Source organism: Sus scrofa, unplaced genomic scaffold (genome assembly GCF_000003025.6).
Source record: "Sus scrofa isolate TJ Tabasco breed Duroc unplaced genomic scaffold, Sscrofa11.1 Contig1734, whole genome shotgun sequence".
Lineage (NCBI taxonomy): Eukaryota > Metazoa > Chordata > Mammalia > Artiodactyla > Suidae > Sus > Sus scrofa.
The window spans coordinates 151,249-295,427 of NW_018084938.1; the positions used below are offsets into that span (position 1 = coordinate 151,249).

At 36.1% G+C, this 144,179-nt stretch overlaps 6 protein-coding genes and 7 pseudogenes across 6 annotated transcripts; 9 read left to right on the forward strand and 4 right to left on the reverse strand.

Moving 5' to 3' along the window:
• Positions 1-2,688: 2,688 nt before the first annotated feature.
• Positions 2,689-3,648, forward strand: LOC100512761 (olfactory receptor 10AG1-like). Its single transcript, XM_013987104.2, has one exon. It carries the CDS (start codon positions 2,707-2,709, stop codon positions 3,646-3,648), a length of 942 nt encoding a protein of 313 aa, XP_013842558.2. The 5' UTR covers positions 2,689-2,706.
• Positions 3,649-10,589: 6,941 nt separating this feature from the next.
• Positions 10,590-11,497, reverse strand: LOC110258260 (annotated as a pseudogene).
• An 11,709-nt stretch (positions 11,498-23,206) lies between these two features.
• Positions 23,207-24,148, forward strand: LOC100621704 (annotated as a pseudogene).
• A 12,991-nt stretch (positions 24,149-37,139) lies between these two features.
• On the forward strand, positions 37,140-38,160 carry LOC100627206 (olfactory receptor 5I1). The gene is given in 3 exon segments (XM_003354392.2): positions 37,140-37,322; positions 37,324-37,674; positions 37,676-38,160. Coding segments are annotated over 3 exon segments (945 nt in total). The 3' UTR covers positions 38,087-38,160.
• A 5,874-nt stretch (positions 38,161-44,034) lies between these two features.
• Positions 44,035-44,990, forward strand: LOC100621807 (annotated as a pseudogene).
• A 5,617-nt stretch (positions 44,991-50,607) lies between these two features.
• Positions 50,608-51,578, forward strand: LOC110258271 (olfactory receptor 5W2-like). Its single transcript, XM_021081448.1, has 2 exons — positions 50,608-51,009; positions 51,051-51,578. Exons 1-2 carry the CDS (start codon positions 50,611-50,613, stop codon positions 51,576-51,578), a joined length of 927 nt encoding a protein of 308 aa, XP_020937107.1. The 5' UTR covers positions 50,608-50,610.
• Positions 51,579-63,408: 11,830 nt separating this feature from the next.
• Positions 63,409-64,448, forward strand: LOC110258261 (annotated as a pseudogene).
• A 10,635-nt stretch (positions 64,449-75,083) lies between these two features.
• On the forward strand, positions 75,084-76,052 carry LOC100520830 (olfactory receptor-like protein OLF2). The gene is given in 1 exon segment (XM_005655030.2): positions 75,084-76,052. A coding segment is annotated over 1 exon segment (969 nt).
• A 10,156-nt stretch (positions 76,053-86,208) lies between these two features.
• LOC110258262 (olfactory receptor 5W2-like) lies at positions 86,209-87,153 on the forward strand. The gene has a single exon (XM_021081443.1). It carries the CDS (start codon positions 86,218-86,220, stop codon positions 87,151-87,153), a length of 936 nt encoding a protein of 311 aa, XP_020937102.1. The 5' UTR covers positions 86,209-86,217.
• Positions 87,154-95,567: 8,414 nt separating this feature from the next.
• Positions 95,568-96,506, forward strand: LOC100520482 (annotated as a pseudogene).
• Positions 96,507-111,609: 15,103 nt separating this feature from the next.
• On the reverse strand, positions 111,610-112,563 carry LOC110258263 (olfactory receptor 5L1-like). The gene has a single exon (XM_021081444.1). It carries the CDS (start codon positions 112,561-112,563, stop codon positions 111,610-111,612), a length of 954 nt encoding a protein of 317 aa, XP_020937103.1.
• A 21,171-nt stretch (positions 112,564-133,734) lies between these two features.
• On the reverse strand, positions 133,735-134,684 carry LOC110258256 (annotated as a pseudogene).
• Positions 134,685-142,266: 7,582 nt separating this feature from the next.
• The window catches only part of LOC100519593, a 4,931-nt pseudogene continuing 3,018 nt past the window's right edge, over positions 142,267-144,179 (reverse strand).

A 144,179-nucleotide genomic window follows, 5' to 3' on the forward strand; every position in this document is an offset into this window, starting at 1 on the left:
AAACAAATAAATAAACAACAACAAAAATAAATTGCAAGTGATACATAAAGATTGGTATGTTATTCTTATTATATATAAAATCTCCTTTTCCTCCTTTTTAAGAATGATGACTTCATTTAAAAGTGTCTATTGCTTTACTTAGTTCAGAATCAAATACTAAACACTGTATTATTAGTTGTACAAGCATTTTCTAAGATCTAAATTGATCCCAAGTTGGAAAATAATCACAGTCCTTACCTTTCAGATCATGTGGTGTTAGCAAAATAAAAGGCGTACAAAAGGGATTAGCCAAATTGTAACAGATGAGAAATAATGATTTTAGTAACAAAAAGCTTGGCATAGAATTCACATTTTAAGAGCCTGGAATTTTTCTAACACTCTGATGATTGCTTTAAAATCTCATTCATTTAACCATGTGACAAGAAACTAAATTACAGAAAATTTTTTCATTTTGCTTAAGTAGAGAATAAAATTTAGATTGCTAAAATTTATTAATTTTCTTAGAGTACAGTTGATTTACAGTGTTGTGCCAATTTCTGCTATATAGCATAGTGACCCAGTCATACATAAACAATGACGCAGTCATACAAAAACTTAGTTTTTCATAACAACAATAATAGCTAGCTTTTCAATAGACTTTTATATATGCCAGGACTTCTCAAGTTGTTTCATATGTATTGATTGCATTAATAGTTATAACAACCCTAAGTGTTGGTATAGTTGCTAGCTAAGTTGTGAATGGAGAAAAGAGTGACACAAGGAGATTAAGTAATATGCAGGAGGTCACACAACTAGTATATGGTGAAGCCATAATTCAATTCTGACCATCCAGATAGAACTATATTGTTTGTCCAGGACACTATACTTACACTATGTTGGTGGGCAAAGTCCAAATGCACAAGATGGAGAAATGACAGGCAGAGCTTGGACCAATCTTGAGTCAATAGATGTTTGGGGTGCAATATCTAAGGAGAAACTGACATTTAAGATGTCTCAATGCAGAGTCAGCTCTGGAAATGAGTGAGTGCCTCAAATATTGTACACAAGGACTATACTTATTTTATTCTACTCCTGACTCTGATGAAAGGAAAAAAATGAAAAAAAGTAATTACTAACAAGTAACTCAATAACACAATTTTGCTAGTAAATTTGTTGTATTTAAGAACATATTTCGGGAGTTCCCATGGTGGCTCATGGTTAACAAATCTGACTAGGAACCGCAAGGTTGTGGGTTCAATCCCTGGCCTTGCTCAACGGGTTAAGGATCTGGTGTTGCCATGAGCTGTGGTGTAGTTTGCAGATGCGGCTCGGATCCTGCGTTGCTATGGCTCTGGCGTAGGCTGACGGCTACAGCTCGGATTGGACCCCTAGCTTGGGAACCTCCATATGCCACAGGAGCAGCCCTAGAAAAGGCAAAAGGACAAAAAAAAAAAAAAAAAAAAAAAAAAAAAAAGAACATATTTCACAATAATCATTATAGAACTGTAACTAATAAGTAATCATATTAAAATTGATAGTTAATTTTTTACCAATAGTATGTCATTTAATTATCATAAATAAGGAATAAAACTTTAGAAAATGTAAACAATTGCTTAATATCACAGGTAATAAATCATGAAGTTAGGATTCGAAGTCAAGTCCAATTAAAAAAAAAAAGCCACTGACTTTCAATCACAAAACCAACCTGCAAATGATCGAGTTATCCCTCATTACAAATTTTTGATACTTTTAGCTCTAAGAAAAGTGAGTTTAGAAACTGCTATTTCGCATATTTATGAGGAACCACAAAGGCAACAACAGCACGTAGGGTGAAACATAAAGGCAATATATTTTCTCCCTCTGCCCACACACATACACACAGGTAATGAACACACTCCAAGCTATCCATTTTCCTAGGGTTACTCTCTTGATCCCCCCAACCCTGCACCAATAGCATGTGGAAGTTCCTGGGCCAGGGATCAAAGCCGTGCCATGGTAGTGATAGTGCTGGATCCTTAACCTGCTGAACCACAAGAGAATTTTTCTATTGATTATTTCTCTCTGTATCTTTGTTCCTAGGTAATGTTTCCAAGGTAAAACTCTCTTATACCTTCCACTTAATATTCTACCATAAGATATGTTTTATTCTCCTTTGTGCTGTGAAAGAAAATATTCTCACTTTCTCTCTCTCTGCCTCTCTCTGTCTACTGCCTAATCATATGAATCATATACAAGGGCATATGTGCTTAAGATAAAGTGATAGGAAGGGGATAAATGGTGAAATATGCAGTTGAAAATGTATGGGGAAGATAATTTCTGATATAGTCCTAGTAAAAATTACGGAGGAAATCACAGAGAAGTACAATAAGACCATCAGGAAACATGCATAATTACAAGTGAGATAATATGGCAACTCTCTGGATCTATATTTGACTATTGACTATCACCATTTTTTCCAGTGTCTGTGCTGAGCTGAGAATAAGTTGATTTATTCTGGGCTGTATTCAGAAAGAATGACCTTAAAGGACATTTTAGGGGAGTTTTTACAGTGATAATCTATAGGATATAAGTACAGAAAACAGAAAAAATATAGTAACATACATATATAGTAACATTATTAAATTAGAAACACTGACAGTGAATAGGAAAACCAATTTCCATTAGAGAACGGACACTAATTCATGAAGTTAAAATTAACAGCATATACTAAATGTATCCTTTCCACAGATGAAACACCAAGAAAAACCATCAGAAGAAAATCTAACTAAATTGATGGAATTCGTTCTCTTGGGCTTTACTGATGTTCCCCATCTTCAGTGGTTTCTTTTTGGGTTGTTTTTAGTCATCTATGTCATTATCCTGATAAGTAATGGCATCATATTTTTAATAACAAAACTGGATCCTGCTCTCCAGACACCCATGTACTATTTCATCAGCAATTTTTCCTTTTTGGAAATCTGTTATGCGTCAGTTACTCTCCCTAGAATGCTCATTAATCTTTGGACCCAGAAAAGAACAATTTCTTTCGTTGCCTGTGCTACACAGATGTGCTGCTTTCTTGTGCTGGCAGCCACAGAATGTTTCCTTCTGGCTGTGATGGCCTATGACCGCTATGTAGCCATTTGTAACCCTCTGCATTATCCTCTAATCATGAAACACAAAATGTGTATCCAGCTGGTGGCTGGCTCCTGGATCAGTGGAATTCCAGTCCAGATAGGGCAGACGTTTCAGATTTTCTCTTTGCCTTTTTGTGGTTCTAACCTCATCAACCACTTCTTCTGTGACATCCCCCCAATACTCAAGCTGGCCTGTGGGGACACCTTTGTAAATGAAATGATGGTCTTCACAGTTGCTGTGTTATTTGTCACAGTTCCATTTCTCTTGATCCTTGTCTCCTATGGCAAACTCATCTCCACCATCCTCAAATTGTCATCAGCCACAAGTCGCACCAGAGCCTTTTCCACCTGCTCATCTCATCTTATGGTTGTTGTGTTGTTCTTTGGATCAGGCATGATTACCTATTTAAGACCCAGGACCAGCCACTCAGCAGGAACTGACAAAGTGCTTTCTCTCTTCTACACTATTGTGACTCCTATGTTTAACCCCATGATATACAGTCTAAGGAACAAGGATGTTGTAAGGGCACTGAGAAAACTACTATGTAAATAATTTACCTTATTAAAACTAAGTTGTATTTACAGAAATTGATTCTTTATATATTGGTATTGGAATTTTAACATGTTTAACTCTGTTTATACAATCATTTTTTCCAAATTAAAATTACTTGTAATGTTTAATGTCTCACATAATACATTTATGTACCTGACAGTGAATAACAAATCATTCCCCTGGTAATTCTATAAGTTTACTGTGCAGTGTCCCCTCTCAGTAAGAAATTTAACAATGATTTATGCAATAGTCAATTGTCATATACAATAATCAATCCCTTTTTGGAAACTCTGTCATTTATTTCCATAGAATCGTAACAGCCATTTTAAGAAGCAGGTTGGCAATGAACATTAAATAAAAATATTTTGATTTAGTAACGACTATACAAGAAGTCAATTCTAAGAGAAAAATATCTTTCATTGGGAATGTAGCATTTTAAATGATTTTAGCATATAAATAACAGAACATATTAATCATGATTTATGTTTATATCAGATTAAATATTTCCACATAGTAACAATTTGTTAAAATTAATATTACTATTAAAATATTTGCATATAATTATAAGAGAAATCCACAAGCATAGTTTTAAGAATATTTTCTTTTTTTTTATTTTCCCACTGTACAGCAAGGGGGTCAAGTTATTCTTACATGTATACATTACATTTTTTCCCCACCCTTTGTTCTGTTGCAACATGAGTATCTAGAGATAGTTCTCAATGCTACTCAGCAGGATCTCCTTGTAAATCTATTCTAAGTTGTCTCTGATAACCCCAAGCTCCTGATCCCTCCCACTACCTCCCTCTCCCATCAGGCAGCCACGAGTCTGTTTTCCAAGTCCATGATTTTCTTTTCTGTGGAGATGTTCATTTGTGCTGGATATTAGATTCCAATTATAAGTGATATCATATGGTATTTGTCTTTGTCTTTCTGGCTCATTTCACTCAGCATGAGATTCTCTAGTTCCATCCATGTTGCTTTAAGAATGTTTTCTTAGAGATAGCACTTGCAATGCAAAATTCAGGGAGAAAAAATAAACTTGAATTAAATATATCTGCTATAAACACAAATATGCTTAAACTTGCATACCACATACATGCACACATTGAAAGTAATTAATGTAAATACAATAATCAATGTTAATTGCATATATATCAAAGTAAAATTACTTATTATTGTCTTCTTATTTTTTATTAATATTTATAGTTTATTACAATAAGTCTGTGTTTCATACAAACATGAAAAATAATAAATCTGTATCCACTGATTATTAGAAAAATTGTTATGATCAGTTGCTTATTTTAGTTCTCTGTTTATACTGAGGTAGTTGAACCTTATCTGTATTTATGCTTATCAAATGAACTATTTGTATATGCAGGTAGTAGATCTTTCATGACCTGTCACCAGTACTTAAATGTAAAAAAAGAATGTGGTGATTCTTGTATCTGCTTTTAAAGTTTTTGTTCATAAGTGAAAAAAATCAGTTCTATTCATATATAGTTTCTATCAGAAACTATAAAAATATAATGGAGATGTTTGGAGACAGGACATAAATAGAAGAAAGAGAAACATAATAACTAAAAAAATTCTAGGAAATTTTTCAATTAGAAATTAGATAACTCCTGACACTATTACATGTGGAATGAAATGTGGCAGATATTCAAGTTCTATCATTTTCACTGTCTCTCCTACCTAACAACAGAAAGACAAAAATAAAAAATAAAAAAGGCTGAGAGAGAGGAGTTAACTAACAAGGGGAAAATATTTAAATATATTAATAACTTTAAAAGATGTGAACTGATCAATAAATTTTAAGGAAAGGCAAATAAGGTATCTGTTCTTGGAGCAGTGTAATTACTATTTTTTCCTAGATAAGGAAGTTCCATACCCCTCAAATCTGTGAGCACTATCAAAAATTGTTTTCTCACTTATATAGAAACTTAAAAACAAAAACCTAAATATTCACTCATTCAGTGATAAAAGTAAACCAAAAATGCATGCCAAAAATTCTTTAAACATGACAAATATTTTTAGCTAATACACGGGCTTTTTAAATTATAAATATCTTTATTTTCATGACAAAATTTTATTATTTGAATTGTATCATTCTTATAACAATCCATTTACAGTCCTAAAAAGGTATCTTCTTTATTAACACAAACACAAACATTTATTTACATAAGACTCATGCTTGAATGTGTTTGTGTGTATGTGTATATGGGTTCCTCGGGAGAAAAATATTTCTTTCCTGGACTGAAGTCAGTTGTTAAGGGAGGAGCAGAGGTACATGTAGAATCTTTACAGTTTGATCTTGGGAAGGAAAACATCTGACTATATTAAGAGTTTGAATTTGCATTAATAGCTATGGTTTCTTATATATTAAAGAATATGCAGGGCATAATGATAGACCATCTACTCTCTCTTTTTTTTAAGTATACTATATGGTATGTATTAATGCATATTATATACACTGCAGTTTTTGCTTGAAACAGTAAAGTGCTATAGGTAACTTATGTTGACAAATTGTTCCTTCAGCAGAGACATGCAAATTAAATTTAACTTCACTAAGTCAGATAATTAGTTCAGAGCATTTACAGAGAAATAGAATTGTTATTTCTATTTCAAGGAGATTAAACCCAAAAGCCTCTGGCTATGTCTCATTGTAATGGCCCTTCCCCCACACTGACCAGCCTGGGTCACTCCCTCCTAGAGAAGGAATGTCACCCATTCCTCAGGCCTCCTCTTTCTGACATGTTCCCCATGCAAAGAAGGTATTGCCCAAGACCAATCAGATCAAATATGCCCCCTACAAAAATCAAACAACACCTAGCCTTACTCATGCATGGTGTAGGGGGCTAGGATAGGAGAAATTGGGTCTTCACTTGGATCTGCATTGTGGGGTATAAAGACAAGTGCAGAGTGAGTCTGGCACTCTTTTTTAACCTGCATGCACATGAGTTCTCTCTCTCTCTCTGAAGATGTACTTTTGCTTTAATAAATTTGTAAAACATCTGCTGTTCCGAGCTATGCTGTGGTGAGATGGGGACTGAGGAAACTGTGACTCTATCAACATAATAAAATTAGAAGACAAAGGGAAGGTTGTCATGTGGACTAACAGTAGAATAAGAAAGAAAGAAATTATAAAATACAATTTTTTGAAATATGATACTGAAAATTCAAAGGAGGAGAATTGCTGAATTTTGCTGTAATATGCCATATGCCTTTTATGTGTAAGGCAGATGATCGTGTGTGTGTGTGTGTGTGTGTGTGTGTGAGTGTGTGTGTACATGTGTGTATGTGCATGAGCATCAACACATTGTAGATGTTAATTTCTAGACAGTGTCATGCAACCGATTTATATTTCTGATGATTATAGTCATAAACATACAGTGGTATATATTGTGTTCCTCGAGGATCATTATTCTATGACAGCCAAGATATTCGTCAAAGCAGTGTGTTTGCTAATTAATCAATGGGCCACCACATACATTTGATTTCCATTTCGGAAGTATATACAAAGATTAGAAAACTGTTTCATAGTCTATAACAAAAGGAAAAGAGACTTCTGTGTATCTTTGCACTTTCTCTTTTAATGAGATCATATTTATAACTGAAATTAAACTAAGATAACATTTAATGAATTATCTCCTTTCTTTCTGTATGATAAGGAATGATAATAGATGACAATGAAGAATATATTACAAAAAATCAAAATTAGTTAATTAGTGAGAAAACAATTCTAGAGCATGAGATTTTTTATTGATTTTTATTTTTTCCATTATAACTGGTTTACTGTGTTCTGTCAATATTCTACTGTACAGCAAAGTGACCCAGTCACATATACATGTATACATTCTTTTATTTCACATTATCATGCTCCATCATAAGTGACTAGACATAGTTCCTAGTGCTATACACCAGGATCTCATTGCTTATTCACTCCAAAGGCAATAGTTTGCATCTATCAACCCCAAATTCCCAGTCCATCCTACTCCCTCCCCCTCGCCCTTGGCAACCACAAGCCTGTTCTCCATGTCCATGAGTTTCTTTTCTATGGAAAGTTTCGTCTGTGTCATATATTAGATTCCAAATAAGTGATGTCATGTGGTATTTGTCTTTCTCTTTCTGACTTACTACACCTAATATGAAAGTCTCTAGTTCCATCCATGTTGCTGCAAATGGCATTATTTTGGGTTTTTATGGCTGAGTAATATTCCATCGTGTGTATGTGTGTGTGTGTATATATATATATATATATATATATATATATACACACCACATTTTCTTAATCTATTCATCTGTCAGTGGACAGTTAGGTTGTTTCCATGTCTTGGCTATTGTGAATAGTGCTGCAATGAACATGTAGGTACATGTTTCAAGGAAAGTTTTGTCCAGATATATGCCCAAGAGTAGGATTGCTGGGTCATATGGTAGTTTCATGTATAATTTTCTAAGGTACTTCCATACTGTTTTCCATAGTGCTTGAACCAATTTACATTCCCACTAACAGTGCAGGGGGGGTTCCCTTTTCTCCATACCCTATCCAGCATTTGTTATTTGTGCACTTATTAATGATGGCCATTCCGACTGGTGTGAGGTGGCACCTCACGGTAGTTTTGATTTGCATTTTTCTAATCATCAGTGATGTTGAGCATTTTTTTCATGTGCTTATTGGCCACCTGTATATCTTCCTTGTAGAAATGTCTATTCAGGTCTTTTGTCCATTTTTCCATTGGGTGGTTGGTTTTTTTGTTGTTGGGTTGTATAAGTTGTTTGTATATTTTAGAGAGCCTGAGGTTTTGAAAATCGATTGTCTGGAAACAAGAAAAAAATAAAAAATAAAAGAAAACAGCGTGATCTAAGAGTTGCTATACAGATAAATTATGTTCCATGTCTACAAACAAAAATAGATGCTGAAAGCCGAGGAGCCCAACTAGTTTCTCATGCACACCTCGAGAAGTCAAAACAGAATTAACTCTGCACAGAGGTTTAAAAAGGCAGGGAAATTTGTAAGCTATTATAGAATGATTTGCATTGGCATTGCTAGGTTAATGCTAAAATAATTTTCATGTTTAAATATGTAGCCATTATCCTCTCAAAAACTAGATTTCATCAAATGTCTCCTTTTCCAATATACTTGAATTTTCAACAAAACTCCTTAACTCCACAATCATCATTATATATTCATAATATTGCTATGAGATAATAATATCTGGCTTTATTACCATTTTATTGGCAGAGAAATTGATACAAAGAATAGTTGAGTTAGTCAAGAATGCAGGGTTGAGAACAAATCAGAAATAAAAATCTGTTATCTATTATCTTGGCTCCTGAACTTGTTCTGTTTTCATTATACTGTGTCATATGCTCATCTAAGAGGAGAAAAAAAGTACATTCAAACAAAGAGCTTAATTATCTTCAATACTATCATCATCACGACGATGGAGAATGTGTTCAATCCTTGATACAAGAAAATCCATGAAGCAGATTATAACATTTACACTCATATATATGTATAAAAACAAAATGACACTGGGCACTGTGATAACTGATGGGAGGTTAAAATGCAAGCCCTCGAAATGAAAATTCAAACTTATTAACCAAATATTACAATTAGAGTGTAACCCCTTATAAAAAGAAACTTATCAGAAGGGGCAAATACCTGCAAGAGGAGTCGAACCTTAAAAGTGACACAGTTATTCAATGATACAGTCCTCAAGTACTTATAAATATTTTTAGAAATAAGAAATTATACGTGACATCAAATCCCCCAAGTCTTTTTACATATTAGGATGTTCATGATTGATTATTTCTTCTCTGTCCTCTCTGGTAAAAAGAGTCTTATTTCATATAAATAAAACCAGGATGTGGAGTTCCCTTGTGGCACAGTGGGTTAAGGATCTGGTGTTAGCCCTGCAGTGGCTCAGGTAGCTGCTATGGCATGGGTTCAGTCTTTGGCCTAGGAACTTGCATATGCTGGGTGAGGCTAAAAACAAAACAAAACAAAAAGCAAGTATAAAATGGGCGAGATTAATTACAGTTACACTAATTTTATTATAATTTGCAGACAGGTCTTAGTGGACATTTTCTATGTGTGTATATTACTATTTTAGAGGTTGAGTAACTGTGAATCTTTGTTTTAGCTTTTCTTTCTTCCTTTCTATGTTTCAAATGTGTTCTTTTTCAATGGTGTGAGAATACTCAAAGCCTTTATTTTCTTTCCACTGCAACTTTGAAAAATCTAGTGAGCTATAGTAAAGAAGTTGGAATTGCCTTTCAGCAACTGGTGAATATAGTTAAAGGAGTGTGACAGAGCCAGATAAGATCTCTGATAGTCAGTTGCCATGGACTCTGGAAAGAAGGGGGAAGCAAAGAGCCAGACGTTCAGCTCCCTCTAGAGACACATGGAAACATTTTCCTAATTTGTACTAAGAAAGAGGGTGCAATTAAAGGTTTTTACTCTGTCTGTAAATTTTGCTTCATAATTAAACATATGATCTAAGATTTAGTCTTGCATCCACTCCCTCAACACATCTAGAGTAAACATACCATGAAAATAATGTGTGTCATAAAGACAGATGAGATTGCCAGCATACATTAGTAGCTGAAAATTGTAAAGAAAAACCCTATTTCTTCTACACATTTTAAAACACAATTCTAACAGTTTAAATTATCTAAAAGTGTTGTAGGTGGGTAAATTTATAATGTTTTGTAAAAACGTAGATTTATTCTAGAGAATTGAGCATTTGCAAATTAAATAATTTGCTTATTAAAATGCAGTCACAAGTGACTTTAGGCAGGGAATGAAAAATACATAATAATTGTAAGTGATATATAATTGTGAATGATTACACTATCAGTAAACATAGGAAGAGTGAAATTAAATCATAGTTCTGTGATAGCTATGAGCCATATTTATTTAAAAGTGAACTTCAAGATCCTCACACTAAATTCTTAAGTAATAATTTCTTCAAAGCTGCAATTACATCCTTATTTCTAAGCCTGTAGATTAAGGGGTTAAAGAGTGGAGTCACAATAGTGTAGAAAACGGAGAGCATTTTGTCAGTTCCTGCAGAATGATTTGATTTGGGCCATAACTAGGTGATAGTAACAGAGCCAAAGAACAAAAGCACAACTATCAGATGAGAAGAACAGGTGGAGAAGGCTTTGGACCGACCTGTGGCTTAAGGCAACTTTAAGATGGTAGAAATTATTTGGACATAAGAGCCCAGTATCAGTAGAAAAGGAATCATGGCAAATAGTACAGCAACTATATAGACACATATCTCATTAAGCACAGTGTCCCCACAGGCCTGCTGGATCAATGGGGGGATGTCACAGAAAAGTGGTCGATTTGGTTGGAATCACAGAAAGGCAGTGAGAACACCTGACATGTCTGCCTTATCTGGACCGGAATTCCACTGAGCAGGCAGCAACAGCCAACTGGACGCATAATGCATAATGCAGAGGGTTGCAAATGGACACACAGCGGTCATAGGCCATCACTGCCAGAAGGAATGCCTCTGTGGCACCCTGAACAAGGAAGAAGCACATTTGGGTGGCACAGCTTAGTAAAGAAATGCTTCTCTCTTGAGTCCAAAGGTTCATTAGAATCCTGGGGAGTCACAGACACATAACAGATTTCCAGAGAGGAAAAATTTTCCAGAAAGAAATACATGGGTGTTTGGAGAACAGAGTCCATCCTTGTGATTATTATGATAAGACCATTTCCTGTTAAGATGAATATATAGACGAGAAAGAAAAGTCCAAATAGAAGCCCCTGGAGGTTTGGAAGTTCAGAAAATCCCAGAACAAACACCATGACAGAAGAGAAATTGCCTTCTGATATTTGGTCCCTAAGCATCTGTGAAAATAAAGAATTCAGCCCAAAATCATTTTATCTGCCTGAACTGCAGTTTGCTCAACTATGAAATATGTCTGTACACTATGCTTTCATAAGTCACAAAGTCATTAAGAATGAGTCCTATCAAAACAACTAAATTGACATTAAATGTTAGTTTTTTTAAAAAGTTCATTACCTCACAAAACATAATCCATCAGTGGGAGTCCCCATCGTGGCTCAGTGGTAACAAACCCGGCTAGCATCCATGAGGGTGTGGGTTCAATCACTAGCCTCACTCAGTGGGTTAAGGATCCAGTGTTGTGTGAGCTGGGGTGTAGCTTTCAGACATGGCTGGGATCCTGAGTTGCAGTAGCTGTGGCATAGGCCAGATCTGATTCAGCCCTTAGCCTGGGAAATTCCATATGTTGCAGGTGTGGCCCTAGAAAGAAAAAAAAAATTCCATTGGAAAACATTCCTATCAGGAATTAAATCTGCTGAGAGATGGCCGTGTTTTCTTGTTCCCACAATTAAATTGTTGTTTTGTTATTTAGCTTTGTGATAGGAATATCAAAATCTAATTTGAATTAAGTTAATGAAAATAAATTAAAAATAAAAGTAATGACATTAATTATACAAAGAGTTTGACAAAATTGGTTTGTAATATCCTTTTCCATCAATTCTTTTTTCTATTATTACTTTTAAAATAATTTTATTTAATCATATTTTGATTTAAGCAGTCTCAAATTACTTTTAGATATACCATAGAGTTATAATATAAAAAATAAGCTGGAAAAGGTGATTTGGGGATGATTGTGATTTTTTGCATTCTAACAATTCTTTTTTTTTTTTTTTTCTTTTTAGAGCCACACCTGCAGCCTTTCTAGTTTCCCAGGCTAGGGGTTGAATTGGAGTTGCAGCTGCTAGCCTATACCACAGCCACAGCAGCATGGGATCCAAGCCACATTTTCGACCTACACAACAGCTCACAGCAATGCTTGATCTTAACCCATTGAGTGAGACTAGGAATCAAACCTGCAACCTTGTGGATTCTAGTTGGATAAGTTAACAGAGCCACATAGGGAACTCCTGTATACTAACAATTCTTATAGTCACTTTCTTTCAATTGAAAGAAGTCATAAATTACTCAGTAACAAAGATATTTATCAGATCTCAAAAACTGCTTTTGCATTGTAGTTTTAATTCTTGGGATCTATAGCCATGCTTTTGGTTCAAAACTGGTAATGGAGGAAAAGAAATATCAAAGGGTTTTTGAGTCCAAGCAGAAGGCTGTCCTTCCAACTCCCATTTGCCTATTTCCAACCTTTTCCACTAAAGTGGTCTATAAATGGCACATGTGTCCCAGGTCCTTTATCAGGTTCTCTTAGGTCATCCAAGTCTTTCGTGAAGTCTGTTGTCTCCAAACACACTCTCTCTAATAAACACATTGTACAAATATTTCTGTGATACCAACAGCACACAGTTGCACTCTGTAAGAGTTTGATTCACAAAGTGCTTGAATAACACAAAGTTATTCATCCTGGTGGTCTCTGCAGTTATCCTACTTATGGTGCTGAATAAAAGGACTTGCACATATTCCACCATCTAAGGGTTGTATTAGAGCATGCAGCTTCTTGAAGATAGCCTTATATGGAGGAAGACATTACTTGAAATAAGCTTGCAAACTATCAACAAAGTTGGTAAAAACAGGAAACTAATGAGTACCTACAGTGATTCACCACTACATTAGATGTATTTCACAGATGCTGTCTTATTTAATCCTCACGATGGTGTTGTGAGGCAATTCTGTCACCATTTTACTTAGGAGTAAATTTCAACTTATGTTTGTTATATTAATCAGCCAAGGTCACAGCCAGGAAATGGTGTTGTTGAGATTTAATGGCAGTCTTTTAAAACTCAAAAATCTAAGTTACTTTTGCTATAACAGGTAATACCAAGGGACCCCAGAATGTAAGGTTTGTATGGTATATCCTCTCAGGTTATAATGTATGTAACAACCCAGTAAATATTTGATTTATGAATTAATAACAATTTGCATTATAAATTAGTTTTATTGAATACTTAATTAATAATTGTGGAGAATATGCTGTTCTCATTCGTGTGCTTTGTGTTCACATCAGCTTCTCCCCTCACACCGAAGTCCTGTATTTTTTTTTTGTCTTTTTTTTTTTTTTTTTGCTGAACCCATGGTATGTGGAAGTTACTGGCCAGGAATTGAACCCATGCCACAGCAGTGACCCAAGCCAAAGCAGTGACAATCCTAGATCTTTAACCCACCAGAGCACAAGGGAATTCTGAAGTCCTGTCTTAATTTGACTCCTATTCTAACAGCTGAGTGTTTTTGAAAAACAAAGTAGAACAAAGTAAAGTTAACAAGTAATTGAAAAACAAATTGAAATTAATAATCTACAATTGAGTCATTAATTACTCCCACAGTACTTGAGGCAAGTTCTGAACAAGAAGTAATCCTAAGCATTTTTTGTTTTTTTAAAGCTGAACCCATGGCACATGGAAGTTCCCAGGATAGGGGTCAAATCAGAGTTACAGCTCTCATCCACAGCCACAGCAATGGCAGGATCCGAGCTGTGTCTTTGACCTATACCACAGCTCATGACAACACCGGACCTCTGACCCACTGAGCAAGGCCAGGGATTGAACCAGTTCCTCATGGATACTTGTCAGACCCCTTCCACGGGGCCACATGGGAACTCCCAGTTTTTTAATTTCCATATGTATTGTGAATATTAAATAGTAATTGCATGATAAAGCCTTTCAAAATGTAGGAAATAGGATTATTAAGCAATTTATATCCAATTTCTAATTTCCTCTTTAATATTATAGTAGCATAAAATATTTCCTTAATATAAAAATATTGAGCATTTTCCCTTTGAATCTGGGAATTTTTTTTTCAGTTTCTTCCAGAGTACCATTCATGAAGAGCTTTATTATAATTTCAAAAGATAGTATAAATTGGTCTATAAAACTGACAGATATTATATATTAGAAACTCTGTTGGGTTCATATATTATCCCTAAACATTTTAATAACCCAGAATATTTGAGAGAACTAAGGCAAAGAAAAAGTACACAACAGTTTCTGACTACAAATCCTATTCTAATTCCACTGTATACTTCAGACTCAAATTAACAGTTTCTACTTGTGTTAAATGATTTTATATTTGATTTCCAAAAAAAGAGTTTTAATGAAATTAATATGTTTTAAAACAAGGAGAATATTATTCACCATATCAAGCACCAAGGCTATTGACATTTTATTTTCTCAAATGATATTTAAACAATATGAGAATCAGGGACTGAATGAAATTTAAGCAACAGAAAGAAGAAAGAGAGAGAGAGAGCAGGTCGGGTCGGGAAGCAGGAGGGAGGGAAGAAGAAAGGAAACAAGGGAGGAAGTGAGAGAAAAGCCACAACCTACGAGTTTTAGTAATTTAGTATTTTTAGTATTTTCATACTAAAATATTCACAGCAGAGTTCCCACAGTGGCTCAGCAGTAACGAACCTGACTAGTATCCATGAGGTTGCTTTTTTGATATCTGACCATGCTCAGTGGGTTAAGGATCCCACGTTGCTGTGGGTGTGGTGTAGGTCAGCAGCTGCACCTCCAATTCCACACCTAGGCAGTGAACTTCCATGTACTGCACCTGCGGCCCTAAAAAAAGAAGCAAAAATAAACAAAAAATAAATATTCACCTTAGTGATTAGTAAAATATGGTTGCCCATTTTTTAAATACACTAAATTCATGCCTAACGTTGGAGATGAGATTTGTACTATAATTTGATCTCATATATGTATCCTTTCATTGTACCTAGTGAAGAGAACAAATAAGTGGTATTTCACTATTCCAAAATTTATACTACTCACATCTTCTTTTCCAGAAGTCCTTCAAGGTGACCAGTAGACAAGGACCTGATTCTTTTGTTCTTTTAATTGAGGCTTTTTTTTTTTTTTTTTTTTTAATGCAGTTGAGTTCTTTACTCAGGGATGCAGGACAATTTCCGTTGTACTTAACTAATGACTTCAGGGATCCAAATTCCCTTGGGTAAGGACGAAGACAGTTATATGTGTCGTCAGATTTTGTAGTATGTCTTTAATCAGAAAAGTATTAGACCAATGAATTTTTGAAATACCTTAAAATTTTAGATTCCTTTTAAGATAGGGTTTTTTTGGAAATAATTCATTTCATTGATGGTCATGTGCAAATAATGTGAGAAAAAAGAATGTATAAATGTATGTGTAACTGGGCCACCATGCTGTATAGCAGAAAAAAAATAATGTATTAAGGAAATAAAAAATTAAAAAAATAAAATAAAGCTATTAAAAATAAAATAATCAATTACTGCCTTCTTCAGTAAGTTTTCTTATATTAGATTTTTTTCAACACTGCTTCAATAATTTTGTTACAACCTAACAATATATTTCAAATTTTTTTAATTGTTTATCTCTTATAACAGAAAAATGTGGATGTTGCCTGAAATAGAGTTTAACTTACCAAGTTTACTCTGTTAATATACTCTGTTAATATGCTGTAAATATTTGGACTTACTGAACTTTGATATTTAAGATGTAATTTTCTAAGAAAACCAATTTAAAATGTAAATCACACTTTTGATGAAAAAGTTCATGCTCACCTTTACAGACTGGAATGACATTATTTCCTTCATCAATACAGTGTTTTATATATTGTTTTATTGAAATCGAGTTTTAAACTTTTTGATGTTAGGAGTTGCAAATACATTTCTAAAACTTTTTTTCCTTCAAAACAAATAGTGCCCTTTAAATATTTTTTTTCTATCTTGTGGGAATTTGTCCTCTTCCATATCACTTTTTAATTGAACTACCTCATTATATTTGTCATTCAGATATTTTGGAAAGCAGCCAAAAACATCTCTGGCCATAGCATTCCTATGCAGAGATGTCTTAGTCTGTGTTCTCTCAGGCATTTTGTTTTTCTTGTGCTTTGTGTTTTTTGTTTTTTGTTTTTGCAAACTCAAACAATCAAATGTCTTTAGTTACATATTACTAAGCTTTTAATTAGCACTTTTATTAGACTTTAATTTAGGTATTCTCTTGACGTTTACAATTTAGATACTCACCTGACCTTTATAACAGTTCCTAATCTCTTACTTGCATATAAAAGGCTTTTGTACAGAAATTCAAAATGCACCATAAGTGGAAGAATTTATAAAATCAGAGTATTTGTGAAAGTAATTCAGGGAAGTGTGAATTGACTAAAGATGACTAAGATGAAAAATTGTTGTTTCTAGGGAAGAAATAAATATCATGTAAAATTTCAGATATACAAAAGTAGACAGAAAAATATGGTTAAATCCCTTGAAATAATAAAAATATATAGACAACTTTTTTTTCACTAATATCATCACCATGTCTTTACTCACTGGATCAATATTAAGTTAATTTTTGTGTAAGGTTTAGGTTTATATTGAGGTTCAGCTTTACGGGTTTTTTTTTTTTTTTTTGGTTTGTTTTGCATGTCCAATTTATCAACACTGTTTTTAGAGACAATATATTTTATCATTTGAATGGTTTTGAAACTTTGTCAAAACTCAGTCATGTTTGTGTGGGGTGATTTTTAAATTAAGTTCCATTGGTCTCTTGCTCCACCACTGTATTGTCTTTATTCTTCTAGACAATAGAATATGCAATCTGCATATGTGTGTGTGTGTGTGTGTGTGTGTGTGTGTGTGTGTGCTCTGTTACAAAATTCAGTGTAAAACTACACCAGGTCAATTGAAGCAGAAGTACTAATGGCCCAGACACTTCAGGAATGAGGTTTTGTATCATGCCACCAAAGACATGGCCATGACCAGCTGAAGTGCTTTGTGGGGGCAAAGGAATATGGACTAGATGTTGGAAGAAGGGAGTTATCACAGTTAGTTACAAGTAATGGGAAGTTGCAGAAACAGGGACTGTAATCTGTAATTGTTATGAGTACTTCTTCTTCATTTTATTATGAATATATCAAAATATCAAGAACCAGAATGAATGTTACCCCAGAGATTGTATCTTCTTTTGGCAAAAGGATAAGCATTCTTTTGGTTGTATGTAGAATACTTGTATCATGCTAAATGGATTTATTTCTTTGTTATTGTCTTTATTTGGAGATCAGTAGGGCTATGGAGATTTGTATGGTTGTCAAGTTGACAAAGGATAGACTCTGACAGCTAGTTTTATGGTAACATGTCCAGGCTATAGTACCCAGCTAGTCAATCAAACAATAATCTAGGTATTCTTTTCATATATTCTGTAAAAGTGATTAATACCTAACACCAATACATTTTAAGTAAAGGAGATCACCTTGTATAACGTAGGCCTCAACCAATCAGTCGGAAGCTCTTAAAAGCAAAACCGAGGTTTCCCTGAGGAAGAAATTCTGACTCAAGGCAGCTTCTTCCTGAGAGTTTCAAAATCAACAGTGATAAAAGAAACAACAAACTAATCAGAAAATGTACCAGAGACTTTAAAATATATTTTACTTAAAGGAATACACAGAAGTCAAATAATTTCATAAAAGATGCTCACCAGCATTAGTTATTATTAAAATACAAATTAAAACCTAAATGAGCTTATCCTACACATACATATTCAGTGGCTAGAATTAAAATAAAATAAATCACAAAATAATATAACTCAAAATTGGTAAATGAAGAGATAACCCTTTATTAATGAGAGCTTTCAAAGCATTAATATGTTTCTTATTTTTCATTTTTTAATTTTTTTTGTCTTTTTTTAGAGTCAAACCTGTGGCATTTGGAGGTTTCCAAGCTAGAGGACGAATCGAGCTGCAGCTGCTGGCCCACACCACAACCACAGCAACACCAGATCTGAGCCACATATGTGACCTATACCACAGCTCATGGCAATGTCAGATCCTTAACATACTGAGTGAGGCCAGGGATTGAACCTGCATCCTCATGGGTACTAGTCAGACGCGTTTCGGCTGAGCCACGTCGGGAACTATAGCATGGACATATTTCTAATGTGGGTTTCTCCATGCCTCTATCCATTCTTCTTTATACAAGTATAAATCTATTCCAGCTTCCTATAATTAAATCTAATACTCTCCTCCATTATATTTTGTGAGTGTGTGTCTCTATGGGTTTGTTTGTAGGGGGTGTTACAGAAAAATTATTCTATCACTGCATGCTCACTAAGCTGAGAGGAGCTCTAATTAAGCTGAGGACACCAGTGGCTGGAAACTCAATAAAGGAACTACTTGGAATTTTAGGTTGTGACTATGGAAGGGAATTGAGGATAGAAACAGGCAGTCTCATCTCACTTGGCAGTGCAGCGAGAAATATTCCCAACCTCTATTCCAGCTTGGTGTGATCTTGTAACTAAAGTTGAGTTTAGGGACTGCAATCATGCATGCTGTGTTTAGTTTGCGTATCGAAAAAGGAAGAAGTGGAGTTCCCGTCATGGCTCAGTGGTTAACGAATCCGACTAGGAACCATGAGGTTGTGGGTTTGATCCCTGGCCTCACTCAGTGGGTTAAGGATCAGGCATTGCCATGAGCTGTGGTGTAGGTCGCAGATATGGCTAGGATCCTGCATTGCTGTGGCTCTGGCCTAGGCCGGCAGCTACAGCTCCTATTAGACACCTAGCCTGGGAACCTCCATATGCCTCAGGAGTGGCCCTAGAAAAGGCAAAATGACAAAAATAATAAATAAATAAAAAATAAAAATAAATAAAAAGGAAGAAGTGAGTGCTTCCCTTTATTCCCACTCCCTTTCTGTGTTCCAGGAGGTGAAGAGGCCTGCTGGGCTAGTGTGGATGTGGAGATGGAAGATCCGTGTATAAAAAGACATAACTGCCTCCCAACAGCCCTAGATTTCCTATGTCTGAATTTACATTGACAGAGAAAAAAAATTCTATTTAACCTAAGACATTGTACAATTGCATCTTCTTTAGAACATCTTAGTTTATGCTGAAGGTAATAAGTAATTATGCATTTCTGATTTTACAAGGCTTGCATTTCTTAATAAAGAAAAAATCCAGTAAGAGAGGTAGATAACTTAGAGAAGGAGTGGTATGGAAAGATAGGGATTTTTGTTGTACCAACTCCTCGAGTGGCAGGCAGAAAGATTTAGTTCAATCAGGAAGGGGCCTGGGGAACAAGCTAATCCCCAGAGTAAAGAATAGTTCCTATTTAAAGAACACTTTGTTATGACAATAGAACATATTATAGACACTGGTTAAACTCTGTTTCAAATGAATATGAATTTCCTAATTGTCCGCCAAAATCTCATTTTCCCTCTGTCTTTTAACTCAATCCATAAAGGTAAGATTCTATTTTAACTTCAATCCAAACAGGTAAGCATGAATCACTTTTTGTCCAATAAAGACTTTAGTTTTAAACATATCAATATATATTTAGCATCTACAAAATAATGCATTTTGGAGAATTTACAAGAGAACTTCTTTGATGTAATTGTTGTTTAATTTCAAACCCTGATTCAGACAGCTTTTGACATTATTATTCTCATCATTATATTATCAAATGAAAAATTACAAATTTCTTTGTAATATAACTGGCTAGTATACCAAAGATTATGGCTCTCTTCATCATCATCATCATCTTAGGTTTTAATAGTTATTAAGCAATTGCCTGTAATAAGCAGGTGTTTAAGTAGTTTACATATATTAAATCTGGGGATATCTCATAAAAATTTAATTGCATATAACTAAAGAGTAAGACAGTGGATGGACCTTATTAAAATGGGTTTGCATCCTTCTCATGCCAAAGGAATCATTAGTTTGTTAAAATTAAGTTCAATGGTAAATGAATCTGAAAATACTAAGAGATAATAGCATATTTTCATTTTTATCTTTGGAGATGTCTCCTAAAGAAAAAAGGCTTCTGAACTGCATTCACTAACTTTAGATTATTTCTTATTTTCTATTTGATTTTATGAACTTGCTCTAAGTAGTATCAAATGTATTGTGATATAGCTGGTATACCAAAAAAAATAATAACTATTAAAGTTGAAAGACCAGAAAAATAAACACAAATTATTTTAGTAAAAACAAAAGTGGCTACATTTACCTGAATTTAGTATTTTTCTTTCTGAGTTTTATAAATAGAAGCACAAAATGTTTCCAAAAGTCAGAAACCAGCAAATGTGTTGCAGGATTTAAGGAACTCTTTGTACCTGAGTTTAAGTTTAGAAGGTAAGTACATATAGACAGGATTTGAAAAATTATTTCTTAATTTGCAAATGGTTTTACATTGATAATTCCATTTAATAGTCATAAATATTGTTTCATTTTACAAATGATAAGTTTAGGTTAAAATTGTTTTCAGTAAATGTGGACACTATATTCTTGGCTGCAAGTTTTATTGTTCTTTGTTTCTCTGGCTGTTTTTTGTACCTGAGTTTCCGTATGCTTTTCAAATGCACTACCTTACTTGAAGAGTAAGGAAAAATTTAGAGAAAGGGTCAAAGATGAGAGGAGACCTTATACGAAGAGCAGATACAGTAAGAAGAATAAAGCAGGTGACAGTCTCTGCAGACAATGGTGAGCCCAGCCAGTGTAGATGCATGCTGCCTGCTGGTCTGAAAAGATTGCTGATTCATTCAACAAACAATTTTAATCAGTGTCCAAGTACTACACCTTATATTGAATTAATTAAGTGAATAAAACATGAGTAAAGGTGGCAGGATGAGATAAACAAAAAACAAACAAACAAAAGGTATGGTCGTGTAGATCCAGACACATGAAATCATTTCTTAGTAGTATCACCTATCAGCCATTAGGTTCTGAATGTTTTAAAGAAACAGTTATAGCATTTTGACATTTCCTACAATCACATTTTCTTGGGGAGAAATGCATATAATGGGCAAGGATAAAATACATTTTGTACCTTAATATGGAGTCTGGAATAGTGTAGATGGAAATTACTTTTTTTTTTTGACTTTTTGTGTTTTTAGGACTGCATCTTCAGCATATAGAGGTTCCCAGGTTAGGGGTCTAATCCTAGCTGTAGCCACTGGCCTACACCACAGACACAGCAACACCAGATCCAAGCCACGTCTGCAACTCACACCACAGCCCAGGGCAATGCCAGATCCTTAATCCACTGAGCAAGGCCAGGTATCAAACCCGCAACCCCATGGTCCCTAGTCAGATGCAATTCTGCAGCGCCACAATGGGAACTCCAAGAAATTACTATTTAACTTTCCCTTTCTAACTCACAGAAAATCCTGGGATTCCCAAGTTTTAGATGAACTGCTGCTTCTGCCCCATTTATGTCTACATTTTTGTAGCTGAAATGTTGACCATTGTCCTCCCTTAATTCTTGTAGAATATGGATATAGGTGTCTCTTTGTTCCAAGTACTTAGTCTCTTTGGACTTTCAAATCAGTTAACACGTACCATGAAAGTTATATACATCATATGGCAAACAAGGAAGCAATTTGCTACTTCTGCCAGAGGGAGTGAAAAGAGTATAATTTCTAACCCCCATTCCTCCCCTCCACACATACACACACACACACACACATGCTTGAATATACCAGAAGGAGGAGGTCAGTCTGAATGCTGGGTAGGAACTATCGCTTACACCTAGGGGACCATTCCAAAGAAGCAATCAAGTTGACTCACTTTTAATTTATTCAAGCAGTTAGTAAATAAATTTTTGTGAAACAAATATGCTCCACATAGCCTAAAAAATGTACAGAACATAAAGAAAGTTATAATCTACATAGAGCATAAAGAAAAGTACAATATAAAGATGGATCTAACATATTCACATGCCTGAACCAGCAGACATTTGTGTGCAAAACAGAGGAGAAAAGGAAGAAGAAAAATGAAAGAGTGGATTAAATGGATATAGCATAATAGTAGAAAATGTTGAGGAAGTGAGTGATTTGGGAACTTTCTCAGAGATGAGTTGTGGCTGCTTTCTCTTTCATACCAGAAGGGTGGAGGTGTGAGCATTCTAGTTAGAACTGCTTTCTTGAAAAATGCTTGGTGTTTCTGCCTCTTACCTGATGAGAGTTCCTGGACAGGAAGACCACCTTAGAGTTTCTTTCCTCTTGACTGAAAAATTTGAATAAAAGTGACTGTTTAATTTAAAGACCTTATATTGAAAAATTAGTTAAAAATTGAAAAATCATCCCAAATATTGAGTGGTCAGGTCATTAATTTTGTTTATAATAAAATAGATTAAATAGAAAATCATAGGTAAACAGGACATTAAAATAACACGGGAAGGCCATCACATTAAAAAATTATCTTGCCTGGCTTACAAAATATTTACTTACACAATAAAATTAATTTTGAATTGATAATAATGTAAAACCGAATTGAGAGGTGAGAAGAAGAACACGTCAGCTGGAAGAAAGAAATCACTGATACAACTGAACATAAATTCCGATTTTGCATTTTTGAGTGTTCAGATGACTAGCAAAATTACAAACGTATCTTCTGAAACAAAGAAATATGATAATATGTAACAGAAAATGGAGGCTAAAGATTTTTTCTTAAAAATATGTTTACTCGCAATGAAAAAAATGTGCTTCACCCTTAATAGACCTCTTATCAGTTATAGTTTTGCTTTTATAGGCAACCGGAAAAACTGAAAAGAGTATCATCCTGTTTTACGTAAGAAAATGAGCCAAAGAGAGTGGAATAACAGTGCAGCAGGTTAAATCATTCCCACAGATGAAATATGAAGAAATTCAATCAGAAGCCAATGTGTCCACAGAGATGCAATTTGTACTCCTGGGATTTTCTGACCTTCCAAACCTCCAAGGGTTACGCTTTGGGGTGTTCTCCATCATTTACATCATGTTCTTAATCAGAAATAGTCTCATAATAATAATTAGGCTCGACACTGCACTCCAGACACCCAGGTATTTTTTTCCTGGCAAACTTTTCCTCTTTGGAAATCTGCTATGTGTCTGTCATTCTCCCTAGGATTCTGGTCAACCTTTGCACTCAGGATAGAAGCATTTCTGTGCTGGGCTGTGCCACTCAAATGTGCTTCTTCCTTATGCTGGCAGCCACTGAAAGTTTCCTCCTGGCTGTGATGGCCTATGCCTGCTACATGGCCATTTGTAACCCACTGCACTATCCTCTGGTTGTGAACCACAGGATGTGCATCTGACAGGCCATGGGCTCCTGGATCTGTGGAATCCCAGTGCAGATAGGGCAGACGTGCCAGATCTTCTGTCCGCACTTCTGTTATTCAAACCAAATTAACCACTTTTTCTGTGACATGCCTCCCATTCTGAACCTAGCCTGTGGAGATGCTTCTCTGCATGAGCTGTCTGTGTATGCAGCAGTTCTGCTGATTGGTGTCATCTCTTTTATGTTGATACTTGCCTATTTTAGCAAAATCATTTCCACTATTCTGAGGCTGCGAACATCCAGAGGTCGGGCCAAAGCCTACTCCACCTGTTCTTCTCACCTGCTGGTTGTGCTCTTATTTTTTGGATCTGCTATAATTACATACTTAAGGCCCCAATCCAGTCATTCTCCAGGAATTGACAAACTTCTCTGTTTTATACCATTGTGAATCCTATGTTTAATCCCCTGATATACAGTCTTAGGAACAAGGATATGATTGCAGCACTCAGAAAATTATTACTTTAAAAATAATTCGATGAGTTTATTTACAGACATTTTAACTGTTTGCCACACAGTATCAGAGAAGCACGTTATATTTTACACTCTCTTTTTAAGACGCTCATCACTATAAACATTAGTTTTAAGGTGTTTTAAAGTACCTAGAAAAAATTTTTTGATGTTTTTTAGGCCCACATGGCACAGTGAAGTTCCCAGGCCAGGGGTCAGATCAGAGCTGAAGTGGCCGGCCTGTACCTCAGCCAGACCTGAGCTGCAGCTGTGACCTACACCACAGCTCATGGCAAAGCTGGATTCTTAACCTAGTTAGCAAGGCCAGGAATTGAACCCGCATCCTCATGGATATTAGTCAGGTTCCTAAGCCACTGAGCCACAACAGAAAATCTTTAAAAAACTTTTAAATGCTAATCCACAATTTACTGTACTTAAATATTTACTAGGCCAAGTATCTTTAATACTCTAGGCCTAAATAATAATCTTGTCTTATGCATAAAAGCCAAATGTGCATCACATTTTTCATTTAAAAACCATAATTCAATGTTATTATTTTGAATTAAATTATACTGAAAATACACAAGATTATTTACACAAATTTCTGCCTATATCTTTACACTTGTATTTGTTTTGCATTCTTTGATGCTATAACATGGAAACTGGCCAAAAGCAGTTAAGTAATGAATTTTGGAAGGAAGGATTGAATGGGTGAATGGGCCAATAAATATTGCTACCCCCTACCTCAGGCTCCTGACAAAATCTAGAGCTTTCAGAGAACCAACAAATATTGGGAGTATGCAGTCATGTGGAATTACTCTAATCACAATACCAAAAGAAAAGCTTTCAGGCACTTAGTTCTCTGCCTAAGCACATGTTATACCAGCATCTTCTGCTTGTGTCAACTCATTTACTTTGTAGATATCTCTATGTTCTACTTAGCAGTTTTGGCCCCTAATTTACTTTGAATTATTTCATCTTTTTCATCACTTTACCCCAAACAATATGATGCCAATTCACATTTTATTTTATGTTATTTTTTTTGCTTTTGAGGGCCACACTCCACTGCATACGGAGGTCCCCAGACTAGGGGTCATATTGGAGCTATAGCTGCTGGCCTACACCACAGCCACATGCAGGATCCAAGCCTTGTCTGCGACCTACACCACAGCTCATGTTTCTGCTGCATCATGATGGAAACTCCTACATATTATTAATATATCTATTAATTTAAAACATAGAAATACATTTGGAAGTATTTTTAATTTTTTTTAAAAATTTTTAAATTATTTTTTAAATTAAATAGGGTAATAAAAATACCCAACTGTATGACACTAATGTGCCTTGCCTACTCGTCCATGTCTTAACCTGTTTTACAGAGTTTAAAATATTTAAGCTTTTGAAATGATATTATAAAAGAAAAGGGGCTTCTGTCAATTAGAGTCATTAATGCCCATCCTCCCGATTTCATTCTCAAGGGCTGTCATCTCACCTCCAGAACTTGAGAATGAGTTTTGGCTGGCAGCCAGCAAGGAAACAAGGTCTTCAGTGCTAGAACCTCAAGGAACTGAACTTTGCCAATAATGTAATTGGGCAAGAATAACTGGATCCCCACTAAAGTGTACAAGTAGAAATGAAGCCTTGCTAACGTTGATTTTTGTCAGTGAGACACATTTTGGACCTGTGACCTAAGGGGCTTTAAGTCATGCAATTTGTGATAATTTATTAAAATAGCAAGAGAAAACTAAAACAGAAATTCACATAAAAACATGTGGAAAATGTTGTAGACCTGCTGAGGAGATACAAGCATAAATCTTCTGTCTCCAAAAAATTTAACTATAGAGTTTGGATTTTTTAAATATTCAGTTTCCCAGCCTTCTTTCCAGCTTGTGTGAGATTATGGATCAAGTCTTGCTAATAAGGTGCATGTAGATGTCACGAAGTGCTTGCCCTTCCTTTCATTCTTGGAAGGATGCAGATGTTACTGGAAAAGCAGGAAGATATAAGAAATCTGGCCCTCTGATGTTGTTACTTTTTTATTTTATTTTATTTTATTTTATTTTATTATTTTATTTTATTTTATGTCTTTTTTTTCTTTCTTTTTGGGGCCACACCCACAGCATATGGAGGTTCCCAGACTAGGAGTCAAATCGGAGCTATAGCTGCTGGCCTACACCACAGCCACAGCAATGTCAGATCCAAGCCATGTCTGCAAACTACACCACAGCTCAGGCAATGCTGGATCCTTGATCTGCAGAGCGAGGCCAGGGATCAAACCTGCAACCTCATGGTTATTAGTCAGATGCATTTCCACTGCACCACAACAGAAACTCCCCATCCCCTGCCTTTAGGATAACTGAACACTTTGGGTGTTTTCTTTGATGCGCATGTGTATGGACTTTTGTGGCTATAGACAGCTATGAACACAGACACATTTCATTAGGACTTTGCAGGAATTTAATGTATGCTGAGTAACAATGGGAGAGTAGTAATAATAAAAGTCTTAGAGTGACGTACTGGTATTTCAAGGAAAAGAGTTGCCTGTTTCTGTAGTTAATGGTTTTCATAACTATAGGATTCTATAGCCAGATATTGCAGAGTGGTCTTTGCACAAATATCTTACATTTTAAAAACTGCATTTTGTCATCAACTTTTGTTGCTACTCCGATATGATTTTGACATTATACAGCATTGTTAAATCTGCAGGCTTTGCAGATTTTCTTTACAAGTTGGCACACAAAGAATAACAACCCTTTTGTCATCATTTGAAATAATATCTCAAAGTTGGGAAAACTGTTGCAAGAGTTTATGATTAATAATATCTATATTGGTACTGATACCTGGCCATGTTCCAATCTCTCCTTTGAACAGATACAATCGTGAAAATAAATTCCTCTAATTAAAATTTTGTCGTTAAATAAATCTGCTAATTATTTATAAGTGGCCTTATAAAGAAGAATGAGTTATTATCTGGTCTTAACATATTTTACTTTTATTTTTTGTCTTTTTAGGGCTGCACCCACAGCATGTGGAAGTTCACAGGCAAGGGATCAAATCGGAGCAATAGCTGCTGGCCTGTGCCACAGCCACAGCAATGCCAGATCCAAGCCTCATCTGCAACCTACACCATATTTCACTGCAATGCTGGATCCCTAACGCACTGAGTGGGGCCAGGTATTGAACCTGCATTCTCATGGATGCTAATCAGATTAATTTTACAGCGTTGTGCAAATATTGTTAGATTTGTGGCAAACTTACATGTACTTTGTTCTAACATCGTGAACATTGTCTATGGGTCCCTCTCTATAATCTAGCATTAGAGTGTCCGTGACAAATAAATGACTCTGGGCAGCAGCAAAGACCTCCTGTCATATCTAACTGAGATTATTTCTAAACATGCAGTCTGACCTTGGAAGCAGAATTGTCAAGAGAGATTCATTGGTAAATGAGGATAAAATATACTATTTAGACTGGATCAAGGGAATAGCAATGCATGAAATCATAGTGCTGCTTTTGTTAATTGATAGTATTTTAAAAATTATTTTTAACTTACATATAGTAAATTGTAAATTTATATGTAAATTAAAATGTGCTTCTTTGTTTTACGTTCTGTGAGAAGTTCAACAAATCCATTCAGCCATGTAACCAAAAGTGCACTCAAGATACAGAACAGTTCTACTGTTATTGAGCCCAAACTCATTCTGCTCACCAACCACACAGCAAGCCAATAAATTGGAGACAGAGTGTTGGGGAAAGGAACAGTGACTGTATTTGGGAAGCCAGCAGACTGAGAAAATGAACTGATGTCTTAGAAAGCCAGTTTACTCAAGTCAGAATTCAGGCTTATTTTATACTAAAAGGATGAAGGGGGTGGGTGGTGGTTGCAAATTTCTTGGTGTTTCAATCCTTTTTTCTTGCAGCTGTCCACATAGGTCATGTCATGATGTGCCTATAAACCTCCAACAAGACAAATGTTATTGTCTGTTCTGCAAATTTTTATCTCTGTATGATTGGACAAACCATTATACCTTTAAATTTCAGAGCCTTAAGGGTTGGCTACTTGTATATTTTAGGCTGTGGGCCATATTATTTTTAAATTTAATTTAACTTTTATTTTTTAATGGATGTACAATGTTGTGTTCAAGTGTACAGTGAAGTGATTCAATTACACATACACATATGTTCATTCATTTTCAGATTTTTTTTCCCATATGTTATTACAGAATATTAAGAAGAGTTCCCTTCTTAAAGCAGGTCCTTGCTGATGATCTATTTCATATATGGTAGTGTGTGTATGTTGATCCTAAACTCCTAATTTATGACTCCCCTAGTTTTCCCTTTGGTAACCATAACTTTGTTTTTGAAGTCTATGAGTGTTTTGTAAATAAATTCATCTGTATCAATTTTGTAGATTTTGCATAGAAGTGATATTATATATTTGTCTTTACAACATTCCTAATTCAAAGCAAAACTGGTAAGATCAAAGGTTAAATCAAAAGATCTAACATGCAGTCAAATTTGTTCTCTATTACAATTCTCTATTGTCACTGTCCATTCCACAATCCTGTGGCGGAAAAGGGGTGACGACCACTCTGGCTACTTCCTGTTGAATGAGGGTGATGAGGAGGTGATTTTGGAATGGAACTGATCAGCCCTGGACAGGTTCCTCTTATTGGGTCCTCATCTGGAGAGGGGTTATTTTTAGCACAAATCATCAGCTCAGGATGACGAATTGGATGGTCATTTGTAGTAGGACCATTCTGTATTTTTGAATCTATTGCAAGGGTGCATCTCTCCCATGATGGGCACTATTGTGAATGTGCCTCACACAGTGTCCTAGAGCACCTCAGGGATCAAACCAATTCCTTGGGCACTACATCTCCAGAGAGTTGTTTTTCTTCTTTTTTTTCTTTTTAACCTGGAGCAGCATTTTTTTCCAATGCCCTTCCTCCTTACACTAAGGATGCTGTATTCTCCCCAGTGGTGGCTTACCTCTTTTTGGGTTACTTGACTTCCAAGAATCCCATGCAGCTGCCAGAAAAGTGGCATTCCCTTTTATGTCTTCTTTCTTCTGTTATTGTTCCCTGTTGTTGAACAATTTAAAAGCAACATCTACCAATTGAGAAGGGTTCAGGGCCAAATGCACCACCTCACTTTTGTAATTTTCTTCTTATATCTGGGATACTTTGCCCAGTGAGTTCATATTTAACACTCTCATGTAGAGTCCCAGAGCCTTCATCTGTGTAGCACCAATTAGCTTGATAAATTCTTTCTATAAACTCAGAGGGACCATTATTGGGTTTTTGGTGTAGTTCTGAATTTTGTTTAAGCTCTTTTGCCTGGGTACCTTCTTTCAAAGACCCACTAAGATATACTTCCTATAATGCTCTAGGAGTGAAATGTCTCCATTTTAGGCTCAGCAGTAGGAATTTATATTATCCTGTCATATTCCATAAAGAAGAGTTTCTCCTCTTAAAAGGCATTTGATAGTTCATGTAAACTACATTTTCACCTTGATTTGACAGTTTCTCTAGGACTGATTTATGGTTATATTATTGTTAGCATTTTCTAGTTTGATGCTTGTTCTAGAACGTGAGTTCAACTTTCATTCAATTGTACTTAAAGTTACAAACTTATGTACTTAAAGTTACAAAGTTATGACTGGTCTGTCATAAAGTTAATCCAGGCCCATTGGGGTACTGACACCAAATATGGGAAATATAGAATCAGGGGTTTCTGTTTGATGGTGGTTTACTGGAACCTGAGAGTCAGAGTTTCATGTGCAGCGAGAAGAACGATATCAGCTTACTGAAGTGTCAGAAGAGTGCCTTAAAAGAAAATTTAAAAATATGGAGGAAATATATGCAGAATGAGAAAAAGAATACTGTCTAGCATAATTAGATATCCTGATTACACCAAAGATCTCTAGAAACCCTGAAAAAACAGAAAATTCTTTAAGACTGAGAGATTTACTAACTTGATGATTACATAGTATCTGGAAGGTGTAAACACTCTAGATTCTATAGCAAATTGGAAGTACTTTTAAGTGCATTCATTCTCCAGCAGTTGCAATATGAAAAATCATTTGCTGGGAAAGTCTGTTTTCCTAAGGCTCATTCTTGGTGAGCATTGTAGGTATTTGGATGAAAGCAGCATACATTTTGCTGATGAACTTCTATATCACATTAGTTGCAAGTTCCAAACCAAAGATCTCTAATATGAACACACTTAACCTTGTCACTTTCTGCTAAATTCCTTATTTTTCAATTAATTTTTATTAAAATATACTTGATTTACAATGTTCTGCAAATTTCTGCTGTACAGAAGAGTGATCCAGTCATACATATATACATACACATTCTTTTTCTCATATTATCTTCCATCATGTTCTAATTCAAGAGATTGGATATAATTCTATATACAGTAGGACCTCATTGCTTATCCATTCTAAATATTATAGGCAATTCCTTATATTTAAATATTCATCCTATAATTAAACCCATTCACTAAGTTGCTATTCTAGATGTATTTTTCAATTCAATATGATTCTTTCTAATGATTCGAATTCTTTGCTGAATGTCTCCACACTCTTTTCAGTCTCAGTTTTTCTTTAAGGTATTATTAGAGTTATTTTCAAGTCCTTGCTTGCTGACTCCAATTTGTGGTTCAACATTCATTTGCTTTTGGCATTTTTCCCCCGAGTTTATTGTTTGTAAAGTCTTTCCTCTTCCCATGTTTAGTCCCTTGTTCACTGCATGCCATAAGTGGCTGCAAAGAAAGATGGTCCAGATGATTTCTCCCAAGGGAGGCTAATCATTTCTTCGATGAAAATAAGACTGATAAATTCCAACCAATCAGAAACTGACCCTTGGGTTCTTGGCAAGAAACATTCTTCTCCAATTACCCCTGTTACAAAGGCAGAGAGATTCAGGGCTTTCACTTAAGAACTAGAGCGCTCTTCATCTCTTCAGCAAGAAGGGGATGCAAAATCATAATCTCTAGTATTTCAGAGGTTTCTGGTTTATATATCTAATCTCCCACCCAAGCAACTTAAAAGTTGGCAAATGTTCTGAAAGGAAGATCACTGTGTGTTTGAGGCCATGCAAATCTCCAGCTTGACACTCTAATATTATGTAATGACTAGAAGTTCTGCAAAATCCTGATTCCAGCTGAAGCCCTCTTCCAGAGCCATACCTGTATTTTTAGATGCTATATGTGCCTAAATTCTTAAAGAAATATGGCGTTTGATTGTCAGTGTCAATAACAAATCCCTCCAGAGTTTTACTCTTTTCTATTTTATTCTCAGGACCCAAATTCATATGTCCTTTGTATCCTAAGCACTAAAAAAAATAATGGAGGGAATTTCACTTTGTTTTCCCAATATTTTTAGTGTTATTAGTTGTTGTGTGTTGAGGCTTTGACTGTAGACAATGTCTTGAAAGAGAATGGGTAGTTTTATCCTTTAATAAATTAAATTCTAAATTATTTTATTTTATTTTATTTTATTTTATTTTATTTTATTTTATTTTATTTTATTTATATTTTTATGGCTACACCCATGGCCTATGGAAGTTCCCAGGCCAGGGGCTGAATCCAAGCCAGAGCTGTAGCGGCACTGGAACTTTAACTAACTATGCTGGACTAGGGATCAAATCTATACTTCCACAGTGACCTGAACCACTGTAGAGACACTGTTGGACTTTTAACCCACTGTGCAGAAACTCCAATAATTGCACTTTTCAAATGTAAATTTGTAAAGAAAACATATTCAAAAATTAGTTTTATGTAATATATTTTTACACATTTCTCAAATTACTTATTCGCTTCATTTTTTTTTTTTTTGTCTTTTTGCCATTTCAGGGTCCCAGGCTAGGGGTCAAATAGGAGCTGTAGCCGCCGGCCTACACCACGGCCACAGCAACATGGGATCCGAGCCATGTCTGCGACCTACACCACAATTCATGGCAACGCCAGATCCTTAACCACTGAGCAAGGCCAGGGATCAAACCCGCAACCTCATGGTTCCTAGTTGGATTCCTTAACCACTGAGCCACGACAGGAACTCCGTTAGCTTCATTATTATTAAAAGTATTTTTTAAACGTTGAATTTCCAGGGTGGCCATATCATACTAATATGACTAACTTTTATTTTTGCTTTAAGAGTTACCTTGCAGTTCACCAACTCTGTTACTAAATTGTTCCAAATTACAAAATAAGTCCAATATCCTGTGCAAGAATCCCACAGTAAATAAAGAGGAAAAATAAATTCAGACTTTAGCTTAGCATAAAATGAAATTTTGATTTCATAGTTCAAGCTTCCACAGTGTAGTGGAGTCATTAAACTCTATCCCTGAGAAACAATTAAAATGAAGTTATCTGACCATTTTTCAGTCTTGATTTGGAAGTGAATTTTTGCATTGGAAATAAATTTTGACAAGATTCCCTCTAAGTTTCTGCAAACATAAGGGTAATTAATTCTGTGCTGTGAAAAAAAAAAAACTATAGAACCTGTAATTATTATAGTTCCACTAATTGCAGCTAGCCCTGAAATATCTTTGTTTTACTGGAACAGTCATACACAATGTATGTAAGATTAATCAAGTTGATGATGAGAACCTCTATTTTCTAACTGGGATGGTTTTGCCTCATTCCCATGTTCTCAGGAATAAGATGCTTATTTATAAGTTCTTCCATCTCAGAAAACAGCTGCTGATACCAACCATGTTCTACAGAAACTTACACTGGGCTCACACTTCAACCCCCCAAAAATATCAACTTTCAGTACTGATAATATCAGGTAACTTTTTTTTTGAGTTTCCATGTGGTTTTTAAAATAATTTAAATAATGATAGTTACTTTTTTAAATGCCCGAACTACTCACAAAGAACCTCTGCAATATAATGGTATTTGCAGCAACATGGATGGACCTAGAAATTAACATAATAAATTAAGTTAGTCAGACAGTGAGAGACATGCTGTCACTTATACCTGGAATCTAAGAAATGGATACAAATGGACTTATTTGCAAAAGAGAAAACAGACTCAAAGACTTTGTAAAACATGCTTACTAAAAGTGACAGCTGGGGGTGGGAGGGATGGACTGGAGTTTGGGATGGTAATGTTCTCAAATTAGGTTGTGATGATGGTTGTACAACTATAAATATAATAAAATTCATTGAATTTAAAAATAAACAGAAAACAAAAACAGAACCAATCTCCTATGGGTGGGCATTAGGGTTATTTTTAATTTTGGCCAAAATATAAAGAATATTCTGCAATGAACTCTCAAAATATATATATATATAAAAGAACCTCTGCAATAAAGAGTGGGTAGGATTTCAAATGTCATTAAAAACAAGCACAATACTAATGAGAAAAATTGTCTAGTCAAACTAAGACTAACAGGGTTGTTATTATAATTATTAAGGTATTCAAAAAAGTAATTCGCAATGGTAATAACCTGCAAATTATTCCCTAGGAGCACCTTGGAAATGAGCACACTTGGAATCCTTCAATTATTAGGTCCCCAATGGTATGAAAATGTACGTTAACGTCCTTGGTTCTATTGGTGAAATTATTTATCTAGGTAATTGGAAAGCAGCTCCTTCCTTGGTAAGTAGTTTTGGTGGTTACCAGACTGGCTTTATTGGTGCAGAAATAGGCTTTTGTGGATGTGAGAGCAAGAACCACTGATTTGGTCTAATAGTTAAGAAACCACAGTATCAGTTAGTATTGTGCCCATAAAAGAAATCTAGCTTATACCACTCTTTCTTACATAGCTCCCACAGGGACCTGAAACACTTGTTTAAATAAGATTTCCTGCTACAGATAAGAGAACTGAAGCAGTGCTGTCTACTGATAGTTTCAATTAATTTATTTTCTAGTCTAACATTGTTTTGTTATATCTTGGGGGAGAATTTAGAGAATCACAGCATTCTGGTTGGTTCTTTCTGTTCATTCCCTTTTAAAACAAGAATCCAAGTTCCACCAACATCTGCTTTTACCACGTGCTCCTCTTCCCTCTCCCGTTTCTCTACCTGCAATTCTTAGGCTACATGAAAGCTCAGCACAAGTCCCCAAGAGTGATGCTCTCTGTTTTCAGTAAATATGTACATCATTCCTCTCTTCCTTCAGCCACTCTGTGCACTTCAGCCTGTCTCACAGTGGCCCCACTATTGATGCTCTTACCACCCTCATGTTGCTCTCAGGAGCTCTGACTTCAGACACAACTGAATTTGAATTATGCTTGTCACCTACTAGCTGCATGACTGGGAATATTACTCTAAGCTTCACATACTTATGCACAATATGAAATTAGTAATGAGAATCTAGCTTATAGAAAGCCAATCTAGAAGTCAGGAGCTTGAGGTCCAAACCTGTTTTCATTACATCTCAGCTCCCAAACTCTTTGTGCCTTGATTCTCTCCTCTGTAAAAAAAAGATGATAATGATAGTAACTGCATTGTAGCTTTGTTAGATTTTTTTAGTGATAAGTAAATGGATTACCTATTGTGTGTTTAGAATATTGCATTTTACAGTATAATCATTATAAAAAGATAAACATTATTAATAAAACTTTGCAACACAACGCTAATCATAAACAAAGAATAAGAGATAGCAGTAGAGCAGTTGAAACTAATCCTTACTGTTTACTTATTATGTGTCAATCTGTCTGAAGTCTGACAACAATAAGGGATAGACAGATTGATCAATCAATCAATAACAATCAATGATGGTTGGTAGATAATTTTCCTAATTCGACCCATATAGCAACCATGTGAGATATTTGGTGTCATTATCAAATCTCCCCTGCTCCCATAAATTAGTACAGATCTAAAATATATATATATTATATATGCTATATATGTTACAGTACATAGTAATATATAATACAGTATAATATAGTACTATATGTTGTCCACAGATTAAAATAACATAACCATACATGTCATATATATTATTTTAATCTATATGATAATGTATACTACTATACTGTACTGTATTTTATATTACTAAATCTGTATTATAACATTATGAAGCATATATAAAAGTATATTTTAATCTGTAATATAATAATGAAAATACATATCTCACATGGTTTCTATATGGGTGCAAGACCACACAGTCAATATGTGGCCAACATGAGATTCTGATAAAATTCTTATTAACTCTAAAGTCTGTTCTTATCATTTATAAATACCCTGATTACTTTGAAAACAGGCAAAACAAGAATAAATTAACTGCTAACCTAATGTAGTGTCATTCTGAGGCCATAAGTCAGCACATTGATTCTTGCGATTCTCTTAGGCTTCTCTGTACCTATGCCAAAGGGTGGATTTAATGATTAGAAGATACTGGGATGATGATGTTCTTAGCACTATCACTGACATAATGATATTTACATAACTGAGAGAATGACCTTAAACCATTTTGTTCTGGCACACTGTGGCAGCACTAACATAGCCAGTTGGATAGTGTGTTCACTTTTTATGTATTTCAAGTCCCTTCTTCAAGGTTATTTTTTGTGTGTGTCTTTTTAGAGCCATACCTGCAGCAAATGAAAGTTCCCAGGCTAGGGGTTGAATCAGAGCTATAGCTCCTGGCTTATACCACAACCACAGCAATGTGGGATCCAAGTCACTGTCTGCTACATGCACCGCAGCTCACTCACAGCAATGCTGGATCCTTAACCCACTGAGAGAGACCAGGGATTGAACTCTCATCCTCATGGATACTGGTTGGGTTCATTACCATTGAGCCACAATGGGAACGCCCCATTTTTCAAGGTTGAGATAAAATTTATTGCACTTTAAAGTCAGATTCAAATCCACCTACTCCCAGAAAATTTTGCAATACCAGAAGCAGGAATTGGCATCATTTTTAGACTCATCACCCTGAATTATACTAACATATAAATCAATAATTGTTCACTATTTTCAATTGTTCATATATATCAGTGACAATGCTACATAGAGTCATATTTTTAAAAATCAAAAGTTAACTTATGACTAATTTTTTGCCCCCTTTAGGCAACTAAAATTCATTGAGTGCTTACTAGAGGCCAAGAATTGTAATGAATCCCAAAGAGAAAAACATATTGACATAATATCTTGACAGGATTTATGGAATTACACTAAACTTTTTCCTGTCAAAAACGCACTTACTGGAGTTCCCATTGTGGCTCAGTGGTAACAAACCTGACTAGTATCCATGAGGACGCAGGTTCAATCCCTAGCCTTGATAAGTGAGTTAAAGGATCCAGTGTGGCCCTGAGCTGTGGTGTAGGTCACAGATGAGGCTAGGTTCTGGTGTTGCTGTGGCTGTGACATTGACTGGAAATTGCAGCTCTCATTCAACTCCTACTCTGGGACCTTCCACATGCCATGGGTACAGCGCTAAAAAGACAAGAAAACAAACAAAAACTACCTTACAACTGATATTTACTGACTTTTTTCCATTTCATTAATATCATTTTTACTTTTTATTTTTCAAAAATGAGCTGAAGTATATCTTATTAAACCACTCCAACCACATCTGTCAAGAGTACAGCACACTACTACCTATAAATCCTGGACAGAGCTATTTGTTCTACAGTTATTACTACAAAATATATGCTTACATCAATATATTTTAAATAACATATATATATTTCTTCATATCATCATTTTATTCATTACTTCCTTTAATTCTCTGGGTCAGCCTTTGAACTATATTTAGGATACAGAAAGGTAAGAAAATTCAAACATGATCAGACATGTCCGTCCAGTGGAAGAACTAGTCATTAATCAAACAAGTCAAATAAAACTAGCAATCATGAGATCTAACTAGTAATTCTGAAACATATTTCTCAGAGTTTACATTTGGAAGGATGTCTGGGCTGGGATTCTTTATTTGATTGCCAATTTGTTTGTTGAAACAATAAAATAACCTTATATGCATTTTTTTCTCTTTCTATCAATATAATATTTTAGGACGATAGAATTCTCATAAGAAGAAAACAACACACAATATGGAATTTACAGATGGAAACTATACCTTGGTGACTGAGTTTATTATGTTAGGATTTCCAACTCGCCCCAAACTGCAGCTTGTCCTGTTTCTCCTGTTTCTGATTCTGTACAGTATGATTTTAATGGGGAACATTGGATTAATGATGTTAATTAGGATCGATTCGCACCTTCAAACACCCATCAATTTTTTTCCTTAGTAACTTATCCTTTGTAGACCTTTGTTATTCCTCGGTCATTGTTCCTAAAATGCTGGTCAATTTCCTCTCTGAGAACAAATCAATTTCCTACCATGGCTGTGCACTGCAGTTTTATATTTTCTATATGTTTGCAGATACAGAATCCTTCATCTTGGCGACCATGGCGTACGATCGCTATGTCGCCATCTGCAACCCTCTACTATATACGGTGGTGATGTCTCGGGGCATCTGTATATGGTTGATTGTCTTGTCATACTTTGGAGGCAACATGAGTTCCCTGGTTCACACGTCCTTTGCGTTTATTCTGAAGTACTCTGATAAAAATATCATTAATCATTTTTTTCTGTGACCTCCCTCCTCTGCTTAAGTTATCCTGCACAGACACGTCACTTAATGAGTTGCTTTTCTCCATATATGGCAGCTCGATGGAAATCATCTGTTTCATCATCATCATCATCTCTTACTTTTTCATTCTTCTCTCTGTCTTAAAGATCTGCTCTTCCAGCGGGAGGAAGAAAACCTTCTCTACCTGTGCCTCCCACCTGACTTCAGTCGCCATTTACCAGGGGACACTTCTCTTTATTTACTTGAGACCCAGCTACCTATATTCTCCCAATACAGATACAATTATCTCTGTGTTCTACGCCATTATCATCCCTGTGTTGAATCCCTTGATTTACAGTTTGAGGAATAAAGATGTAAAAGACGCCACTAAAAAAGTCTTCAGATCAAAGGTAGATTCCTCATGAAATATCAAGTTCCAAGATTCCTCTGAATCCTCACTTAACACAGGAGGAGCCTGCTGCAACCTTAACCACACATACACTACATCTCCCACAAGCGATTTTATCAAACACTTTTTTTTTCACATAGCCAAATGCATTTTGTAGCCCCAGGATACATGAAAACATTTAAAAGTTTCAAAATTGTTTCCAAATAGTAGTTGGACCACTGTCTGACTTTTAGCAGCCTGGAGTTCATGTTAGAATGGGTTGTAATGGATGTCTTAAGGGATATAGAAAATACTTTAGAAATGTGTGTGTGTGTGTGTGTGTGTGTGCGCGCGCGCGCATGCATGTGCTTTTATGTGCAGACTATCTCATTTACAAGATTACTTTTACAGGATTACTATATCAGGAAGGAATCCAGATTCCTTTGCTTCACAAGCCAGTGCTTGTACCCAGCTAGTGAGCTGCACTTTGAATAATTGACTCATTTGTTCTCTGCCTCAATTACCTGCAAAAAGGGGAGAACAGAGTACCTTTATCATTGATTGTTGCATGTTTAACTGACTAAATGGTGAGAATAGTGCCTGAACTATTTTAAGCACTTGATGGATATTAAATATATATATATATAATTAAAATGCCTATACTATAGTAAGATGGTGAGAGGAAGGAATATTAGAAAAGCTATAATACAAAATTAAATCCATTTTCATAAGTGCAGTTTCATAATATGTTGAACAAACTTCTATACCAAATCTGCTCCAAAGTAATTTAAAGAATTTTTTCTAAGTAGCAGCTTAAAGAATGTAGGTTAATTGCAGGGCAAAGTATTTGTTTTCCTCTCTATATTTTATTTTTTGGTATATCAAAGTATTACTAAAAATGTGGAACATCCTTCTATGACATCTCAGAAAAACTGTCAGCTACCACATATAAAACCTGTCTTAATGGGCAGATCAAAGCCATGACAACACCAATAATGTGCATTTGAAGACTGAACTTAGGGAACATATAGCATTTCAAGATATATTTCCATAACTGTTTTTATTATTATTTTTACTTAGTTGCCTCTTATATATCTTTTTTGGTGAGCTATCTGTTTGAAATATTTTCCCATTTTTAAGTGGATTGTGCTATTGTTTATGAGAATTCCTTTTATATCTTGGCTACAGATTATTTGCCAGATATGTGGTTTGCAAATCTTTTATTCAGTTTATCTAGCATCTATATTACCTATTAGTACATAGGAGTAATAATATTTTATAAAAATATGGAACAGTAATTAGAAATGATTAGTGAAATTTTTTTTCCTGATTATATTCTATTCATACTACTTCAGTTTTCTTTTACTATATAAACACTATCCCAAAAGGCCATGGTTTAAAAAAAGACTATTGGATTGTATTCTGTTGTTCTGCATGTTGACTGAGGTCATGTGTTATTCACTGAGGGGCTAGGTTATGCCACAGGGTCTCTGTTATGGCACAATGATACAAACAGCTAGAAAGGTTGACTCACCTGGTTCCCTTGTTCTCTCCAGGTAGTCACATGGCCTGTCACATGGTTTATCCAAAGATTAGTTGGAATTCTTACATGATAGCTCATGGGTTCCAGAAACTGTCTTATAAAGGCTGGACTCAGAGGTGACATCTAATATTTCCTCCAATATCTGTAGTTACAGAAGTCAAAGTACAGCAAAAATTCAAAGGGACAGTAAATAGGTACGATCTAAGGAAATTCTGTTAAAAAAAAGTACTGCCATATTTATTCTGCCCAAACTATCATCATCCTGTTATAGAACTCTAAATTATATATCCCAGATTCTTTTAGAGGAGCTTTTAATATTTTATAAAAAATAATGAGTTTGTGTGTGTGATCTTTTGTTCTATGATGTCCATGAACTTAGCAAATACACTGAATGAAGCAATACATGAACAGCACATACACAGAAAGGAAGTGACAGGCACATGAATCATCCAGGTCATGGTGAAAGCAGGGTTTGGTCTCCAACCTTTGGAAGTTGCCAAATCACACCTGACATCAAGATATTATCAAAGTAAAATAAGTATGGAAAATTCACTGCTACCTTTTGGGAAGGATTTATAGATGCTGAGGAAGTGAAACTTCCAGTACTCAATTTTGCAAAGAACAAATATGGATAACAGCAAGTTAAAATTATTTCAGTCCTAAACAAGAATGATTATTGTATCAGTATACATCATATCCCAAAAGTACAAACATATCCAACTGATAAAAACAATATATCCATAAATGAAATATTTTTCAACCATAAAATGAAAAAAAAATTGGCACATGCAATAACATGGATGAATCTTGAAAACTTTATGCTGAGAGAAAGAAAGATGGCACACCCACAAAACACATACGGTGTAATTTTGCTTATGTGATATGTCTGTAATAGGCAAGCACAAAAATCAGAATGTAGATTAGTGGTTACCAGGGTCTGAGAGGAGAGAAACTGGAGTGATTGCTAAGGGCTATAAGTCCCTTATTAGAGTGAAAAAAATGCAGGGAGCAGAGAAAATGTAGGGACTCAAAAAAAAGGACCTTGCCTGAAGGCAGAAAAACCTGAAGGCAGGTTCCTAACCAAGGAAGGGAGCTCACCTGAAAGGTACAAGCTGAAGGTGGGCTTCTGGTCAGGATAAAAACCTGCCTGTATGGTACAAGCTGAGGGCAGGCCTCAGGTTACACAGCCCTCATTTTGATGTTGATGGGGAAGAATTGGGGCTTTCTTGGGAAAACCATTTCCATGTTTGTGCTGGAGAACATGGATTGTTTCTCAGGTGACCTGGTCTTTCTTGTTGTTTTATTTGTTATTCAGTTTTCCTCAGTATTTCCTGATTACTTGCTTATTATTCCCATTTTCTATTCTTATTTTCCCATGGTGATTTGTGATTTAACAAACTTACAACAATAATATAAAATTTCATACTGAAGGACTTTCCCCTATTTAAATCCAACTTAATTAAAACATAGTGTTTATCTATTAACTAGTTATACAGTAAACTTTAGAGTTAGGATTTTAATGAGGTTCATAGAAGTTAGACATACATTATTCATGACCAAAAGACACCTAGCTATGAGTTATAGAAGCTTCTAAGTGATAGCTAGTTAAGTTGGTTTATATTTTCTTACACTGTCTCCTTGCCATAATGCTTTAAAGATAAGCCCCAGTCTAAAAACAAGATTTGTGAATGCCAAATTTTTTTGTCTGTGACCTTTTCAACTTGTGGAGACTTGCTGGCCATGGGATGATTTGTACTGAGTCTCCTCCTTTCCACATGATGTATTGTATCTAATTGCCCTTAAGTTGTACTCACTAAATTTAGTTAAAACAAAGATCTTAGAACATGATGTATAGCTGCTGTACCACGTAAAATTTAACTGATGTATTTTTAACACTATGATGTAATCTGTAGTTAGAAACTGTCTACATAATCAACCACTTATGCCAATAAAATTTGAGGAGTCCAGCGCCCTGAAAGAAGGGACAAAGAGGCTGTCTCCGTTGCAAAAGCCAACACGCGTCACTCTCCTATCGGGAAAATTGTACACTCCCTGGCCTCCAGAGCTGGCCTCAGGCAAAAAAAATATTCTGGAATTAGATAGTTGTGATGGCTCTATGACCTTGAAAATATACTTTAAAAAAGTATACATACTCAAGGGGTTAATTTTATAGTATATATATTATATTAAAAAAAATAATGCCACTGGAAGGTAATAATACTCATGGTTTTGGTGAAGGAGGATATTTCAAAAAGAGAAAAAACAAAATAAACAGTAGAAAACAGTTGCAAATGATTAAGAGAGGTCTATTTGAGTTCCATTAGATTCCTACTTTCAACTGAGAAGGAGGTAACTGTGAATCATATTATAAAAATAATTCTCAGTTTTATCCTTAACACAGATTGTACTGGTTGCCATAGTGAACCACTGAAGTTCAGCCTTTGCTAAAGTTGATTCAGTAATCATAGGGGAATATACAGAACCAGAAATATAATTAATGACATGTTTGCATGACAACAAAGCATAAGGAGAGTAGCTTCAGAGATTTAAATCCCAACTGTAGCTGGTAAAATAAAATGCCACCTTCCCATTGTTCAGCTACCCATGGCCTCTTCATCTCAGGTAGGTTAAGTCTCCAAAATTAATAATGTGTGTGGGGGGGTACTTTTTCAGAAAAAAAAATTGAGAGATGTGTAAATGAATCATTTATGCTTCTTAACTCAACTTAAACACTGTAATTTTATGGCCACAAATGGTATTTTCTTCTCAGAACTGAAAGACTCTAACTGATATTATTAGCATGAATACAGTAACATTTAAATAGTTATCCATTTTTAAAGTTTAATTTTATTGGTGTATATTTGATTTACAATGTTGTTCTAGCTTCAGGTGTACAGCAAACTGAATCAGTCATACTTTTTTTAACTCAAAATCAGTCATACTTAAAAATATATCCATTATTTTTTCCCATATATGTTACTAAAAACTTTTGAGTAGACCTTCCTGTGCTATAGAGTAAGTTATCGTTAATCAACTGTTTTATGCAGTAGTGTGTATATGTTATTCCCACCCTCTCAGTTCTTCTCTCCCCTCAACGGTTTACTCTAACCTAGGTTACTGAAAAGCCTTTGCTCCTTTTATCACTGGGAAAGTATAAACATACATTTAAGGGGTTTGTTGTTGTCTTATTTCAAAAGTAATCAAAGTTCTACATTACAAATAACATCACGTAAAAATTGAACTTCTTGTGAATCATATGTCATAGTTACTTAGCTCCAATTGGTGTTCCCCTTGTGGTGCAGCAGAAATGAATCTGACTAGGAACCATGAGGTTGCAGTTTTGATCCCTGGCCTAGTTAATGATCTGGTGTTGCTGTGAGCTGTGGTGTAGATAACAGATGTGGCTCGAATCTGGGATTACTGTGGCTGTGGCATAGGCCAGCAGCTACAGCCTAAAGCTCCAATTGGACCCCTAGCCTGGGAACCTAAATACGCCATGGGTGTGGCCCTGGAAAGACAAAAAGAAAAAAAATATATATATATACATCACCCACATTCCAGTTCTTATATGTCAACAGAGACATGCACACATGCAAACATATAACACACATAAATAGACACATACAGGAGATAGATAAGCCAATATATTTCAGAAGCATTTATTACCACATATCTCATCTCCATTTCATAATATGAAAGTGCTTTTAAAATCCAAAGAGATGTAAATGTCTGTATTATATAAGGTTGTTTTAACTTCTTTTAAGCATTGTCCTATGATAAGTCAAAAGATTCATACTTTGGCACCAGACAATTCCCACAAATAGGTGACAGAACAATAATACAGGTCTAGAGACCTGGCCAATATTACTTATTTTATGTCCCACCAAATACTGAAAAAAAAAATAAACCAAAACCAGAAACATAAATATTTTCATTATTTTTAGTCAATCATATATTCCTTGTTTCTGGAACTTATATGAATACTCTTAATGCAATCATGATCCTGAGACACCAAAATTTGTAATCATTTTTGTATCCATGTGAAAATCTTCATACACAGAAGACGCTTAGCCCATAATGTACAGCTCCTAACCTGCTAACACCTGTGTCTCTTCCATATAATTTTGAAGAGGAGAAGAGAGTTAAATTCATCCAAATTTAATCCCTGAGGTAAGGTAAGTAAAGCAAGACAAGAGTTGTAGAAAATAGCATATCTCATGAGTGACATGATTAGATTAGGTCAAATTTCTCAACTTTATTTCTCAGATAATTTTTGCTATTGGGAAGACAGTGCAATACATCTTTCCATAGTGGATACATGACTGATAATTTTCTGACTATAAAGACACTTATAGAAAGAAATCGAATCCTGTCATGATATTTTGCAGATGTACAGAAATATTACATTTGCATGTGTCATTTTCTTGAACATTTTTCTCAGAAGTTTAGACAAGAACAGAGAAAAATGGATAGAGGGAATTGCTCCTCCTTGACTGAATTCATTTTCTTGGGCATTTCTAATAACACGGAGAATAAAGGGACCCTATTTGCCATGTGTCTACTTGTTTACCTGATTAATCTTCTGGCAAACCTTGGAATGATCACGTTAATTCGAATGGACCCCCAGCTGCACATGCCCATGTACTTTTTCCTCAGCCACCTCTCCTTCTGTGACCTCTGCTATTCCACAGCAATTGGGCCCAAGATGCTGGTGGACCTATTGGCCAAGAGCAAGGCAATCCCCTTCTATGGCTGTGCTCTGCAATTCATGGTCTTCTGCATCTTTGCAGATGCTGAGTGTCTTCTGCTGGCAGTGATGGCCTATGATCGCTACAAGGCCATTAGCAACCCCTTGCTCTACACAGTCAGCATGTCCAGCAGAGTGTGCTCCCTGCTCATGGCTGGGGTTTACATGGTGGGAATGGCAGACGCTTTGATACACACGACACTAGCATTCCGCTTATGCTTCTGTGGGTCTAATGAGATAAACCATTTCTTCTGTGACATTCCCCCTCTCCTACTGCTGTCTTGTTCAGATACGCAGGTCAATGAGATAATGATATTCAGCATTTTTGGCTTCATTGAATTGAGTACCTTTTCAGGAGTCCTTGTCTCTTACGGTTATATAATTCTGTCTGTCTTGAAGATCCACTCGGCTGAGGGGAAGTTCTAAGCTTTCTCCACCTGTATTTCCCACCTTACTGCTGTTGCAATTTTCCAGGGAACTATGCTTTTTATGTATTTCAGGCCAAGTTCTTCATACTCTCTAGATCAAGACAAAATGACCTCATTGTTTTACACTCTTGTGATTCCCATGTTAAACCCTGTGATTTACAGCTTAAGGAACAAAGATGTGAAAGAGTCCCTGGAAAAGCTGAAGCTTAAAAGGTGGTTTTAAAAGTGTATATCTCTCACACACACACACACACACACAGAATCACAGATACTGTGAGGTTTCCATTTGTAAAATTATTTTGCATGATGCAATAGAAAAAAGTTGTATCAAATACATCAAATTAATAGATGAATATGTGCTATAAAGCCCAAATTTTAGAAATATTACAGGTCACAAATAAAGCTTGCTTCATTATGTATCAAGAATTTATGAATGGAACTTCCTTTTTGTTGAAAAAATGTTAGCAGTTTTCTAATTTTGTCAAATTTTATTGGTTTCATTCTTTCATTTAAACTGTAGTCAATTACCTGAAGATTTATTGTGTGTTTACTGAGAGATCTTTGAGCATTTAGGTCTTTTATAGGCTATGGCACATACTATAATTGCTATACTAATGAACATAAGTTCAGTACTAATATCAAACATAAATTAACTAAACAGCTAAATAATGCATAAAAGTCTCAAAATCATCAGGAACTTTTAAAAAATTGAGGGTTATAAATCCAAAACAAAATATAAAAATAGTATTTCTTTGCATCAATATATTCAGTCTTAGATGTGACAATTATTCAAGTTGGGAGAAAAAGACAGTAGGCAGAGGATATGATAATTAGACATGCTTGAGGTGAGCAAGCCTATGCCTTTTTCATGTAAAAAAGTCACGTCTGCCACAACATGGCTGCACTCTGAAGGCATTATACTAAATGGAATAAGTCAGACAGAGAAAGATAAATACTATCTGCCCTACTTATGTGTTGAATCTAAAAAGTTTGAACTCAGAAATAGCGAGTAGATTGGTAGTTTCTGGATGGTGGATGAAATGGGAGTTGTTTCTCAAAGTGCACACATTTTCTGTTATTTGATGAATTAATTCTGGAGAGCTAATGTATAGGGTGATTCTCATTAATAACTCTGCTTTGTAAACTTGAAATTTGCTAGGACATTAGATCTTAATAGTCCTCACCATACACACACTCAAAATAGGAACTATGGGAGTCAATGCATTTTTAAATTAACCTTACCGTGATAATCATTAAACAATGTATACATATATTAAATCTTCATGTTGTCTACCTTAAACATGCTATATGTCAATTTTATGTGAATAAAACTTGGGAAGTAAAAGAAGAAAAGAAGCTTATGAGGGCAGATGAAAAAAATTTGGTAAGGTACGTCACTGTGCTATTATTGTCAATTATCAGTTCTTCTGCCACATCCTCCATGACAATTTCATTTCCAGAAAGCATTCTTCTTCTCAGCCCTGGTTGAATGACTCTCATTTTCTTATTGTGGTTCACACTCATCTGGGTAAAGCATAATTTTATTTCACCCTGTTTGTGAGCAATCTTGGCTAAAGGACTGAGCATTCCATTCCTGTTTATCTAAAACACTCTCTGTTGTCTGACCACAAGACAAAAGTAAGAAAATCCATAATAAACCAAAACATCAGATAACATTTTTTGAGTATTCATTATATCTAAGCAGCAAGGTAAATAAAATGGTGCAGATACTAAAATACTGGATCCATAAAGATATGCATATTAATTACACTAGGAGTAAAGAGCTATAAATTCTTGGTGTTTGAGTATTTCATCTGCTTTCATTCTTGTAAAATATTATGTGTGAACTTGCATTTATACATGTTCTTGGTGAGACTATATGTTCAGTCCTTTGCTTCATTTTAATTGACTGTTTTCTTATTGTTGAGAGCTCTTCATGTACTTGGGATACACGTTCTTTTCAGATGTACAGACATATGATTTTCAATGATTTTCTTCACTTTTGGGGCATATATACATAAAAGTAAATATAAATGTTTCTAAAATAGTCTCTCTGATGTGTTTACCAACACTGTTCTTGTATTCTTTTGTTACATCAGTAGTATTCCAAAACTACAGGACTTAAGGACCATTAACTCATTACTTCGTTCTTTCTCATATTGACTGAGGTCACATGAAGCATTCAATGGAGAGGTTGAGTAGCTGTAAGGTCACTCATATCTGGCCCAGGATGAGAATGGCTAAAAGATAGATTCTCCCCTTCTCACTCCACAGAAGCTGCCAGATGTTTTATTCAGGTTAGTGGGACTTCCTACATGCCACCTAATAGTTTTCAGACACTGTCTTCTTAAAGGCTAGACTCAGAAGTCACTTACGACATTTCCACCAATTTCTGTTGGTCAAAGCAGCTAAAGCAGAATGCAAAGGGAAGATAAATAGGCACTGTATCTCTAAGGGACATGTGTATAAAGTGTAAAGCTATCTTTAATCTACCCAAATGACCATTAGCCCCTTAGAGAACTACGTAATTACTAACTTCACATTTATTTCTTAATAGCTTTTAATATTTTAATTAGATGTGTGAGCATGCCTACTGTGTCTCTTAAATTTTGCTGAACATATACTTGCAAAGTCACTTTGTAATTGACAGTATTTGAAAAGCACACACACAGTAGGGAAAGTGACAGGTATTTTGATCATTCAGGTCATTGTGAAAGGAGGATTTGTTCTAGGACCTTGGGAAGTAGTCCAGTCACACTAGATACCTACCAAGATGATAAACCAAAGTTTTAGGAGTATGAAGAGTTTCATTGCTATATGTTGGAGAGGATTAGGGGAAGACATGAAAAGGAAGATTCTGGTTTTTCTTAATGTTGCATAGAACTGGTATGGATAATATCAATCAACTTATTTAGGAAAAATACGAAACTGATGATTTAGAAAAAACATCACTCATGCACAATTTTTTAAATAAGTCAACTTTGCACCTGTGTGTTATATCAGTAGAAAAATCCCCAAATAGAATATTTCTATTTTTGTACAACATTATCCACTTTAATAGACAGAAAAACTTAACAATAAATATTTAGAAAGCACTACTTTCAAATCCTTTAACGGTGCAGTTTAGAAAATACAAAATAAGACTTAAATTTAGTGGAGATATTCTGAAATAAATATAATTCAGAGAAGAGTGTACTATTGAGAAAATGAGGAGTTACAAAGACTGTTAATTGACCTCAAATACGTGGTTGGTGGATGGGAGTGAGACAATGTGTGATGATGAAAGCAGCCTTGAAAGGTAGAATTGACAGGAAGCTTATAGCATCATTATTCATGATGAAGGGTAAAAACAAATTGCCTCTAATGAAAGAACAGATCAACAACGTGTTTTATATCCATAAAATTAAATATTATTCTGCCCTGTAATGAAACAAAATTCTAACACATTCTACAACTTGGATGGACTTTGAAAACCTTTTACTGAAGAAACCTGACCATAAAAAGACATATATTGGATGATTCACTTTATAGGAGATGACTGAAGAGGAAACCACATAGAATCAGATAGTAGAATAGTGGTTGCCAGGGCTGGGGTATGGGAGAAGAGGGGCGACAGGCAATAGGTATAGACTTCTTATTGCAGTGATCAAAATGTTCATGAAGTAGACATTGGGATGAAATATATTAAAACCAAATAACTCTATACATTAGGAGTTTGACTTTTATGGCATATGCTTTTAATAATAGCTTTTAATAATAGTACTACATTTCAATAAAAATGATGATCCAAAGTGTTGTAATTTTCCTAAAAGTGGTCATGAAGAAGAATATTTCCAAAACACAGTGAACAATCCAATGGAGTTAGAAAAGATTAAGAAGGGATCTGTTTGATTTTCATTAGATTTCCTCTGACTGGAGGAGGAGGATATTGGTGGAGAGTAACTGTGAAATAAACCATAAAAGCTGTTTTCAATTTTCTTCCTACCATAGATCAATTTAGTGACAGCAGTGAAGGCTAAAAGATCAGCCTTTCCTAATTTGTTTTTTAATTCAGAGGGGAATATACAGAATGGGAAGTATAATTAATGAAGTGTTTGCATAACAACAAAGCCTAAGAGCAGTAGTACCTTCAGAGATTTGAGTCCCAGTGTGCTTGGTAAAATAAAATGCCATCTGCCTATTGTTCAGGTAGGCAAGCCCTCCTTACCTAGGGTGGGTTTCAAGGTCTTAATTTAAGTGTGAGAATAAAAGCTTACCTTTCTGGAAAAAAAAAAAAAAACTAGATTTGTGAATAGAGCATTTTATGCCTGATTACTCATTGAAATTTTTATTTAATGGCTAGAAAAGATATACTCTTTTCGGAAGAGTAAGAATCTTTCAGAACATGTTAATATCCACAATGTAACATTTTTATTCATTTTATCTTGCTTTTGGTTCATGGGAGAGATAATATTTGTTATTGGGGAAATGTATATATTAGGTTAAGATATATTTTGTTTTACTGGAAAACTAGTGTCAATACAACATTAAAATAAAAATGTGAAATTCATCTTCAGATGTACCATTCGCATTTATTCTTAGGCCTAAGGAAAATCTCCACTACTTACTTTCTATCCTCTTATACATTAAAAGTATGTACACATGTAAATACATGATACAGGTATAAATACACACAATCACAATGGAAAGAAAACTATGCATCTTACAAGCATTTATTGCTGCTTACTTCATTTCTATTTTATAATTTAAAGGACTATTTAAAATTTAAAATGATGAAAACATGTGTGGTAAATTCTGTTGTTTCAGTTTCTCTTAGCTCTTTTCTTCCACTAGTAAAGGGACTTGTCTTTTGATAATAACAGCTCCACAAAGAGGTAATAATTATTGTGGAAAATCTAAAAAATAAACTTCTACAAAATAGGTCAGTAATATGATAATACTTATTTCATATCTCACTAAATACTAAATACAACATACTAATACCAGTGAAGTATATGATTTTTTTATTTAGCACTGATCATTGATGCGTTCACTGCTTCTAGAATTAGACAAAGATTTTTAAACTAATCAAGTTTTTCAGAAACAAATGTTGTAAACATTTTTGTATCAATGTGAATATTTTCATGCAGATAAAAATGCTTAATCCTATAACTTACCAGCCTGGTATCTCTATCACTGGTGTCTCTTCCATATAATTTTGAAGAGGAGAAGAGAGTTAAATTCATCCAAATTTATTCCCTGAAGTAAGGCAAGTAAGACAGTGATGACTTCTTTAAAATAACCTATCCCTTTTTTCCTTTTTTTTTTTTTTTTTTTTTTTTTTTGCCTTTTAGGTCCTGGCCCATGGCATATAGAAGTTCCCAGGCTAGGGGTCAAATTGGAACTATAGATGCTGGCTTACAGGTCTATGTCACAGCCCCAGCCATGTGGGATCTGAGCCACATGTGACATACACCACAGCTCAGGACAGCACTGGATACTTAACCCACTGAGCGAGGACAGGTATCAAACCTGTATCATCATGGATCCTACTTGGGATTGTTAACCACTGAGCCATGAAGGGAACTCCCAGAAAGTAACATATCTCATGAATGACATCTAGATTCAGATCAATGTTCCTCAACTTTATTTCTCAGATAATTTTTGCTATTGGGAAATAGAATAATACATCTTTAAATAGGGGATACTATTTAAATACTGGTTAATATTATGAGTATAAAAAGGCACTCGAAGGAAGAAATCATGTTCTCTTTTACGATATTTTGCCAATGTACAGGAATGTTACACATGCATGGTCATTTTCTTGATCATTTTCTCAGAAGTATAGACAAGAACAGAGAAGAATGGATAGAGGGAATTGCTCCTCCTTGACTGAATTCATTTTCTTGGGCATTTCTAATAGCACGGAGAATAAAGGGACCCTAGTTACCATGTGTCTACTTGTTTACCTGATTAATCTTCTGGCAAACCTTGGAATGATCACGTTAATTCGAATGGACCCCCAGCTGCACACGCCCATGTACTTTTTCCTCAGCCACCTCTCCTTCTGTGACCTCTGCTATTCCATAGCAATTGGGCCCAAGATGCTGGTGGACCTATTGGCCAAGAGCAAGGCAATCCCCTTCTATGGCTGTGCTCTGCAATTCATGGTCTTCTGCATCTTTGCAGATGCTGAGTGTCTTCTGCTGGTAGTGATGGCCTATGATCGGTACAAGGTCATTAGCAACCCCTTGCTCGATACAGTCTCTATAGAGTCTCTATAGCTTTATAGAGCTCTATAGAGTTGAGCATGTCTAGCATGTCCCTGAACAAGGCTGGGGTTTACATGGTGGGAATGGCAGATGTTTTGATACACACGACACTAACATTCCACTTACGCTTCTATGGGTCTCATGAGATTAACCATTTCTTCTGTGACATTCCCCCTCTCCTACTGCTATCTTGTTCAGATTCACAGGTCAACGAGTTAATGATATTCACCATTTTTGGCTTCATTGAATTGAGTACCTTTTCAGGAGTCCTTGTCTCTTATGGTTATATAATTCTGTCTGTCTTGAAGATCCACTCAGCTGAGGGGAAGTTCAAAGCTTTTTCCACCTGTACTTCCCACCTCAGTCTCATGGCAATTTTCCAGGGAACTATGCTTTATATATATTTCAGGCCAAGTTCTTCATACTCTCTAGATCAAGACAAAATGACCTCATTGTTTTACACTCTTGTGATTCCCATGTTAAACCCTGTGATTTACAGCTTAAGGAACAAAGATGTGAAAGAGGCCCTGGAAAAACTGAAATGCAAAAATTGGTTTTAAATATTTATACTACACACACATAGAAATTGTATTTATTGCATTTGTAAAATTAATTTTCATGATTCCAGAAAAGCAATCATGTCTCAAATACTTTATTGATAAAACGGGTATTTATTTTAAAGCCCAATCTTAATAAATGTTTCAATACCCCAAATATATCATACTTCATTATGTGTTTAGAATTTATATATATTACTTCCTCTTTGTAGAGTAACCCTTTCTTATGTTGCCAATTTTTTAGTTCATTCTTTCATTCAAACCATAATTTTATATATTTGAATTTATTGTACATTTACTAAGTGAACTTGGAACATTTAATTGCTTTGAATTAAGCTTTTAATAGAAAGTACATTAAGTAGTATCCATACCAATCAATCTTATAAGCTATTTTAAGTAACTGACATTAAGTACCAAATAAGTCATTCTAATGTCAATATCATCATGAAGTAAATACAATAGATAGTAAATCCAAGGAAAGTTTCCAAATCTAGTGTAAAAAGAGGTTTAACTGAATTTTCATTCTCAAATATAAAAAAGACTCATGTTGGGGTAGGAAAATGTAGCAGGCAGACAGTATGACAATTAGAGAGGTCTGGAGATGGAAAAGCTTCCACTCTAGAGGTAGACTTTTTAGAAATAATGAAGTTTTGAGGAAGAAAAAAAGTTAATTCTACCCTCCTATGTTCTGTTGGCTGATCTAAAATTATATTTATATGAGATAGATCAACAAGAGAAACAAAACACAAATTTAATTTAATATACATGAGAAGAAACCTATGTAAAATGTCTATAACATGAGAGATTCCAAAGACAGGTAAAAATGAGATATATATGGTATCTTTAACAAAAGAGAAAGGGGTAGGAGTCTGAAAATTAAAAGCAGAGGAAAGCACTTCACAGGAAGACAATATAAACAAATGTTTCCTTGGTTGCACAGAAACAATGAGGCATAGAGAAAAATTTTAGTTCGCTTTTTTAAGTTCCTCCTCCCTGTCCATACACCTAGTTCATATTATTCTATAGCTATCTACAGAATATTTCCCTTCCTGGAACAGATCCTCTAGCTAAATACTTTTAGGCAGTTAAGGGAGAGGTACAAAAGAAAAAAAAACTTTCTGAGTTGTCTGGGTCTTAAAAATATTCAACTGGAAATAATCCTCATACCAAAGAGGCGTATTTGGGGGTGACAAATTTTCCTCCCCTACAAAATCATGGTTCCCAAAACATAGACGGACCATTAGGGCTTTACGCTAATTGAAATCCGTCAAACAGAGAAAGAAAGCTACCCTATGATTTCCTTTGTATGAGGACTCTAAAAGAGTTGAGCTCAAAGAAACAAAGTAGAATGGTGGTTACCGGGGCTGGAGGACCAGGGGTAAGGGGATGGTGATACTGAGCAAGTGGTACAAATTTTCTGTTGTAACATGAGTAGCTTCTGGGGATCTAATCCACAACGAGCTGACTAAAGTTGAAACTTGCCAAGAAAGTATATCTTAAATGGTCTCAACACATCAGAAATAAAAAGGAAACAATGTGAGGTAATCAATCTGTTTATTAACCTTATAGTAGCAACCTTTACACAAATTGTAGGTGTAACAAAAAATACATTGTGGACCTTAAGGAAACTCAATGTTGTCAGTTGCACCTCAATAAAACTGGGAAAAAAAGAAGAAAAAATGTCCAATTGGTTAGGATATAAAGAGCAATGGAAAGTGCCTTGGCAAAATATATCACTGTGTTTTAATTACAAAAGTCAACTCCTTTATCAACCTTCCAGGAAAATTTACTTCCCTTCTTGCTCCTTCTGGATCCTATTTAAACGTTCCTTTTTTTGCAATGCCTAATAAGCCAATGCCTTATTAGGCATTGTTTTAAGCATTGTTTTAATAATACCTTGTTTACCAAATTACTGCCTCTATTATGAGATGGTGAGCATTCTTTGCACAATGATTGGGCATTCCATTTCTGTTATCAAAGCACTGCATATGGTCTGGAACACAACATTAGAAAACAAACAACTCAATAATAAATTTAAAATACCAGATAACATTTTTGAATGTGTATTAGAAATTAGTACCCCAGTTATGTATGTATATGTTGTGTGACAAATACAGAAATAAACATATGTACATGTAATATAAATGTTATATAATGTATATACACATTTTATGTCTTTTAAGAAGGTACATTAAATGTTTCTGGATACTAAGGTAATTGATCTTTAAAAATCTTCATAATAATTACACTAGAAGTAAAGAGCATTCATCTGTGTATTTTCCTAATATCAATATTTTTCTGTCTCAGCTCTAGTTTCTGATGATTAAAACACTAAATCAGTTTTTTTGAGATACATAGATATGCCCATATATTTGAAGGCTCAAATAAGACTCGGGACATTTTTAATTATCCATTACAATTTTAGACATTACAATTTAAAATCCATCAAATGTCTTAGATTTTCCATCTGACATTTTTAAATGCCCTTGAGTGAAAACCTTTCAGAAAGGAAGTAAAGCCCAAGAAACTCTTCTGCTTTTCAAGGGAGCATTGTAGGACACTATAACCTATCAGAAGTTATCATAACAGAAAAAAACCCCATGAATAATACATATTTTAATAATCGGCTTTAAGGGTTTCCAATATACCATATACTCTTAATTAACCAATACTCTTTTGAAACTGTCACTTATGAGCAGTAGCATGGGAAAAACACTGTTTGGAAAATATAAATCCAATAAAAGTAGAGTATTACTGTTTAAAATTAGAGAACGTTGATATGTAATCTGATTAACCCACTTCCCTCTTATGATAGCTATATCTTACAACATCTAAATAGTGATTTTATCTGCATATTGATTGTTTTATATGATCTAGTGCATATTCATTACATAACAAGAATTTTAAACTCTATAAATGAATTTCGAAAAATAGCATTGATTCAATAAACTTTAGGCTTTCCTCTCCCTGAATTTTAAGCCAGAGGGATGCAAAAAAATTTCAGAAGATGAAATACTTATAAATAGAACACTTTTTAGTGGTATGTTATTCCAATTCAGAATTTCACTCTCACTTTGAAGGGTATATCCACATTTATTAATGTTCAGGGAAAAATATGACTATCTAAATGTAGGATTATGACAACTGCAATTGAAATGTTAAGTATTGGTGAGAATGTGAATCATTCATATACTTTGAGAACAGAAATGAGAATTGCATAGTACTTTGTAAAACCTTATGCTTACGTCTGCTAGACCTGGATGTATAACTATTCTATGTTCTAAACACAGCAAAGCAATGCAAAATGAGTGAACATATTCACTCAACAACATGCATGGAAATATTCATCATGGAATTATTTTCAGTAGTATAAAACTGAAAGCAACTTAAATTTCATCAACACAATAGTACAGTAGTCAACAATTTTTTTAAGTGTTAGCTATTGTACATTTTAGGGTTTTTTAGCCTTAAATTTGTTATCATAACCACTTATGATTACCCATGTCTTATCCTAGAGCATAAATACATAAACGGTATGCCCCAACTCCAATAAAACTTTATGTACAAGATTCCTGAGAGCATATATTAAGAAATGGTGTTTCCCACATCCAATGAAACTGCATGCACCATATTTTCCTGACATCTGCCCTAGATTAGATAAACTACTTCATCGTAAACCTGCATATTGGAAAACTACACAGCAGTGAAGATGAATTAGATACTTCCACATGAAACAACATGGAGAAATCTAACAAACATAATACTGAGTACAATGAGCAAGACAAAAAAGGGGAAAAAACTACAATTTTACTGCTATACACATCACGAAATTACAAACTAACTTATGTTGGACATCAACTTGAAATGGGTCTATGAGATGATTTGGGAGATGTTAGTCATGATCATTTTTTGTCCTAGTTGTAGTTGAAGGGACCCTTTTCATTTCTGAAACCTTATTTGCAGGGTAATTTTTCTTTTTCTTTTTTTGTAATTTTTTTTGTCTTTTTTAGACCGCACCCACAGCATATGGAGGTTCCCAGGCTAGGGGTCGAATGGAGCTATAGCCACTGGCTCAAGCTACAGCCACAGCAATGCCAGACACAAGCTGCATCTGTGACCTACACCATATCTCACAGCCACGCCAGATCTTTTACCCACTGAGTGAGGCCAGGGGTCAAACTTGCATCCTCATGGATGCCCATCAGATTTGTTTCTGCTGAGCCATGAAGGGAAATCCTATGGGGTACTTTTTCAAATGAAAATTTTCTATATATGTATTACACTCTAAATAGATTTTTCAAAACCAAAGTGTTTTCTCTATCAGATTGTAAGCAACCACAAGATTTTTTTTTCAATCTAGTAGTTTCTTGTTCGCAGTGTATTCATAAAATTCTCATATTATTAAAATTCTCATATTATTGCTTGTAGAACAACTGTGTCTTTGTCCACACACAGGCCATTCTAACGTTTCCTCTGGAAGCAAAGAAATTCATGTACTTTGGAAACAATATTGTGAAATAAAACCTGTGTCAGTGTTTCTTGGATAGACAACTATTTTATGAAAAATGTGATCTCGGAGTTCCTGTCATGGCTAAGTGGTTAACGAATCTGACTAGGAACCATGAGGCTGTGGGTTCGATCCCTGGCCTTGCTCAGTGGGTTAAGGATCCAGCATTGCCATGAGCTGTGGTGTAGGTCACAGACATGGCTTGGATCTGGCATTGCTATGGTTCAGGTGTAGGCCGGCGGCTGCAGCTCCAACTAGACCCCTAGCCTGGGAACCTCCATATGCCACAGAAGTGGCCCTAGAAAAGGCACAAAGACAAAAAAAATGTGATCTTCTGGTAGACACTTGCTTATGCACTATGCTTTTAGTGCCACCAGAGTTACCCAGAAACCTTTAGATATACATGAATTCTTTTTTTTTTGTTGTTGTTGTTTGTTTGTTTGTTTGTTTTTGCTACATTTGTAGCATGCACAAGTTCCCAGGCCAGGAATCAAACCTGTGCCACAGCAAAAACAATTCCAGATCCTTAACCTGGTGAGCCACCAGGGAACTCTGAAGATGAATTCTTTTAACTTACTTCAGTTTGATGTATAAAATTTCTCCTAATATATTTTTCCAACTCTTAAAAACTCCATTCTTAGATGAGAAATTCTTCAGTAGCTAAATTGGGTTATTTAATTTGTAATAATAGCGTAGCTCCAGAAAGTCAGGTTTAAACCACTGAGGAGGAGAAAATGGAAAGCAAGTGGATCTACATGGTCTGAAGATCAGCCTTATTTAAGAAGCTAAGTTTAGGTCTTGGTTGAACAAAATGTAACAAGAGGGAAAAACCTGAGAGAATAACTAATTTGAAAAGAATCTGAAGAAAGGAACAAAGAAAATTTCACATCCTCAAAATGGGTGCAAGGAAAGTAAAGAGTGGTAATAAATAATGTGAGTAACACAAATGCATCCCTTTCTTGGATTTTAACGAGTAGACAATTACTAGCAAGCAGTTATATGGTTTGTCCTTTGGCTCAACAATGTCCCCCACAAGAATACACTTAGTATTTTAGCACTGGGGCTCATCACACGAAGGATGACAACTGAATTTAAAATCCATCAAAATTAATCACTAAGAATCTTTCTTCCCAAATTTTAAAAATTCTCACTGATGTTTTTTTGCCTGATAAGTGATCTAGCTTTATAGAAAACAAGGGAAGAAAATAGCAGCAAATAAACATAAGAAACTTATAATAACCCCAAATTCCCAATCCATACCGCTCCCTCCCCCTCCACCTTGGCAACCACAAGTCTATTTTCCAAGTCCATGATTTTCTTTTCTGTGGAAAGATTCATTTGCGCCATACATTAGATTCCAGATATAAGTGATATCATGTGGTATTTGTCTTTCTCTTTCTGACTTACTTCACTTGGTATGAGAATTTCTAGTATGATAATGTGACAAAAAAGAATCTATACAAGTATGTGTAACTGGGTCACCATGATGCACAGCGGAAAATTGACAGAACACTGTAAACCACGTATAATGAAAAAAATTAAAATCATTATATGTAAAAAAGAAACATAATAAAACAAACACATGAAAATAAATCTTGTATCCCTGTTAACTTCCAAGTGAGATTTCTAAATAAACAAGAAAGCATCTGGAGTTCTCAAGTGTATCCCTGACATATCCTGTTAATAGCAATTTAGAATAAATTAGATAGTATATTAAACATGTGATACTGTATAGTAAAAAAAGAGACAATATATGAAAACTCCTAATACTATTCTAAAATTGTTTCTTGTCCCTTGAGTCCATTTGAAAGGATTTCCATAAAGATACATTGGATATGGTGAATTGTATTAAGCACACAATCACTCATTTGCTTATGATATATATAGTTGAATAGGCATTTCTGTATATAAATTGCCTTCTTTCCACTAAAATAATATTTAAAAAGCCAAAGATGTATTTACAATTGTATAAAATCCAGAATGTGGATGAAATAAATGGGTATACATTAATATAAAGGTGTACAATGCCTCTGTTCAGAATATTTTGTATGTAAATATATTTATTGAGGTCTCATTTTTTTTAGAAATCAGGTAGTATGTACAAGGAAACATGGTTATCTCTATGCAGTGTGATTTGTGTTGAATTTTTCCATTTTTATATAGAATTGTTAATTGTCACAATAAGTTTAATGGATGTGCATGTGTGTGTGTTGTACATTTTTGTGTTTGCATTGTCTATTATGGAATTAAAACAAGGCAACTTTTGGGGGGATTGGTAATGCATAAATAACAAATGTTGGTTGAGTGGAATCCATAAACATTTTAACCAGGTGAAATGATTGGAATTTGAAGAGAACAGGAAAAGAAGCATAGTGGGGAAAGTCTATATTTCTATTTTGATAACCTTACTTATATGAAATATTCAACAATAAACCATATGGTTATATTTTTCACTCCTTTCTTTTTCTTTTTCTGTTTTTGCATTCTAGGGCCGTACCCGCAGCATGTAGAGTTCACAGGCTAGAGGCTGAATCAGAACTGCAGCTCCAGTGTACACCACAGCAACAGCAACATGGGATCTGAGTCATGTCTGCAGCTCACAGCAACACTGGAGCCTTAACCCAGAATCAAACCTGTGACGGGTTCATTACTGCTGAACCATGATTGGAAATCTTTTTTTCCCCTGAGAATCAAATATTGAAAACCCAGGGAATAGACACAGACATAGATATATATTCTAAGTTATTCCAGAGACAACACTGAGTGGGCATATAGAGCCACAGCCAAGACAAACCACAAGTTTAGTCACAGGTACTAAAATTTCTGGATGGGAAACTTTTTAAAAAAATTTAAAGTTGATTTACAGCATTCTGTCAATTTCTGCTGTAGAGCAAAGTGACCCAGTTACACAAATACATACATTATTTTTCTCATATTATCCCCCATCTTGTTCCATCACAAGTGATTGGATATAGTTCCCTGTGCCATTGCCTATCCACTCCAAATGCAGTAGTTTGCATCTACCAGCCCCCTACTCCGAGTCCATCCCACTCCCTCCCTCTCCCCCTTGGCAACCACAAGTCTGCTCTCCATGTTCATGAGTTTGTTTCTTTTCTGTAAATGATTCATTTGTGCCATATACTAGATTCCTGATATAAGTAATATCGTATGGTATTTTTCTTTCTCTTTTTGACTTACTTCACTTAGTATGAGAATCTCTATTTCCATCCATGTTGCTGCAAATAACATTATTTGGTTCTTCTTATGGCTGAGTAGTATTCCACTGTGTATATATCACATTTTAATCACATTTTAATATGTCAATGGACATTTATATTTTTTCCATGGATGGGATCTTCTTATTAGTTTTTTCTTTCTAGTTATTTTCTTCTTTTCACCAAAATAGAAAATATCACCTCTAGTAAACAAAGTTGCATCATATATTATGGAGAAAGTATTTATTAATTACATATTTTTACACAGAGTGAATTAGGGGAGAATTTAGTGATGTAAATGCTAGGTGCTATTGAACGAAAATTATATACCCTCTAGTAGATTCAAAAAGAAACAACATAATATTGGCTATTTTCTATTCAAGTAAACTTTTCTTCAGTTAAAAACAGATACATGTTGGGAGTTCCTTCTTTTTTACTGTGGGTAAGTATCAGACTGTAGCTATTCAGAGGCACAGGTTTGATCCCTGGCCTGGTGCAGTGGGTTAAAGGATCCAGTGTTGCCATAGTTGCTGTGTAGGTCGCAGGCGCAGCTTGGATTCAATTCCTGGCCTCAGAACTTCCATATGCCATGGGCGCAGCCATTTAAAAAAAAATAGAAATGGAGTTCCTGTTGTGGCACAATACAACAGGAAAAGACTCCAACCGGAACCATGAGGTTGGGGGTTTGATCCCTGGGTCCTGCTCAGTGGGTTAAGGATCTGGAGTTGCTGCAAACTGTGGTGTAGTTCACAGGTGAGGCTTGGATCTGATGTTGCCATGGCTGTGGTGTAGGTTGGTGGCTACAGCTCCAATTCGACCCCTAGCCCATGAACCTCCATATGCCATGGGTGTGACCCTAAAAAGCATGAAAAAAATGTTATTTTTTATAATAAAGGCATGAACTCAAAATAAAGGTTTTTTAGTGTTACTATGCATGCTACCAATTTTAAAAGTAATCACTATTAAATTATAGTCATAAGTGGCATTTGATGTTAATTTGAGAATGTATATAAATGTGTGTGTCTATATATATATATATATATATATATATATATATATAGAGAGAGAGAGAGAGAGGAGAGAGAGAGACATTTCCTGACGAGTACATGTGTGTGTGCTATAGGAATGACTATAAACATTACCCCCACCAATTATTAAGCAGAATTAAAGGAATACTAAAGGAATGTAACAGCTGCATACATAAACCACATACCAAGACCTACCACCCTGCCTCCTCCACCTCATTTCAATGTGTGTCCATGCACATAGAAAAACACACTCACACGAAGGTAAATAGGATACACACACATATACACATACATTCATATTGTTTCTGGAAAGCAAAGGACAGGGCTAGCTGACATTTTTCTTCCAATGGCAAATGATAAAATTGCCAAACTATACAAATCAGTGTTATAGGAGTAATATTTTATGCAGCCCTTCTTCAAGCTGTTACTTTACTACTTGAGTGTAATGAACCTAAACTGTTCTTGTTGGAGTTCTCCTGTTGTGCAGCACGTTAGGGATTCAGCCTTGTCATTGCTGGGGCGCAGGTTTGATAGATGGCCTGAGAATTTCCACATGCCATGGTGCAGCCAAAAAAAAAAAAAAAAAAAAAAGCACTGTTAAGGGAACATGTAATTAATGTCATTAATACATCATCAATTCTTATTTATATAAATAATTTGGTTTTGACTCACTAATTACAGAGGAAATTTTAAGATGAATTAGTCATTAATACTTGTGAGTCAATCACTGTTCCAAAAGTGAAGAAATAGCACAGATATAAAACAAGAAGGCTTTTCCCATTTTTCATCTCTAAAGATTGTTAGGGGAATTCAGGTATTTTCTCAAACCACACCTGTATTCACTATGAATGAAATTTAAGAATTGAATTTAGATACTGATTTTTTAAATCTGTTGGCGTTTTATGCATTGCTTTTGATTTTTCTTCATAGACTTTTAGTACTGGAAATTAGCATACATTGAACCAGATGATGGAAGCTTCAGAGATTTAAGTCCCAAATGCTAACTAGTAAAATAAAATGCCACTTGTTTACTTTTTGCCATTAGTACCAAGTAGAGAAAGATCTGCTCATCTCAGGTAAGTTCCTGATTATCCAGATTTAAGAATATAAGAGAAAACATTTACATTAAAAATGAGAGGCTTATAAATTAATCATTTTGTCCTTACCTTTTCAGTTTAATAAACTCATCAATTTAGTGGTCAAAAAATAATATTTTCTTTGCAGAACTGGAAGAATCTGTATCAATTTATTAGTAGCCATAAAATTATTGTTTTAATTTTACTGTAGATACACAGGAAAGCCTTTACTCTTTTATCATTGGAACAATATATACATGAGCTTAAGATTTTTAAAAATATTTTATTAAAAAATTTAGTTACCACATTATAAAGAGCAATATTTGCAAATGTAACTCCATGTAAACCACATGCCATATATATTCGAGTTAAAAAATTACTGACATTCTTTTTTCTTTTTTAAATTAAAATGTAGTTGATTAATGTTATGTTAATATCTGCTATACAGCAAAGTGACTCAGTCATACATATATATACAAATTATTTTCTTGTGTTATCTTCCATCATGGTCTATCCCAAGAGAATGGATATAGTTCCCTGTGCTGTACAGCAGGACCTCATTGCTTATCCGTTCCAAATGCAATACTTTATATCTACTAACCCCAAACTCCCAGTCCATCACACTCCTCTCCTCCCCCTGGGAAACCACAAGTCTGTTCTCTATGTCTGTGAGTCTGTTTCTGTTTTGTAGAAGGTTCATTTGTGCCATATTTTAGATCCCTCATATGTTATATCTATCACTGACATTCCTATTCTTCTCTTAACATAGAGATACATGCATGTAAAACAACAGACACAAATACACACACACACACATTTGTATATCAGACATATTTATTTTCCTTCATACTATTTTCATTTTTACAATATGAAAAATCTTTGAAATTAAAGATATGCAAGTGTGTATGTTAAATTCTGCTGTATGAACTTTTTTAAAATCATTTCTCTTTGATGGATCCAGAAATTCATCCTTTGGCACCAGACCACTCCACAGAGAGGTAACGAGTATAGTGGCAAAGCAATAATATATTTCTAGAGGAAAGTTCAAAAATACTTCATGTCTCACCAAATTCTGAAGATAACTTAAAGCAGGACTAGTAACATAATCATCTTTATTATTATTAGTCACTTATATGCTCTGGTTCCTAGAATTAACAGAAAACCTTTTAATTTAATTTAATTTAATTTAATTTAATTTAATTTATTTATTTTATTTTATTTTATTTTATTTTATTTTATTTTATTTTATTTTATTTTATTTTTTGTCTTTTTGCCATTTCTTGGGCTGCTCCCATGGCATATGGAGGTTCCCAGGCTAGGGGTTTAATCAGAGCTGCAGCCGCTGGCCTGCACCAGAGCAACAGCAACTTGGAATCCGAGCCACGTCTGCAACCTACACCACAGCTCAAGGCAATGCCAGATCCTTAACCCACTGAGCAATGCCAGGGATCAAACCCGCAACCTCATAGTTCCCAGTTGGAATTGTTAACCACTGAGCCATGACGGGAACTCCCAGAAAAACATTTTAAACCAATGTTCATTAGATATGTTTTTTGAGAAACATAACAATGTCAACCTTTTTTGGTCTCCATGTGAGTTCTTTCAAACATAGAAAATGCTCAGTCCTATACTTTACAGCCTTATATTTCTAACAGTGGTGTCTCGTTCTCGGTATTTTGAAAGTAGAATGAGACTTGCATTCATTCAACTATACTTCTAGAGATAAGAAATCGCCTAGAAAAATGAAAAGTTCATAGAAAATTATATACACCATGAGGGCATGCAGGTTTAGATAAAAGTTTTTTTTTCAATGCCTATCATAGTTTTTTGTTTGTTTTTACTAAGTAGATTATAATGCTTCTTCTCTGAAAGAGTGGGTACATGCTGGATAATTTTCTGAGCATAAAAAGACAATTGCAGAAAGAAATTGTGTTCTGCTTTACAGATATTTTGTATATGTCCGGACATTTGTCTATCCTTTTCTTGATCATTTTATCAAAAATTTAGATAAAAAAAGAAAAAATAATGGAAAAAGAAAATTGCTTATCAGTGACTGAATTCATTTTCTTAGGAATCACTAGTACTCTGGGGATGAAAGTCACCCTGTTTACCATGTTTCTACTTCTTTATCTCATTAACCTTCTGGCAAACCTTGGAATGATCATTTTAATAAGAATGGATCCCCAGCTGCACACACCCATGTACTTTTTCCTCAGTCACCTCTCTTTCAGTGACCTCTGCTATTCTACAGCAATTGGACCCAAGATGTTTTTCAACGTTTTGGCCAAGAACAAGTCAATTCCCTTCTTTGGCTGTGCTCTGCAATTCCTAATCTCCTGCACCTTTGCGGATATTGAGTGTCTACTGCTGGCAGTGATGGCATATGATCGGTACAAGGCCATCAGCAACCTCTTGCTCTACACAGTCAGCATGTCCAGCAGAGTGTGCTCCCTGCTCATGGCTGGGGCTTACATGGTGGGAATGGCAGATGCTTTGATACACACAACACTAGCATTCCACTTATGCTTCTGTGCATCAAATGAGATTAACTATTTCTTCTGTGATATTCCTCCTCTCTTATTGCTGTCTTGCTCAGATACACAGATAAATGAGTTAGCAATATTCGCTATTTATGGCTTCATTGAACTGAGTTCCATTTCAGGAGTCCTTGTCTCTTATTGTTATATTTCCCTATCAGTTTTTGAAGCTCTGCTGAGGGGAGGTTCAAAGCTTTTTCCACCTGTACTTCCCACCTCACTGAAGTTGCAATTTTCCAAGGAACACTGCTCTTCATATATTTAAGACCAAGTTCTTCCTACTCTCTTGATCAAGACAAAATAACCTCATTGTTTTACACCCTTGTGATTCCCATGTTAAACCCTCTGATTTACAGCCTAAGGAACAAGCACGTGAAAAAAAACCTACAAAAACTGAAAACTAAACTAAAAAATTTTAAAAAGGATGGCTTTAAAGATATTATGCATATGCACACACATGTAATAATTATTGTTTTTATAAAATTGTATGGTATCGTACGAGAAACATAATTTTCTCAAATTATTAAATAATGAGTATTTATACTAGAGTCATGAAATATGAAAATGTTGCAGTTTCCCAAACTTGTCATGCTTTACTATGGGCTTTGAATTTATCTATGAAAACCCCTCTTTGTTCATACCTTCCTGATGCCTCTAATTTCTGATATTCTCATTTGTTTTCTTGTTCATAAAACATTATTTCAAATAGATTTATTGAGTGTTTGCTAAGTGCATATTTTTTCTTTTAAGTACTTTCCATTTCATGAAGAATCCAGTAGCCTATATAAAAATAAATACTATAATCTAGAGGAATAAACAATATGAATTATCTAAGAACACAAATAATTCATAAGAAGGTTTAAAATTTTCATTAAGTAAAAAAAGACATAGAGTTAAAAATCCCCAAACAAATATCAAAATCTAGTGTGCAGGAAAAAGGCTTTGTTGGATAGAGATATTTATTCTCAGTTCTAAAAATACTTAATTTGTGGAAGAAAAGAATTCTAGGCAGTTTGTCCAAAAGTTATAGATGTCTTGAGGTACACAGTTGTATCCTTTCTAGAATTAAAAAAATCCAATATGGATAGATGACAAAAAGCAATTAAAGTGCCTGGTAAATTGTATCATATACTATAATTATTAACTAACAACTCTTTCCACTTCTCGGCTCTTATTAAATATTCCTTTTTATAGTTCACATCTATCTTCTTTAATCATTGTTTTTAATATCACCCTTTTATTAAATCATTGCCTAGAATATGAGACTGTCAACCATCTTTGCTCAAAGACTAAGTATCCCATCGTTCTTATCCAAAACACTTACACAGCATCTGTAACACAAACTGGAAGGAGAAAGAAAGAAAGAAAGAAAGAAAGAAAGAAAGAAAGAAAGAAAGAAAGAAAGAAAGAAAGAAAAGAAAGAAAGAGAGAGAAAGAGAGAAAAAAGAAAAAGAAAGAAAGCCAAGAGAGGTTAATTTTTATTAAACATATATTCATATGTGGCAGAAGAAAGGAAATCACTGAGGCTCTTGTATGTATCTTAAAAATACATTTTTTTTTTGGTCTTTTTGCCTCTTCTAGGGCTGCTCCCATGGCATATGTAGATTCCTAGGGTAGGGGTCTAATCGGAACTGTAGCCTCTGGCCTACACCAGAGCCACTGCAATGAGGGATCTGAGCCACATCTGCAACTTACACCACAGCTCACAGCAACCCCGGATCCTTAACCCACTGAGCAAGGCCAGGAATCAAACCTTCAACCTCATAGTTCCTAGTCTAATTCATTAACCACTGAGCCAAGATGGGAACTCCACATTTTATATCTTATATCTAAATGCATAAAGTGGTTGGGAATGCTAAAAATAGCAGAAACTTATAAAGAATTATAGATATATTTTTTTGAAAAATAATTAAAACTAAGAGGTCTTTTCTGGGCATTTAGAAGACATTTGAAAACTTGGAGTTCCCATCATGGCTCAGCGGTTGGTGAACCCGACTAGCATCCATGAAGACATGGGTTCAATCCCTGGCCTCACTCAGTGGGTTAAGGTTCTGGCATTGCTGTGAGCTGTAGTGTCGGTTACATTCTCAGCAAGGATCTTGTGTTGCTGTGGTTATGGTGCAGACAGGTGGGTGCAGTTCGTATAGGACCCCCAGTCTCCATATGCCATAGTTGTGGCCCTAAAATGCAAAAAAAAAAAAAAAAAAAGAAAAGAAAAGAGAGAGAGAGAGAAGATATTTGATATCTATGCTTTAGTTTGCTGGTGATAAATCACTGGAAGTAGCTTGTTTAGTAAACAGAGACAAGGACATGCATTTGAAGGCCAATATAAGAATCAAGGGTGCTTTTGAGTGTTTGCTACAATAAAACAAGCCAAAAGTCAATACCTAAGGCTGTCTAGGTCCCCCTATAAAATGCCTTTGAATAAAAACATTTTAGGTTTCCAGTAAAACCAAGGAAGATAATGAGACTCCAGGGTACTACTCTTTCTGGGATTCTGAGACCAGGCAGAGGATGTATAAAAGTAGAAAGAAGTGGAGGATGCTTTTTTAGTTATATTATTTTGTTGATTAACCCATTTGAAGTTTATTCTCTTTTGAAATTTTATTTATCATCTAGGTGCTATATTGAACAGCAGCATGGCAGGAATAAGACATTTAGACTTAAAGTTCAAGCAAAGATGGGTGTCAGTCTCAGAGGTATAAGGAGACCATCTAGTGCCACATTATTCTCTGGAGTAATATATAATACAATGTAATATAATGTTATATAATGTAACATAAATATACTGGGAATTTTTTGTATAAAATTGTCTAGGGATAACAATATATAATAATAAAATTCTGAAGTTTCTATAATTTAATGATGAAATGACTTTGCTTTTGGAAAATATTTTCGATGTGTAAAAATGTTGTGCATAAAGAGAATACCTAAATCATAGCTATATGAATATATATTTTCAAAAAAATTACCCCTGTAGTCAGGACCCAGATCAAGATGCAAACATTTCCAGAATCAACAAATCCTTTCTATATGCTCGCTCATAAACTGCTGGTCTCTTACCACCAAGACTGTGTATTTCTTGACTTTTGTTTTGGTAAATTAATTTTGTGCTTTTTTGAACCATACATAAGTGGATGCCTACAGTATGTATCATTTCACTCAACTGCATACTTGTGCAATCCATCTCTTGTCACGTGCAGTTGCAGCACACTCATTCTCAGGGTTGTATAGTAATTCTTTGTGCAATTATGTCATTATTTATCCACTTTAATGTTAATAGACAGTATAGTATTTTTTTCCTCTTTTGTATTACCAGGAATGCTAGTAATGCTAATTCTTGCACATGTCATTTGTTAGAGAAACACATTAATTTATCTTGTGTATAAGGTCAGAGTTTGAAAATGTATGTATACACATGTGTGTATAAAATTTAGATTTAGGGAGTTCCCATTGTGGCTCAGTGGTTAACGATCCTATATAGTATCCATGAGGATGAGGGTTCAATACCTGGCCTCGCTCAGTGGATTAAGTATCTGGCGTTGCCCTAAGCTATGGTATAAGTTGCAGACAAGTCTCGGACCTGGCATTACTATGGCTATGGCATAGGCTGGACCTGGCATTGATGTGGTTATGGTGTAGTTACAGATCTGATTTGACCCCTAGCCTGGGAACCTCCATATGCCATGGGTATGACCCTAAAAAGACAAAATCCCCTCCCCAAAATTTTAGATTTAGTAAACATCATCAAATTGGTTTCCACTGATGTATGCAAATCCATATTTCAGCTTACATATTTCCAGTGAGTGAGTGTTCTGGCTATTCCACATCCTAACCATTTAATATTGCCTGTCATTTTTGTTTTCCCCTTTATGTAAAGGACATGATTTCTCTGATGACTGAAAAATTTAGATATCCATTTCTCTGAAAAGTTTCTTACAACCAAAATGCAGAACAGAAAGACAATTAAATGAGTCCATATTGATGGTGTTATGGCTCCTGAAACCTCTGCTATTTTTCTGCCATCATTACCACCTCCATTTCTGGTCAAATTGATGTAATATAGTCCTTTAATATAAATATATTTCCACTCATCTGTTATTTTTTTTCTCCCCAAAGATAGAAATAACTTTGTGCGTTATTCATTGATAGAATAAAATCAATATAGGATTATACAGTTCAAACCTCTCTTCAGACAGAGTAGAAATATGCACAACCTAAAAGCTGAGAGTTAATTTAAGTTTTATTTGGGGCAAAATGAGGACTATATCCTTGGTGGCAAGAGAGCAGCAGCTTAGGAGGGAGCATATATATATAGAAGACTGTTGATTCTGAAAAAAAAATTTTTTTTGACTTTTTGCCTTTTCTAGGGCTGCTCCCATGGCATATGGAGGTTCCCAGGAGGGTCTAATTGGAGCTGTAACTGCCAGCCTATGTCAAGGCCACTGCAACGCAGGATCCTTAAGCCCACTGAGCAAGGCCAGGGATCGAACCCACAACATCATGGTTCCCAGTCAGATTCGTTAACCACTGAGCCATGTTGGAAACTTCTGATTCTGAAAAATTTTTACTTTGTCTTGTGACTACAGGGGTATTTTTTTGGAAAATGTATATCAGTATAGGTATTATTAATTCTTGACAGGCGCATTACACATCAAAAATATTTTCAAAAAAATCTGTTAATCATTAATTAGATTATAAGAAATTTCAGAATTTTATGCTTATACATTTTTATCCTTAGAACATTTTTATACACAAAACAGTCTAGTCTATTTTTATATTTTAAATACATCTAATGTATTTATAGTGCAACATTTATAGATTAGTAAATGATTATATATTTTTATTAAAAATCCAGAGATGAATTATATAAGCCATGAGCACACCTGTTTTTTTTTCCAGCAACAAAGAGGCTTAACGAACCTGGTTTTCCTTGGTACGATTATCATGACTGAACTTCCACATATTGGCCCATGACTCAGGGCCACACAACTATTTTCTAAAGGCAGGTGTTTATAATAAACAGTTGTCTATAAAGTTATACATATAGAGTCACAGTGGCACAGGGCAAGTCTTGTAGATACAGATTTTTTTTCTCACTTGCTTGTCTCTGATGTATTAAATTCCAGCCACATGATTTTCTTCCATGATGTAAGAAAGCCAACTTCAATTAAATGTAAAACCCATTAGGAAGTTAATTATCCAATTTTTAATAATAATGTAGTCACTATAGTTCATTCCCTCATGGTGGAGAGAAGTTATACTAAATGGTCTGCAGGGGCAGTGGTGTTTAGGAAGCTAAATAATGTCCTATCTCAACAGAGTGAAATCCAAAGAGATTTGTCACCCCAGGAGACAGAGAAGCACCTGACTGGAAAAGGAGTTTGAAAAGGAATCATAATAAAGGAAGTAAGGACAAACTCCATCCTTCAAATACATAACCAGAGAAGTTGATAATGGCGGTAAAGTTCTTAGGTAACACAAATGCATTAGCCGGTTCAATTTAATACGTGGCAAATTACTACAATCACTTAGTTTGGGCTTGGCCTCAAAATATCTCCTATAATATTAAATTACATTAAATTATAATTATAATATACTTATTAAATTATAAGTATATTTGTATAGACATCATCACTCAAACAATTGCAATAAAGCAACAATTAATATATTAGTAAGGCACCATTTAGCACATATCAAAGAATATCTTATTTTAATGATTTTAGCCTACATTTGGTTCTAACATTATAGGACTCCCCAAAAAATTTAGGCTTATATCTAGTTCCCAAGGAAGGTTCAGAATAAACAAACCTCTTGTAATATTTGTAAATATGCATTGGCTTACACTTATGACTTTGTAAATTACTTTGCACACACAAAATTACTTTGCATTTTCCTGCTTCATGGTAAAGAACTATGTTAATTAAAATAACGCAGAACAACCAGTAGTAAAACCTTATTTTATGTTACATTCAGCAGTGTATTTTAATGAATACATAGAAAAGTGTGCTTGTTGGCATCCTGAAGTGACTCATCAATTATGAATTATCACTCAGAACACAGCCAATAAGGAGAGAATTGCCTAAGGCTGCCATGTTGCACAACTTCAGGAGCAACATCTTATTTATTCTCCTTGCTCCCTGGAATTGTGTAGTACAGTATTTATTTGATACATTTATGCATTTTAATACAATTACTATCATATCTTTAGCTACCATCTGCATCCCTCACATAATTATTGTTTATTTTTAGTGGTGAGAACATTTAAGATCTAGTCTCTTAGCAACTTTATATAACACAGTATTGTAACATGAAACGAAATGCTGTGTGTTAGATCTCCAGAACTAGTTCATCGCACAAATTTGTAACCAACATCTCCTCAATTCCTTTACCTCCAGCTCCTGATCATCACCATTCTCTACTATGTTTTTATGTATACAAAGTAGCTATTTTGGAAACAAATAGACCTTGGCTATTTTTTTGGAAAGGGTTATTCCAAGACATTTTTAAAATAGAAGATTGTCCTTGTTCATATGAATTATACTAGTAGATACAACCTTTAAATGCTGTTTATTTATAATTTTGTTGAATATCTACCAGCCTATATCACCAGAGACAGAGAACATTCATAAGGTCGACAACAGGAAAATGTTTAATAACACACATTTACTAAGTCATTACTTATGAAAATCTTATGCTAAGGATTGCAGGAAAGTAAAAAGACACATATAGGCAGACCTCAGAAATATTAAGGGTTCAGTATCAGACCACCACAATATGGTGAATACTGCAATAAAGGGAGTTTTACAATTTTTTTTGGTTCTCAATGCATATGAAATTTAGAGTTACACTACACTGAAGCTTTCTGTGTATGCAATAGCATTGTGTTTAAAAAAATGTACAAACCATAATTAAAAATTACTTTATAGGTGTTCCTGTTGTGGGTCAATAGTAATGAATCCATGAGGACATGGGTTTGATCCCTGGCCTCACTCAGTGGGTTAAGGATCTGGCATTGCTGTGAGCTGTGGTGTAGGTCAAAGATGCAGCTTAGATCTGGTGCTGCTGTGGCTGTGGAGTAGGCCAGCACTGCAGCTCTGATTAGACTCCTAGCCTGGGAATGTTGTAGGTATGGCCCTAAAAAACAAAACAAACAAAAAACCAAAAAACAAAAAACCAAAAAAAAAAAAAACGAAAACCCACATTTTATAGCTTAAAAATTGCTAACTATAATCTGAGTCATTAGCATTCCCTATTGCGGCTCAGTGGGTTAAAAACCTGACAGTGTCCCTGAAGATGCAAGTTCTACCTCTGGCCTCAGTGGGTTAATGATCCCCAGGCATAGGTGCAGATACAGCTCCAATCCCCTATTGACGTGGCTGTGGCATGAGCTGGCAGCTGCAGCTCCAGTTCAACCCCTAGTATGAGAAATTACACACGCTGCAATTGCAGCCCTGAAAAAAAAAAATATGTGATACAGAGACATGAGGTGAGTAAATTCTGTTGGAAAAAACAGCACTGAGATTTGCTTGATGCAGGGTTAAAACAAACCTTCAATTTGCAAAAAACAAAACTATCTGCAACTCACAATAAATTGAGGCACAATAAAATGAGGTATACCCGTATACAAATAAAGTATAGAATTCAATAAAGAGTGTACTATGTGTGATGGATGTTAGGCAATTGAAAGAGAGCAGCATATACTATTCCAAAATATAGCACTTTTGCATATTATTTACTTTCAATTAAATTATTTAATAAGAAGCCAATGGAAAAAGGACACGCTGACCCTCCTTTGTACTCCAGAAAGCAGGAAATAAATCTTCCCTTCAGAGTTCCTGTTGCTGCTCAGGGGGTTAAGAACCCAACTGGTATCCATGAGGATGCAGGTTTGATCCCTGGCTTCGCTCTGTGAGTTAAAGATCTGGCAATGCCATGAGCTATGGTATAGGTCCCATACACCGCTTGGATCCCAAGTTGCTGTGCCTATAGTGTAGCCAGGCAGCTACAGCTCCCATTTGACCCTTATGCCTCAGGTGCAGCCTTAAAAATTAGATTTAAAAAAAAATTCTCCTCTCTGTTCCAGGAAGGTAAAAGATAGTCACATCATCAGAAACAGAGAACTTAGGACCAAGAAGTCTGTATAACCAAAACTTGTTAGTTCTTTGCTAATTACTACCCAGGGCCTAAACCTCTTTGTCCTGTCAATTCTTCACAAATGTATTGTTTTCTTGTCTAAAAGGCATAAACATTGCCTGCTTTGGTCACTTTTCATCTCATTCTTTTAATGGGATCTCCATACATAGAAAATTATTTTTTTCTTGTTACTCTGTTTTAATAGCAATTTAATTATTCAGCTAGTTAAAGAACTAAAGTGAAGAAAGGAAAAGTTTTCTGCAGCTACACAATCAAAAAATCATTGAAATAGGCTGATTGGTATGTACTTGGGGAAAAGGGTTCATACAAAGACTAAGGAAAAAAAAGCAATAAGTAAGACTGTCATAACTAAATGGGAAGTGAGGGAGATATTTCAGAAATGGAAGAAACTGTATCAAAAATGAAAATGAGATGGAAATCATTAGTAGAGAACCTATGTCAATTTCAATAGTCATCTGTTTTCACCAGAGGAGCGTGTGGGTGTATGGTAGCCATTGTGCATATAATTAAATTCTGGTAAATTTATGACATTGATCAATTTGGTGAAAAGAATGAAGAATTATAAACTCAGCCTTTTCCAAAGTTAATGCACCATTCACAAGGGGAACTAGAGGAACAGAAATGTAGTGAATTATGTTCTCATAAAACAGAAGTATCCAATCTGAGACTTAGAGGTAATTCCCAACAATCACTAGACAGAAATAAAACACAATCTTCCTGTTGTGAATGTACCAGAGAGAAAAGACAGAAAGAATTTCTCATTCCAGGTAGGTTTTTAAATGGTTAAATTTAAAGAATATGGGATGGGGGGGGTGCTTACTTTTATGGAAAAGTGAGAAATCAAACATTGAGTATTTGTAGCCTAATCACTTTTACCCACTTACTCAGTTAAATAAACACTGTAACATAATAACTAAATAAGAATATTATCTTGTTAGACCTATGTGAGTTTGACAAACCTCACAAGTGTGAGCATGAACTGGTGTGCATTTGTTTTCTAAATTATGGAAATAAAGCAAAATGCCTGTAGAGAGATTTTTGAGCTGAAAGTAAGGAATGCTCATTGACAGAACTCACTTTAGTATTGTTAAATAAGTATACTTGGGCAAGAAGTTAGAGAGGGACTAGAAAAACTGTAAAAAAAGTAAAATTTTTAAGAAATTATTTACTTCTCTCTCAATAACCTGGCTTGTAAGAAATAACAGGTGTTAAACCATACTATTATATTTGTCACTTATTCCCCAGAGACCAAGTGTTCAACACTCAACGAAGGATCAAACATAGTGTTATATAATCTAAGTCAGACAGGAGACAACGCTGAACCTTCCTACAGACAGAACTACAGGCCACACAAAAAACTCCATAGTTCTGATTCGGGTACTAATAATTTTTGTTTACTGTTTCTTAGATTTATATTTTAGATTCCTTTAGTTAATCTGTCCTTTTCAACTGAAAGCATGTTATAAAACCAAAGAAGTGTATGAAATATCATACAAACTTTTATTGTAATTACATTGTGTATTTAATTAAAACATGTCTATAGAGAGAGAGCACAGAATACCAATGAAAAAGCAAGAATGTGGTGGTTAAACATCTTATATTGCTTTCAATGTGTCACCTGTCCTTTCATATTTTTTTGAATTTTTTATTTTTAAAATAAACCATTTTTAAAAATCATCTGTCTACATGGGCAGATATTTAAATAAGTTTAAGCCAAGGGTTTAGAGACCTGCACGTTGATGACCAGATTGTTCTCCAGATCCTCTTTTTCAGTTCTTTATCTACCTTTAACTCCAAATCATAGATAGTCTCCAAGAACAGAGAAGGGGATTTATGATGTTACATATAAGATAATTGGTTGAGTAGCATGTAACAATGGGGCAAAAATTTCAAGGAACACCAACTCATTTAAACCAGAGGGAGGCAGATTTAAAAAATACAAGCAATAGTATCAAAGGAGACAATTAAACAATAGTATAACTTATTATACTTTCTAAAGAATGGAGGTGGCAGCACAGTTCAGATACGAATCTCTCTGGATGTAGAGGATTGTGAACGTTTGAGTCTTCTTATCAAGCCTCTTATATGTCTGATCTGTTGGTGACTACATCATGTGGATTGCAGTCTGTTATGGCAGGAGGACTCACAGGAAACCGCACTGTCTTTCTTGCCTCTGTGCCACCTGACCTACCAGTAGCCCTACAATTAAAGCTCCAATATTCTTCATAATTTCCCTTGAGCAACGAGTGCCAGGAGGACTGTGGTGAGCCCTGGAATATTCCTACCTGAGTTCTCCAAAACAGAGCTCACAGAACCGCTCTCCCTTCTTTGGTTCCCTCCCTGCTCCAGTGGATCCTGAATCCCCCAAATATTTCTTTCCTTTGTTCGTGGATCCTGGGCGGAACCTGAAGGATTATTGGAGAAGTAGGGACATGTTGTACCCAGGAACATGCTATAGCTCTGCCTACTTGAATGGTAGGCAATAAGGAAATAAAAAGGACTATATATCAGATACTTGTACCTCTCATACTATGCTCCTCTATTACAGGATCAAACAGTATTTTACAGTATTTAAAAAAAAGAACAACAATCTTGTTGGAAGATGTGGGTTATCTGGAGCAACTAATTGAAGAACTACTCCCTTGATTCTGAAGACATCAATTCCTTAATATGAGAGAGAAATAGCAAAAATGATCCTAAATACTACGATGTTGGTGTGAAACTAGCATGATTTAATTTAAATAAAACTGGGCCACAAGCAGTATAACACTACTGAATGTAAGTGACATTATTATTATCATTTATTGATTTATATTAAATTGGATATATTTTAAGGAGTCAGTTTACCTCATGCAGTCCTAGCATTATATTTTTCTCTAATTATTGAAATAGAGAAAAGACTAGTAGGTGAACAGTTAAGATAGTAAAATGATGTTACCCTCCACTTCCATTTCCTCTTTCACAACCAGGGATTTCCAGGTCTGAGAGATGACAGCTGAGAACTGCACCATGTTTACTGAGTTCACGTTCCTGGGACTTTCAAGCAGACAGGACGTGCAGCAGGGGCTCTTTGTGCTCTTCCTGCTGGTTTATGGCATAACTGTGGTGGCCAATCTAGGGATGATCCTGCCGATCCAGAAGGACCTCAGACTCCACACACCCATGTACTATTTCCTGAGCAATCTGTCCTTCTGTGATGTCTTCTACTCCTCCTCTGTCTCTCCCAAGATGCTGGCTAATTTCTTATGTGAGCAAAAGAGGATTCCATACAATTTCTGTGCTGTCTAGATGTACCTTTTTGGGACCTTTGCAGATGTGGAATGTCTTATGTTGGCTGTCATGGCTTATGACCGTTATGTAGCCATTTGCAATCCACTCCTTTATACAATGGCCATGTCCAGGAGAGTCTGTACCCGGCTTGTGGCTATTGCCTACATTGTAGGTTTGGTGGATTCAGCAATCCACACCTGTTGTACATTTCGACTGTCATTCTGCAACTCCAATATCATTAAGCACTTTTTCTGTGACATTCCACCCTTGCTAGCCCTCAGCTCCTCAGATACAACCATCAATGAGATAATGTTGCTCATCTCCAGTTGTTGTGTTGTGGGCTGTAGCATCATCACTGTCCTCCTCTCCAATAGCTACATCCTAACCACCATCCTTAGAATGAACTCAGCCGAGGGGAGATGCAAAGCCTTCTCTGCATGTGCCTCCCACTTAACTGCTGTGGCTGTGTTTCATGGCACACTCCCGTTCATGTATTTCAGACCCAGCTCCAGTTACTCCATGGACATGGACAAAATAGCCTCTGTCTTCTACATAGTGGTCATCCTCATGTTAAACCCACTGATCTACAGCTTAAGGAATAAAGATGTGAAAGATTCCATGAAAAGAGCAATTGGCATTGATTTGTGTTTTCGCCCAAAGTATTTATTGAAAGATTCTGAGAGCTAAAGTTCATATATTTTGACATAGATTCTTCTAGTCTCACCAATACAACTTCTATATATTTGCCATGACATATATTTGTGCCTCAATTGAGTGTAGGGGTCAGTGATTATTGATCTTTATCTTCCCTCCATTCTAAGCAAGGATAGTAATAGGTTCACTTTGCTAATTTTCAGAGGGCTTTTTCTACCTCTCCTCTGTTCATATATATGCTCCAGAGAGATATCATGGGCAGAGCAATCCTTGCCCCAATATCAATTCAACATATCCTCCAAATATTCCAATATTTGTTTTAAACAATGAGCTTACTGAACTTTGGGTGTGTTAGTAGGTTGAAAGTTTTGTTTCAGTCTTTCCTATGTACTTTATCACCCATAAGTGTTCCATTGTAATACTTAGAAGTATATAAGGAGTGAATAAATAAATAAGAATAATTTAAAAGTCCTATAAGTATAAAGTTCCTAACTAAAAGTTCCACAAGTGCAAGGCCCTTACCTGTCTTATTTACCCATATTTCTACTTTGTATTTTAAAAAGTTTGGCTTCATGATGCCAAGTAGAAAAAAATTAGTGAATAACTAAATCTGTCCCTTGGAAAACCAATTCAAAAAGGAGCTTTGTTAATTTATTAAATAAACAAAACCTCCATGTATTTTAGTTCATTCCAGCATATCCATTTTAGACAAAATCCATTTGTGCTTATGTCTTTTGGTACTGGCTGAATAAGTATCCAGGCAGTAATGATTAGATGTAGAGAACATCTTGGACCCTTAATTCCTCACCTTTCTACCCCAATTGTATCAGCAGGTAACCCCAGAGTCAGCAGTTCTAGATTTCTATTGCACCACATGGACTGCTCATCAGTCTGTGGATTTTCCTTCTTGCCCTCATTTGGGAGAACAGATATGGTACCACGGACAACTCTGCAGAAACTGCATGGGTGGGAGTTGAAAGATTGTCCCTGGACCTTCTCTAAAGGCCACTAGAAAAGAGGACTCCATCTTCTTTTATTTGTTCCATTCTGTACAGTTTAACTTATAAAGGAATCATTATTAAAAAAAATACATGTTCCATCTAAAAGGAAGAAGGAATTAGCATTTACTTTATTATTTTATTTGTATATAATTGTATTTACTCTCTGTGTAGCTGTGAAATAAACTGGAACTATGCTCTAAATATAATTTTAACACCAGTCATTGTCAATAGCTAAATATTAACTAATCATCACTTTATACCATTAAAGTAATTAATTACTTGTATTGTCTTCCTTGTAATAAATTAGCAATTAACCCATTTATGAAAAATATATCAATATGATCAGGTTGTAAAGACTACTCATTTTATTTTATGTTGTGAAGGAAAGAACACACAGAAGCACTCTGTTCTGGTTGTACAGGAAGACAGGGTAATGAGATATAAAAGGTTTTCAATTTGGCTACTTCCCTAATTTTATATATCCCTTTAGTTATAACATGTGCTGAATATTATGTACTTCAAGATGTCATAAGTATAAAGCAACCTGTTAAAACATGTAATCATCAGCAGATTACTTGCCTTCGATTACTGACTGAAGAGAATTTTAAAACCAAGGTGCATATATTTTTTACTCAATATTTTATTTTATATCCCAAATAATATATTTTTTGTCCACACAATATTTCACATATCAGGAAGGACCTCTTAATCATTGTTCAAACTCTATCCACACTCAATTTACTTTATTAAAAACATATTAAACATATTCATATCTATAAAAATTAAACCTACTCATGTTACACAAAATAGGATTCAATGACTATCTTTCACATATATATTTAAGAAAAGGAGATATTCCTTAATATTTTTTTTCTTTGTCAGTTTCACCCATAGCATATGGGAAGTTCCCAGGCCAAGGATCAAATCCAAGCCAAAGGATTGACCTACACCACAGCTGTGGGGATGCCAGATCCTTAAAGCACTGCATCACAGTGGGAACTCCCTCCCTTGGTATTTTTTTTCTTTACCCTTTTATTTAAAGATACTTTTTTAATAGCCTTTACACATGGCCAGGAAAATAAGATTTTGGGGGGCTTCTGTTTGTGTTTCAATTTGAAGAATATTATCCAGATGGTAAACACTTAAACTTCTGTTTGATCAGGTATAATGTAAGTTTCTAAAGAATATTTGGATTATGTTTTAAAGTATAGAAATGCAGTATGTATATTTGTGCCTGTATATATGTGATGACTCTAAGTGTGTATTAATACTCACTAAATCAATAGATGTGTAGCTCTCTCTTAAGAGGAGGCAGATTTAAACTAGTTTGAAATCATCTGCAGAAACATGTTATGAATCAAAGAAGCAAGAACAACAAAATTGGGTCTGAATCTGTACTTTCAGTTCATTACAACTGTGAACTCCAACAAATGACTCTTATTCTTTGGAACTTAGTGTTTACCAGCAAATGATTGGCTTAAACTGGATAATCTTTATTAGCTATTACTGCCATTGCATTCGGTATCTATATTGATGTGAAACTATCAATGAAGGACCAAATTCTATTGGTATGCTTAAAGAGAGACAGATTACAGACATGGAGAGCAGACTTGTGGTTTCCAGGGAAGAGCAGGGAGGAAGTGGAATGGACAGGAAGCTTGGGTTTGGTAGACGCAACCCATTACATTTAGAATGGATAAGCAATGGGATCCTGCTGTACTGTATAGGGAAATATGTCCAGTCTCTTTGGGTAGAACATAATGGAAGCTAGCATGAGAAAAAGAATGTATGACTGGCTCACTCTGCTGTAGAGCAAGCACAATATTGAAATCAACTATACTCTAATAAAAAAACTTATGAATGAACTATATCCATAACAATGGAGGTCATGACATCCCTAGGCCAATTTGAGCTGGAATGGAAGTAGCAATCATGAGATGAATCAGCAGAACGGGTTGTAGGAGTTCTAACACCATCAAGCTGGTCCTATTTAACCAGCTTTCCACTCTGCTTTTTTATTTTAAGGAACATTATTATTTTAAATGGATAATCAAATGTATTAAGCCATCAGGGAAACAAAATATTCTGCATAATGGCTAAAATTAAAATAAAAGGCAGCATTAGTGATGATGTTTAATAGCCAGAGGACTCACACCATGATAGCATGTTGATGGAAGTGTGGATTGGCATATTTCAAAGAAAATGGTATGCTGATATTTACTAAATTTTATACAAACACACAACCACACAATTTTAATTCCTGTTTTTATAGCAGATAAATGCATACATATCTTTCCCAAAAGATATGTACAAAAATTTCCACACTGACATGGAGCCAAGATGGCGGATTAGGAAAATCCTGAGCTCACTTTCTCCCCCAGACACACCAAAATTACAACAATTTACAGATCAAATATCTATGATGACAGTATGTTGACAAGCAGCAAAGATTTTCCACAACTAATGATATCAAGAAGGAACCACAATGAGATGGGTTGGAGGGGCAGAGACATGGAACAGTCAAGACCCACCTGCCCAGGTGGGCAACCTGCAAAGAGGAGGATAAGGACAATTGTAGTGGTTCTCCCCAAGGAAGCAAGGGTTCTGAGGGCTAATTGGGCTTCCCAGCCCAGCCGAGGGTTCCTCCATTGGGAAAACAAGGCCCCAGAATATTTAGCTTTGAAAGCCAGAGAGGCTTGCCTATGAAAGAGCTGGATGACTAAGGGAAACAGACTCCACTCTTAAAGCAACGGTGCAAAATCTCACATACACTGAGTCTAAGCACACAGGCAGAAATTGGAAGGTACTCTGAGTCAAACCCATTTGCTGATCTTGGAGAGCCTCCCAGAAAATCAGGAGGCAACTGGGCCTCCCCCATGGAAACAGAGATGCAGGAAGCAATCATTTCTGAGAGCTCTTTTGGGTACTCTCTGGCAAGCAACATTTTATAGATCTTTCTCTCCATATGGAGGTAAAAGAGCTCTACTCGGAAGATTATAAAGCACTGATGAAAGACACTGAAGATGAAACACAAACCACTGACACAAAATAGACACAAAGATTGATGAAACTAGATTGAGGTCCAAGAAATAAACTCACATTTTATATAGTCAATTAACCTATGACAAAGAGGCAACCCAAAGGAAGTAACCCAAGGTAATATTGCATCCCCTAAAGAGAGGGAGATGCCTGAGGAAAATAAACTTGGGTAAGTTGGAAGACAAGAAGAAGACCAACTCCATATTCTCCTAGTATGTACTCAAGAACTAAACAATGGTAACAAACAATTTGAGTAATGCAAATGCATCAGTTTATTGAGTTTAACTGGTAGACTATTATTAGCAATACTTCATAGGATGTGAATTTTTCTACAATACTATCTCTTACAGGAGAACATTTTTATGTCTTAGGAGTGGGATCAGTATGCCAAGAATGAGGAGAATAGAAAAAGACATCAACAGTTGTCACTTAGATAACTTTTCCCCAAATTAAATTTGTACTAATTTCAGTGATTTTAGCCTAATGAGTGTTCTAGCTTTATAGAAAGCAAGGAAGTAAAATGGCGACAAAAGAAACAAAAAAATCCCAAACAAACAAATGATAAGAAATACTGGATCCCTGCTTACTTCCATGTGAGGTTTTTAATTAAAAAGAAAGTGCATGGCATCCTCCGGAACATAAACTAATACATGACTGATGCATCTTAATTCTTTATCCCCCTCTACTTTTGCCTTTGCTGGCTTAGTGGCAATTAAATTAACTGCATAAAGTCTCAGAAAATTCAGCTGATGTGTATGATTATATGTTGTACTGAAGTATAAACCAACGGTGGTCATCTAATGAATATACAACAATCTGTGCTTTTAAGTATAATGTCTTGAGTAGCATATTGTAAAATATCACTTAGAATGTGGCCATTACAGAGTGTGTCCCCTGGAGCTGCTATGTTGCACAGCTTCATGAACCATTGATTTTTCTATTTTCTACTGCCTCCCTGAAATTGTGCAATGCAGCCACCCACCGCATCATTTTTTCTTCACACAAATGTTAATAATGTTCAGTATTCGGTTGTAACAAATGAAACAGACCTCTTTGACATCCGGTGACCCTTCTTATTATGTCATCTGCCACAAACGTAGAAACTCTACTTTGTTTTAGAAGTGAGACTTAGATGATGTCTCAATTGCTCAGAATTCTGGAAATCTGTGGAGCACTGATTTTGTAAACCAGTCTTTGTAAACACAGTTTAGCATTCCATGAGATTAGCCAATAGATAATGATATCTTAAGAAGGATTTATTTCATTACACTGTAATCAGGAACCTACTGAGAGCATGTGCTTTGCAGCCAGGAAAACCTAATATCTGTGATGCTGGATGTCAATTTCTGCAACTCTGTAAGGAGGTTCTTAATAAACATTTAAAATATATGAGAAAATGTATAAAATAGATGGTATTTTTTAGTAATGAATGATATATGAAAACTCCTAGTATTTGGTAACAACTTCACAATGGTCTCCTGTTGTTCTTAAAGTCCATTTATTTTCTTTTCTTTCTTCTTTTTTCTTTTCTTTTCTTTCTCTCTCTCTCTCTCTTTCTTTCTTTCTTTCTTTCTTTCTTTCTTTCTTTCTTTCTTCCTTCTTCCTTCCTTCCTTCCTTCCTTCCTTCCTTCCTTCCTTCCTTTCTTTCTTTCTTTCTTTCTATCTTTCTTTCTTTCTTTCTCCCTCTCTTTCTTTCTTTCTTTCTTTTTCTTTTTTTGGCCGTACCTGAGGCATATGTAAATTCCCAGACTAGAGGTCCAATCAGAGTTGCAGCTTCAAGAATAAACACCACACCCATAGCAATACTGGATCCAAGCTGCTCCTGAGACCTACACTACAGCCTGTGGCAACACCGCATCCTTAACCCACTGAGCCAGGCCAGGGTTCATACCCGCATCCTCAGAGAGGCTATGTCAGGTTAACTCACTGAGTTAACATGGGAATTCCTCCTCAAGTCGATTTCTAAGTATTTTCATGGATATGATGGATTATATAGGCATACTTTCACTCAATTCAGAGTTGTTTATGATTTGAAGAATTATCCATGCAAAGTTTTCTTTCCATTATTGCATATGCCTTTTTTCACAATCATTTATAAGTGAATGTGTTCATAATGATCTTGATTTTGTTTAAAAATCTGATTGTATATGCCAGGAAACATGCTTTCTAAGGGAGTATGATTTGAGTAGAATTTTTATGTCTTTATAAAAATCTTCCATAATTGCCTCAGTACATTTTAATAGGAGTGTGTGTAAGTGTGTCTGCTTGTGTATGTGTATCTGTGTGTTCATGTTATATATTACAAAATTAAAACAATGTATGTATTTTGAGATTGCTGGAGTATAAATAATGAATGTTGGACAACACATAAACTATTTTTAATCAGGTATGAGATTGGATATTGAAGTAATTAGGAGTAAATATAATGGGGAAAAGGCTTATACATTTTTCTCAATAACCCTGACTAAATGAAATGTCAGAAGATTAAACCATATAATTAAATCTGTAACTTGTTTCTGAGAGTCGGATACTGAAAAACCCAGGGGCCAGAAACAGAGATAGGATATAATATAAATTATTCCAGAGACTATACAGAACCTTTAGGGCTGCATCTGATAAAACTAAACCAAACCAAACCAAACCAAAACCAAACAAAACCACCACTAGTTCATTCTCAGGTACGAATATTTTTCTTTTGGTTTTCTAAGTTACATTTAGATTTCCTAAGTAATTTCCCTTTTTCCCACTAAAGTAAAACTTGTCCACTTTAGTAGGCACGGTTGCAATATTTATTTTGGAATAAATCTTAATTAAATACATATTTTAGCTACATACTGAATTAGAATAGCCTGCAGAGACGTACAAGTCTAAGTACCACTGAACAAAATGGTATACTCTCTTTTATACAGATTCAAAAAGTAACACATTTTAGTTATTTTCTATTCAAATAGACTTGCTTCCAGTTAAAATAGATAAGTATAATTTTTAATAATAAGGACACAAATTCTAAATAGGGGCTCTGCTGGTATTGCATTTGATGCATGTCTACAGATTTTAAAAGCAAACATATCTGTTAAATTATGGTTAAGAAGGAGGAGTTCCATGGTGGCTCAGTGGCTTAAAGATCCTGCACTGTCATTGCTGTGGCACAGGTTCAATCCTGGGACAGGGAACTGCCACATGCCAAGGATGCAGCCAAAAAAAAACAGTTATGGTCATGAATTAATATATATGTATGTATGTATACATATACACACACACATATACATGTGTTTTGTGCATAAATGTCGACATGTATGTATGATACAGGAATGACTAGACATTACACCTGATTATTAAGCAGAAATGAAGGAATACTGCTACAGTTGCACACATAAACAACATACTAAAACAAGCACAGCCCAACCTTCTTTTGTTTTAACCAGTGTGTGCACACATATACAACCACACATTCACATAAATATATATAGGATACATGTGTATATATGCATATGTGCACATTGTTCCTGGAAATTCAGTGACATGGCTACTGATATTACTTTTCTTCTATGGTCAAACCATAAAATCACAATACTGCATACAAATCAATGTTGTCAGAGTGATTCCTCTTCTCCAGCCCTTCCTCAGCTATTCAAGTATTTTACTAATTGAATATAATGTCTCTGAACAGCTACCGTGGTATCACCCATTTGACTGTTAAGGCAACTTAAATGCACATCGCTTCAGCAATTCTTATTACAAAACTGTCTTGGTCTTGCCTCACTGGATATAGAGGAAAATATAAGATGAAACAGGATAACTCTTTAATACTCGTGAGACAATCGTTTTTATGAACTAAAGATAGTCCTCTAATGTAATCATCAAGGAAGCTAAGTAAGTGATAATTTGGAAGGTCTTCTGTTCAGTCAAATTAGTTTAGAACTGAGTCTAAATATGAAATATCTTTTTTTCCCCAGGATCCATTTGGAGAATAATGAGATGATTTTTTAAATGGGAAATTATATAAATAATTGAAACCTGATGACGTGCCTGGAGAAATGTTTAATGATAAAATAAAAAGGAGTATTTAACATATCCAGTGAAAAACTGTTATGATTCTAAGTGGAAAGATGCAAGAGATTATTTCAGAAATGAAAGAAACAGTATAAAATAACTATGGATAAACAATAAGTAGATAATGTAATTATTTAATAAATGAATTAATTTCACAATTTTTACAGGAGAGATAATAACATAAAATAATTAAAGTGGAAGCTCTATTTGAGCTTCATTAGATGTCTGATTTGATTGGAGGATAGTAATGAATCATACTGTAAAAATCACTTTAACTTCCCGATTTTTATCAATTTGGTGTAAGTGTGAAGAATTAAAAGTCTGGCTTTTGCTGAAGTTGTTATAACATTCATGGGGAAAAATAGAGCACTAGATATTTAATTAATCACTTGTTTAAATATCACAGATGCTAGAAGGCAGAGACTTTAGAGACTTAAGTCCCAAATGTCATTAAGTAAAAATAAAATGTGATGTGTCTGTATTTCTCAGTTCTCAGAGGCAAGCACAGAAGGACTTGTTCATCACAGGTAGGTTTCTGAGTTGCCACATTTAAAGAATGAAGAATAATGACCTTACATTTATAAAAATAAAGAATAAAATATTTAGAAATTTGTAAATGAATATTTTATTTATTTGCTTGGGTTAATAATCTGCAATCTAATGGCAAAAATTGCATTTCTTATTAAATCAAGATAAAGCAGGTTCATGTTGATTATCAAATTAATGGTTTTATGTACTATATATTAAACAAAATTAAGAAAAGATTGAATTTTTAACTTCATTGTGAAAAGGGATATGCAAATTCAAGATTTTTTTCTGTTTTTAATAAGGGAAAAGTGATATATCACAATACAAATACATGTTCGTGTAAATGCAACCCCATACAAACCACTTACTTATTTACTAAAGTCTAAAACAAAAATTGGTCCATCATTCCCAGTCCACTGAGTTGAACATCTTTTGCAAGCAGGACACTTCCAAACTCTTGTTTTGTGGAGTTTGTGAGCTGGCCATTCTGTCCTGGGTGTACTAGCTAGCTAAGGGCTGCTTTATCCAACTTGCAAAAAGAAGGCATTTTCATCCCAAATCAGGTTTCTCCTTAAAGGAGAATACGTTTGAGGTGCCTTTCACATGACTGAACTTCCCTGCACCAAACCAGTGATCGGATAGCAAGAGGCAGCACTCTATCAACAGAGACATAGGCTCATGCAGATGCACCCAAACACACAAACAGAAGTTTATATCAAACATATGTTTATTACTCTTGTTCCTCTCTCTGTCTTTTTTTTTTTTTTTCTTTTCACGACCACACCTGCGGCATATGGAATTTCCCAGGTTAGGTTAGGTGTCAAACATCATCTCTGTTTTTAATGAACAAGTCAGGTTAAAATCTAACAGGATGAGAATGCATCAGTTGAATTCTGTTGTTTTCACTTCTTTTCAGCATTTTTTTTGGCTGGTCAAGAGACATGTCCTTTGGTACCAAACCACTCCTGCTTGTAAGTAATAATAATGTGGCAAAGCAGTAAAATATTGCTCGATAAATATTACTAAAACATATCTAATGTCTCAGTAGACACATTAAAGTGTAGATCAGAAATAATAATAGCATATATTCATTGTTTTTAAATCATAAATAAGTTGACTGTGTCTTTTTTAAATTATACAGTGATAAATTGTGATTCTTAAGTACTCAGTAAGTATAATCACTTTTATGCTTAATTGCATATATATATATTCTTAAAATATAAGGCTGAGTATTCCAGCTTTGTCCTTAATTTAGGTGTGGCTTTCATATTATACTTGACCTGCAATGAGATTTCAGTTCAGATTGATTGATGAGATAAAGGAGTGAAGGTTTACACTTGTCACATATATCATGGATAACATCCAAATTTAGAATCAAACTTTCTCAAGATTCCATCCTAGACACTACCTTTTTTCAATCAAATAGCTTAGCCTTGTGTCTGGGCTATTTTCTGAGAATATCATGTACTGAAAAAAATTAAATCTGACTTACACATTATGTTTTGTGTTCAAAAGGGGGAACACATTGATCTCTCCATTTCTTGATTATTTCTGGAGCACTTTTAGAAGAATAAAGAATGGATGGAGAAAACTGCTCTGTCTTGAATGAATTCCTTCTCTTGGGAATTAGTAATCACCCTGTAATCAAAGTGACTCTGTTTACCATGTTTCTAGTTGTTTATCTCATTATTCTTGTTGCAAACCTTGGAATGATCACTTTAATTCGAATGGATCCCCAGCTGCACACACCCATGTACTTTTTCCTCAGTCACCTCTCCTTCTGTGACCTCTGCTATTCCACAGCAGTTGGGCCCAAGATGCTGGTGGACCTACTTGCCAAGTACAAGGCAATCCCCTTCTACGGCTGTGCTCTGCAATTCTTGGTCTTCTGTATCTTTGTAGATGCTGAGTGTCTACTGCTGGCAGTTATGGCCTATGATCGGTACAAGGCCATCAGCAACCCCTTGCTCTACATGGTCAGCATGTCTAGCAGAGTGTGCTCCATGCTCACAGCTGGGGCTTACGTGGTGGGGATGGCAGACGCTTTGATACACACAACATTAACATTCTGCTTATGCTTCTGTGGGTCAAATGAGATTAACCATTTCTTCTGTGATGTTCCACCTCTCCTTTTGCTGTCTTGCTCAGATACACAGATCAATGAGTTAGTGATATTTACCGTTTTTGGCTTTATTGAACTGACCACCCTTTCAGGTCTTTTTGTGTCTTATTGTTATATCATCCTAGCAGTGATAAATATCAACTCAGCAGAGGCACGGTTCAAAGCTTTTTCCACCTGTACTTCCCACCTCACTGCTGTGGCAATGTTCCAGGGAACTATGCTCTTCATGTATTTCAGGCCGAGTTCTTCATACTCTCTAGATCAAGACAAAATGAGCTCATTGTTTTACACCCTTGTGATTCCCATGTTAAACCCTCTGATTTATAGCTTAAGGAACAAGGATGTGAAAGAGGCTCTGAAGAAATTTAAAAATAAAAGGAGGTTCTTTTGAAAATAGCATATATATGTTTTTTTCCCAATCTTACACAATAATTTATGAAAATTGAAATTGTTTTCCCTAATGTTGTGTGATCCAATAGGTATTATGGAATAGATATTATGTAATATCCATTCCAATATGTGTGATTTCCTAAATAACACAGGCTTCTTTTTATGTCTTAAATTTCTATTTGGTACTCCTCATTTGTGGAAAAGTTTCAGCCTCTTCGTTTGCCAAATTTTTGTTTTTTGGTCTTCATATGTGCATTAATTAAATTTTCTGAAAGTCATAGAGTATTTTCTAACTTACCGTTGCAGTTCTATATGCTCTTTATTTCATGGTGAATCCAGCAGTTTTTATACTAATTAATCTTGTCTTTTAAGGGAAGTGATGAATGTCAATTAAATAATTATTAAAATTATTTCCTATAAACTTTAATTATGACATTGTATAAAAAAGGCCATATACTATAAGCCCAAAATTCATTGTTCAAATATAAGGAAGGAAGTTGACAAGTGCTTCCTGAAAATGGAGACAGTTAATCTGGTAGGGAAAAGATAAGCAGGAATTAACTGATCAATGCGAGTCAGCAGAGAAAGCATTCTGCGCAGATGGATGAGTAATTAGAGAAGCCCAGAGGTGTTTAGGATAGTGTCATTTAAAATAAACCAGTATGGTAGGTTAGAGTTCTACACCCACAACTTGGTCACTTCCTCCAGGAGGCTTTCCTTCCCTTTAACACTCTCTAAGCTTGGTTCACACATCCATTCCCCACTGTGCCTCAGAACATTCTTGAAACTATGACTCTGTTTTCTAAATCATTAAGCTCCTATGCAGGGTTATAGACCCCAAGTTTAAAGATTGTATATTTTATCTCTCTTCCAGACACCAACATAAATATGGGTAAACGAAGAGAGAAATATACACAAAATGGTTAATTTTATTGAATATTTATTCATATAAGTCAAATGAAAAAAAATTATTGAGTTCTAGTATGTGCCCTAAATACATGTTTTGTATCTTGCATATAAGTACATAAAGTGATTGTGAATGTTAGACATAATGGAAAGCTAAAGACATACAAGTAGACTATTTGGAAAATAATTACCAAAGAGATATTTTCTGGAAGTGTGCAAAATATTTGACAGTTTCACATGATCAAATCACTGGAAGGGGCTTGTTCAGTAAAACAGGAACAAAGACATATATTCAAAGGAACATACAAGAATCAGGGGCAATATTAAGTGTTTGCAACAATAAAGCAAGATAAAAGTCATTCAGTATTTGAAGTTCCCGTTGTGGCACAGTGGTTAATGAATCCGACTAGGAACCATGAGGTTGCGGGTTTGATCCCTGGCCTTGCTCAGTGGGTTGAGGATCCGGTGTTGCTGTGAGCTGTGGTGTAGGTCCTGCGTTGTGTTGCTGTGGCTCTGATGTAGGCTGGTGGCTATAGCTCCGATTGGACTGCTAGCCTGGGAACCTCCGTATGCCACAAGAGCGGCGCAAAAAAATGGCAAAAAGATGGAAAAAAAAAAAAAGTCATTCAGTATTTAAGGCTATCTAGGTGCCATTGTAAAATACCTTTGAGCAAAAATATTTCAGATTGCCAGTAAAATCCAACTCTGTAAAACAATTATACTTTTCTGTTCTCCTGGGTAAAAGTCTTTCTGAGATTCTGAGACCTGGAAAGGGAAGTATAGAGGAAGGGAAAAACTAACAAACAAAACTATGGATGATGCCTCTTTTAGTTTATAGCATTTCATCAATGAACCCATGATGTTTTGGAGATTTTACATAAGAATTAGGAACTCTCTTGAACTGCAGCAAAGACAAGAGTGGGGATGAATTAAAAGCCCAAGCAAAGATGGGCATCAATCTCAGAAGTGTAAAAATATCATCTAGCTAGCACATTGCTCTCCCATGAGGCAACTGTAACATATTTAAAATAGGGTATCAACTGAATCTTAGCTCCTAGAAACAAATCTATAACTAACATGTACACTAAACAGAGAAATGTTGAGAAGTAAATGAAGAATTCAAGCTCAATAAAAGGATGTCTAAAAATAAAAGGGACTGATTGGTAATATTTCTTAGATGTCTGTGTCTAAAGTTGTAAAAGCAAAGGATGGATAATTACTTAATAGATGTTATGGGATTCATGATTCGACTAGGGGATCGGGCTAATGACATGCAATTGATTTCTGTCTATTTTCCATAGAAATCAAGGAAATCTAGAAAAAATACTTTATCTTACATTATCTAATTAAATCCTAACTATATTTCCCATTTTTTTGTATTTCTAATTCATATGCTTCTCATAGTATATTCACCACCAATTGGTGGCAGATGTTGTCTAAGACAGACAGTAACAATTTCTATGTGTAAAAACTCATTATAACTCAATATCATCATCATATTTTCTTGTTTCTGCTCAAGTACTGACATTCTTAAATATGAGCATATCTGATGATGACAGATTAGGATATTTATTTGTTGATACAAGCAATTATCTACAAAATGGCAAAAAGCTGGTGAAAATTATTTATTAAAACAAAAAGCTACAATTTCTCATGGCTTTTATAAGTATGTGGCTCTTATTTAAGAGGAAACAAATTTGACTTAGCTTGATATTCTCTCCAGACACACTATGAACTGGAGAAATAATGACAACAAAAGTTGGTATAAATCTACCCTACACCATAACACACTATTGTGTGACCTTCAACACATCACATTTCTTCCTTGGTGCAAAGTTTTAATTCTATCAGAAAAGGGTGATGGGCCTCAGGGAAGACATCCCAGAACATACCACTTTAGCATTTGAATTATTTCAGGCTGAAAATAGTCAACACCCAATAGATTTGCGGAGAGATTTTCCTTTTCCTCAACTGCCTAAAATAATTCAGATATGGTGTCTTACTATAAAGAAAGTTATTAGAACATAAAATATTTTAAATCAAAAATACTTATTTTGGAGTTCCTATCGTGGTTCAGAGGGTTAAGAACCTCGCAAAGCCCCCATTAGGATGAAAGTTTGATCCCTGGCCTTGCTCAGGGGATAATAGATCTGGCATTGCTACAAGCTGTGGTGTAGTTTGCAGGCGTGGCTTGGATCTGGTGTTGCTGTGGCTGTGGTACATGCCTCTGTTGCAGCTCTGGTTTGACCCCTAGGCTGGGAATTTCCATATGTCCCAGATGAGGCTTTAAAAAGAAAAAATATATATACATATACTTATCTCCATGGCATGGCCAACATTTGTTTACCAAATATTTGTTTTTTTAATATTCTTATAAATTGTTTTCTTTCCCTTTGAAGTCCCAGATCCCACTGTCCTTCTTGGCTCAGGATAGCACATAAATCTCAATTGCTTGACTGTCAGGAAACATTTAATCTATTTACAGAATTCTCAGACAAAAGACATTAAATTTATTCTCTTCTGTTAATGTCTTATATGAATTTTTTTTTATTAAACTAGCCAAGACCCTAAAAGGGAACAAAGGAAACGTTTTTCTCCACTACAAAATGTTTCAACTGAATAATATTTATTGTCGATTCCAGCTACCACATTCTATTGGATTTTATTCCATCAATGAATAATGAACAAACCTACTTTTAATTCTGGAGATATTAAAAAAATGGGTGGGGCATATTCATACCAAAGCACTATATTGCATCCCAAGGCCTATTTGACCTGAAATGGAGATGCTAATGATTGTCTTGTTCTGTGTACATGGGTTGGAAAAGAATTTTCCAGATTCATAGTGGGGTGAAAAGAAAAAAGTGTTTATTGGTATGAGACCCTGCTAGCACAATGGGATGACTCCCTGATAGTCAGGGAGAGCCAACTCTAAGTCCGTGTTCAAGTTTGTTTTTATAGCTTAGGGAGAGGAGATGTCTTACAATATACTTGCTTAATTACTGATTCTTTGCTTGGCCAGAAGCTTTGAGTGCTATCTCCTTGAAGGGGCCTTGAAGTCCCACAATGATGACAGATGGAAAAACAGTACAGATTGCATGAGCCTCAATACCATCAAGCCAGATGCATTTAACTGGCATGCATTCTGTATTTTGACTTTAAGGGACACTTCATAAAAGTGGATATCCAGATTTATTAGCAATAAGGGAAAATACATTTTATATAATGGCTAAAATTAAAATGACAGAGAAACATTAAGTATTGGTGAGGATTTGGAAAAAACAGGGGATTTTAATCAATCATCATAATAACAAATGCCTCAAGGCCACCCAACTATTTTCTAAAGGCAGATGGTTTCAAGTAGACAGTTGCCTACATAGTGTTACAGATAGAGGCACAGTAGCAGCAGGGGTGTCATAGAGACATGTTGTTTTTTTCTCACATAAATTTCAGCTAAGTCATTTTCTTCCATGATATATGAAAACAAACTTCAATTAAATCTGAATCCATTTAGGAACATGGCAATCCAATTTTTAATAATAGTGCAGCCATTCCAGCTCATCGTCTCATAATGGAGAGAAGCCACACTAAATAGTCTGCAAGCACAATCATGTTTAGGAAGCTAAATTTAGGTCCTGTCTCAACAGAGTGAATGCTGAAATGCTTTGTCGTCCCTGGAGGTATAAGTGACTGATGCAAAAATGAATTTGGAAAGGAATCAGAGTAAAGGAAGGAAAGACAAATCTCATTCCTTCAAATCTGTACCTAGGAAGAAGACAATGGTAATGAAGTTCTTGGGTGGCAAACACATTAGCATATTCAGTTTAATATATGGCAAATTATTATAATTATTTAGTGTGAGCTTGGCCTTAACAATATCTTCTATAACAGCAAATTGATTATATTTATAAAGACCTCACTGTGCAAGTAGAAAGGCGCATATATAAATGAATAAAACACATAATTTGTTAACGAGTGTACAGTGTCTAGTGGGCATTGCAGAGTTGAAGAAGAATAGAATATACCCTCCTATGATGTCACTTTGGGATATTGATTACCTTGAATATAAGTTACTTAAAAAATAGTTATGGGAAAAAGACATTCTGAGCTTCCTCTATCCTACTGAAAGCTGGAAATAAATCTCCCATGTGAAAAGTACCCTCCCTATACAGAAAGGTAGGAGACATCCTTATCACCAGAAATAAGAAATTTAGGGCTATGAGGAATACATTCACCAGTTGTGTTACTTTTTCACTAATTAATACCACAATTCCAAATCCCATTGTCTTGTCAGTTCTTCACAAATTTATTTTTTTTCTTTGTCTGAAAGTTATAAAATATGTCTGCTTTGGTCAATTTTTTGCATCTCATTCTTTTCATGGGACTCCCATAAATATAAAATTAGATTATTTTTTTCTTCTTTACTCTGTCTTATGTCAATTTAACTATTAGGACAGTCAAAGAACCTAGGGGGAAGAAGGGAAACATTTCCTGCCCCTACACAGTTAAAAAAATTATTGAAATGAGGGTGGTTGACATTTATTTTGGGGAAAGGATCCAGACGACGACTAATGAAAAAAGCAATATGTATTATTGGTCTTTCAGAAATGGAAGACACTGTATGGCAAAGGAAAGGAAAGGAAAATCATTAGTGGAGGGTCTATTCTAATTTCATTAGACATCCGCTTTCACTGGAGTATTGCAGAAATTTATGATAGCCAGAAAGCATAGCATTAAATTCTGTTAACTTTCTTAACATTTCTTTCATAAACTTGGTGAAAATAGTGAATGATTAAAATTTCAGCCCTTGCTAAAGTTGTTGTACCCACAGGAGAAAATGCAGAATCAGAAATCCAATTAATCATGTTCTTATAACACAGAAGAAGACAGAGGCTTTGGAGATTTAAGTCCCCAAAGTCACTAAATAGAAGTAAAATGCAATCTTCCTGTTGTTCTTGGACAAGAGATAGGAACAGAAAGATTTTCTCAACTGGGTAAGCCTAAAAATGGAAAAGATTCAAGAATAGAAGGAGAGAAACTATATCCTTTTGGAAAAATGAGGAATCGGTTATAGAGAAATTTATAAATAAATTGTTTTATTTATTTAAATAAACTCTGTAATCTAATGGGAAAGGGTGATATTTCTTTCTTTCTTTCTTCCTTTCTTTCTTTTTCTTCTTCTTTTAGGGCCACACTCATGGCATATAGATGTTCCCAGGCTAGAGGTCAAATTGGAGCTACAGCTGCTGGCCTAAGCCACAGCCACAGCAACGTGGGACCAAACTGCATCTTCGACCTACACCACAGCTCATGGCAACGCCGGATCCTTAACCCACTGAGTGAGGCCAAGGATCTAGGCCTCAACCTCATGCTTCCTAGTCAGATTCATTTCCACTGCACCACAATGGGAACTCCTGATATTTCTTTCTTAAGCCTGTGTAAATTTGACTAACCACATTTGTCATTTGTGTAAGGATATGAAATATTTTACTGATTTATATTTTAATCAAGGTGGATAAGTAAATTATTATTTTTATCATGTGTGATATCACTGAACATGTAAATTTAAGATTTTATACTTATCTTTTGTCATAATAAGAGATATAACATATTAGGAATACCAAAATCTGCAAATTCAATCCAAATGTATGCAAATTTATCCACTATAGTCTGTTATCGCTACCTCTTTTTATCACTTCTCCTTGGCTTTCAATGTGTTTGTTCTCAGGCAAAGGTCAGTCATACAAATGGATATTAAATGTTGTGACAAAACCAGTGAAGGAGCATCATGGAATAGTTCAATAAAACATGTTTTATGTTTCAGCAAACATTAAAGATGTTATAAACCAATAACAGTACCATAATAATTTATATTTGTTAGCTTATATGAAATGTCATTGTCAGTTATACAATAAGTTCTTTTTCTTTAATAAAGAAATAAAAGTGATCCTCTTTTCCAATCTCAATCTCAGTATGTCAATTTTTCATCTATTTGACATTTACACTAGACATCATTTAATTATTCTAAGCAATGTTAGGGTTCAGAATACACTTTTACACTTCCTATTTTTTTAAAAATAGCCACATTTATGCTACATGAAAGTTTCTGGGCCAGGGACTTAATCTGAGCCACAGCCATTACTTACACAGGAGCTGCAACAATGCCGTGATCCTTAACCTACAGCACTGAGCCAGGGATTGAACTTGTGCCTCTGCAGCACCCTGAGCTGCTACAATCAAATTCTTGACCCACTGTGCCACAGCAGGAACTCCCCAATTTACACTTCTAAGTGATTTGTACTTAATAGACTTGATGAATCCAGGCGTTTCCTTACTAATGAATCATTATAGTGAAAATGAGAACCATTAATCAGCTAATCTTATACACAATTTATAATAAATTGTATATCACCTTAAAGTAGAAAAAAGTGAATCTTTAATTTCAAGCAGAATGTCTCAAACTAGATGGGCGGAGATAGTTAGATTATTTTAATATTATCAGACTAAAACAATGAATAGAAAAACCAGGAAAGTGTCTTCACAATTTCCCTGAAAATAGCAAATGTCAAAGCCAGCATGATCAACTCTTGTATATTACAGCCTGTCCACACCAATGTGGTGACCTTTCTACCCTATTATTCAAAATACCACTCTTTCCACTCCAGTGGGTCCTGGATGTTGTGTGTCTTCATCACTCTTTATTAAGGCTACATATGTTCTGAGGAGTTCATAGGGAAAAGGGGAATGTTATATTAGGAATTCATCACAGTGCTGCCTGTCCACCACTTTGAATGAGTGGATAACAAAGGAGTTTATTCATTATCTGTACCTCTCACTTAATACTTAATGCATTTCTCTATATACCAGATATAATCACAGTTCTCTAAAAAAAAAAAAAAAAAAAACACACACACACAGAAAAATAGGAATTTCCTGGAGGTGCAGCAGGTTAAATCAGATTCACTTTTGTAACTGCAGCATTTTGGGTCACTGCTATTGCAAGGTTCCATTCCTGGCACAGGGAGCTTCCCCATGTGGTGGGTGCAGCCCCAAAACAAAAACAAACAAACAAACAAAAAACAAGTGAAAAACAAGAATAAAAATAATTTTGTCAAATGACCTAGTTTATCTGGCCAGGTGGATGGTAAAAATTCGTTCCTTGACTCTGAGAACATCAACTTCTTAATATTAGATAAAAGTAGCCTAATTTATCCTAAATACGACATAGAATGAAGTAGAAACAGAGTGATTAATTGAATTGAAAGTGTGGTGCAAACACTTCACAATGCTATAGAAATGCTAAGTGGCATCATAATCATTTTATAAATACATTCCAAATTGCATATATTTCCAAAGAGTCAGGTTACCATCAAGCAGACCTAGCACTGCCTTTCTCTTCTATAATTATGGGTATATAAAAATGACCAGCATTTTGTTAAGATAGTAAAATTATACTAAACCTTCACTTCCATTTCCTCTTTCACAACCAGGGATTTCCAGGTCTGAGCGATGGCAGCTGAGAACTGCACCATGTTTACTGAGTTCACGTTCCTGGAACTTTCAAGCAGACAGGACGCGCAGCAGGGGCTCTTTGTGCTCTTCCTGCTGGTTTATGGCATAACTGTGGTGGCCAATCTAGGGATGATCCTGCCGATCCAGAAGGACCTCAGACTCCACACACCCATGTACTATTTCCTGAGCAATCTGTCCTTCTGTGATGTCTTCTACTCCTCCTCTGTCTCTCCCAAGATGCTGGCTGATTTCTTATGTGAGCAAAAGAGGATTCCATACAATTTATGTGCTGTCTAGATGTACCTTTTTGGGACCTTTGCAGATGTGGAATGTCTTATGTTGGCTGTCATGGCTTATGACCGTTATGTAGCCATTTGCAATCCACTCCTTTATACAATGGCCATGTCCAGGAGAGTCTGTACCCGGCTTGTGGCTATTGCCTACATTGTAGGTTTGGTGGATTCAGCAATCCACACCTGTTGTACATTTCGACTGTCATTCTGCAACTCCAATATCATTAAGCACTTTTTCTGTGACATTCCACCCTTGCTAGCCCTCAGCTCCTCAGATACAACCATCAATGAGATAATGTTGCTCATCTCCAGTTGTTGTGTTGTGGGCTGTAGCATCATCACTGTCCTCCTCTCCAATAGCTACATCCTAACCACCATCCTTAGAATGAACTCAGCCGAGGGGAGATGCAAAGCCTTCTCTGCATGTGCCTCCCACTTAACTGCTGTGGCTGTGTTTCATGGCACACTCCCGTTCATGTATTTCAGACCCAGCTCCAGTTACTCCATGGACATGGACAAAGTAGCCTCTGTCTTCTACACAGTGGTCATCCCCATGTTAAACCCACTGATCTACAGCTTAAGGAATAAGGAAGTGAATGGTGCCCCAAAGAAAACAATCAGCACTAAACTATGTGCTGGATAATACAGGGTTTTCATCCAAATCTATTTAAAGATTCTGAGAGCTGAAGCTCAAGTCCCTTGATATAGATTCCTGTAGTCTCACCTGTACAGGATATTGCCTCTTACTTACCTTTGTGCCTAAGTTGATTGTAGGGAGTAGGTATTGTTGACCTTCATCTTTTCTCCAAACTAAGGAAAAGTCATCTTGGAGTCACTTTACTTTTTTGCAAAGATAGTATTTTTATACCTCTCTTTCCTGTTCTTGAGTTGCTCTAGTATGAGATATTTTGGGCAAGTAATATTTCCACCAAGTTAATTTAAGTTATCTTCCTTAAGCCTTCAAACTTTTTTGTTGTTTTACTTTTCTTTAAAGTTTTATTGAGGTATAGTTAAATTACAGTGTTGTGATCATTTCTGCTGTACAACAATGTGATTCAGTTATACATACATGCTACATGCACATCCATTCCTTTTCAGATTCTTTTCTCATACAGATTATTACAGAATATCAGGTAGAGGTCCCTGTTGGTCAATCGTTCCACATACCACAGTGTGCACATGCCAAACCCAAACCCCCAGTCCATCCCTCCCTGACACCTGTCCCCTTTGGTAACCACAGGCTTGTTTTCAAACCGGTGAGTGTTTATGTTCTGCAAATAATTTCATTTGTATTGTTTTTAGATTCCACATAGAAATTATATTATATGTTGTTTAAACTTGCTCAGGCAAAAGTGAGGGTTAGTGGGTCCAATCAGATTTGTTTTTATCTTTTTATGTACTTACATCATCCTATAAATATTCCAACACTGAGAAGTAAATAATTGTTGCATAAATAAATAAGAAATTTCCCTCTCTATACTAAATATTCCATTAAAGCACAGACCTTACTGTCTTAGTCACCATTATTTCTGCTTTTCTCTTCACAATGCTTGGCTTCAGGATACTGTTAATTAATATTTATTGAATAAATGAAAGAGTATAGCCTGAAAAAGTAACGCAAATTTGAACATTTGTAAATTTCCCAAACAAACAAACAAAAAACCCAACAAGATCCTCTTTTAATTTCATTCTAGCATGTTCACTTTAGGTGAAATCTATCTGCATTTGTTTTCTTTTGCCTTAGGCAGAAATGAGACTCTAGGACAGGCATTATTTGCTGCAAAAATCTTAGACTATTCCTCTTCCTTCTGCCTCAAGTATATCAGCAAATATTCCCCCATCCTCCAGCTCCCCAGGGGTTCATAGCATTACACCACTTAAAATTGAAAGAAATGGAATTCCCATTGTGAAGCAGTAATGAATCAGACTAGCATCTATGAGGATGCAGGTTTGATCCCTAGCCTTGCTCAGTGGGGTAAGAATCTGGCATTAACACAAACTGTGGTGTAGGTCACAGACCTGGCTTGGATCCTGCATTGCTGTGGCTGTGGTGTAGGCCGGCAGCTATAGCTCTGATTTGACCCCGAGCCTGGGAACTTCCATATGCTGTGGGTGTGCCACCCACAAAAAAAAAGAAATAAATAAAAAAACTGAAATGCTTCATTGATATATAATTTACATTGGAAATGGTAAACAAAATTTTAACATTGGTCACTGCTATTGCGTTGTGCTTAGTGGTTGATGTTAGTGAATCCTGTAACCTCTTCTAAAAACTAAATTAATTTTGCATATTTGATTCACCCTGTATTCAATAAACAATTAATCCAGTTGTGAAAACATACCACCATTTCAACTTCTCAGAAGTGTTAATTTTATCTTAGGTTGTTGCCAAGAAAGGAACATGGAGGATCTATTTTTGGTTCCAAGAGGAGAGAGTAATGTCTTATGCAAGGTTATTATGTAGGTCCTCTCCCCTAATTATGAATATTCCTTTCGTGTACAAAATGTGTCAGTTGTTTTGTAATCAAAGCATCATAGGAAGGAAACAACATATGAGAGACATGAAATTTTCAGCAGGTCATTTGTCTTGCATTGTAGATTAAACAGAATTTTAGACCAAAATGTTTTACAATGTCTTCAATACTTTCTTTTATAATATAGACAATTTATTTGTTGTTCATAGAATATATCCTATATCATGAACACACAATCACTGTCCAAACCTCTTTTTAACCCAATGTACATTATTAAAAACCCCTCAAAATATTCATATCTATAAAAATGAAACCCGCTCTACTATGTAAAATTGGCTTCACTGGCCATCTGTCACATATACATGTAACAATAAAAGATACTCCCTTTTTTCTGTTAGATTTTCCTTTCAAGATTTCAATTTAAGAGACTTTACAAATGGTCAGGAAACCCATCTTGTTTGTTTTTGTTTTCCTTTTATATTCACTTTAAGAAAATGATAAAGACAGAAGAGAATTTAAGAAAATAACAGTTTGAACTCAGATAGACCTGATTTCAAACCTGTATACTGCCATTCACTTGTCAGATCTGTGACCTTAGCCAACTACCTCCCCATCAGGGACTAAGGCCCTGGTGCTGAAAGAAAAGATGGTATTGTTCACCACATCGAGTCATGAGATGGAGTTTCAGCTCACCCAGTCTCTCAGATTCCAATTGCACATCCAGGTTCAGGTCATGCTCATGTTTGGAGTTTTCTGCCTGGCAACCCCAGGACTTGCATTTCCCTGAATTCATTCCAGGTTGGAAATGAGTGGAGATTTCTTACAGTGACCATGCTGGCCATACCACTCCCAACCCAGGCCAGATGCCTGCAACTACTCTAGTAATCTAATTCCCAGATCCCCCATGACCAAGAAATGGGTTTAAACAACCCAGAAATACCATGCTTTATGTTCTGTGTGGCTCTGTCCCAGGGGGTGTAGCTGAAAGGTCCCACTCACCGACAAAGGGAACACTATCTGTTGTGAGAACCAATGCACTTCTGGCACCATTTCCTGCTGTCTAGGGCAAAGCACGTGGCTCTTATCTCTCTCAGACTCTCATTCCATTTGTCCCCACTGAAATCCCACATTAGCCGAACCATATCTCACCACCCATTGTGCGGACAAAACCCTTCTTGTAAAATAAGTTTCCACTGTAGTGAGTGGAATGGAAGTCTGGATTTAGAACCCGGGGTCTGTCGCGAGACATGTTTCTACAATATTTTCTTAGCCTCTTTGCTTCTATTTTCTAAGCTGAAAACTCCATCTTGTCCTGCTTTATTGTACCCCGTATTCCTGCTTGGAAAACAGTCACAGGGCTGGTAAATGACTTAAGCTTAAGAACAAAGACCTAAAGGCATAAGTTATTCATAGGGTCAGCTGAATGAAGACATACTGCATTGGTCTAGGCAAGCCGGACTGTGCAGATAGGCATGCTGTTTGCACAACATGATATGTCCTCTAAATAATAAGAGGAAGATGAGCCTCATGGTCCCAAGTGGTTTATGAGTGGTCATTAGCAGGATATGCATTAGCAAGGAGAACCGAGGTGCAAACCCAGGCACCCCGGGTTGCTGCAGATAGGCACACTGTCTGCAGAAGCACAATGGTGATTCTCTAGAATGCTATGCATAGATAGCTAATGCCAAGCTTCCTCAATGCTGATAATTGTTAAATGCCAAAAAGTCAGAATAAAATATTAACCATATACCAGCTGTGAGACTTTTAAAATAATAAAAGAACTTTTAAAATAATATATATATATATATATATATAACTATATCCTGTACCTCACTTGACATAATCCTAAAGAGCACAATAAAAGCAGTGTGGTTTCTTGAGGTGGTGCTCTTGGTCCCTGAGACCTTGAGTCCCCTGGTTCCCACCCTTAATTAAGATAAATATCTCTGTGTCTTGCTTTATGTTAACTTTTTTCCTTGAGTTTCACAGCACCTGTTCTTCAGCCCTCCCCTGCTGAGCTGGTCTCAGCAGGCATCCATTTTTATTTTCAGAAGGCTTTCCTCTCTAGTTCATCCTCTCTTACTCTATTCAACTCACCTTAGGGTTTTTGCTTTTTTTTGACTTAAAAAAAAAAGTTATTGAGGTATAATTGACACATCATGAAATTTATCCAGGGTGAGTGTATTATTTAATGATTTTTAGCAAATGCATAGAATTGTGCAGTGAACACCATAGTCTAATTTGTATAGGGACACTTTTGAGAGTAAAAAGGTCACCAACTGGACACCCAGGAAGCAGTGTAAATGGAACCTGTCCACGGAAGAGTAGGGCAGATCGTCCCGCCTGTGGACATGGTCCAGGTACATGTGAACCACTGTCACTTGCTTTAGACTTTCCACCCATGTCTTCTTTACTGGTCATGCCCCAGCAGCCGACCAAACTATCATCTGATCATTCATCTGCTTCAGTTCCCATTTCTTGCTCTCAGAGGGTATCTTCCAGAAATATTTGTTACTTACCCATCAAGATTTTTCAGACTTAATCTAATTTTTTTTGTCTTTTTGCTATTGTTTGGACCGCTCCCAAGATATATGGAGGTTCCCAGGCCAGAGGTCGAATTGGACCTGTAGCCGCTGGTCTATGCCAAATCCACAGCAATGTGGGATCCTTAACCCACTGAGCACGGCCAGGGATAGAACCTACAACCTCATGGTTCCTAGTCGGATTCGTTAACCACTGAGCCACGACAGGACTCCCAGACTAAATCTATTTGTGAAAAAAAATTTATGAGCCAGGCATCAATGTAGTTGATATTCACAAACTGCTTTGTAAAAAGCCATCATACTTGACAATATCTTAAAATAGACATGTGTGTATACAGTACCCCTTCGAGAAATGAACCAAAAATACTGCAAGAGGAAGAAATAATTTCTATTACAGATATATAATCTAAATTAAAAATAATCAATAATAAAAATTTGTATATTTTATAAAATCTTAGTATATACAATAGGGAAGCTACAGCGATAAAGAGGCAAGTGTTCAAATAAAGAATAATTATTAATGGATAAATCTAGTACAGGATTATAACACAGACACACATAACTCCATGATAAGTAAATTCTGAGTCTTAAGAGGAACACAGAAGATTCTAGTGATGTTTAGAATATGAGTTAAGATCAGTAACTGAAGAGGGAAGTCAGAAAAAGAGGTCATGAATGTGTTAATATTTGAGGAAATCTTTTTATGATGAATACAATTTACACAGCTCAGATGTGTGTGTATTTACTCAGAAATCACATTAACAAAGAGTTTCAGTGGATTGCTTTTATTTCCTTTCTCGTGATATATATCAATGGCTTATGTAAATTGAGACTAGCTAATAACAAGATTCATAGGATGAGAAGAGAAAAGGAGCAAGAATAGGAAATATGGAATATAATGTGAAGGATACATCTACCCGTGGAATACATATTTAAACATTCAAATTTCTTTTATTTAACCTGTCCCCTCTTCAGGGACATTTAGATTGTTTTCAATAATTTTCTACTCCAAAGTATGATGCAACAGATATTTTTGAAAGTGATGAACTTTTATAAGTTTAATTCCTAGGAGCAGAATTACTAGTTTAAATGGTCCATGCATATTTAATTTTTAAATGCTCAATGAATTATGCTCCATAACAAATATTAGCAAACAATCTTCTATAAAAAATACTAATTTTCACTTCCACCAACAATGAATGTGATAAAAATTTCAACTTGAAAATGATAAAGAATTAAGCATAATATAAGTGATGTGAGAAGGGCTGGCTCTAATGTTAGGCTCTGGTCCTACTTTATGGTTGAGTCCTCTTGGCCTATAGAATTGAGGAACTTCTATATCAAGCTGACTTTTCCATTGGTTAGAACCAATACTTGAGAAACAGTGTTGAACTGTTCTCAGGCTCAGTGTCATCCTTGCTTAATAAAGCAATTTCCTGCTCATCATTTTCCTAAAGGCATTTTTCACATCTTTGTTCCTTAGACTGTAAATCAGGGGGTTCAACATAGGTATAATCAAGGTATAGAACACGGAGGTCACTTTGTCAATATCCAGGGACTGACCAGTACTCGGGCGCAAATAAGTGAAAATCAGGGTACTGTGGTAGATAGTGACCACAGTCAAATGGGAAGCACAGGTGGGAGAATCATTTTCTTCTTCCCCGGGAAGAACCTGTTTTAAGAATAGCTGCTATGATGCAGACATAAGAGAGAAGAACTGTCAGAAGGCAGATAGCTTCCACCAAATTAGTGAAGACCACCAGAACAACATCATGTATATACATGTCAGAGCAGGACAGAGAGAAGAGTGGGGAGATATCACAAAATAAATGGTTAATTTATTTGGAGCAGAAAAACAGATAAAAGATATTAGTGGTGTGAATAACCAAGCTCATGGTGCCTCCCAAAAAGGCTCCAATGGCAAGCTGGCAGCAAATCCTTTTGGACATAATAACCGAATAGAGCAGAGGGCTGCAGATGGCTACATACCGGTCATAAGCTATGGCAGCCAATAGGAAAGATTCTGTGTCAACCAAAGAGCAAAAAAAAAAATATAACTGTGCCACACAACCATTGTAAGAAATTGTCTTCTTATTGGAAAGCAAGTCAGCAAGTGACTTGGGGGCGATGACGGAATAGATGCATCTATGAAAGACAATACTCACAGAAAAAAGTACATAGGGGTGTGCAAGGGGCACTGACCTCCCACACAGAGTGACTTAGAAGGCCATGCACAGACCCAGACCCACACCATGGGTGTCGTGACATTCAGTTATCTCTCTATTCTGTTGCCTTTGTGGTTCCCACTTCATCAATGACATTTTCATTGCCAGGCACAGTCAATTACCATTATTTGCATTGGCCGTGTTCTGTAAATTTACCTGAGTTAGCCAGTATTGAACCCTGGATCCTAGGAGAAATAAAGGTTAGGTTCCTGTGAGCCTCTGGTCACGTTTTCATCCTAAGGTTCCCCATGAGCAATAACAGAGTAAATGAACAAAAACATAGCAATAAGCGCATCCTGTAGTTCTGGATGGTCACTGAATCCCATGAGAAAGAACTTTATCTTCACAGTGCTATACTCCATCTCCATTCTCTGCTGTGCTCCTGGACTACTGAGGTTGTGGCAGAGTAAAAATGGCAGTGCAAATAATAACCTCAATGTTAACAAAAAATTTTTTAAATAGTTAAAATAATTAGAATAGTAATTTTACATATGTATGTATGTATTTGTTTTCTGGACCACAACCACGTCACATGGAAGTTCCCTGACCAGGGATTGAACCTGTGACACAGCAGTGACCCAAACCACTACAGTGACGACCCTGGATCCTTAACCCACTAAACCACAAGGGAACTCCCTAGAATAGTAACTTTAAATCAGTGCGGGCATCCTGATAACATCTAGATATATACAGTAAGTACAGCATAATGCATAGTTTTTTTTAATATATTGATAACATTAACTTCTATTCCTTAAAGCCATTGATTTCCACATTAAATGACACACCATCAAAGCAGTAGGTGAACTTTAAATCTGGGCTCCACTCTGACTTTCATTAGCTCTCTCATTTTCCATCAATACCAAGTGATTGCAGTTGATTACACTGCTATACAGCAAACTCAGAGTAACTAGCCTCTACTCTCCTAGTTAAAATAAAATATTGCCATTCCAGGAGAAGTCTAATATTGATGAGTAGAAGTTCCATCTTTTTTACCTTGAGATGTGGCTTTGCCTCTGAGGAACAAAGGAACTTACTAACAGTGCTTGAAATCCACTGATAAAATTAAAAGCGAAAAGATTCTAAATAAGCTACATAAGTAAGTGAATCTTAGTTCTGAAATCCAGTACTTTTGAAACCTCCTGTTAAATGTTTTTGTAGTTGCTGTTGCTTTTGTTGGATAAATCTTGAGAACTTAAAACCTGTGTTACCCCAGACATGTTTAAGCTCAAAACATCAGTTTCTAAATATAAAATCAGTGGCTGTGGAAGATAAGCACTTAAAATTCCATCAACTTTTAACCTTTAAGATTAAGGTAAGAACACTTACCAGATTATCTTTTTCATTTACCTTCTTACCACACTGTTAACATCAGTTCATGTTTTATGTGAAAAATCAATTTTGACACTTTGACACTAAAGAAATTGGCCCACTGGAATTTTTTTTTTTTTTATAATCCATTTGAGCAGGCCTTCTGTGTTCTTAGAAGAAAGGTGTGCCTCCCATAGGAAGGTGGTAGTTCTCTAGGGTAATGCAAGCCTTTTTATATTTTGCTTTGATTCTTTTGAGATTAGCTTTCTCATCTCACATCAAATCCCAGGCACATATACTCTGATACCCAATGCCAGTGGGACCATTTACCCAGGAAATTATAATTCTGCTGAGTTGATTAAACACAAAATTATGAAATGTTCTTCTACATCTTAATAGTGTATCAAGGAAAAAATATATTACAGCTTTCTAAGTGGTTGATTATTATACATCAAATTGGATTACGATACTTGCTATCTAACTTGATTTAAAGTGCTCAAATAATCTCAAATAATCTCATCTAACAGAGTTTTCTATGTAGTAGGATGTGGAATAAACTGGAAAGAAGCAAAAAACATGCATCTACACAGGTGTTTAAAATGAGAAGATCCATAAAGTCAAAATGAGAGTAGAATGACTACAAAAAAATTTTTTTTAAAAGCCCATGCAGGTAGAAAGGAAATTACAAATGAAGTCAATAATTTGAATATGTGCTATATGTGCATCATATGCAAATGGAATTTGCATATCTAAGTCCAGAATCAATCTGAATGTCTTAATTCAATAAATACATTCAGTCTATGAATTTGTGTCAGATAGTGTTCTAGATACAAAACAGAGCAAAAGAGGATAAATTGAACTGGACACTTAGAATTTTGTCAAGTAAAGAATAATGTATGAGACATGGTAGAGGAAAAAAAAATCAAAACCAAAAACTATAAGGGGTTTCAAGGAGACTGGCAAGTCCATGGCATGTTTGAAGACTTGAGATTTAGAAAGAAGATGTTGCCTAACGAAGAAATATAAATATATCTATATAGAAAAAAAAAAAAATATATATATATATATATCTTGAAAAAGAGAGCTATGAGCAATTTTGAGCCTCTACCTGCCCATAGGATTAACTTCAGCAGAAAGTAATCTTCCAGTAATTCCAGAAAAATCCCACAGTTAAGTCCATAGCTAACTAGCGTCCACTCAGAAACCAATCACTGGGTCTCTTGGTGACTGGCCATGAGCACGTCACAAATGTTGGAGTTCCCACTGTGGCTCAGTGGAAATGAACCTGACTAGAAACCATGAGGATGCAGGTTCGATCCCTGGCCTCGCTCGGTAGGTCAAGGATCCAGCATTGCCGTGAGCTGTGGTATAGGCCGGCAGCTCCGATTCAACCCCTAAGGTGGGAACTTCCATGTGCCACAGGTGTGTTCCTAAAAAAAAAAAAAAAAAAAGGAAAAAATACTTCACCAAATGCTGTTGGATACAAAGACCAGGACCTACAAACAACAGGAGAGGCTGGGTCCCTGCCAGGAAATTGAGATGCTTTTGGTAAGAGAATGAGAAATGCATATTCATCCCTATAATTTGCAAGTGAAGAAGTAACCAGATTTTATATGTAAAATAAAACCACTTAAAGAAATACAAAATAAAATTTTATGTGACTGTTTTACAGCAATGTAACTAAAATCCCTAAAATGCAAACCCTAAAATCAAAGCTTTCTGGCAGTAAATGAAAATGACTATTCCCTGAAAGACAACCATGCTGTGATGTGGGAGACACAGGTGGAAAAGGATTTGCATCTTCCCTCAGCAAAGCACACCCTCAGGATGGTGATGAGAATAAACACACAGGAGGTGAGGATGATCACATTGGCAATGATCTTGCCAATCACTGGCCATGATTGAAAGTGGACTTGAGTTCATTAATCAAGACACCATGAGCTCATTACTTGAAATGTCACAGAAGGCAAGAATAAAGATGGCAGATAGATCCCAAAACAGGTGGCTAACTACCGTCGATCGATAGGATGGGATCTCAAGAGCTAAATGCAAGTCAGTCAGAGAACACACAGTTCCATAAAAGTAAGCAACCAGAAACCAGCACTGTATGGAGTTTTCAGGACATGAAGACTTTGTACAGCAGTGGGCTATGGACGGGCACAAAACAGTCATAAGACCATCCGAGTTAACAAGGAAGACCTCAGTGACTACACACGTGCAAAATATTAGAATTTCACCATGAACCCCAGAAAGGGGATGGATTTTTTTTCCATGCTTGAGATATTAACATCTTTGGCACAATGATTGTGGAGTAGCAAAAATCTGCAAAAGACAAGTGTCTGAGGAAAAAGTTCATGGGAGTGTGACGTAGAGCGCTGACTTGAATTGGTGCAGGCATGCCCAGGTTGGCCAAAACTGATTCCATACAGGAGAAGGAACAGCAAGGAGAGAAAAATTCTCTCCTCACTTGAATTTGATTGTCCAGCAGCAATGAACTCTATAACAGGGGGACAATGTTACCATATGTTACGTTTGGGAAATAAAATAATATATGTTGTGTTTATTCTGAGAAAAATAAGAGAAGAAACAAGTGTTTCTGCATATTAGTGATCTCAAATGATCTCCACACTCTCTCTAGCTTTTATTGTTTATAGACTTTTTAATGATGGCCATTTTCACTGGTGTGAGGTGATATCTCCTTGTAGTTTTGATTTGTATTTCTCTCTCTCTCACTCTTTTTTTTCACATTAACTATGTATGGGTTTTTTTTTTTTAAAGTTTTATTGAAGTATAGTTGATTTATCTTTTCAATTTATGGTTTTCTCCAGATACATGCCCAAGTATATGCCCATGTATATGGTAGGTATACTTTTAGATTTTTTAAGGAAAAAGGTTTTGACTTATGTGCAAATAAAATATTTAGTCCCTTATCCCGAATGATGTTATTATATAGATTAAACAATCTGTATTATCTTTAAACCTGGAAAAAAAAGGGATATACAATTTTTATCCGTATAATTTATTCTCATTTTTTTTCTTTTTGCTCCTGTGAATGAGCATCTTTTTCCCATGCTTTAAAATCATACTTAGAACTTACCCTATTGATTCTATTTCTCCAGAAGATTCACTTTTATTCAGTTTTTTAAAATGCCTGCCTATTAGCCAGTGTTCAATTCTTCTAAATTTCCCAGAAGCATTGAGATATATATTTGGAATCATTCTGGACCCTTCTGCTCCTCACCCCCAGAGAACACTTGTTTAAGACACTGCTATGTAGATGTCAGCTAAGCCAGTTCCCCTCTACAAATCTCTGTAGAAATTATGTGCTTCCTGTTCCTGATACTTAATGTTTTCAGTGGCTCAAAATTTCTCCCAAATGATTTTTCTCATGAAGAAATAACTGCACCTAAGGTGTCTTTTATAGTCCACATATGATAGAGAATATCTGTATTTTCTGTATTTTCTCTGACCTTCATACACCCTTGCAGGTGTAAAAGGCAGCCCTGTCCAGCCCCAGGAGAGCATTTTTGCTTATGGGGAGAGTCTAAGGCTTCTATACTTGCTTTCATTCCGTGTACCACCAGGACCCTAGAGAAAATTATTTGTCTTATTCTTCAGAGGCCTCCAAATTTGCAATTAAAATTAATTACTATGGTCTGATGTAATTCTGATTTCTTGAAAAATATTCAGAGATAGCATTCCTGAGACTGAGTAGCAGTGTCCTCAAATCTCCATTTAGGGTAATCATGTCTAAGTTAAGATTAATTTGAAAATAAAATGAGATTCCTGTCCAAATACTGTCTTTCAGAATAAATACTATGGATGAAACAAAGGCCACAGAGTCCAGGTGGATTTGACTAAACTTACAGATAGTGACATGGACAAAATGCAATGGAATGAATGTTTCATTGTTCATTTGTTTGTTTTGTATATTTGAAAAATAAAAAAAACAAACACACACTGAATTTGGTGTTATAACATTATAATTATAAATTATGATTTTCTGTAGGCTGAAAATGTCCTGAACAACTCTAACTCCTGTATTTTCAAAGATGGTTCTGCTTCTGTTATGGAAATCAGACGGCTCTGCTCACCACTTGAATAGCAATGCCAAGAGGCTTTAAGTCAGAATGTAGGCAGCATTTGGAGAGAGTGGGCTCATGTTTTTAAACCAAACTCTGAAAATTCTGCTTGTGAAATTTATAAAGGAAAAAGGGGAAATAATCTCAATTAACCAGTGAGATAGGGGATCAGACTTGTAGCCTTCCCCCACAACAGGCAGGCTTGTTGAATCCTCATGATCTTCTTTAAATTCTATTCTCCAGATTACTGAAGGAGAACTAGGGAAGCAATCTGGTCATCTGTTAATTACTTATTCTTCATTTCTATTTCTTTAATGTACAGAAAGAGCCAACATGTTAATGGCAAGGTGTTGCATGATCAAAAGATTTTAAAGAGTGCCAGAGCTGGAGTTGAGCAGAGCATAGGGGATTCTGGTTATAAATTTAGTTACAGGAGTTCCCCTGTGGCACAGAAGGTTAAGGGTTTGATGTTGTCACTGCAGTGGTTTAGGTTGCTGCCATGGCCTGGATTTGATATTTGGCCCTGGAACTTCTAAATACCAGGGACATTTGGAAAAAAAAAAAAAAAAAAAAAAAAACTTAGTTGCAATGTAGCTTTGCTGTAGTGACAAGGCAAAAGGGGTTTCCTGTGTAGGGTAATTTTCTACAAAGATCTGTTCCCCCTTCCCCTACCCATCAAATATCATTCCATTTCTATGGAATTAGGGAGGGAAGTCCATCCTCTATAAGTGATTCATGCTTAGAAAAGGTATTGAGGTCTTAGGACGAAAGATGTAAACATGGGCTTGAAGCATCTCTTTGCTGACAGTTTGAGTGGGCAGCTTACAGTTTCAGACAGAACAAGCTGGAATTATTTTTACGTCCAAAGAGACATAGATTATTATAAGCAAGAGTGTTAATTCCAGTCTCTTAAGCCCAGTTTTGGAACAGTTTCAGTACCATAGAATGAGTACTGCTCAAGATGGAGAAGTTTATGTCATGACCACAGTCTAGTCATCAAGAAATTAGCTTTTGGAGTTCTCATTGTAGTTCATGGGGTTAAGAGCCCACTAACAATGCCTGTTCAACCCTTAGCATCACTCAGTGGGTTAAGGATCTGGTATTGCCACACACATGGTCACTCATTGCATTATAGGTCACTGATGAGGCTTGGATTCCTCCTTGGATGAGGCTCAGTGTTGCTCTGGCTGAGGCCTTGGTCTCAGTGGCAGTTCAAATTTAACCCTTAGCCTGGGAAATTCTATATGCCACAGGTGTGGTCCTAAAAAAGAAGAGGAAGATAGGGTTTTTTTCCCCTCTGGAGGCAGTTATAGTACCTGTATAACAACCCAGGAACCTGTACCACTGAGTCTGTGAGTCTACCATCCTAACTATCGTCCTGATCATTAAATGCTCACACCTACTATTTGTTACTGAGGGAGGCCTGGAAAATTTCAGCTTTTCAAACGAGGGAAGGGACATAGAAGGTCTTTGTACTTGGAATGGGGGGAGGTCACTGCTGGATTCCACTTAGAGTGCCTATATCATTAAAGAAACTCTAAAATTTCAAAATATGGGCTATTTTTACTCTGAACAGTTATCCCCTATTTCTTTACCATGGTATTTTTTGAATTGAAATGTTTAATTCTTTTATTGTATTTATATTTTAAATTGACAGAGAGAGACCATCATTACATAAAAATATAAACTACAGATTAAACACATACTTGATACATAAATTTAAAGGACATTACAAAATTATAGTGTTTTTGTAAATATTATCCTAGGGGTGAATGCTTCTAAAATGCAAAATGTCCTGTAAATCATTTTGAAAAATAGTGACTCCCAGTGGAGCTTTGAACAAAGTGAACAGAAACTTCACAGAAAAATTCCAAACCATTGGCCATTAAAATGCTTCCATTTTCATATTTCTCTTGCTCTTTTCATTTATTTTCTCTCTCTCGTCCCAAATTTCAGGTTGACACAGAAAATAAGCTGATCTCTTGGATATAATCAATATTAGGATGTTTTCTGAAGTCTTATCATATTCAAAATATATTGTTACAGAGAAAGTGTTTCTTTATATTTTTTCTACCTGCTCCTCATTATAACAGTTATTAAGTCATTATGAACACACACACACACACACACACACACACACACACACACACACAGAGGCATACTACCTAGGAGATACTGGAATCTGGGTTCAAGACCATAGCATTTTTTTTTTGGTATAGTAAATCAATCACCATTAATTACCAATAGCAATAATAACAGAATAATGAATAAATTTGAAATATTGCCAGAGTTAACAAAATGTGATAAAGAGACATGAGGTGAATAATTTATTTTGGGGAAAAAAAAAACGGCTGAAATATACTTAATGCATAGTTGCCACAAACACTGAATTTAGATTAATAAAAACACAAAATATATTTGAAGTTCAATAAAAAGACATATGCTTTTGCATACAAACACACACTGACACAGAGAGAGACAAAGAGAAAGAAACACAGACACAAGAGATGGAGAAAGAGAGCTATTATGATCTGGGGATTGTTCTAGCCTATTTGCACATGACCTAAAATTATATAACTTTCTTAAGATTTCCATGAATGAGTTATTATTAATGTCTAAATTTTTCAGATGTGATGATATATAAAGTCTCAAAAATACTTGACACAGCAATGGCAACAATAAAAAATAATAAAGGAAGTAAGAAATAAAACAGAATATATACACTTGTGGGAATCTTGTTCTGAGCTTAAATGAACAAGGTGAGTCTTCCATTGAAAAATAACAAGTATCCAATTTGGAAATAAACTTACATTTCCATAATAGATACTGAAATAATATGTGAGTGCCTCATTAAACCTATGAACGCTTTACAGCAAGTCTTAACATCCATTCCCCAGATCCATTTAACACATTTTAGATTAAATAAAGGAAAAAAATGGGCTTCAAATATTGAAATATGCTCAATCTTAAGCATGTAAACTGACAAGGCACAAAGAGAAGTGAATGAGAAAACATCACTATTGCTCCTCGCTTCTTGACTGTTCCCCACCCCCAGCACTGCAACCTGTCATTACACAATTCCACCCAGTCTCACTTTGGAAACCTGAGTACCCACTATGATATTGTTCTCTGGGAAAATCTTTTTGACTTCACCACTTTTCTGAGAGTTTCTTTCACGTCCTTGTTCCTCAGACTATAGATCAGGGGGTTCAACATGGGAATCACCACAGTGTAGAACACCGTGGCCACTTTGTCAGTGGCCATACTGTTGTTTCCAGAATTGGGTCGGCAATACATGAAAAGGATTGTTCCCTGTAAGACAGCTATGGTTGTGAGGTGGGAGGCACAGGTGGAGAAGGCTTTGGACCTTCCTTCCACAGAGCGCATCCTCAGGATGGTGATGAGAATGAACAAGTAGGAGGTGAGGATGATCACACTGGACAGGATCTCATTGAACGTGGCCACAATGTACAGCAGCAATTGATTCATAGTGACATCAGAGCAAGCAAGAGATAAGAGAGGAGGCAGATCACAAAAGAAGTGGTTGATCACATTTGATCTGTAGGATGGGATCTTCAGAGCTAAACACAGGTGAATCAGAGAACACACAGTCCCACACAGGTAGCAACAAGACACTAGCTCCACACAGACATTTCGGGACATGGTGACCTTGTACAAGAGTGGGTTACAGATGGCCACAAAGCGGTCATAGGCCATCACAGCCAGTAGGATGACCTCAGTTACTCCACATATGCAAAACAAGTAGAATTGCACAACACACCCCAGGAAGGAAATGGCTTTGTCTTCGTTTATGATGTTAGCCAGTATCTTGGGCACAATGATCGTGGAGTAAGAGAAATCCACAAAGGACAAGTGGCTGAGGAAAAAGTACATGGGGGTGTGGAGTCGAGGGCTGACCTGAATCAGCCCAACCATGCCTAGGTTACCCAAGACGGTGACTCCGTAGATGACAAGAAACACCAGGACGAGGAAGACTCTCAACTCAGGGACATCTGAGAATCCCAGGAGAATGAACTCTGTGACGGAGGTGCAGTTTTCCTCACCCATGGACCCCATACTATTGGCGCTGGAGAAACATTTTAGTAGTTATTTTTCATTATAGCATCCCAGTCTAGTTTTCTCTCTCCTAAAACACACATAAGAATAAATAAGATTAGCATTTTTTTTAGTAAATAAGTAGACCAGTGTGAAGTTAGGAAAAGTTCAGATTTTATATCACACAAATGCATAGAGCTCATAGTTTTATTTACAAATCTCAGAAAAAGTTTGATATTCATAAGAGCCTGTATAATTACTTAATCTGCTCTACACAATTTAAAGTTTGGAATTGAATCAACTGCAAGACATCCAATGTAATTTAATTTGCCATATTTTTTATGAAATTCAAATATCTTTTTAATGGAAGACTCATTAAACACAACTGAAAATATTGAGATTCTAAGAAATATTTTTTACTTTTTTATTAAAATATAGTTGATTGGGGGTCTTATTGTGGCTCAGTGGAAACGAATCTGACTAGTATCCAGGAGGATGGTGGTTCAATCCCTGGCCTCACTCAGTGGACTGGGAATCTGGCATTACCATGAGCTGTGGTGTAGTTCACAGACATGGTTCAGATCCCGTGTTGCTGTGGCTGTGGCTGCCATTTGATCCATAGCCTGCGAACTTCCATATGCCATGGGTGTGGCTCTAAAAAGAAAAAAAATATTAAATATAAATATAAATATATATATATATACACACTTGACTTACAATGTGCCAATTTCGTCTCTACAGCAAAATGACTCAGTCATACATATATATGACATATATATATATTATATACTACTTTTTATATTATTTTCCATCATGGTCCATCCCAGGAGACTGGATATATCTTCCTGTGCTATATAGTAGTAACTTGTTGCTCCAAGAAATAATTTTTAAAATAACTCATACTAACTTTCTTTATTCCCACTGAAATGATGAGAAACATCCTTATTTTAGGTCATTAAACTATGAGTGTTAATTTTTTATCAATATGTTTTAGATAGAAAATTAGTCTTTATAAAATATTAGCATTTTTCTACAAAATTTGCATAGATATTTTGTTAATTATGCTATAGAATGTCTGTTCTCATTCAGTATGTTGGTACTCAGATACAAAATTTCTGTAACTAACTCTAAAGCCTTATGAAGACATATTTAATGAATAAATCACTGCTTTTACTTATTTGAAGAACCCGAACAAAGAGGTGACTATAAAATTTATATAAATGCTTGCTGCTGCATTGCAGTGTTTTTTTTAAATTTAGAAACAAACAGTAAACACCAGAGAAGTGGTCAAAGCTATGACACATATATATTATGGAAAATTCTGCAGCTTTTTTAAAACTTTTAATTCCTTGAAAAAAGATTATGAAAGATATCAAGTTAAAAGATAGTAAAACAGATTGAATAGATAGGATGTTATATTTCTGTACATATTTAATACTCACAAAATATTGAACCATAAATATTTTATTCCAGATAACTTAAAAAAATGAGATGGAAATGTCTGATTTCTCACAAAATATAAGCATTATGGGGTGGTATGGGAAAGGATGGTGGGATTTTTTAGGAATGGACTTTGCTATCTAGAAAATAGCAACAGGGGTACAAACATGCTTATTTCCTATCTCTCTCTCCTGATCCTTGTTAGTTATACATGCTTTAGAGGAGCCAGATATTCCTGGTGGAAGAGGAATTAGAACTCAGTTCCAAAAATGTCATTATCTAGACACTTTCTGTGGAAAGACATCTCAATGTCCCTTTGGCACAAGGTCCAAGTAATTCCTTTCCTATCTGTTTCAGAGTTGGTTACCATGTCTATGTCCCTTCATGAACAGTCCTGGAGACCGCTCACTCTCACCCTCAGCACTAGAATGACTGTTAGGACAATCTCCATGCTGTCTTCGCCAGGTGCCATGGATAGAGTTAAATCGAGAGAGGAGGAAGAGGGAAGGAGATTGAAATCACTCTTCCCTGTTACACCAAGAGTTGTTATACGATATTCCCTTCTGCCAATTAAATTGCTACCATTTCCCATTGAGATGGTTTCTTAGGACAAAAAGGGAAACTTATTTTTATAGGAGTGCCAAATCCTTGCAGTTCTTCACTTTCTGATTAAAAGAGGACTAGATACAGATTCTTAAACACACATCAATACAACTGCTCTCAAGTTCCCCAAACAATCAGAGTGTAGTCCTACCAACCAACCTGTGGCATAAAGATTGCTTCCTGTTTCTAAAGATGCTAGGATAGGTAAACATTACAGGCTTTGTCCTTTTATGCATGTGTGTCCCTGGAGACCATATTCCTATTTCCAAAATCAATCATTGATCTCTGTGGGACATTCACAAGACATGACCAAAACAATGATATCTTGGGACTCAAATAATTAATGACTTTGATGAGAGTAACTATCCCAAGTTGGTACATACCATTCTAATAAGACATGCTCCCCTTCAGAGGTCATGAAGAATATTAGGGCATTGTATACTGCATCCTAACATCCCTCAGTGAACCAGGGATCATGTTACCATCATGAAATAGAATATGTCTTATTACTTTTGCCTGTCTATTACTCAACAGGCTCCCTCCTGGTGGGCTGAGGGTCTGAAGGCACAGCAGAGTAGTGCCGAACACCAGAAAGGGATGGGAATAATAAATTTCTTTCTTTCTCTCTTTCTTTCTTTCTTTCTTTCTTTCTTTCTTTCTTTCTTTCTTTCTTTCTTTCTTTCTTTCTTTCTTTCTTTCTTTCTTTCTTTCTTTCTTTCTTTCTTCCTTTCTTTCTTTCTTTCCTTCTTTCTTAATTTCTTTCTTTCTTTTTCCATCTTTCTTTCTTTCTTTCTTTCTTTTTCTTTCTTTCTTTCTTTCTTTCTTTCTTTCTTTCTTTCTTTCCTTCTTTCTTAATTTCGTTCTTTCTTTTTCCTTCTTTCTTTCTTTCTTTCTTTCTTTCTTTCTTTCTTTCTTTCTTTCTGTCTGTCTCTTGCTTCCTTCTTTCTTTTCCTTCCTTCCTCCCTCCCTCCCTCCCTCCCTCTCTCTCTTTCTCTCTCTCTCTTTCTTTCTTTCTTTCTTTCTTTCTTTCTTTCTTTCTTTCTTTCTTTCTTTTTTTCCTTCTTCCTTCCTTCCTTCCTTCCTTCCTTCCTTCCTTCCTTCCTTCCTTCCTTCCTTCCTTTTCTTTCATTTTTTCCCAGTGTATACCAAGAGGATCAAGTTATCCTTACATGTATACATTTTTCCCCCACCCTTTGTTCTGTTGATATATACGTATCTGGACAAAGTTCTCAATGCTATTCAGCAGGATCTCCTTGTAAATCTATTCTAAGTTGTGTCTGATAAGCCCAAGCTCCCGATCCCTCCCACTCCCTCCCCCTCCCATCAGGCAGCCACAAGTCTCTTCTCCAAGTCCATGATTTTCTTTTCTGAGGAGATGTTCATTTGTGCTGGATATTAGATTCCAGTTATAAGTGATATCATATGGTATTTGTCTTTGTCTTTCTGGCTCATTTCACTCAGTATGAGAGTCCCTAGTTCCATCCATGTTGCTGCAAATGGCATTATGTCATTCCTTTTTATGGCTGAGTAGTATTCCATTGTGTATATATACCACATCTGCCAAATGCAATCATCTGTTGATGGACATTTGGGTTGTTTCCATGTCTTGGCTATTGTGAATAGTGCTGCAATGAACTCTCTTTTAAGTAGAGTTTTGTCCGGATAGATGCCCAAGAGTGGGACTGCAGGGTCATATGGAAGTTCTATGTATAGATTTCTAAGGTGTCTGCAAACTGTTCTCCATAGTGGCTGTACTAGTTTACATTCCCACCAACAGTGCAGGAGGGTTCCCTTTCCTCCACAGCCTCTCCAGCACTTGTTATTTGTGGATTTATGAATGATGGCCATTCTGACTGGTGTGAGGTGATATCTCACGGTAGTTTTGATTTGCATTTCTCTTATAACCAGCGTTGTTGAGCATTTTTTCATGTGTTGGTTGGCCATCTGTATATCTTCTTTGAAGAACAGCCTATTCAGGTCTTTTGCCCATTTTTCCATTGATTGATTGGCTTTTTTACTGTTGGGTTGTATAAGTTGTTTATATATTCTAGAGATTAAGCCCTTGTCAGTTGCATCATTTGAAACTATTTTCTCCCATTCTGAAAGTCGTCTTTTTGTTTTCTTTTGGGTTTCCTTTGCTGTGCAAAAGCTTGTCAGTGTGATGAGGTCCCATGGGTTTATTTTTGCTCTTATTTCTATTGCTTTGGGAGACTGACCTGAGAAAATATTCATGGTGTTGATGTCAGAGAGTGTTTTGCCTATGTTTTCTTCTAGGAGTTTGATGGTGTCCTGTCGTATATTTAAGTCTTTCAGCCATTTGGAGTTTATTTTGGTGCATGGTGTGAGGGTGTGTTCTCGTTTCATTGCTTTGCATGCAGCTGTCCAGGTTTCCCAGCAATGCTTGCTGAATAGACTTTCCTTTTCCCATTTGATGTTCTTGCCTCCCTTGTCAAAGATTAATTGACCATAGGTGTCAGGGTTTATTTCCGGATTCTCTATATTGTGTTCCATTGGTCTGTCTGTCTGTTTTGAAACCAGTACCACACTGTTTTGACGACTGTGGCTTTGTAATATTTTTTGAAGTCTAGGAAAGTTATGCCTCCTGCTTGGTTTTTGTTTCTCAGGATTGCTTTAGCGATTCTGAGTCTTTTGTGGTTCCATATGAGTGTTTGGATTGTTTGTTCTAGTTCTGGGAAAAATGTCATGGGTAATTTGATAGGGATTGCATTGAATCTGTAGATTGCTTTGGATAGTTTGGCCATTTTTACAATATTGATTTCTCCAATCCAGGAACATGGAATATCTTTCCATTTCTTTACATCTTTGATTTCTTTGATTATAGTTTTATAGTTCTCGGCATATAGGTCCTTTACCTCCTTGGTCAGGTGTATTCCGAGGTATTTGATTTTGTGAGGTGCAATTTTAAAAGGTATTGTATTTTTTAATTCCTTTTCTAATATTTCATTGCTGGTATACAGAAATGCAACTGACTTCTGCATGTTAATCTTATATCCTGCTACTTTGATGAATTTATTAATCAGTTCAAGTAGTTTTGGGGTTGAGTCCTTAGGGTTTTCTAGGTATAGTATCATGTCATCTGCACACAGTGACAGTTTGATCTCTTCTCTTCCTATATAGATGCCTTTTGTTTCTTCTGATTGTCTAATTGCTGTGGCTAGGACTTCCAAAACTAAGTTGAAGAGCAGTGGTGAGAGTGGGCATCCCTGTCTTGTTCCAGATTGGAGTGAGAAGGCTTTCAGTTTTTCCCCATTGAGGATTATATTTGCTGTGGGTTTATCATAAATGGCTTTGAATATATTCAGGAATGTTGCCTCTATACCCACTTTGGCAAGGGTCTTGATCATGAATGGATGTTGGACTTTGTCAAATGCTTTTTCTGCATCTATTGAGATGATCATATGATTTTTGACTTTTCTTTTGTTAATGTGGTGTATGATGTTGAATGATTTGCGTATGTTGAACCATCCTTGTGAACCTGGGATGAACTCTACCTGGTCTTGGTGTATGATCTTTTTGATATGTTGTTGAATGCAGTTGGCTAAGATTTTGTTGAGAATTTTTGCATCTATATTCATCAAAGATATTGGGCGATAGTTTTCTTTTTTGGTGGTATCTTTGTCTGGTTTTGGATGAATTTCTTTATGAGAATAAAGCTGCTCATGTACACTAACCACTTCCTATGTGTTAGGTAGTATTCTGAATACACCTATTAACACATTTCACTTTCCAGAAATAAGTGAGTTAAGTATAATCATGCACCGTTATGAATGAGGTGACAGTTGCACAGACGGGTGTAAGTTGCACAAAGCCATAAGTGGAATCGCTGATAGAATGAGTTCACATATAATTCTTTGGCCTGTGCCACCCACACAACCCTGTAAATAGCAGAACTACTGAACAGTCCTGAATAGTCTACTCTCTACTTGATGCCAGAGGCCACTTATTAGGTTTGCTGGAAGGACTTCTCCCAGATCTGCTCCTTTGCTGACTATAGAATGTCTCCCTAAACCAATAGTGTGTAAACAGCAGTATGTGGTTTGTGTCTTTGGATACACCAAATATTTCAGGAGTTCCTTAAATATAATTAGTTTCAGGTAATCTGTTTCCAAATTCTCAATAACCTATGAGGTTTTCCCTAAAACTGATCCATCTGATAATTCCCTGAGATTGAATAGTTCTTCTGTGTTTCCATTCCACCTAGCACTCTCACTTTCCACTCTTTCATTTTTTTAAAAGCAAGGATTTATCTTATTACTCTGTGAGTTATCCAAATTAAAAAATGAAAGCAGAGAGAGGACAAGATGGCGGAGGAATATGGGGACACAATCTCCCTCTCCCACAAACACAGCAAAAAAAACACATCTACAGAAGAAATGACTCGCACAGAACAGCAACCAATCACTGGCAGAGGAACCTAAACTCCAATAACGGCAAGACGTTCGTGACATTACTGGGCAGAATGGGAGAAAAGAGGAGAGTGAGAGAAGGTGAATCCGAGTGGGACGGGTGCTCCCGAAAGGGAACTGTGGAGGAGAAAGGGATCCTGCAACCTGGAAAGTCACCTACACGGGGGAAAGATCAATCGAACCGGAGGAATCTCCAGATGCAGAGAAGAGTGTAGCAGTAAGTTGGAGTACGGAAAAGCCGATCTAGAACCGAATGGACCATCTGAACTACCAGAACAGTCACCAAAAATTGAGACGCCTGGGTAGGGGCTGGGCACTGAATCCTCGGCTCCAGAGGTTAGTCCCCAGGAAAGGGCAGGGGGACGCCTGGGTGGGGGCTGGGCACCAAGACCTCGCCTCCAAAGGTTAGTCCCTGAGAAAGGGCCGGGGGACGCCTGGGTGGGGGCTGGGCACTGAGACCTCGGCTCCAGAGTTTAGACCCTGAGAATGGGCTGGGGGGCGGGGTGGAGCGGAAACTGCTTGGGAGGTCTAGAAACCATTTGACGGGGCAGAGACTGCCTGGGAGACTAGAAAACAAAGCTGTTGCAGAGGAAGGGAGCAATACTCTAGGGGCAGGAAAGTGGAAAGCCGCATCAGAGGGAACCTGGGAGAAGAGCCTGGTCTGCGCCCGTGCTGGGGAGGGGAGAGAAGAAGGGGTGGGTCCCCATAGAATACCCCCCACGCCACAGCAAGCTTACAGGCCCGCTAGCTAGCAGAAAGCTGTGCTTCCCAGTGCATCCCCTCCCCCCACCCCCACCACCCCCTACTCTCTCACCAAACTTGGGGCTACCTGCCATCCAGGAGGGCTGGCCTCAACAATTGCCTGAAGCCTACCACCGCAGGGGCTGTCCCTGCACAGGCCTGCTTGCCCTTTGGAGGGGCTACACTTCTGCAGAGCAGCACCAAACACCACCAGCCCCTGAGAAAAGGCCTGCAGCCCAGAAAAGCTAGAACAAGCCTAGCCAGGCCGTGAATAGATCTGCCTAATTCTCGGATGGTTTTTCTGAGTTGGACTGCCCCGTGGAGGAGCCTCTTGGGTCTCCAACAGCCCTGCTACCCGCCAAAGCCCACAGGGGGTGCCGAGACCTAGTGGACCAGCTGCATAGGACTGCCAGCTCCAGGCAGGACCCCCTGCAGCCCAGAAAAGCTGAAACAAGCCTGGCCAAGTCGGGAAAAGATCTCAGACGGTCTTTCTGAGTTGGGCTGCCCTGGGGAGGAGCCTCTTGGGCTTCCAGAGCCCTTGCTACCCACCAAAGCTCCCAGGGAGTGCCGAGACCTAGTGGATCAGCTGCATAGGATTGCCAGGCAGGACCCCCTGCAGCCCAGAAAAGCTGCAACAAGCTCGGCCTGGCTGGGAAAAAATCTCAGACGATCCTTCTGAGTCAGGCTGCCCTGGGGAGGAACCTCTTGGGTTTCCACTGGCCCTTCTACCCACCTAAGCCCCCAGGGGGTGCCCCACTCCCATGAAATAGCTGCTCAGCACCACCAGCCCCATGGAAGAGGCCCTGAAGCCCAGAAAAGCTGCAAGAAGCTTGGCCAGAATGTGAAAATATCCGACTACATTCTCAGGCCGTCCTTCTGAGTTGGGCTGCCCTAGGGAAGAGCCTCAAAGGTTCTCAGTGACCCAGATAGCTTCTCCAGGCATCAGGGAGTGCTGCACTCCTGAGGAACAGCTGCCCAACACCGCCAAACCTCTGCAAGAACCCCAAAGCCTAAAAACGCCAGAGCAAGCTCTGCATGACCAAGTGAAATCTGCTACCATCGTGGTGTGGACCTCCCAGTCCTGTCTGCCCTCAGGAAGTCCTCCTTTGCTTCAAAGAAACACTGTTAGCCCCATCAACACTCCAGAAAAGCCACACTGCCTAAAAAAAGATTGACCAACAACGCTCTCCCTCAGGAAATATTCCACGGCAGTGACAAGGCAAACACTGCCCGATAACAGAGAGGACAACTCCCTCAGGAGAAAGAAAACAACAAGAAAGATGAAGAAGCTGAGAAACCACCCCCAGTCAAGCCAACAGAACTCACCTAAAACAGTCAACAATGAAACAGATCTCTGCAGTCAGACAGACCTGGAGTTTAAAAGAGAAAGAGTGAAAATACTGAAGGAATTAAGAGAAGATATAAACAGTAAAGCAGATGCCCTCAGAAAGGAACTAGAAAATATGAGGACCCAAGAAAAACTAGAACACTCATTTGCAGAGATGCAAACTGAACTAGGGGCAGTAAAAACCAGAATGAATAATGCAGAAGAACGAATCAGTGATATGGAAGATAGAATAATGGAAATCACTCAATCTGGTCAACAGACAGAAAACCGAATCAAAAAACTGGAAAGCAATATAAGAGACCTATGGGATAATATAAAGTGGGCCAATCTACGCATAATAGGAATTCCAGAAGGAGTAGAAAAAGATAAGGGGATGGAAAATATATTTGAAGAAATTATCGATGGAAACTTCCCAAATCTAAAGGATACTGGGTTCAAGATACAAGACGCACAGAGGGCCCCAAACAAACTGAACCCAAACAGACCCACACCAAGACACATCATAATAAAAATGGCAAAAGTTAGGGATAAAGAGAGGATCCTAAAGGCAGCAAGAGAAAAACAGAATGTTACCTACAAGGGAACCCCCATAAGAATATCAGCTGATTTCTCTACAGAAACACTACAGGCCAGGAGGGAATGGCAAGAGATATTTAAAGTGCTCAAAGGAAAAAATATGCAACCTAGAATACTCTATCCAGCAAGAATATCATTTAAAAGAGAAGGGGAAATAAAAATTTTTTGCAACAAACAAAAACTTAAAGAATACAGCAACACAAAACCCAGGTTAAAGGAAATATTGAAAGGGCTTCTCTAAACCAAAAGGAAAGGAAGGAAAGGGAAGAAAAAAAAAACAGAAAAAAAAAAGAAGAAGAGGAAGAACTAGGACTGAGGAAACTGCAATCAGAGAGCAGTCACTCATATAAGCCAGCATACAGATTTAATCATGAACATGTTTAAAGCAAAATAAAATTAAAAAGAAAACAATAAAAAAGAGTCATCAAAACCATAAAATGTGGGCAAGGGATGTTAGGAAGTAAATAACCCTTTTTGCTTGTTTGTTTGTATGTTTCTCTTCTTCATTTTAATATAGTAATGAAGTGTTTGAACTTACAGGTCCATCAGACTAAAACACACAATTATGGGAAGGGGTTAGCATACTTAAAAAACAGGGAAACCACAAGCCAAAAGCAAATATTGCATTTGCAAAAAATGAAAAAAAAAAATACTCAAGCAGATAATAACAGGAGACCATCCAACCAAAAAAAAAAAAAAAAAAGAATAAAGAAAGGAAGAAAGGAGAACCATAGAATCAACTGGAACATGAGGTTCAAATGGCAATAAATAATCATCTCTCAATTATCACCTTTAATGTCAATGGACTGAATGCCCCAATCAATAGACACACACAGAGGGGCTGAGTGGATAAAAAGGCAAAAACCTTCAATATGCTGCCTACAAGAAACTCACCTTAGGACAAAAGATACATATAGATTGAAAGTTAAAGGGTGGTGAAAATATTTCACGGCAATAGACAAGACAGAAAAGCAGGAGTCGCAATGCTCATATCAGACAAAATAGACTTTAAGACAAAAGACATAAAGAAAGACAAAGAAGGACACTACTTAATGATTAAGGGATCCATCCAAGGAGAAGATGTGACTATGGTCAACATATATGCCCCAAATATAGGAGCACCCAGATACATACAACAAATATTAACAGACATAAAGGGAGATATTGATGAGAATACAATCATAGTAGGAGACTTTAATACCCCCCTCACATCAATGGACAGATCCTCTAGACAGAAAGCCAATAAAGCAACAGAGATCCTAAAGGAAACAATAGAAAAGTTAGACTTCATTGATATCTTCAGGACACTACACCCAAGAACATCAGAATACATATTCTTCTCAAATGCTCATGGAACATTCTCAAGAATCGACCACATATTGGGACACAAAGCTAACCTCAATAAATTTAGGAGCATAGAAATTATCTCAAGTATCTTCTCTGACCACAATGCCATGAAATTAGAAATCAACCATGGGTAAAGCAAAGAGAAAAAACCTACTACATGGAGACTAAACAGCATGCTACTGAAAAACCAATGGGTCAATGAGGAAATCAAGAAGGAAATTAAAAACTACCTTTGAACAAATGATAATGAAGACACAACCTCTCCAAATCTATGGGATGCTGCGAAAGCAGTGCTCAGAGGGAAATTTATAGCAATACAGGCCTTTCTCAAAAAAGAAGAAAGATCCCAAATGGACAACTTAACCCTCCACCTAAATGAATAAGAAAAGAATAACAAAGAAATCCTAAAGTCAGCAGAAGGAAGGAAATTGTAAAGATCAAAGAAGAAGTCAATAAAATAGAGACTCAAAAAACAATAGAGAAAATTAATAAAACCAAGAGCCGGTCCTTTGAAAAGGTGAACAAAATTGACAAACCCCTGGCCAGACTCACTAAAAAGAGGAGAGAAAGAACCCAAAAAACCAAAATTATAAATGAAAAAGGAGAAATAACAAGGGATACAGCAGAAATACAAAAAACCGTAAGAGCATACTATGAACAACTATACGGCAACAAGTTTGACAATCTGGAAGAAATGGACAATTTTCTAGAATCTTACAGCCTTCCAAAACTGAATCAAGTAGAAACAGACCAACTGAACACACCGATCACTAGAAATGAAATTGAAGAGGTCATAATATCATTCCCTACAAATAAAAGTCCAGGACCAGATGGCTTCACAGGTGAATTCTATCAAACATATAAAGAGGAACTGGTGCCCATCCTCCTTAAACTCTTTCAAAAGTTTGAAGAAGAAGGAATACTCCTAAACACATTCTATGATGCCACCATCACCCTCATTCCAAAACCAGACAGAGATACCACCAAAAAAGAAAACTATCGCCCAATATCTTTGATGAATATAGATGCAAAAATTCTCAACAAAATCTTAGCCAACTGCTTTCAACAACATATCAAGAAGATCATACACCATGACCAGGTTGGGTTCATCCCAGGTTCACAAGGATGGTTCAACATAAGCAAATCATTCAACATCATACACCACATTAACAAAAGAAAAGTCAAAAATCATATGATCATCTCAATAGATGCAGAAAAAGCATTTGACAAAGTCCAACATCCATTCATGATCAAGACCCTTGCCAAAGTGGGTATAGAGGCAACATTCCTGAATATATTCAAAGCCATTTATGATAAACCCACAGCAAATATAATCCTCAATGGGGAAAAACTGAAAGCCTTCTCACTCCAATCTGGAACAAGACAGGGATGCCCACTCTCACCACTGCTCTTCAACTTAGTTTTGGAAGTCCTAGCCACAGCAATTAGACAATCAGAAGAAACAAAAGGCATCTATATAGGAAGAGAAGAGATCAAACTGTCACTGTGTGCAGATGACATGATACTATACCTAGAAAACCCTAAGGACTCAACCCCAAAACTACTTGAACTGATTAATAAATTCATCAAAGTAGCAGGATATAAGATTAACATTCAGAAGTCAGTCGCATTTCATTGCTGTATACCAGCAATGAAATATTAGAAAAGGAATTCAAAAATACGATACCAGGAATTCCCGTTGTGGCACAGTGGTTAGCGAATCCGACTAGGAACCATGAGGTTGTGGGTTCGGTCCCTGCCCTTGCTCAGTGGGTTAATGATCCGGCGTTGCCGTGAGCTGTAGTGTAGGTTGCAGATGCAGCTCGGATGCTGCGTTGCTGTGGCTCTGGCGTAGGCTGGTGGCTACAGCTCCGATTCAACCCCTAGCCTGGGAACCTCCATATGCCACGGGAGCGGCCCAAGAAATAGCAACAACAACAACAACAACAAAAATACCAAAAAAAAAATTTCAAAAACACGATACCTTTTAAAATTGCACTTCACAAAATCAAAAACCTTGGAATACACCTGACCAAGGAGGTAAAGGACCTATATGCCGAGAACTATAAAACTTTAATCAAAAAAATCAAAGAAGATGTAAAGTAATGGAAAGATATTCCATGTTCCTGGATTGGAGAAATCAATATTGTAAAAATGGCCATACTACCCAAAGAAATCTACAGATTCAATGCAATCCCTAACAATTTACCCATGACGTTTTTCACAGAACTAGAACAAACAATCCAAACATTCATATGGAACCACAAAAGACTCAGAATCGCTAAAGCAATCCTGAGAAACAAAAACCAAGCAGGAGGCATCACTCTCCCAGACTTCAAGAAATACTACAAAGCCACAGTCATCAAAACAGTGTGGTACTGGTTTCAAAACAGACAGACAGACCAATGGAACACAATATAGAGAATCCGGAAATAAACCCTGACACCTATGGTCAATTAATCTTTGACAAGGGAGGCAAGAACATCAAATGGGAAAAGGAAAGTCTATTCAGCAAGCATTGCTGGGAAACCTGGACAGCTGCATGCAAAGCAATGAAACGAGAACACACCCTCACACCATGCACCAAAATAAACTCCAAATGGCTGAAAGACTTAAATATACGACAGGACACCATCAAACTCCTAGAAGAAAACATAGGCAAAACACTCTCTGACATCAACACCATGAATATTTTCTCAGGTCAGTCTCCCAAAGCAATAGAAATAAGAGCAAAAATAAACCCATGGGACCTCATCACACTGACAAGCTTTTGCACAGCAAAGGAAACCCAAAAGAAAACAAAAAGACGACTTTCAGAATGGGAGAAAATAGTTTCAAATGATGCAACTGACAAGGGCTTAATCTCTAGAATATATAAACAACTTATACAACCCAACAGTAAAAAAGCCAATCAATCAATGGAAAAATGGGCAAAAGACCTGAATAGGCTGTTCTTCAAAGAAGATATACAGATGGCCAACCAACACATGAAAAAATGCTCAACAACGCTGGTTATAAGAGAAATGCAAATCAAAACTACCGTGAGATATCACCTCACACCAGTCAGAATGGCCATCATTCATAAATCCACAAATAACAAGTGCTGGAGAGGCTGTGGAGGAAAGGGAACCCTCCTGCACTGTTGGTGGGAATGTAAACTAGTACAGCCACTATGGAGAACAGTTTGCAGACACCTTAGAAATCTATACATAGAACTTCCATATGACCCTGCAGTCCCACTCTTGGGCATCTATCCGGACAAAACTCTACTTAAAAGAGAGTTCATTGCAGCACTATTCACAATAGCCAAGACATGGAAACAACCCAAATGTCCATCAACAGATGATTGCATTTGGCAGATGTGGTATATATACACAATGGAATACTACTCAGCCATAAAAAGGAATGACATAATGCCATTTGCAGCAACATGGATGGAACTAGGGACTCTCATACTGAGTGAAATGAGCCAGAAAGACAAAGACAAATACCATATGATATCACTTATAACTGGAATCTAATATCCAGCACAAATGAACATCTCCTCAGAAAAGAAAATCATGGACTTGGAGAAGAGACTTGTGGCTGCCTGATGGGAGGGGGAGGGAGTGGGAGGGATCGGGAGCTTGGGCTTATCAGACACAACTTAGAATAGATGTACAGGAGTTCCCATCGTGGCGCAGTGGTTAACGAATCCACTAGGAACCATGAGGTCGCGGGTTCGATCCCTGGCCTTGCTCAGTGGGTTAACGATCCGGCGTTGCCGTGAGCTGTGGTGTAGGTTGCAGACACGGCTCGGATCCCGAGTTGCTGTGGCTCTGGCGTAGGCCGGTGGCTACAGCTCCGATTCAACCCCTAGCGTGGGAACCTCCATATGCCGCGGGAGTGGCCCAAGAAATAGCAACAACAACAACAACAAAAAAAAAAAAAAAAAAAGAGTAGATGTACAAGGAGATCCTGCTGAATAGCATTGAGAACTATCTCTAGATACTCATGTTGCAACAGAAGAAAGGGTGGGGAAAAAATGTAATTTTAATGTATACATGTAAGGATAACCTGACCCTCTTGCTGTACAGTGGGAAAATAAAAAAAAATGAAAGCAGCCTTCAAAAACCTAAAACATAAGAGCTCTGTGAAATATTTATTTCCATGGAGCTTTAATCAAGTCTATATATCCTTATCTTTCTATCATCTATCTACCTACCTACCTGTACAATTTATTGTGGAAAATAATGGCTTTAGATGTGTTTCAGCCAATACAATGATGTTTTGAAATTAGATACTAATAGCTTGATGAGATTTGTTTAGTATCTGTTTTTTTTGTTGTCCTGAACCTCTTGTCACAAAATATATCCCCCGAATGAAAGAGTCTCATGACAGTAAAACTAAACAAAATCTATAAAGACCATCATTGGCAGTGAAACTTTACACTATCTGAGCAACCCACTCACAGGAAAGTTGCTTTTCTTAATTGTTTATCTTAATCATAAAGAGTCGGAAAGAGGTTTTTTTTTAAAAATTAAATATTAAAATATTATTGCAATTTATTTCGTGACCATTATCCCATAAGTTGAATAATCTAAATATGAAGTTCTAAGTTTTTGATGAACTGTATTTAATCCACCTAAAATAATACCATTTTAGAAGAATGTTTTGATGAATTCAACATGTAAAATTTTCTAAACTCTTCTTTTTTTTTGTCATTTTAGGGCCACATCTGTGGTATATGGAGGTTCCCAGGCTAGGGGTCAGTCAGACTGGGGATCTAGCTGGCAGCCTACACCAGAGCCACAGCATCACCTAGATCCAAGCCTCATCTACAACCTACAACACAGCTCACAGCAACACCAGATCTTTAACCCATTGCGCAAGGCCAGGGATCGAACCTATGTCCTTGTGGATACTAGTAAGATTCATTTCTGCTGAGCCACAATGGGAACTCCCAAACTCTTCATTGTTTTAATCAGGGTTCTTTAAAAGGGAAGAATAGTAGATATATTTAATTGTTATATGCAAGCAATAGAGACTATTGAGTACAAAATGAGGATACATAATTACTCATTCTTACATTCATTCATGCATTTATTAAATACATATTTATTATAGGTTTACCCTGAGCTAGGTTCTTAGATATTGGGGGAAAAGAAAAAGATCTTTGTTTTGTCAACAATTTATATTTGATGGGCGACACACAAAAATACATATAGCAGTCATTTTCCAATAATTCTAAGTGCTAAAAATATATAATTGAAGGCACCATTTTCAATAGGGAGTTCAGACAAGTCTACTATGAGGTGCTTTTTGAGCATGGACCATTATGAAGTGAGGGAGAAAGTTATACAGATAAATGGTGGAAGAGTGTTGAGTTTGGGCAAAGGGAATGGAAAACAACTTCTTTTCTTTTCTTTTTTTTTTTTCTTTTTTTTTTTTTGTCTTTTTGCCTTTACGTGAGCCACTCCCGCAGCATATGGAGGTTCCCAGGCTAGGGGTCCAATCGGAGCTGTAGCTGCCAGCCTATGTCAGAGCCACAGCAACTCGGGATCCGAGCCGCATCTGCAACCTACACCACAGCTCACGGCAACCCCGGATCGTTAACCCACTGAGCAAGGGCAGGGACTGAACCCGCCACTTCATGGTTCCTAGTCGGATTCGTTAACCACTGCGCCACGACGGGAAATCCACAACTTATTTTCAAATAGCTTTAGAAAAATGCATCTCAATAATTCTGCATTTTACAGTGATATTCCAGGCATTCTAAATTTCATATATATATCAGAGTGACATTAGTTATAGCAGGAAATAAAAAAGAAAACTTTTCTGAGAATATCTACAGGTATTTTTTTAAATGTATTTATTTCACTGAATTGGCAGTTCTTAGAAAAATAACAAAATATGGGATGACACTTGTAAAATACTTTTCCAGTTCAATTTCATTAATAAATTATTATTAAATAATTGAAGCTCAACATAAATAATCTGGATACTGAAACACAAAAAAAATTAAAATTTTAAGTCTTTTGAAGATTTTCAAGGAAATAAAAAGTACTCAAGCCAAAGCTACAAGCCTCAAATCATAATTTTAAGAACAGCTTGCTATACTTTTTTCCTGTCCCAGATGTAATTTTTGGCCACATATTCCTGAATGCAGCATTAGAATAGGAGAGCATGTAGATCATTCTTTGTCCGTCCTGAAGAATCAGGACATTCCAAGGACAGTGAATCCCTCATTTCAATTCAATAAACTGGAGTGGTGTAAAACATAATCATATTGGTAGGACATTATGTTTCTCTATCAATCCACTTGCCAAAATAACTAAGTCATTAATGGTGGTTTAAAAAGGTGTAACCACAAATGAAGTAAGAATTTGATTAAATACCTATGCCAAAATCTCACCTAACAAAAATAATAACATAGTCTTAATGTAATTTCATACCAGATCTATGTTTAAACTTCTACAAGTGTCGTCGAGATATATTTTTACAGGAAGTTTGAATCACGATTCAAACAAATTTAGTTGTAACTAGATTTCCTTTATTATATGACCATTCCAGTGTTATGTGATATTATGTAACAGTTCCTTGTGTGTGTGTTTAGGTAATTATTTTTGAGAAATTGTATCAGTTGTAGAATGCTTCATAGCCTGTATTTGACTTATTGCTTTATTTGGTGTCATCTGATTTATTCCTAAACAAATTTTTTAAACTGTTACATCAAGAACTGGGAGTTTGTGGTTATTAGAAGAAAACTACTGCATTTGGAGCAGATAAGCAATGTGATCCTGCTGTATAGCACAGGGAACTATATCTAGCTAGTTGTGATGGAACATAATGGAGGAAAATGTGAGAAAAAGAATGTGTATATATATGTGTGTGTATAACTGGGTCACTTTGCTGTACAGCAGAAATTGACTGAACATTGTAAGTCAACTATAATAAAAAATGCAGGTAGGCGTTCCTGTTGTGGCTCAGCAGTGACAAACCTGACTAGTATCCATGAGGATGCAGGTTCAATCCCCAGCCTCACTCAGTGGGTTAAGGATCTGGCATTGCCATGAGCTGTGGTGTAGGTCACTGATGCAGCTCAGATCCCAAATTGCTGTGAGGTAGGACTGGGAACTTCCATATGCCACAGGTGCAGCCCTAAGAAAAATGCATGTAGATTAGTAGATTAAAAAAAAAAAAGCTGTATTAGTTCAGAGTCACACTTATAGTTTCTTCTAGGCAAGAATTCTTCATATGCGGTTCTGATTGCTGCCAGTTGCATTGCCCTGTGAGCTCTGTGTCAGCTGGTTGTCTGACTTTTAGTCATGCTTAGTCTTATCTGTGGATTCAAGTACTGTCAGCTTAATTACTTCATTTTAACATTTCCTACCAACTACTCAATTAATGATTTTAATACCCATTGAAGTCATGCCTTGATCTTCCCATCCTTTTTTTAATTATTTTTTAATTGTATTTCTTCTGAATTTCCCCTCATAACTGTTGGGTAACCCTGAAATACAGTTTGGGAAGGAAAGACAGAATAAACAATTACCTCATTTATTTACCAAGTCTCAGAATAATGACCTGATACCCCTACCAACTTTAATTTATCTTGATAGGCATAAGGAACAGAATTAATTTTATCTTTTCCCATATGTCTGTTAAATTATCCCCAAAACACTTATTAAAAAGTCTGCCCTGGAGTTCCCTTTGTGGCACAGTGGCTTAAAAATCCACCTGCAGTGGCTCAGGTCTCTGTGGAGGTGAGGGATTGACCCCTGACCTGATACAGAGGGTTAAAAATCCAGCATTGCTACAGCTGTGACTTAGGTCACAGCTGTGGCTCAGATTGAATCCCTAGCCCAAGAACTCCCTTATGCCACAGACATAGCCATAAAACAAAACAAAACAAAACAAAACAAAACAACAGAAAAGTCTGCCCTTTCCCCACACATTAAAAAAATAATTTATTTTTATTTTATTGTAACTAGACATGTTTTAGATTTAAACATATTTGCTGCCTTTATATTAACTTAATTTTAATTTTATGTTCATCAAAAGCCAGTGGGAGCCATTTCAAATTGCCTCCTGTGTCTCTTTGAATTGATCCATCTAGCTACTATTATAGTTCTTGTTTCTTGGAAATTAAGTTGCTTAAGACTCATTTTATTTTCTTCTTCATACTTCAAATCAGCCATTTCTCCAAAAAGCTCTGTTTTGGTTCAGATGGTAATGATTTCCTTTCAGAGGGAATTTTTAGAGTAGAGATGTTCTTTGCTATTGAATTGTCACTATTAGTGATATTTGTTTTAAGAGAAAAAAAAAAGTATTTCAAACTGAATTTCTAATTTAAATTGAAATGATTTTTTTTTCTTTTTACCTTCTCTTAGAGCTGTAACTCTCCTCTCATGCTAATAACTTTAATTTCACCTGCATGTTAATAATTTATGTCATTTCACTTATTTACTTTTCACTAAAATAAATGCTTTTCAATAAAGCATTACATAATGAGATGGTACACTCAAAATGCTGGGTTTAAAGTCCTTTATAGAAAATGTTTCACTCTTTTTGACCATGTTTCCAAATTTATAATCAGATTATTCTTTTTAATTATATATATATATTTGGTATACTTTTTGATATAAACCAATGTCTTAAACTATGTGAAATATTGAATGTCCTCCAAATTAAAGCTATAAGGTACATTGCTAATCAATTTATTTTTTATCTTTTTTTTTTGTCTTTTTTGTCCTTTTAGAGCCACACCCACGGCATATGAGGGAGATTCCCAAGCTAGGGGTCTAATCAGAGCTGTTGACACAGGCCTATGCCAGAGTCACAGCAAGGCCAGATCTGACCTTCATCTGCAACCTGCACCACAGCTCACTGCAACACTGAATCCTTAACCCACTGAGAGAGGCCAGGAATTGAACCAGCAACCTCATGGTTCCTAGTCTGATTCTTTTCCACTGTGCCACAACGGGAACTCTGCTAATCAATTTCTTTCATCTCCTCTTATGCTTATGGGTTTTTATTTTGCCTTTCTCTCTCCTTTCACATAATTTATCATAGTATAAAATCTTTTCTACATCTTGTGTTTATTCACTTATGTTCTAGAGGATACGCCATAGCAATATATAGAAATCTTCCTATTTTCATTTACACAACTGCATACCTACTGATCTGTAAATGCTTTGAAAAGGGATAAATGCACATGTATCATTGCTATTACTTCAAATTCCATGTAACATGCTACCTTCATGCCCCCAATGTATAAAAATGTCTATTTCCCCACAGCTGCATTAACAGGGCTTTGGACATTCTGATAGGCATAAAACAAGAGCTCAGAGAAGTTGTCATTTGTGTTTCAGTTATTATGAGAATTATACAATTATACAATTCTTCACGTTTAGGGTCTATTTGTATTTCTTTTGTATAGACTATGAAATTACATCTTATTGTAACTTTTTCTAGAGGATTGTCATTTCTTCCTCTGCTGTATATGACATAGTGGTAACTTTTTCTCACTTTGTTATTTGTAATTTTATTTCATTTTCTACTATTTTGCCAAGAAGTTTTATATATATTCATGTAATGTTAGTTTTAAAGTGACTTTTAGAACTCTCTTTTGATGTGTGAAATAAAGCAAGATCTAATTGTATTATTTTCTCATATGGCTAATGCTTTGTCCCAATATGACACTGTTTTAATAATGGGGTTTTAATATTTTAATTATATACAGATAGTCTTTGTAATATAATTTGCTTTAATTTTTAGGTGGTTTGTAAACAGATATTTGTACTTATTTAGTCATTCATATAAACATTGGAACAGAACTTTTAAAATATGACCTCAGTATTTCCTGATATAATGTATATTATATCCATACCAGCTTTAATGCATATGAAGGAGACTAGATAATGCCTGTAGAGATTTCCAAACCTAGTAATACTGAGACTGCAGCCTTTTGAGTAATAATATCCAATAATATCAAAGAGTATTGAAATGACAAAAATGATGGTCCGTTCTGAAGGACAAAACATATTTTTGTGACCTAGAAGTACAATGGTAAAAAAGCACTAGATTTAGAATCACCAGAAGTGCCTTCCTCTCTCATGTCAGTCATTTTCAGATCAGTTTCTTGAACCTCTGTGTCCTCACCTACACAATTGGTCTAAGTGTCCTTGCCCTCTGTACTTCTACACGTAAGCTGACTGAAGTATAAGACTGTCCATCAATGGAATCCATAGAACCCAAAGGATGAAAGTATCAGAAAATAAATAAAAGTGTCCCCTCACTTTTATCACACAGCATATCCATCTTATCTCTCAACAATTACACGATGCTTCAGTGAGATGCAATACAAGAAACTTTAAGGGCAAGTGAGTCATTGTCATAGGCAGCAACAAAAAAGAAAATCCTTTTCTATGATGAGTTAACATCATCCAATCACCAGTGCCCCACATTGAATCTTTGCTTTTGCTTTGTAATATTTTATTTGTTTGCTTTTAGAGAATTTGAAGAAATAGATGCTTTATGACCAAACTCATGTCAAATTAGTCCCAGAATTTACTTCCTTTGCATTACCAAGTGATTTGAACTAACCAAATTAACATATTAACATCACAGACATCTATAAAAACCTCATGCAAGTATATGCTATGGGTTATAGAAGGCTCTGCTCCTATTTTTCATGGAGATTTAAGACGCCCCTTGACATCAGTGAAATGAGACTTTTGTGTCTATTAATTTCTGGAAGGCATCCTTCACATCTTTATTCCTCAGGCTGTAGATCAGAGGGTTCAGCATGGGGTTGACCACTGTGTAAGTTACAGAGGCCACTTTGACAGTCTGTCGAGAGTTCTGGGAGTTGGGCACACAGTACAGGGAAAGGATGGTCCCGTGGAAGATGGTGATAGCGGTCAGGTGGGAGGCGCAGGTGGAGAAGGCCTTGCGGCGACCACTGACAGAATGGATGTTTAGGACCGTAACAAAAATGAAGACATAGGAAGTGAGGATTAAAAGCAGTGTACTCACCTCATTGAAGGTGGCAAAGCCAAAGAGTAGCAGGTGGGGAATGCATATGTTGGAGCTCGAGACAGCAATGAGAGCCGTGTATTCACAGAAAAAGTGGTTGATTATGTGATGCCCAGAAAAGTTCAATTGGAGAGCATAGCAAAGGAGTACCAAGGGGCTAAACATACCCCGGAGATATGACGCAGCCACCAGCAGGGCACAGAGCCTCTGTGACATGACCACTGTATAAAGCAGGGGATTGCAGATGGCCACAAAGCAGTCATAGGCCATCACTGCCAGCAAGAAGGACACTGTCTGTCACCACAGCAGTGCAGGACAGGAAGTACTGCAACATGCAGCTAGAGTAGAAGATGATTTTATCAGCCATGACCAAGTTCTTCAGGAGCTTTGGGAATAAAAATGGAAGAGTAACAAAAATCAGAAAAAGAAAGGTGACTAAGGACAAAGTACATGGGGGTGTGAAACTTGGGGTTAATTTTGATGATTACTATCATCCCAAGATTTCCTACCAGGGTGATAATGTACATGATCAGAAACACGAGGAAGAGGGGAATCTGAAGCTCTGGGTAATCTGTGAAACCCAAGAGGGCAAAGGTTGTCTCCACACTCAAGTTTCTTGAAGCCATTAGCATAATGTCTTTGAAAAGAAGGGGTGGGGGAAGAGAGTTGTTCCTGACAAAGAGAAGATATACAGAAATGAGTGGAAAACATGTCATGACATTCTACAGTGGACTAAGGAAAATGAGGAGAAAGAATTATCCATCTTAAACCCTAGTTTCTTCCAAACAGAGCATGCCTCATACACATAACGGCTAAGGATATACTAAACCAAGCTGAGTCTCTGAAATGTCCTTGCTCTCCCATTGCAATTGGTATTTCCATATGAAATACTTATCATATTATACTGTATAAATCCACCCATTAGCTAGTAACATAACATGCACATAACTGTTAGAAAACATTTGCACATAAATGCATAAACTAGTGAAGGAGTCTAAGAAAAAACATAACATGCTGGCTGCAAAGAACAACATGCATTGCTAGTATATTCTGCCTGCATACACAAATCAATATGTTTCTCTTCTAAGGATAAAGTAAATTAGAAGAGAAATCTAAGAACAGAACATAGCAATCCCATTTTAGCACCTTTTGTTCGGTGATGGCTAATTCTCTCAAGGAATATTTCAGCTGCTGAGGAGGACAAGGGCTCATTTTGAATTCTGAATGGAGTGTATACTTCATTAACATTTATAGACTATGAATTATCTTCCATTGTATATATATCTCTTAAGGCCCACAAGACATATCAGGTAAGAATTCCTTCAGAATTAACTAGTTCCCAGAGTTCCAATTGGGGCACACTGGGTTAAGAATCTGACCATAGCTGGTTCAGGTCCCTGAAGAGGTATGGGTTCAATTTCTGGCCCAGTGCAGTGGGTTAAAGGATATTGTTTTGCCACAGCTGCAGCATAGGTGGCAGGTATGGTTTGGATTCAATCCCTGACCTGGAAATTTCCATATGCTGCAAGTGCAGCCATTAAAAACTAATAATTGTCCTCATTCTTGTGAAAATTTATATATCAAATTATGGTGCATATAGAGCAATATGTATAAATATTTACATCCAGGAGGTTATCTTATTTGTGAAATAGCTTCCACTTGTCAGGAGGCCAACTCTGCATGATTGTTCACTTCTTTCTTTAATATTATTGGACTCAGGATTGGATAGCATTTACAGTGAATTAACATAAAAAGAAAAGTTAAAAAAGATCCTAGTTACCATATAAAGAAAGTAATCCTTTTACTGCTTCATAAACAGCCTGAAAACTTACCTGCTACAGAGAAGCAGGTCACCCCCCACCCCGTTTCTCTGTAAAGTGGGTATTTCTGGAGCACCTAGTTTCTTACATCGACCTTTGTAGCCCTTGGGGACTCAAACTCTGGAGGATCACTGGCAATTTATTCCCCACAAGCATCAAAACAGGTCATTAAAGCAAATGACAGGTCTCTTTTACCATTTTAATGACTGGAATTTCTTTAAAATTACACAGAGTAACAGTTGCTTCAAATTGACTACTAGGCTTTGTTTGCACATAACTGAAATGCCCTCTGGAATTAATAAAACTAACCTAAGGAAAGGCAACATTTTATATATATGTATAAATTGAGGTTCACAATTAGAAGCTGAGTCACAACATTTTCTTTGCATTTTGATTTGTCTATTTCTTGAATACATAGTATAATACCTATTCTGTTCTGGATCTATTTCTCATTTACCAAAAAATGACAAGATTCAGATATACTTTCCTGAAGTTTGGATGAAAAAATATTTTTTTACACTCACTGTACCCATTGATGTGATTATTTTCCTAGAAAGTCTTTGGTTGAGATATGTTTTGTGTGTGAGTTATCATAAAGAGAACACAAATCAATTCACAGTCAGCTACTCTGTGTGTAATGGGATTCCATAAGTAGGTGATTTCTGTCCAAATGAAATCAGAGAAAAATACTACAATGGGTTCCTCTCCCTCCTCATGGTTGAACTCATCATTGCTCTTTCATTTAGTTTGTATAAAATATCTAGTAAGCTAAACAAATGTCTCTTTCTATATAGCTCACAAAACTACCTTGTCAATTCTATAAAACTGTCTTCCTTTTCTTTTTTTTTTTCTTTTTTTTTTGGGAGGGGATAAATAAGTTTTTGAAACATGCCCCAGGCTGTTTTGAATAGTATTCAAATAGGACTTATTTTATATTTCAAGAAAAGTTTTGATCAACACTGTGGAGAGAAATATTTAGGCTTACCTGGGCCAGTGTTCTGAAACAGCATAATTACTTTCTTTGAGTATCACTGTAACCTCGTTTCCATCATAGGAATAAGGAAACACTCCAGAGACATCCTCACAATAACCATTTTCCTTTTTCTCCATGATTTTCCTAGACAGAGGTCAGTCTGATTCTTAATGTCCTGGACTGAATAGGAACATACTCCTCACTTTAAGTAAGTTTTCTGATTTTCTTGTGATGTTCTTGTCCCAACTCTTTGGCTAAGAGATTAGTCAATGTGGTCATATTTATTTAGTCTCTGATCATGCATCTTTCAGTTTTCATTATTTAGAAAGATTACTGTATTTGTTTCCTGTCACTACAATAATAAATTTACCAAAAATGCTGTGGTTTAAAATACCACATTAATTATCATCTTGAGTTCTTGCAGGCAAGTTGTCCAAAAAGAGTCTCATGGGCCTTAAGGAGTCTGCAAAGCTGGTTCCTTCTGGATGTTCCAGAGGACATCCATTCCTTGCTTCTTCTGCTGGCTGCTGACATTCCTTGGCTTATGGCTGCAGTATCCAATCTTTGCTTCCATGGTTACATCTCTACCTCTTCCCTAACAAATTCCCCTTTCCTCCCTTTTATAGAGACACTCATATTTAGGATCAGGTCAGATAATGAAGGACAATATTTCTATCTCAAAATCTGTAATCATATCTGTAAAGTCCCTTTTGGTTAAAAGGTAACATTCACAGATTCCAGAGTTTAAAGCCTGGGTATCTTTGGGGTCCTTCTTCAATCTATCACAGTAATCCTCTACTTTTGCTCAGTGAAGACATTTTATGTATGTGTGTATGTATGTATGCATTTATATGTTTGTATATTCAGTATTTATTTATTTATCTTCTTTCATTAAGCTCCATGAAGTGCTAGGCAATGCTCCTAATTAAGAGGAAATACTTCCCCTCTCTCAGGACCTGGTGTTACAATCATTTAGTATTTCTATTCTTATTTATTTGATCTTTATGTTTTCTATATGTATCATCTGCCCCACTGAATAAAGAGAATAGATTAGCTCTTAACTCTTTTTCCAGCTTTATATAATTCTTTATCCATTCGTTCTTTAACGGATATTTAAGTGGTTTCCATGTCTTGGCTATCGTGAATAATTCTGCACCAGGTATGGAGGAGCAGATATCTCTTCAGGATATAGTGACTTAGGCATTCCCACTGTGACTCAGTGGTAACGAACCTGACTAGGATCCATGAGGACACAGGTTCAATCCCTGGACTCGCTCAGTGGGTTAAGGATCTGGAGTTGCTGTGACCTGTGGTATAGGTCACAGATATGGCTCGGATCCTGCATTGGTGTGGCTGTGGGGTAGGCCAGAAGCTGCAGCTGTGCTTGAACACCTAGTGGGAACTTGCACATGCCACAGGTGTGCCCATCAAAAAAAAAAAAAAAAGATATAGTTATTTTTAAAAAAATGTGTTCCTGCTGTGGTGCAGTGGGTTAAAGATCTGACATTTCTGTAGTTTCAGTATAGGTCACAGATGTGTCTTGGGCTCAATCCCTGGCCCAGGAACTTCCATATGCTGCAAGCACAGTGGAAAAAAAAATAAAAAGTTGTAATTTCATTTCCTTTGGATAGATACTCAGAAATGAGATTGTTGGATCATATGGTAGTTCTATTTTCATTTTAATTTACCTTTTTTTAAGGAATTTCCATACTATTTTCCACAGTGGTTATACAAATTTACATTCTTATCCATAGTGCACCAGGATTCTGTCTTTTCCTTACTAGAAACTAAGCCATTTTAGCATTTCTTCTATCTTTTTTGTGTTTTGGATAATAAGCATTCTAACAGGTATGAGGTGATAACTCTCATTTTGGGTTTGATTTCCAGTTCCCTAATAGTGATGTTGAGTATGTTTTCGTGTATATATTGGTCATTTGTATGTTTTTTGGAAATAATACGTTACCTCTTTTAGGAAAATGAAGAACATTATAATTATGTTGTAAATCAAGGTGACTCCCTTCTTTTAGCTGAGACTTCGTAATTTTTTTCAATGAGATAATTTCAGAATACCGAATAAGCTCAGTTAAAGAGCTTTTTTATACTTTAATTTTCTAGAGTTTCTTTTATTCTCTACCAATATACCTTTAAATATGAACCATTTACGATTTGAAACTTGCTAACCTTCTACATGTGAAATTTCTTGCCTTATAAAAGCATAAACAGTTTTGGGTTTACACCAGAGAAATCGGTCATAATGGGTGTAAACAAGCAAACTACATATGAAGACAGGTTGTTTTACTGACTCCAAGCTCCCTGAGTATTGAAAGGTAATTGCTTCTTAGAAAAAGATATTTTGCTCCAGTTTAATGATCTCCCTTGGGGCAGAATGAAAGAACACTGAAACATTTTGTTGTGATTTTTTTTCCCTATAAAGTACTTGAGAGGTTGACTTGAAACAAATTAACATGTACTTGTTTTTTAGAAACTACATTACAGATCAAAGACCCTTTCATAACCTCCAGATATTTCATACCCCTCTCCCTCCTCAGTGCTAACTTCATCTTTAATTTGGTGATTTTAATTTTCATGATACAATTTATTTTGTTCCTAAGTGAATATTCATAACTAATATACATATGTGTGTGTGTGTGTGTGTGTGTGTGTGTGTGTGTGTGTAGTATTCATTGCACTTTTTTTTGGCCTTTCCCTCAGTATGCAGAATTGAACCTGTGCCACAGTGATGGCAATGCCAAATCCTTAACCACTAGGCAACCAGGGAACACTTTCATTGTAATTCTCAACTATTTAAATGATTTTGAATAATATTTATACTAACTGGTATATTTTTTCTAATATAATTTTAACTTGTATAGTTCAATGTAACTATTTTTAATATTTATTTTGCTATTTGCTTTTTTTAAATTATAAGCTATATACAATGGAATCTTTTTTTTTTTTTGGCTATACCTGAGGCATATGGAAGTTACTAGGCCAGGGATCAAACCCATACTACAGCAGTGACCCAAGCTGCTTTAGGGACAATGTTGGATCCTTAACCTACTGCACCACAATGGAACTCCTTTAAGAGCTTTTGTAGACCTCTTTTTGTGCATATGTGTTTGAGTTTCTCCAGAGCAGTGATTTGCCCCCTTTTTCTCATAACATGATATACACAGAAAATAATATTTAGAGGATACACAAGGAAAAACTGAAGATGATTTGTTTTATTTTCCCAGTACTATCACTTTCTTTAATGACTTTCCCAATTAATTTGTCATGGATATTGCAATATTGATATTTAGCACATATTTATTATAGATATTGAATTTTTTTGTATTTTTGCCTTTTCTAAGGCCACTTCCTGTGGCATATGGAGGTTCCCAGGCTAGGGGTTGAATCGGAGCTGTAGTCACCGGCCTACACCAGAGACACAGCAATGCAGGATCCGAGCCACGTCTGCAACCTACACCACAGCTCACGGCAACACCAGATCCTTAACCCACTGAGCAAGGCCAGGGATTGAACCCGCAACCTTATGGTTCCTAGTCGGATTCGTTAACCACTGCGCCACGATGGGAACTCCTAGAGGTTGATCTTTAGTCTTTTAAATATGTTCCAAATTTTTTCTCTCCTTCTGAGTCTTCTCTTTTTTAATATCCCCACGTTCTTCAATGACATATGCTTTAATTTTAATGTGGTAACATTTATTTCACTTTTTGAGTGTTTGCCTACTCCGAAACTGCAAATAAATTTTCTTTATTGTCTTAAGAGAGGCCTTTTTTGTTCATTTGTTTTGTTTTTAAGGCTGCACCTGATGTGTGTGGAAGTTCCTGGGCCATGGATTGAATTCAAGCCTCAAATGCAACCATACCTACACCACAGCTACAGCCGCACTGGATCCTTAACTTACTGTGCTGGTCCAGGGATTAAACCCACACCACCACAGAAACAATGGTGAATCCCTAACCCAATGCACCACAGTGGAAACTCCTATAAGAATTCTTTTTTTCTCTCTCTTTTTATGCACCCACAGCATATGAAAGTTCCTGGGCAAAAGGCTGAACTGGAGCTACAGCTGCAAATCACACCACAGCCATGTCAACACCAGATCTGAGCCACATCTGTAATCTATGCCATAGCTTGTGGCAATGCCAAATTCTTAACCCACTGATTGCGGCCAGGGATCAAACCAGCATCCTTATAGAGGTAATGTTGAGTGCTTAACCTCCTGAGCCACAAAGGGAACTCCAAGATTTCTTAATAGAAATTATTTTTTACAGAGGGCTTTGCATAGATATTTTGCAGACTACTTACATATTTCAGACACTTTTTCTTGTGAATTGTGCATAATTATTTATGAATCTTAAATATTTTTGACGTTCTATACTTCAAGAATTCTGGTGGTGATACATTATTATTTCAGTCTTTACAACAAGCAAAATTATTGCTTGGCCAGTGCCCCAAAGAAATTTAGCCAGAAATATATGGAATGATCCAGAAGTGTTCTGGTACTTAATCAAAGCTATACACAACTTTCTCCCATTATGGCGAACCAGGGTCCATCTAATCTATGGATATTATTTATCAATTATACCTACAGCCTTAAAGGTTTGAATTCTTGAGTCTAAATAATTCAATGAGCCAATATTGCCTGAAATATTAACTATATTGCTGAATAAACTCTTCAATTTTTCTGAAATCTGTGCTAAAATCTGAAAAGGAAGGATATTTAAATTAAGCATGACCAGTTTTTTAAAACTATTCTCAGCCTAATTATAAGAGACACCATTGATGGTGGAAGCATCATTTTTATGGTTCTAACAACTGCAAGATTGGTAAGTGGCTATAGGATATCCAACTACAGCTAAGCACTTAAAATTAGACTAGAAATATCTTCCACAGTTCAATGATCAGCAGAAGCATTCACATAAATAATCACAGTTAATTTGAGTGTATTATTTGCATTTGTTTAGCTTTTTGAATCTCAAGTGACAACTGTATTCATTGCGGAGACAATACCTAAAGTCTTACCTAAGTGAACAAAACATAATACTGAATATTATCAGTTTCATCTGAAATGTATATTTCCTTTCTTCTTTTATTCATCCAGATAGTAGCCACTGAAGGTCAAATGTGTTTTCTAGGTACTTTCTAAGCAGTAGAGATATAAAGTACAATAATAATAATATAAGAAATTTCCACTCTTAGAGTTTATATTCTACTGAGAGAAACAAACAAGAGACAAAACATTGCATGCCCTAACCGTATCATCAATTATTATGAAAAAAAGTTAAGTCGGATCAAATGGACAAGGTTTGACTCTCTCATTATAGTTTTTAGGGAAGAATTTATGGGAAGGTAACATTTGAATAGGCCCATAAATAATTTCACAGGAAATATTTATCAATATTAGATTGAGCACTAAAATATTTTGGAGCCTATTAACTTACTCACAGGATCGTTCACACTTTAGTATCTCAAGGTATATATCAGTGAGATTAGCGTAGGGATTAGCACAGTGTAAAAACACAGACCCTCCTGGAACAATTCCCAATGAGCATTTGGAGTTTAGCATACTATGAAGAGAAAGGATGATGGTGGTGGACGACACAGGTAGGGAGGACTCTGTGTTGCTCCCAGGTAGAAAGTGCCTTTAGGAAAATGATCGAAAGGAAAGCTAGGAAATGACGACTGTGAACTTTCTTAAGTCATTGAAATTGGCTAAAATAAACACATTATCTTGATAAAATGAACAGGATACAAAAGGGCAACAAAATATTCATGCAAAACATATTAACTATGATGAGCTCAGAGCAGGCAATACAATCAAGAGGATGAGTGTAGGGAAGAGTCTATACCCAACTGTGGTATCCAGCCAGGAGGATGGAACACAACTGTATAGGACAACTGTGAGCTTTCGGGGGCTTACAAGTGTTCAGGAAGCATTTAAGACCAGTGCTGCTAAAACTTAGACTTTTTTTGTAAGAATTGTGTGTGGTTTAGGAGGAAAGAGAGAAGCAGAATTCATCATCTTTTGTACACTATATACATATACTTAACATGCTTCTGATTTCTATCCCTTTTCTTCTCTCACAGTTTGTTCTCAACATTAGACATGTTGCTTTTAAAATTTAGGCTACATCATATCACTCTTCTAAAATCCTACGTATTTCCCCATTTCCCTTAAAGTAAAAGCTATTACTCTTAAAATATACAACAAAGCCCTGCTTGAGTATGTTTCTTGCCTTTCTAACTTCTACAAAGATTTAAAAACTTTAAAGAAAATTTAAAAAGGGAGTGTACTAAGACCCAAGGTTATGAAGGCTTTATTTCTCTAATTTAAATATTTCACATTAAGGAAACATGCTGGTTATAAAGTTTGTGAAATTATCAAAATTTCATGATTAAAATTATTTTATTTCAGTCATAACTTAAATCAGTTTAATAACTAGTCAAACTGTTGCCTATGGAAGAAAGGGGAAAGGGGGAGTTGACATTAAGAGGCATCTGATGACTCCATACACAATCCGACATGCATCTAAACCAGCTGAATTTTACCTGAAATAAAAATGTCTGTTTAGATTCCTACTTTTCAGAGTCTGGTCCAATGTCATGTAATACCAGATCACTTACTTGGAAGTCTATTAGAAATGCAGACTCTTTGGGTCCATCATGGACCACAGCACCAATATCTGAGTTTTCATGCACACCTCAATGGTGTGCAAGAGGAATAAGGCTTTAAAACCAATGATTATCTTGGTTTGATGGAAATTTTGGTAATTTGGCCAAATAAAAATAAATGAATAGATTCAGGCACTTTTTTCTGCCTTTTTCTATGTTGTCTTTTATCACCTTCTTCCTCTTTTATTCACAAATCCAAGTCCAGAGAGAAGTCATGTTTTCTCCATATGCAAGCCAATGTGCCACAAAGTATGGAATAATGTGATTCTTTCTGAAGGGAAATGGATGACAATGATTACTTTGTCATAAGTGTTTTGGAAAAGGGAGTGTCTATACATTTTGCATCCCAATACCACACATACACACACACACACACACACACACACACAACACACACACAGACACACACAGAAATATGTAGTCCCAGGGAGTTCCTGCTGTGGCTCAGCAGATTAAGAACCTGACATAGTGTTTGTGAGGATTCAGGTTTGATCCCTGGCCTTGCTCAGTGGGTTAAGGATCTGGCATTGCTGTGATCTGTGGTATAGGTCACAGATTTGTCTCAGATCTGGCATTGTTGTGGCTGTGGCATAAGCTGGCAGCGGCCGCTCTGATTTGACCCCTGGCCTGGGAACTTCCATAGGCCACAGGTG

Excerpts from the sequence above, each read along its gene's own strand:
- LOC100512761 (XM_013987104.2), top strand. The coding sequence starts at position 2,707 with ATGAAACACCAAGAAAAACCATCAGAAGAAAATCTAACTAAATTGATG.
- LOC110258271 (XM_021081448.1), top strand. The coding sequence starts at position 50,611 with ATGGATAGAGGGAATTGCTCCTCCTTGACTGAATTCATTTTCTTGGGC. Across the intron at positions 51,010-51,050 it reads GCAACCCCTTGCTCGATACA|TTGAGCATGTCTAGCATGTC; the intron begins GTCTCTATAGAG and ends AGCTCTATAGAG.
- LOC110258262 (XM_021081443.1), top strand. The coding sequence starts at position 86,218 with ATGGATGGAGAAAACTGCTCTGTCTTGAATGAATTCCTTCTCTTGGGA.
- LOC110258263 (XM_021081444.1), bottom strand. The coding sequence starts at position 112,563 with ATGGGTGAGGAAAACTGCACCTCCGTCACAGAGTTCATTCTCCTGGGA.